Source organism: Alosa pseudoharengus, unplaced genomic scaffold (assembly GCF_046254945.1).
Source record: "Alosa pseudoharengus isolate Yale_2024_CS ecotype anadromous, Long Island Sound unplaced genomic scaffold, YU_APseudo_1.1 YU_APseudo_1.1_scf_18, whole genome shotgun sequence".
NCBI classification, from domain to species: domain Eukaryota; kingdom Metazoa; phylum Chordata; class Actinopteri; order Clupeiformes; family Clupeidae; genus Alosa; species Alosa pseudoharengus.
In genome coordinates this window covers 9292356-9403141 of record NW_027468650.1, presented here as the reverse complement: position 1 = coordinate 9403141, position 110786 = coordinate 9292356, and the positions used below count along the sequence as shown (strand labels likewise).

The 110786-nt window shown below is 42.9% G+C and overlaps 2 protein-coding genes and 1 pseudogene across 2 annotated transcripts; all 3 read right to left on the bottom strand.

Annotated features, from left to right (window-relative positions):
• Positions 1-7861: 7861 nt before the first annotated feature.
• On the bottom strand, positions 7862-29856 carry ncapg2 (non-SMC condensin II complex, subunit G2). Its single transcript, XM_076290223.1, has 27 exons — positions 29798-29856; positions 29326-29432; positions 28947-29138; positions 28266-28380; positions 26531-26670; positions 24938-25072; positions 24636-24730; positions 24046-24202; positions 23629-23721; positions 22736-22861; positions 21740-21919; positions 18406-18558; positions 17933-18155; positions 17668-17771; positions 16392-16565; positions 15080-15153; positions 14607-14760; positions 14093-14266; positions 13777-13893; positions 13387-13527; positions 12360-12459; positions 11083-11273; positions 10276-10419; positions 9573-9679; positions 8951-9051; positions 8648-8750; positions 7862-8159 (listed from the first exon to the last, which is right to left on the bottom strand). The coding sequence occupies exons 2-27, from the start codon at positions 29401-29403 to the stop codon at positions 8108-8110; spliced, it is 3423 nt and encodes a 1140-aa protein (XP_076146338.1). The 5' UTR covers positions 29404-29432; positions 29798-29856; the 3' UTR covers positions 7862-8107.
• A 665-nt stretch (positions 29857-30521) lies between these two features.
• Positions 30522-66015, bottom strand: esyt2b (extended synaptotagmin-like protein 2b). The gene is made up of 22 exons (XM_076290222.1): positions 65071-66015; positions 58933-58974; positions 57502-57636; positions 56623-56699; positions 56385-56457; positions 54020-54109; positions 50148-50203; positions 42280-42400; positions 41386-41562; positions 41205-41287; positions 40381-40429; positions 39991-40080; positions 39680-39775; positions 36229-36303; positions 36008-36094; positions 35531-35680; positions 34691-35076; positions 33811-33909; positions 32897-33028; positions 32376-32481; positions 32225-32274; positions 30522-31790 (listed from the first exon to the last, which is right to left on the bottom strand). The coding sequence occupies exons 1-22, from the start codon at positions 65470-65472 to the stop codon at positions 31751-31753; spliced, it is 2616 nt and encodes an 871-aa protein (XP_076146337.1). The 5' UTR covers positions 65473-66015; the 3' UTR covers positions 30522-31750.
• An 8503-nt stretch (positions 66016-74518) lies between these two features.
• LOC143131842 (uncharacterized) lies at positions 74519-76686 on the bottom strand (annotated as a pseudogene).
• Positions 76687-110786: the final 34100 nt, after the last annotated feature.

Genomic DNA, 110786 nt, shown 5'->3' with positions numbered 1-110786 from the left:
CTTGCAAAGCAATGCAAACAGTGCAATATATGACTCCATATATAGGAATCAGGCATATATGCAAACGTACAGAAAAGCTACGCACAGAAGGCCACAAATTGATGGATGAACTGTGTTTATGAACTAATTTATCTCCCCTCTATATGTCTCCCTCAGACACACACACACACTCTAAAATACCATACCATGGTTTGAAGGTGGAGGCATCATATCATGGTGTGGGGCTGTTTTTCATCTCATGGTACTGGCAGACTTCATACAGTTGAAGGAATGATGAATGGAGTCATTTTGTTCCGGGAGAATCTTGCCATCTACCAGGATGATGAGGATGAGATGGCTAGACCTTCCAGCTGGACAATGATCCAAAGCATTCAGCAAAGGAAACTCTTAATTAGTTTCAGAGAAAGGAAATCAAGGCCCTGACATAAATCCAAATAAACAGTTTTGGAAGTTACAGTAACTAAAGATCAGGATTCACAAGAGGGACCCTTGGAATCTTCAATATTAAAATACTATCTGTTTAAAAGAATGGGCCAAAATCACACCTGAATACTGCGACTGATTTTCGTCATACAGGAAATGCCTTGAAGCTGTCATTACAAATAAAGGCTTTTCCACAAAGTATTTAAGAAATTTCAGTATGGGTGGATTATCTGAGTTAATACAAATGTTCCATGAAAATTTCATGGAAATAGCCTCATTGGAAGTATACTTACTGAAAAAAATGTTGACATGTTCAATACTTATTTCCCCTGCTGTATGCTATGAAAGGGAAAAGGGCTCTACCTATTTATTCAAATGATTTCTAGCATTTAGGCAAAGATGCTGTTTCCTTCTAAAGGGATGATTCAGATTCTTGGTGGCCCTTAGACAACAGGTAAGGGTGCATGTGATCCACTTTCTGTAAACATATGAGAGCCACTTCTAAAATCACTTCCAAAAATGTCTCTTTCTGACAACTTCCCACTCACCACCTCTGTCGCCACCACAACACATTCTGACAGTCAGTGGCGCTCTCAGCATCTCTTCCTCCTCCAAGCGATATGATTCGCACTCTGATTTCTCACGCTACCATACCATCCGTTTGCAGCGAGGCACCCCCCGAGCAGCAGAGCGAGGCCCCGGCCATGGCTGGTGTTGGGAGACGGGCTGCCAGCGCTAAATCAGATCAGACCTGTCTGGATGCATTACCCCTCTGTCTGATATGCAAGTCCATTAACCAGAGAGAAAAGAGAGAGGGAGGGAGAGAGGGAGAGGGACAGAGGGAGAGAGAGCGAGAGAGGGAGAGAGAAGGAGAGGGAGAGGGAGAGAGAGAGAGAGAGGGAGAGAGAAGGAGAGAGAAGGAGAGAGAAGGAGAGAGAAGGAGAGAGAGAGGGAGAGGGAGAGAGAGAGAGAGAGAGAGAGGGAGAGAGAGAGAGGGAGATAGAAGGAGAGAGAAGGAGAGAGAGAGAGGGAGAGGGAGAGAGAGAGAGGGAGATAGAAGGAGAGAGAAGGAGAGAGAGAGAGGGAGAGGGAGAGAGAGAGAGAGGGAGATAGAAGGAGAGAGAAGGAGAGAGAGAGGAGAGGGTGAGAGGGGAGCAGCCAGATGGAATAAAAGAAAGAAAGTAAGTTAGAGAGAAAAGGGGGAGAGGGGTGAGAAGTGGATGGACAGAGACAGAATGACAGAATGAAGAGTATGGAGAGAGAGAGGGTGGAAGGATGAGGTGAGGGGTGCAGTGGGGAGGGATGGAAAGAAAGGTGACAAAGATGAAGACGGACCTCGGCGACATGGCAGAGGCCATTTTCTTCCGCTCTTTGTCTCGTCCCACTGGGGCGGCCACTGCAACAATGGCCGAGCGGGCGAACGAGAAGCAGGGAGAAGACGATTCCGCCCGAAGGGGTGTCACTGTACCATTCATCAACTCATTCAAAAGGTTCGCTGCAATATTCATGGAGGCGGCGGTCCATCTGCGCCACAGTCCAGCGAACCGGCTATGGAGCCATCTATTACTCCTGCCGATCAGGTCACGTGCCATCTCTCCATCAATCAGTTTGATCATCTATGTGCCACCTTGCATTGATCTGTCCAGCCATCCGTAAATCTAATATGCCATGTCTGATTAATGAGATCAAGAGAGAGAGAGAGAGAGAGAGAGAGAGAGAGAGAGAGAGAGAGAGAGAGAGAGAGAGAGAGAGAGAGAGAGAGAGAGAGAAATGACAAGACAGGGCCTCTTCATTGTAGTCATACTTTCTCTCTGCTTGATATTTATAGCTCGGGCATGTCAGGTATCTCTTCCTAGTATTCAGCATCAGCACCTGCTGCAGTCCCCACAGGAAATGCAACTTGCAAGGCTAAACAAACACAATCCCATAAATACACATACTGACACACACATACTGTACACACAAAGGAATCCTTGCAGTTGCATCTGGGAACACCTCATATTCTGCATCTTCTCCAGTCGGCCCGGGTTTCATAATGACGCAATGCACACGGGGACTAATTAAACACAAAAGCTCTCCCTCGCACTGGCACACACACACACACACACACACACACACACACACACACACACACACACACAGAGAGAGACACAGGGCGAGCCTAAACTCCTAGAAAGAGCACAGAGGATGGGAGAGAGGACAGAGAGGAAGTGACAACAGAAGGAGTTTAATAATGATTCATTGATCAGCTCTCTGTGGACATGAATGTCTCACTGACTCTGACTCATTGCCTATCTGTCTAAACTTGTACTGTATATGTCTGGCATTTCATTAACGACTTAAGTGGACTGCAAACAAGACAGACATTGTGGATAAGGCCCTACTGTCAAAGAGCAAAGCAAGTGTTTGCTGCGTTCAAGGAAGGTGGGGTGCAGATGGCTGACAGATGTGGAGCAACAGAGGTAACTTGAGAATGTAAACAAGACAGAGAGAAAGATCGAGAGAGAAAAAAACAGGAAAGAAAACAAAAACAAGCACATTGAGACTGATGACAACAAACAGATGGCTCTGCTGGACGTACCACCCACCCGAGTGACTGGTCCAGTCACACTTCTCTCATCCATCCATCCATCTATCTTCTCACTCATTTCCTTTCAATCTGTTCTACCACGTCACATAAGAAGCCATACTGTACATCTCCACAGGGACACACAAGCGTTTCATCCTGACTCCTCCTCTTTTATCCTGACAGTAGAGTAGGCCATACCATAATAGAATATCAACCAGTCAACCCCAGTGTGGAAAATACCAGGCCTGCTCATCTGATATCCACAAAGAGGCTACATAGCATTCCATGAACTGCAGGTGTGCAATGTTAACACAATCTGCCTGTGTGTAAGGTATTATATGATGTGTTCACCAAAAGTTTCTTCATGAACATCCACTGATCTCTGCATAGCTGCTCAGTCACCTAGGCTATTTCACTTTCAAATAGACAGCTATTACTAGATTGCTCAATTCATTTATCAAGTGCAAGTCATTTCAAAATGGTGTAATTAATTTTAATTAAATGTCCTGTGCTTTTGGTGCAATTAGGTTATGTGTACGGATAATTTGGAGCAATGTTCTAGGGCACAAAAAGCTGGCCTTGCCCAATAGAACACACACACACACACACACACCCCTAGGCCCTAGTTGTTGGCCCAGGCTGTTGTGACTCGATGCAAAGACGACTTTTAAAGAATAACGGTTTAAAGATACAGCGTCAGATAATATTGTGTCCTGGTTGAGCGGGGCGATAAGGAATGCTCCCTGACTGTTTCCAGATAGGAGATACAGGGATGTTCACGGGCTGTTTGCTCCCCGCCGTTCAGAAGAACCCTGCCAAGACACTTTAACAATCTGTAACGCGATTATGTAATCGCCTTCTATTGTAAACTGGCAGAGTTTACCTATATCATTTTGCTCTCTGGGCGTTTCAGATAAAAACAATGTGGTGCGTAAGAAAACATGTCTTGTTGAAAACAAGTAAGCTAACCACTTTTCATCGGGTTATGACAGGTCCAGTATTGGGTACGATAAGCGTCCCAATAAGCATTGGTTATTTCCCATGCGTGGGAAAATACACGTTCCATGTTTCGAAGTGAGTAACATCACGTGTTGTCACAATTCAGTTAAACGGTAAGCTAGCGGAGACGCACACGAAGTGTAGGCTACTTTTACTCACCAACAAACTCTACAGAATATGTAGACATTGTAACCTTCCACAACATGTAACGGCAGCTTGCTTTGCGTCGAAAATGTCATACTGCAGGCTACGTTTTGTAGGCTATATTGTCAGTTAAAATCACTGAACTTACCGAATTTCCTATCCGCAGCGATGGCAGCAAACGCGTGGAAAGCTAGAACAGCAAGGATGAAACACCGCGAATCCATCCTGATTATTGATCCGCGACACACCTTCCCTAACACGGCATGCTGACTCAAGGGTTCATATATTAATTGGACATGTAGCCTAATCAAAATGGTTCCGGGAGGACACAGAACTTATGGAAAAAGCCAGAGTGTCGAGGTGGCTGAGGAGAGGGATGCTGTTATCTCAACACAACTCGCATCCGCGGGAGGCTTCAGCACCGAGAACAGCAACCTTCAGGCACTGCCCCTCCTTGGCTGCTGACGTCACACGTACACACTCGCACACGCAGAAACAATTTCACAAGGCCACGCTGTTACCTGTGGAGATCAACAAATGTTGCATACAGTGGCATAAACGGTCAGGCGCGCCTGCAGGTGTACGTCCGTACGCACTGTGCGTACCATCAGGCTACTCAACAGCGAGAGAAAATTTCCCTTGTGTGTGTGTGTATTCACACCAAATTGGCCTACCATACCTTCCCAACTATGCACAGTATCCCATTAGCTGCATGCCATCAGGCTGTTTACCATTTTCTATTACGTAAAGTTAGTGAACACGTTATCAAAATTAACGTGCACACATTTTGTTTGAGCAGGAGAGAGAATACGCACGCAGGCACTTGTTGTTTTCTTTTACTCGGCTATCTATATATGGTTATCAGCATACAATGTTGAGCTAATTTACTAACTCAATACTCATCATGGATATCACAAGTTTTAAACAACGAAAACAGAAAGGATAGAGGCAGCAAAGCTAGGAGTTATTCCAGATGGACAAGAACAAGGTAGGCAATTGGTGTGCTTGTCAGAACGTTAGACTGCACTAAAGCCAGACGTCACGTTACGATAGAACAAAACTAAAGGTAACTTTAGCCTGTATAGGGCTGTATTAAGTTGTCGTTGTATTATTTGTCGTTGACGTTGTATTATTGCATGTGAATGTTGTTATGCTATGTAGGCTACTTTTTTGCTGACAGACCAATGCACGGACCTAAAACGGACAAATATTGTTCACGAGTGAATTATTTTTTTGCGGGGGGGGGGATGGGTGTGCGTACCATAGCATTAATTCCTGCAGGCGCCCCTGCGGTCAAGCATATCAAAACACTCAAAAACAAAAGGGTATTAAGACAACTGAAAAGTATTCCTTCAGAGTGTCATAAGTATAAAAACGAACACGTATGCAATTTGTTTTATTTTACTTTAACCCTCATGTTATCCTTGGGGCCCAAGCAACGTTTAACATCATAAAATATATGGTTCACTTTTTTTTTTTTTGCTTCATGTTTCATGACTTTTCCTTTCAATATTCATAAAGGGGTGTGGGGGGATTGGATTGTTTTGTAGGGCTTTTGATGGTGGTTATTACACTCTTGTTAAGTACCTGTCACAAAAAAAATGGGTAACAATATTAATTATAATAATTTTCTGAGGGTTTATTTAGCTGGGGTCAAATTGACCCCAAGTATAAAGAGTGTCGGTAAGATTTGAGGATAACACAAGAGTTAAAAACAGATTCTGCTGCTGCAACCAGAATTGGCAAATATGTTTTTAGAGAATTTGCAATAGGACACGAGTGTCCTCATTTGAACAGCACCATTTCCTGAGTGCCTCCCTTTCTACACTGCAGAGTATTGGAGGTGCATTATGATGACTGCAGGGCAGATTTGATTTTAACAGCCAACATTACCATACAAACCCTATTTAAATTCCACCACAGGAGTTGCATGGAATAGATTTTGGGTATGAACTCACATAAAAAGATGGCCACCGGCCATTTCAACTTTCATCGCAGTCGGGTCCTTGATGAGGTCGAGGGACTTCAATTTTCCCCACCGCGCTTGTGCATTTGCAACTGCTACAGATCTGAGCAGGCTGTAAGAAGGTAATAGAAACAATCAGGACACATTCAAAGCATTTTTGAATTGTAGTGCAAAGTTCTTGCTGTGTATTTGAATTGTGCTTGGTCAAACAATTATCAATCATTACTCACTGTGCTGGTCATCCAAATTTCTGGCAAACTCATTAGTCTCTGCTTGCCAATGACCTGAAGTAGGCTACCTCCCTGACCTCTCCCATGATTACACTGCAGTCTGCTGGCATGGGACTACTTAGCCTAGCCACCCAGCCTTCCCCAGTGTTATGAAGCTTTTGCGATGGGTATTCAGGTATCCGCCCCCCCCCCCCTTGACATTAAAACTCTAAACCACAGCCCTACACTTTGGTTTTTATCATTACATTCAGTGTAATATTATGATAGTAGATATGAATCAATAGTGGGAAAAGACATTGCAGAGGTTGCAGGAGGTATAGAATTGTCTTGGTCTTTGCCATGAGTACTACATAAATGGGCTTAAAAACAGAAGCAGGATTACAAATTCCCACACTGAACAGATACAGTAGCCCTTTCACATGAGCTATGACGGAGGGAGCTTACTGTATCACACAGTAACTAGGCAGCCCACCCCATGCTCACACACACACACCCCCCCCACACTACCAGTAGACCATGACACATTGTGCATTCAGCACCTGTGCCACAGCGAGAGCCTTGTTGGGCTCCCTAGCAGAAAACGCTGGCATTTATATTCCTGGGCTGCCGTTGGCGTAGCATCGGGCACTGGGGCACCCTGTTCTCCAGCTGTGGGGGCAGACAAGGCCGGCTAAATGAGCGCATTCACCGCCCGCCTGCTGCCAGTGTCCCCACCCACACACACACCCCACACACACCTCCCCCCTCCCTCATCAACACACAGGCCGGCGCAGAAGCACCCAAACGCCAGGTTGGATTTTCATTCAAGGCATTTTTCAGGCACACCGCCTTGGGTTCTCACCGAATGAGCTACACTGTAGAAATGTAATGACCTGGTGTAACTGAGGCCAAAGGACATGGATGCAGTGGAAAATCAAGATCAAGGTTGCTTTCTTCACTAGCTGCTGTGGTCTTGTGCAAAATGCATGACGCAAGCACAGAAACTTCACTTTGTGCCACCTTCAAGCGTGCCAACGACAGAGCGAAGTCTTTTTTTACATCTTATGATGCATGGACAGTACTTGACATACCAATAAAAATCTCTCAATAGATTAAATAGGCTACTGACGTCAAGGACGAGGATCTACGTCAACTCACTCAATTTTCTATCACATTCTGTTGCTAAGGAAGGTACTGACGTGTACCTACAGTAACAATGTATAATACAATGACTAAGACTTCCTGTAGAGTCAGTGACCAGATTGCAGGAGAGATGACCATTCACTATCCAGTCGAAAACACTACTTCACAAACACCAAACACAGTTGTGCCACACTGGTGTATTTAATCTTTACTTTGAAACTAACTTAAATTTGAAACAAAAGAAAAAGGACACCAAAAAAAACAAAAAAACAATGCTTTGTCCTCAGACAACAAGGAGCTCTGGTGCTCCGGATTACTCTTGCATGTGGATGTCGTCATTCATTTTGTGCCTTTAGGAAGTTTACGGATCAAAAGGAAAGAGCGCACAATATTTCTATAAAATTGTTTCCTTTTAATGACAAAAACACAGACAAAAATATTTGGTAAAGACAAATTTAAGAAGTGTTAAAAGTATACATTTATGAGTTTTTTTTATTTTTTAAACACAACTTTCAGATGGAGAAATCATTTTAACACAAACATATATGACGGTAAAGGAGGACAGCATAAATAGGTTAATTCCTGACATACAACATGCAAGAAAACAAAATGGACATAGGTCTCATTAAGGCATCCTGGTAGCCGCCGTTCCCCTCAAGGCATTAGAATATCATTCACTGTTTTGATTGAGGAGCCGTATAACATTCTGCAAGAGAGACAAGAAATGTGGAGGGAGGGGGGGGGGTCATGTTTCATGCTCAAGTTAGAACAAAATTAACAGAGTAGTCTAATATCTAGTACTCCTGTCTAATCCAGTCCATCCTAATTAATGTGCGCTTTGACTGGAGGACACTGAGATACGATTTGCCAGTCACACCTAATTGGGCTAAGGCAGCCCTTCTTCAAAAGTTATTCCATCCACACTTCAAAAGGATATTTTATAAGATGAGGTCATATTAATACACTGCTGTTATTAGTCTCCATGCTCGGAAAGGTAATAAACTCAATGTGTAGGGTTTGAGATGAAAGGTGCTCATAAAACAAATATATGTGGCTAAAGAAAAAAAAAAAAAACACTCCCATGAATAATATTGCTAACTGGACAAGTTCCATTTCAAAATATAACAGATACACAATATTGCACTTTCCCAAAACAATTTTGTATGTGTGTTTCTGTTTGCGTGCGTTTCTTACTTCTGTATTTCCTCGTCACTTTCACCAATTCCTGCATAGTGCCTCTCCATTTGCCTCTGGACAGACACGGCAATGCTCTTCAGTTCTGACCTAAACTGCCCGGCTGCAGAGGGACAGACCCAGACAGAGCGAGAGAGACAGAGAGAGAGAGGGGGGGGGAGAGAGAGAGAGAGAGAGAGAGAGATTTAAAACAGCCTTAAACTGGTCTGGTGAGCTATGGTTAGGTCAAATATGGAGGTTTGGTTCAGCATTTGATTTTTTTCATTTATCCATTTTTAACCAAAGAGCCCAAGGAACACTGACTTTGTTTGACAACAGCAAGAAGGTTTGTGACGGCCGCCAGTCCCGCCAGGCTGTCAATCTCGTCTGCGTCCAGAGACTGCTGAGTCATGGCGAAGAGTGACCTGAGGGCAGGGTGAGGTGGGAGAGTTAGAGAGGAAGAGGTGGTCAGCTGCCAATAAGGACAGGGATCCAAACAGTGACAGGAAGGAAGAACAAGCATGAAAAGAAGAAGGAAGATAGACAGAGACAGCAGAGAAGGAATGGAGGGAGGGAGGGAGGGAGAATAGAAGATGAGAACAGGAGTAGAAGAAAATAAAGGAGAAGAGGAGATTGAGGAAGATGGAGGGATGAGAAAAAACAGAAGGAAAGGGAAAGGAGAGAGAGAGAGAGGAAGAAAGAGAGAGAGAGAGAGAGAGAGGAAAGAAAAGAGAGAGAGAGAAAGAGAGAGAGAGAGAGAGGAAAAGAGAGAGAGAGAGAGAAAGAGAGAGAGAGGGAGAGGAAAAGAGAGAGAGAGAAAGAAAAAAAGAAAGAAAGAAAGAAAGAAAGAAAGAAAGAAAGAGAGAGAGAGAGAGAGAGAGAGAGAGAGAGAGAGAGAGAGAGAGAGAGAGAGCACAGGTGTGGAGATAGAAGAGGAGAGCTCTACCTGGTCACAGCTGGAGGGCATTTGAGGAGGATGCCCAGGATGTGGCTGGACAGAGGGGGCAGATCCTCTGCAGTCTCAGGAGTGGACAGCTGCTCAGTGTGGGACACCTGGGGACAGGACGGGGGGAGACAGGATGGGGGGAGAGAGACAGGACGGGGGGAGACAGGACGGGGGGAGAGAGACAGGACGGGGGAGAGAGACAGGTGAACTCACACAGCCAGCAGCTGGATGTGGCAGCAGACGGCATTTACAAGGGTTTAACACCCAATAAACAGCTTAGCCTGTGATTAAATGGCAGGGTGTCGCGGATTAACCAGACAAAATAAACAAACTACACTTGGGAGAGGGGGAGAGAGAGGGGGAGAGAGAGGGAGAGAGAGAGGGACGGAAAGAGAAGAGTAATAGTAGTAGTAATCACAAATTTAAATTTAAATATGATTCTTTTAATCTACATGATTTAAAAAATCCAAAACTTTTTGTGGTGGCACCTTATTAAAAACCTTTTCCAAATCGCTTAATAAAATCGTTGCTTCTGTGCTGCTCTGAGCAGAACAACGACGTAAAATATTCTTAACTGACAGACAGGAGAGCGAGAGAGAGAGAGAGAGAAAGAAAGAAAGAAAGAAAGAAAGAGAGAGAGAGAGAAATACTGCGGGTGACAAGAGAACAAAATAACAATAATGCATGAGTGTGTGATGGGCACCTTGTGCAAGGCATGGCTGATCTCAACGATGATGGCGGCAAAGAGTGATGAGAAGACCCCGTCATGGCCCTCGGGGCGCACTGATGCCAGCTCCTGTGCCACAGTCAGGAAGTCCATTAGAGCGCTCCTGGAGGTGACGCACACCTGCGAACCACAACACGCAAACAGCACTTTGAATACAGGCCTGAGTGCATCAGCTACCAAGTTTGCCTCACTGACTTGAGTAGAGTTTGACTTCAATCTCACCAGGATGATGCTGGAACAAAACATACTCCCTGAGAAATCTATATGCAGATGAGCTGCATACCTTGTTTATGAATAAATGTTAACAAAATACCTTGTATTGGGGTTGGTCTGAACAGTCTTTTAGTATTTGCTATTTCATTTTATTTATTTATTTATAAAAGGACAACACACATTAATCAACACCACATACTGGCCCAGTATTTGGAATTGTTTATATTAGCTCCTAATAAACAATTCCTAATACTGGACCAGTGTGCGGTGATTGTCCCTATTTTTTAAAGTCTGATATGCCTGTGCATCAGCAGCACCCAGGATCCAAAAACGGCCAGTGCACAGGGATTTGATCAGTATTCTGTAAATGTGCCAGTATTAGCCAGCCGGCTATTTGGCTGTTTATTTGCCATCAGAGAATGCATGTCCTCTGTGGGCAGAGTACAATTATAATCCATTTATTTGGCAGTGTGTATTCAATGCTGGATCATGGACATTTTTCTTTAGGAACGTCCACTGGTATGGAATTAGATGGTGAATGCATTTCTATGGCGACGTCTTACACTGTACCTGCGCTCCCTCCTCCTGGTCTTTCCGCAGCTTCAGTGCAATCACCTCTAGGATCTTATGGAAGATGTTGGTTAGCACACCAATGAGAACAGACATCTGCTGCTCCTGCCCCGGTGCACTCTGGGACATGCAGTCCTTAGCCAAGCTGGACAGTACAGACAGAATAACTGGGATGCACAGGTAGCCCCTCTCTGCAAACAGAAAATGGGACATATAGGACCTTTAGGTAAACTCTCAGAACCCAAGCAGTGAACAAAACTAGCTTTTAAAGCCACTCACATTGACACATGCAAATACTCACCAATGTGAATCACTCACTCCTACATTTAAAATGTACTCCATCATTCAGACCATAATGAAAACTCAATTTCACAGTTATGCTGAAACATCAATTAAGCCTGTGTCTGGGATTCAGACAAAAGGCAGTGCAATTACTGAATTTCAAAGGTTTTTTAAAACCCTCTACTACAAATAACAATTTGGATAAAACAATTCAATGCATCCCACACACTACCTTTCTTGTTGGAAAGGTGATTCATTTCAATAATTATCTTGTTTACTTGTGCGGAGCATATAAACAGGAAGCAAGTGGGAAGATACAAAGACATTCACACTAACAAACAAAGCACCTGCAACTTGTTTGTTGCTACTTACAAAAAGCAAAAACAAAAATAAAAAAAATATTGTCTCCATGGAAATGTATCTATAAAAACAATAACCATCACTCTACTCTGAGACAGAAAAGGCAGGAGAAGTCAAAACTAAGATGCTCAGACACGCTTCGCCAGATGGTGTAAAAATGGTAATCAGAATGGATGACTCAACATTAGATTTCCACGGCATGAACTCAAGGCTGTTCACACACATAGCCCCCGCTGTGCCACCTGGAGACTAGGCGTGGAGCGGCACACGTGATCCAGAGACTCAGGTCACCACTAATGGCAAAGCTTAACACTGTTGTGCAAATATTTTATTATTCTAATATTCATTTTTAAGAAATTGTAAAAAATATTTTATTAATTTATATTTTTAAACAAAGCCAGGGAGCCAACAGAGAGTGGCTAAAGGGCCGCCTGCGGACCGCGGGTTAATGACCCCTGCCTTAGATACATGAAATACTCTTTTCTGTTGTGGCCATAGCAAATATGCAACACACGTGTAGATCAGATACCACCAGAGGTGAATATGGCTGGTTGTATGAATGTGTGTATGTGTGTGTATGTGTGTGTGTGTGTGTGTGTGTGTGTGTGTGTGTGTGAGTGTGTGAGTGTGTTTACCTGATAACAGAACGACGGAAAGCAGGTCCAGGACTTGACCACTGAACTCCATGTCCCCTACTCCAACAATAATGATGTCCCTTGACATAATCAGGCAGCACTGTCCAGAAAATCAAACATGAGATTCATTCATATTCACAGAGTCAGTCACAGATCATGTTAGGCTCAACAGCAAGGACACAGCAACACAGCTATTCTGTATTCACTGCCTACCAACAACAATTTTTTGTGGTTGCAGTATAAAAGAAAAGCCTGAAATTATTAGTTCAGGGAAAAAAGAAATAAAAATGGATCCAAGAAAGGCATAAACAGAGGGTTGATGTACAGACGAGTTTAGAGAAAAGGAGAAGGGAGGGAGAGAGAAAGAGCCTAAACAAAATAATATATCATGCAGCATTGTGTTGTATAATTGAGCTTGGAGCTCAGTGCTGGCATCGTGGGGGTCATTTGTCAGCAGCGCAGCACGGTGCTGTGTGTAAGACTCACGTCTACTCCCCCACAGCCGCGAGGGCACGGCGCCTGGCAGGGAGATGAATGGCAGCTCGTATTTTAACACCCAGTACGCTCTCCCACCGCCGCCGCCGCGGCCAAAGGTAAGCTAGCTCATTTGTACAAATGAATGTCATTCTGCGCCCATGAGGGGGGGGTGGGGGGTGGGCACCGTGTGTGTGTGTGTGTGTGTGTGTGTGTGTGCTAATGTCTGAGGTGAACTGAGTGCAGGAATCTCCATTAATGAACAAATGACTAGGACAGTGAGTTTAATCCCTCTGTGGTCCAACTCCCTCTCCAGCTCAGAATGGAAGGGGCAATATGAAAGGATTTAAAATGTCAACAAACATGCCCTTTCATATTGTCCAATAACATAAAAGTGTCTTTGTTCTCTCTCTCACTCGCACTCAAACACACACACACACACACACACACACACACACACACACACACACACACACACACACACACACACACACACACACACACACACACACACACACACACACACACACACACACACACACGTGGTTATTACCTCCACTACCCTCTGGGCCAACTTGACCTGCTGCATTGAGATCACGTCCTCGGTGGGGGCGACTAGGAAGGGCAGGATTCTCTCGGTCACCCAGGTGGCCGACAGCTCCATGTCCTGCAGGAAGTCTCTGTCTTCTGGGAACTGAGTCCAGGCACAAGCCACCCACAGATAGAGAGAGAGAGAGGCAGATAGAGAGAGAGAGAGAGAGAGAGAGAGAGGCAGAGAGAGAGAGAGAGTAAGAGTAAGAGCAGCACGCCACAGAGACACAAAGACACGCTCCTGCACTCCTAGAGGCCTAGACACCGGTCATGACCGGTCACTCCTACACGCATAGACTGGGGTAGGTGGGGAAGGGAGAGAGAGAGCGAGACAGATGATAGCAGGACTCACCTTGCTCTGGAGGTGGACCAAGAGTCGGCTGTGCAAGCTGAATGCTTTCATGGCGGTCTCTGTGGTCCTTGCACGAGCTGGAGGCTCAAATGCACTCACACACGCATACAGCTCAGACTGCGCACGAAACACACACATACACACACACACACACACACAAATATTAATCTTCATGACAGGACAGAGTAGAATGACAACAAAGTGAAAGCTAATATATAATTATGACTAGCATCAATCATCTCCAATTGCACCAAATAGGACCCGTCTAAGTAGGACTGGTCCTACTGAGACGACACTCTGCAAAGGATACCCGTACCTTGTATGAGCCGAGAGCTTTCAGTAGCTGCCTGAGCTTGCCCAGGGCCACATTGACCACAGCGTCCCGGGTGGGGGGATTGGTGAGCATGTAGTCCAAGAAATCTAGCCCCAGGTCAGGCTTGGCCTCCATGGTTTCCTGGATGCGCACGCGACGTGCAGAACCGTCATTGGCCTGCAGGGTGTAACGGTACAGGAAGAGACCAAAAGCAACGATGAGTTGTTGAGACATAATTAACCAGAAGATGGAGAGAGTGGGAGCACTCTATCTTCTGATCGGATAAAAGCATCTTCACTGTTTTAAATGTTTACCTAAATCCAACAGGTACGCTCTAAAACTTGCACCACTTTCTTGTTGTAAAATTTGTGAACACTGCAATCAATCAAAGCGTGCTTCTGGCTAGCAATTTGGACATGCAACTAAACAAACACCAATTAGTGTTGTAGAGGACAGTCTTGTCTGTCTGAATATCTACCTCCAAATGATAAAACACACACAGGCACACTAAACATACAGAGGTATTGGCCAGGGCCTCGGTGAGCCAGTCGCTGATGAGCTCCAGGATGTGCGAGGCCTGTCCCCAGCTGCACAGGCAGTCCAGGATCTGACTGTAGTTGGAGACAGAAGCCCCCACCTCAAGCTTCCGCAGGCGGGGCAGCACCCCACAGCTGCAGGGGGGAGGGAGAGAGAGAGAGAGAGAAAGAGAGAGAGAGAGAGAGAGAGAGAGAGAGGGAGGGTGAAGTTATACATGGGCTGAAAAATGTCTCTCAAAGAACTAATCAACCAGACAAAATATATTCCATAAAGGCAGAAAAATAAAAGAAAGAGAGAGAAAGAAAAAAGAAAGAAAGACAGAGACAGAGAATGAGAGAAAGAACAAGGAAGAGAAAGTGAGACAGAAAGAGAGAGCACAGTGTAGAGAGAGAGAAGGTCAGAGGTCAGAGATCAGAGGGAGGGAGACACACAGAGGTGTAATGAGGCACTGACCTGAATGAGGGCACAGAGGCAGCAGGAAGCAGAGAGGCCATACACAGCAGTGCTACAGTGCAGGCATGGTCATCCTGTAAACACACACACACACACAGCAGTGCTACAGTGCAGGCATGGTCATCCTGTAAACACACACACACACACACACAGCAGTGCTACAGTGCAGGCATGGTCATCCTGTAAACACACGCACACACACACAGCAGTGCTACAGTGCAGGCATGGTCATCCTGTAAACACACACACACACACACACACACACACACACAGCAGTGCTACAGTGCAGGCATGGTCATCCTGTAAACACACACACACACACACAGCAGTGCTACAGTGCAGGCATGGTCATCCTGTAAACACACACACACACACAGCAGTGCTACAGTGCAGGCATGGTCATCCTGTAAACACACACACACACACACACACACACACAGCAGTGCTACAGTGCAGGCATGGTCATCCTGTAAACACACACACACACACACACACACACAGCAGTGCTACAGTGCAGGCATGGTCATCCTGTAAACACACACACACACACACACACACACACACACACACACACACAGCAGTGCTACAGTACAGGCATGGTCATCCTGTAAACACACACACACACACACACACAGCAGTGCTACAGTGCAGGCATGGTCATCCTGCAAACACGTACACACACACACGTACACACACACACACACAGCAGTGCTACAGTGCAGGCATGGTCATCCTGCAAACACGTACACACACACACGTACACACACACAGCAGTGCTACAGTGCAGGCATGGTCATCCTGCAAACACGTACACACACACACACACACACACACGCACGCACACACATGCGCACGCACACACACACACATGCACGCACGCACGCACGCACACACACTCGCGCACACGCACACACACACGCACACACACACGCGCGCGCGCGCACACGCACACACACACGCACGCACGCACACACACACATGCACACACATGCACACACACACAAACACACACACTCCTGTTAAGCAACAAATTACTACATTGATTATTTTCATAAAACTCCATCCCCACACACAGCCGTGCATTAGGAATTGGCACAGGCTGATCCATTCCATGATTAGCCTTCCTTGGAGACGCAATACTTCTGAGGGATGCAGACGCACTAATGACTGTTGTGATTATGGGAATGAGTGGATTCCATCCTATGATGGAGTAATCGCCTATCAAAGGCCACTACGTCATTGATGGCAAAACTTAAATTTGCTTTTTGGAATTGGAAACTGCTGATGCCACAGCTCTGCTCCAATTCCTCACCTGGAAGAAACGCATGTACTCGGGCAGCACCGTGGCAAACTTGGCCACCAGGTAGTTCATGACTTCCTTGTTGCGCTGCAGCGACTTCTGGATGCTCCTCCACAGGATGACCACTACCTCCAGCAGCCGGGCCATGGTGTCCATGTCTCTGACCGACAGCACCTCCTCCAGCTCCTGACAAAGAACACACACACACACGCACAGACACACACACACACACACACACACACACACACACACACACACACACACACACACACACACACACACACACACACACACACACACACACACACACACACACACACACACACACACACACACACACACACACACACACACACACACACACACACACACACACACACACACACACACACACACACACACACACACACACACACACACACACACACACGGCCAGTTACAATGACTCAAGTAGTGGACATTTATTTGGCAAAGGGTGCATGCAGACTGCAACAGTACTGCAGTTCTATAGAACATGGTCTTGGGGTTTCGATTAAAACAGATTCTAAGATAGAAAGTCTCCAAGACTATCCTTAGCTTTGTTATCAGCAGTTAAACTTGTCTACCAATAATACAATTAAAATCATGACACTTCCAAAGAGACGGGCATCAGCCTGACATTTATTTCACATGCTTACAAGACCACGACAGCATGGAAAAGCCTTAAAAATAGAGGTGAAGTTAGCTGGAACTGTCACCGTGCCTTACAGCAGCGAAGTAATGCTGTCCAATAATATAAACAACAAATCCAATTAGTTAGGCAACAAATGAGCTACACAGCTCTAAGACAATGCAATACTCAAAACCACTGAAACATCAATTAAAAGTATAAAAATTATAAAAGAAATGGCTGATAGAACTTTTACAGAAGGCTGTTAGAACTCCTGACACCTACATAATAGAGATTTCTACGCCATAAAGCTACGCCTGAACGTTTTTACACGGAAAAAAAACAGCCATTTCAAGGAATGAGCAGAAAGAAATCAAAAAGCTCATGCATAATGTACTTTTCAAATGTAATGAACTCGTTTAGTTCTTCTTCCCTTCACTATATCCAATAAAAAATGAAAATGAGACCGTCTCTGCATTAAGCAAATACATTATGCTCATTTTAAAGGGGCATCTTATTCTCAATCTCATTCCTTCGAGGGGGGTCTTGCACAGTGGTCATGCACTGCTTTAAAGGCAATCATCACGTTTTTTTTCAGAAAGTATAATGAACCCGAGCTCATTGCGTGATGGCACTTACAGAATGGTTTTCCTTGTTGGCAGAAGTTGTGTCATCAGCCTCTTGATCTCGGGCCTTCTGAATGCACGAGTTAAGGCACTTACGGATGACGAGCATTAATTTGCCTGGACAAAGAGAACAAAAAGGATCACTTCCATGGCCAGTGTGAATTCGTAAAGAATCTCATCTGCACTTGATTTGGAGGTGTGCAAATTCACTGATACCAACCCTGGCATGAAACACCTCACAGAACAGGTGCACAGGTGTAGTAGGTGTAGTGTCTCACCTAAGTTATTGGGGGCAGTGTACAGGTGAGCGTACAGGTAGAACTTGCGGGCTGCTTTAGGGTTCATCTGGATGAGCGTGACGCAGCGCTCGCACCAGACCATCTCGGACTGGTTGACCGGGAGGAAGGAGCTGAAGAGGAGGTTGACGATGCGCTTGGAGACGGAGGGAGAGTCCCGCTCCAGACGGGCCAGCAGATGCTCCATGGAGCACACCTTCCAGAACTGCAGGACACACACACACGCACGCACGCACGCACACATGCACGCACACACACAGGCACACACACACGCACCCTTGTTTATCTAATTGACTATTTGAGTTTGGGGAAAAGCAAAGTAAGTCAAGACAGAAACATAAATACTATATAAAGAGTAGCATGGCTCTGACACCAACTGGATTAGGATTCCGATAGCAGTTTGGACAAATTGCACAGAGCAGCCAACAGGCACACTGACACGGCCGGCCTCCTACCTTGGTGGCTCGGACGGCCTTGATCTTGATGAGCATCTCCACGAAGGCCACGCGCACCTTCTCAGAGGTGTCGTGCAGGCTGGTCCTCAGCAGGGGCAGCAGGTTCTCCAGCACAGCGTGGGTCAGGTTGTTGTCCAGGATGATGGACATGCACTACAAGTCCAAAAACACAATTGAACCTTTTCAAAAGCACATATATCCTGGACAGATTGAAAAAAAATCACTCCTGCCAGCTTTGATGCTCGCAAATATTCCCTCATTCATTCATGGTGTGTGCTTGTACAGAAACCAATAGTGCAATAAGAGTTATGGTGATTTGTGAATGTAGTCTTTGTGCATGTAGCACAACAAAACAACAACCAGAAAACATCCACTACTGCCTATTTTTATACACAAAATTGTCAGCAAATATGCAACTGTTTGATGAAAATGAATGTCATTTTTCACAGGTTTGGATATTTTTGTCATTGGCTAATTAGGCCTCCAAGTGCCTAGTTATCACCTGTGATTTCAGTTCATGCTGAAGATGCCAAAAGACCAAAAAACATCTCTACTTTGAATACTTTCACTTGTTTTTAATTATCTACCCTTTTTTTTTAGTTTGCGACCAATTTTTCTCGTTCTGTACGTAATGACAAATGACTACTTCATTATTGGGTCAGAGTCGCATCAAACGGAGAGGCCGGTGCAAGCATGTAGGTTTACTCATGTCTGCAGGTGATTCATTAATTGAGCTGAGACAGAAACAAACGGTCAGCCTGTGCAGCCCTTTTATAAATCACACAAGACATAGTCTTTCATTTGTAGCCTTCAGATGTCGGCCCACGAAAAATGTCGATGAATAACAAAGTAAATCTCTGCCTGGTTTTGGAGGCAGAAGCACCAATCGGGCGTTCGTTCTGCCTTACGGTCACACAGTGCTGTAACGTTTTATGATGATGAATGTTCAAGTAAAAGCACTGGGGTGTGAATGGGAGAGGGCATGATTGGGAATCATGAGTGGGTTTTATCAGCTTCAGGGTATATGCAGGAATCATAGAGTTGAATTTACTACTTTTTACTACCTTTTTTACTACCTCCACAATATTTTTTACTACCAACACGACATCAAGCAGCAGCCCTTTTTTTTTTTAGGGGGGGGGGGGTACCACTTACTACTTGCTATAAGGTATAAATCATAAATATTAGGTAGACTAATAATTTCTATTTGTGATCATTAAGTATGGTCATTGTCAATGACAATGTTTTTTTGTAGTGTCGAGGCGTTCAGTTTCAGTTGTCCTTACCTTAACCCTAGCCCTTGAGTTATCCTAACCAGCCCTTAGCCCTAATAAGGTGAATGATAACCTTGGCACAAATGACGCTAAAACACCAAACACGTGTGGTGAAAAATGAAGAACAAACACCACCGACTACCCCGCCCCCTCAAAAAACAAAAAAAAAAAAAACAACTCCAGTCTAAGGATAGGCCCAGAAATCTATATGGATATATAAAGCCATTATTATTGGTATGGTATTGTTGTTGCACATTTGACACAAAGCAGTCCGTGAAAACATGCACATCAGTGGACTGCTTTACTAATGCAAAATTGAAAACTATGATTTCATTGCATTACTCAACATGGATGCACGATGCTTGCATGATAAATACTTCCCAAAACAACAGTTAGGTAGGTAGGTAAGGATGCCACATGATTTTGGTTAGTTTTCATGGATTCAAATGCCAATATTATAGGCTAAATTATAGGCCAAATACTGAACATTGACTGTGGAATCAAGTAGGTTACAGAGTTTCTTTCCCCCCCTAAAACCTCCTGTCACTAGCTAGATGCTTTCAAATTTAACATGGTTTTAAACTCATATGTTGCAGTTTTCTGTCACTGCAATAAAACTAGCCTATTTGGAATATTTTGTAGGCCTGCTGTTCCTTTTATGAGAACAATTTAACTGATCAAGTTTTCATAGGCTATTGAATGATTTAAATGTGAATGCCATAAACTTAATTCGCCATTAACTTTAGCGTGGTTCTTCACGCAGTTGTCATCTAAATGCAGTGTTTTGTAGTCTATTCAAAGAATTTCACGTTCATCACTCAGTTGTGGTGTAGGTCTGTCTTGAGTGATCGCTGTCCCTTTAAATGTCTGGGACTTTAAATAACGGGACTTTTAAACTGCATGCTGTTTTTGTTGATGGACAGTACCGTCTTTGATTCAGTTTTCTACCGTTTTAATAAATGACACGCGCACTTGCGTGGTTAAAACTAAGGAATTGTTTTCACTCGTTTTCTTGCAATTCCGTAACATTAGATACTAAGTCTAGGTAACGTTAAAAAAATGTTGTCGGTTACTATGTCAGTGACTAGTTCGAACTTTGTTTCTGATGGGATAGATGGAATTTTATTGCACGGTTCTAGATGATCACAGTCAGATGGCAGCGCTACCGTCAGCTGAACAAAAGCTTACACTAGTCAAGTCCACAGTTGTTAAAACTTCCAGCTGAAGTAGCCTAGTGTAAACTGAGAGACTTGCCTCCTAACGGAGTGAGTGTAGCCTATATTTTTTTAGCTGCTATCAGAGTGATAGGCTAGCCTAGGCCTACATCTACCGCTCCTTTGCTACATGAACAAATATTATTAGATGAGTGACAGAAGCACCGGACACCGGACCAGCAGGCCCATATGATAAACGCTGCTCTGGTAGCCTGCGGTAGGGCCTAGATGACGTGAAAAACGCGAGAGTCGCCGAAAAGCATCCCTGCATCCTGTAATATCAACTGAAGCAAAAAGGCGAAAATGTTGTTTGTTGGCGTCGCTGATAGGCTGTCAACCACGGAACTCTACACAGTTTACTTCTACGTCATTGCTATCGACTCCGACTCACTCAGGTCCTGTTAGCACGTACAGTATATATTTAGGCAAGATGAAGTTAAAACATGTAGACACAAATATTAAGCAAAAAATGTAAACTCATATTGAGGTGGTGATGAAAAATTTACTACCAAGTCAAATTGCATTTATTACCTTTTACTACCTTTCAAGGGCCTTAATTTTGGTAGATTCTATTTACTACCTTTTACTACCTTTTACTACCGCGCGGACACCCTGTGCTTGTGTGAGCGAGTTACAGTGTCAGTCAGTAGCACAAATGTTACAACATGAAACTCAGGAGGCACATAAGAGTGGATGTGCAAAACTGTGCCTGGAGACAGGGGGTGTGAAGAGGGCCAGGAGGCGTGTGTGTGTGTGTGTGTGTGTGTGTGTGTGTGTGTGTGTGTGTGTGTGTGTGTCACAAGGGTCAGCAGGAGACTGATTGAGGGCGAGTGTGAAGGGCAGTACCATGAAGACGGCACATCGGACGTCGGGGGAGCTTGCGTCGTAGGCCAGCTGCTGGACCAGCTTCTTCAGGAGGTCACCGATGATGTCGGAGGGGATGAACTCCCAGCACTTAGAGAGCACCGTGCAGGTGCCCAGCACTGCCGTGGAGCGCACCAGCGGCTGCTGATCGTCCAGCAGGGACTAACACACACCACACAACACACACACACACCAGACACACACACACCACACACACACCACACACACACACACACACATACACCAGACACACACATACACACCAGACACACACCACACACATACACACCAGACACACCACACACACACACACACACACACACACACCAGACATACACACACCACACACACACATACACACCAGACACACACACACCACACACACACACACCAGACACACACACACCAGACACACACCACACACACACCAGACATACACACACACACATACACACCAGACACACACACATACACACCAGACACACACACACAACACACATACACACCAGACACACACACATACACACCAGACACACACACATACACACCAGACACACACACACCACACACACACACACACACACACCACACACACAGTTTGTTTTAAACACAGATGTGCATAAATGAGTAGATAAATCAGTGCAATACAGGGTATTTACCCTAAAAACACAGAACAGATGGGTTCACTCAAAGGGCTCCCAAAGCATCAGTAGGCTAGCATCATAAAGAAGAAGAAAAAAACATGCACAAAGCATCCAAACACCTGCCTCCCGTTTAGAGTTAATCCTCTGCCCAGAACTTGGGAAAGTCTGAAGCGAACACAACAGCTGTTTTCGCAACAGCCTCTATGCAAATCTAGCGCAGCAACTCTGTAAATCTAAAGTCTCTGGATGGGTCGGAGTGGTGAGGCAGGATGGGGCGGAGTGGTGAGGCAGGATGGGGCGGAGTGGTGAGGCAGGAGGGGGCGGCGTGACTCACAAACAGAGTGTCCAGCTGGCGCTGCAGGGTTTCGTCGGTGGCGGCCACGTCCATGCTGGGGTCCTTCAGGGGGAACGCCTCGGTGAAGAGCAGCGTGGCGTTGGCTCGCACCTCGCCATTGGCCGCCTGCATACAGACAGACAGCTTATCACAAGTCATGAATAGGACGGCTGGAAGCATCATTGCAAAAGGGGTCTGTCATTTAGGAGCCAGCCCCATGGGAGTCAAGAGGAGGATTTTAGCTTAAGCAAATTGTTGTGTGTTTTTTTTTTACTGGTTAGCACGTCGGACTTGTAACCGGAGGGTTGCCGCCCGAGCGCCGCTGTAGCAGGCAGCTCACTGCGCCGGGATTAGTGTGTGCTTCACCTCACTGTGTGTTCACTGTGTGCTGAGTGTGTTTCACTAATTCACGGATTGGGATAAATGCAGAGACCAAATTTCCCTCACGGGATCAAAAGAGTATATATATACTTATACCTATACTAGGGGGCGCTGGTTTGTCTAATTTGTTTGGTGCGAGGATTACGTGGGCATTTCGTTTAGAGCCGCTGAATGGACCTGTTGGTTTGATTTTGGTTTCTGGACTCAATATGTGGACTCAGAGCTTGAGCTGTCCGACCAGGTGGGCAAGAGCTTGGGTTGACCACAAACTATTAGATAATCATTAGCCTCGAACATTAGTCTTGTACGTGCACCTTTCAGTAAATGATTCCAGTATAAGTGATTTGTTGAGTGCTTATTTAACAATATCAGTAAAAGCCAATGTAACATTACTTAACTCGGACATCATTTTTCAGCATTGACACACGGCAATCCTCTCTTGAGTTTAGAGCTTAGAGCTAAATAGACCCTCTCAGAATACAGTGGAAGAAGTGGTTGGAGTTGCATTGTACCTTTAGGGCTCTCCAGAGGATGGGCCGGTATAACCTGTACAGCATCTCATCCAGGCCTTGCCGAAACTTCTGCTTGTGGAAATAGCTCAGTATCTGCGGGGGACAATGATAGCTTGTCACAACTCTTTAGACCATAATCTTTAGACTACACTCCACCGGATACAGTATTATTGATCTAAAGTAATAAGGCATATAATTGGCAACTGAAGAAAACTTCCAGCCTAATCAACATCATGATTTGCTTCTGCTGGGACTGGGACTCTGCCAAGGCTGCAATCTATTCAATGTAGCATTTCTAGTAGATTTATTATCTGCAATTCATTTCATAGACCTCAAATTAATTGGGTCTGATGCATGAAACAGGATGTATTAGACTAGAGAGCGCCAGTCGCCGTTCAGGACCGCAGCTTGACCTACCTGTCGGACTTTGGGCAGCACAGGCGAGGTGCGGTGCAGTTGGATGCCATGTTGCATGAAGTCCTGGATGCAGGTGGACTCGATCTCCTCCAGGAAGGGTCCGGAGGCTTTCTTCCAAGCGCGGAAATAGATCTCTGCCAAGTGCTCTATTTCAGCCCTGCACGGCCATGTCAATAAAACATGATAAATAGCCCTTTAAAAGACTCATCACCACAAAGCAAGTGCAAAACCAGAGCTATAAAAGTAAGTTTCACAGAGTGACACGAAAGCAACTTTCGGGACTCATCTGACCAGAGCTAATCGCCCAGCGGAAGGAGCGGGCGAAGGCATTGTGTGAGACTGGGCCCGGTGCAGCCCAGAGAAGCTGACCCGCTCATGTAGGTCAGCTTCAGACTGCGCCGGCTCACGCCAGGGCCCTTGCCAGAGGGCCACTTAAACGAATGATTCAAGCCTGGCTGAGCCGAAGCTGCAATTACAAAGGGCCCGCAGGTCGCTGCGAAGTAAACACCGGCCACCGCCCGCCCGCTGCTGCCCCCCCCCTGGGGAGGAGAGAGTGAGAGAGCGGAGGGGATGAGCGGTTGTGAACTCACTTGCGGAGAAACTGGAGCTGATTTTTGACAGTCTTGTGAATCAGACGGATGAAGGCCAGGTCCCAGCTGAAGAGGAACACGAGGAAACGCTTTCCCTGAGGCCAGGAGGCACAGACACACAAAATTAGCAAAGCAGACGAGACAAGATAAGACACACACTGGACCAGCTGGTCATTCTTCACAATGAAACACAATGAAAAACAGGCAGTTAAAGGGATAGCCATCACACTGTTATTTACCCCTGTAATACCAAAAGAACATGACCGATCTCACTACATCTGAATAAACTGTCTGCCCCTCACCTCGTCCCTCTTGATGTGGGTGGCGTTGAGGAAGCACTGCAGGAGCTGGTTGGCGAGCTCCAGGCCCAGCTCTGAGTCTAAGGGCACGCTGATCAGCGCCTCGTGGAACAACCACAGCCTCTTCATGTCAGGCACCTGAGCAACCAGAACCAAAGAGTTAACTGGGACAATAAATACTATGGTATCTGTTAGAATTTGAGAGTAATGGATTCAGAACCTATGCTTTTTATACCATAAAATTGTTAAGTTGAGTTGACCAAAAAAAAATGTTATTATTACTAGTATTGCACATGGTTTGTAATAATATCATGCAAAGTTTGAATAGATAATGCAACTTGTCTGTCTGTAATAGTACAAACAGCTATGACTCATGGAGGACAAAACACAATATGATATTGAAGTTAAAGATCTTAAATATTACATTAGAATACTGCACTAGAGAAAGACAAAAGACAAGTATGTTCCTGCTTGTATTCTTGGGCTGAATAGGCTCCCTTCGTAGCAATTGGCCGTGTAGCCCTTCAAACAACTTTGCTTTATACCAAAAGGTCCATAAACAATCATTAAATACCATTAGTCTCAAAAGAGAGTTTTGAAGAGCGGGGGAAAAGTGCATGGAGAGCCGCACAATAGCGATATGAATCACCCTCGCAGCCTTTTCATACAAAGTGGAATCCATTCCCATTACTTCCATGAAACACTAAAGCACTCCACCACAACTTTAGCAGTGTTATACTAGCAGAGCAAGCACTCCTCCTAGTGTCCCCTCACGAGAACAGAGAGAGACAGAGAGGGAGCGTGCATGTGTGTGTGTGTTTTTGAGCGTCGGGAGGAATTAATTGCACACTAACAGCCGAGGCAGCCTTTTCGCCAGGCCGTCACCTCGGCGGCCCCCTGAGAGGGAGCAGGAGATAATTGTCAGAGAGGCGCAAGCGGAGATGATTAACAAAGCTAACGAGCGAGCAGAGATCGTCGGCTGTAGGGCAGCGTCACCCCCCAGAGTTCGCCATGACCCTTTTGAAGGCTTTTAGAAATATAAAGAAAGAAAAAAAATCTGCCTGCCACTTTTGTTCTTTGGTCTGACGGACTTTTATTTTTTCTGTTTTATCTAAAGTTGAAGAACTTTTGATTATATGCGTGTCTGATATGCAAATGTCAAAAGGCATTATTCCTTTATTTAAGCCTTTGAACTTAGATGACCATATAAATGGGGTGTGTTTGGACAAGATTTATCAAATCTAAATATACCTCAGCAGTCATTCAGTATGTCAGACTGTAAAGCTGACTCAAAGTTATACCAGAGACTTTTTAACAGACTTTGGTTATACACACCCTGATACAAAACGTTTTATGGTCACAAATAGTCATGAAATGGTCACACTCACCATTTATAACAATCATTCTAAGCAACAAATTCTACACAGATAATTTATTATGTTTACATTTTCCTCCATATATCAGGTTTTATGGTATAGTACACTATAGATTGAAGTCCCGTCAGCCAACAAGTTCTGATGCGTAATATGTTGAACCTGGGTCTGTCGGGTCTTAATGTAGAACACTGAAGTGTCAGGCCAAAAGTTTGGGAGTTACCCGTTTCCTGAGAGAGGTCTGGAGGACGGTCAGTCCGAGCTCTTCTTTCCCGTGCAGGCCTTTGGTCCACCAGCACTCAAACAGCCCGAGCACACGCTCCTGCAGCGCGGCTTCTGATTGGGGCAGGAAGCCCAGGAGATCTGAGGAGCAATCACAGAGTAGAGCAAGCAGACCAGCAGCACACTTCTGGATGAAATGAAGTGGCACTGGAGAGGGAGAGGAGCCTGAGCCCAAACTGTACCCTGATTTCAGACTGGGTCACACTGGCACAGACGACCTTCGCATCTGACACTGGCATATTTGGCAAAGTATCAGTCTTTTCTCCCAGAGTTGCCACTGAGTAATCAACTCAGATGGTAAGGTTGTGATATCATGGACAGGTTAAAGCAGACAGTAGGGATGCATAACACTGATTTTCTGCAGATAACCGGTCTGCTGACATTTTCAAACTTGTTTTGGCTGACTGCTGATACCAATATATAAACATGTTTTTTTATTTCTTAAGGGCCTTTCCTGTAATCGAAATGACCTACTAATCTTATTGCAATGGCCTAGATGTTGTAGATACAGGAATCATTCTCATTTACTGTAAATGTATACCTTAAGTAATGTAGACACTCACTGATGAAAAATAAGGAAATCATTGCAATATGATACAGATGTAAAATACACAATCACACATGACATTATCAAGTCAAAATGTAGATCTCATCCTCTTTGAATAACTATGTATGATGTTTCCTCTCTAATAAGTATAAGTAAGTATAAGTATAAATACTATTTTGATCCCCTGAGGGAAATTTGGTCTCTGCATTTATCCCAATCCGTGAATTAGTGAAACACAAACAGCACACAGTGAACACACAGTGAGGTGAAGCACAAAGTAACGGAGCAGTGAGCTGCCTGCTACAGCGGTGCTCTGGGAAGCAGTGAAGGGTTACAGTAGGTGTAGTGATGGGCAAATGAAGCTTTGGTGAACCACTGAACCACAGCAGTGTGAACCTAGCGACACTAGCTGAAAAGCAAAAAGATGGCCACCACACATAAATTTTTCAACATAAAAGTCCTTAGCAAACCAATATGTTTGGTTACATTTCATTTACATTTGGTTTGGGTAAGGACTTTTATGTTGAAAAATCTACATGTGGCAGCCATATTGGATTTTTTCATTAGTGTTGCTAGCTTCACACTGCTGTGGTTTAGTGGTTCACCAAAGCTTCATTTGCCCATCACTAGTTAGGTGCCTTGCTCAAGGGCACTTCAGTCGAGGATGTGGGCATGGGAGAGCCCACATTTTTCCTACTGGTCGGGGATCGAACCGGCAACCCTTCGGTTACAAGCCAAAGCCCTAACTAGTAGGCCACGGATGCCCCCATCTAATAGATTGTGCCGATTACAGACTTGCCAATTTATATGCCAGGAATATTGCACAAATGTTTATATCTACCGATGCCAATAATACCATTTTTAACTCTTATCTGTTGATCCCACCATCATACCAATACAATCATGCATACCCTACCAGACAGAGCTTAGAAATTACTTCTTGGTACACTGTGAACATTGTATGCTTTCTTTCAGACAAAAATAAAATCCTGCTCAGACAAAACAAACACTGCTAATCTTTAGTCACTTTATGAAAGAAAGCAAAAAAAAGTGTATTGTTAGTGCATGAAGACACTAATATATATTGTCAGATTCAAAATGAGAAGAAAGCCCTTATTGCCCTACGCACCATTCAGCATGCTGGCACAGTCCAGCAGAGATGTATAAGTGTCTTCCTCCTCAATGGTCTCCACAGATGCTACAGCCACTTCAGTTACACCCAGAATCACCTGCATGGTCTGCTTCTGCAAGTAATCCAGGGCAAGAATACATTTCCTGAAACTGCAATGTTGTGCACTACTGAGAACTAATCAATGGCAGACTTATAGACTGAGCCAAAAGAAAAAAAATAATTTCTAAGACATTTCAATGAACTGCATATTAATAACGAGTTATGGTTATGGGATTTGGCAGACGCTTTTGTCCAAAGCAACATACACATACAAAAAATATAATACTTAAATTTAACAGGGAACAATTTAAGCTGTTGATCAGACTATATTAAAGAGAATAGTAATAATAAACAACAATGTCAATTCAATCAATAATGAAATAAACAATGAAAATGAAGGAAAATAGCAATAATAAACAATAATGTCAATCAATAATATTAATGATTGATAATATGATAATCATGATAATAATTTCATCAACAGCCTAATGAAAATAAACATTACCATAACGCATACTGTAAAAAGCGCTTAATGAACTAAGTACATGTTGAAGTTCAATGAAATGGATAAAGCACTATTAATTGAGGTAAGTGATATGCGACTGTCTTTCCCATTTACTATAAACATGTATTTCTCACCAAATCCAAAGGCACTTCTACTTCCATGTCTTGCTCATTCTTCTCCAACTGTGTCCCATTCCAGCGCTCTGCGGGGCATGCCACCACGGCGTCCTGCAGAAGTTTGGCCAGACTTGTCCACACAGACTGCCGCTGAGCCTTCTGCAGCTCCTGCAGCAACTCTCCAAGGTCAAAAGGCTCCGAGGCATCTTTCTACTCACACACGCAAACCAGGGAAAGCTTTCAGCAGCAATAATGTATTTGACACTTGTGTTTCAAGATCTAGCTAGCGTTAAACAATATTTTGTGTTTGTTTGTTTTAAATCAAACCAGTTAATACACATCACATATATTAAACACAGATTATTTCTGAAATATGAAGTGCTGTACAACTACTTACATGAAGTTTGATGAATGAGAAGAAATCCTCAGTCTTACTGATGGAGACTGATTTTATAAAAGCCTCCCTTTTCGACATCGTAAGGAAATATAATTCTTCAGACGCTCCTGTCGCAAAGCGGAGACAACAATAACCACGGTTTATTATACAAACTCGCCATCGAAAATTATTCTAAATATAATTCAGCTGTTACATGCCTCATCCAACGTTAGTTAAAAAAACAATTACGTGGTGTAAGATGACTAAATAACTACATTGAATAATTACTTAATATCTACATTGCTAACGTTAACGTTTTGCTAGCGTTGACGTAACTTGATTTGACTTTCCAGCACAAACACAAGGTAACCGCTTGGTTTTATTATTTTGCGAGCAAAACAATAAGTTGTGACATCTATAATTCATATATATGTACGTTTCGTTCATATGCAACCCGCAAGTTACATGATCATGCTATTGTTTTGAAACTCACCGAAGTTGTCAAACTGTTTTGCTTCATTCCCCGCGCGAAATTGAAGTTTATGACGTAAGATGCTTTATTTCCTCTCTTCTCCGATGCCTAGAAATACTTTGAACGTACTGCCACCTATTGGAGTGGATAGTTTGAAAATTGTAGGGATGCAATTCTTTGGCCACTAGATGGAGATAAAGAGCGTATCTTGAGCACTTGAATTGAGCACGCATCAGCTTTACCAGCATCACAAAAAGTCCATACTGCCACAGCTAATGTCAAGGTGGATGTCTGATGATAATTTGCCAAGACTGTCTATTATTCCCCTGTGTGATCCACCTATCATGGATTCAGGCCCTGGGGATCAATAAAGTATCTATCTATCTATCTGTCCCATGGAATAGAATCACTGCCCATTGTTACCATCCTATTCCTATCAAGATTAGTAAATCTTTTTTTTTATCATGTGTGTCAGACCCTTCATCGAATAGTAAGGAATGTTTCCTTTAACTGATGTAAACTGTGTATGAGGTACTGATGTTAGGTAAACCCATGAGCTGTCGTGTCCTGTGACTAGTCTGCTGACTGCTGTAAAATAGCTCTCTGGCATTCTGCCCAGTTTACTTAACCCATCAGGCAAATGCTTTGCATACCAAATACACAAAGTAGTACAGCTGTACACGTTCTCCTTCTTAATATACAACAATATGCTTGGTTAAAAAAAACAAGGTGACTCACGATCAAAGAATTTGAAATTGGGGTTTTATTCTTTCCTTAATGCTACAGAGACTCAAGTGTGCATTTTCAAATAACATGAGGGTTCTGTCTCTGATAAGGCACAGAGATAGATAACAACAGAACAAACAATATGCATACAATGAGAAAAAGGCAATCAAGCAATATTACTGCAATTATGCAAGAGTCTGAGTCAGCAATCTCAAAGATGTCTGTTAATTTGATTAAATAATACACCGCTCATGCTTAATAATGTGCTTAAAATAAATGACCATACTCTTGAAAGTCATTGGCTCCAAAGTCATTGATATTTCCCCACAAATGGGGAATCCATATTTAGAATAAGAAGTAATAATTTACAGATTAAATCTCTGTACAATGCCGCAACAAAGAATGAAAGAGGAACATAAGTCATACATAAAAAATCTTTACGGCACTCATCGTTCTGTGTTGTACAATGTTACACATTGGCATACAAGTACTTTTAAAATAAAGTACTTTCTTATCAAATTATAAACATTTTCATAAAAAGGCACAAACAAAACACAGCACACAACATAACTTAATATAACTTGGCATTCTCAGTGGCATTCTGGGTATCTTGACCTTCTCAAAGCATTTTGAAAACCAGAGGAAATATCCTACATTACTGCATAACACAACAAACAAACTGATAGTGTAGGCACACCCAATCTCATCCCATGGGCATGCTCTTACACAAACATTTGCAACAAAAAAAAACGTATCATTTCCATTTTTCTTAGATTGTCTTTAAAACATGTTGCCTTAAAAGCCCCAAAGTAAGTTTTACATCAGGCCTTGAACTGAATATATGTTTGCATAAACCAAGTCTAACCTTTAATCAAATTAGTGCATCGTTTTTTACAGAAAGCAGTACAAACCCCTGCAATTCTCCAAATGGAGAACAGAACTGGTGCGGCATGTATTTACATAGAAAAAATGGCAGACTTACAAAACAAGGCAGTAAACATTTTTGCTCTTCTGCTTTGGTAGTCAACACGTGTTGACACACTGGATCAAAACATATCTTGATATGTTAACACTGAATTTGCTTTTCCAATAAACGGTTCAAAACAACGGAACAGAACAGAAATAAAAAGGAGAAACAAAATGGGTCCATAGTGTTGAATGCTGATGATGAGGGGCCAGTTCAACGGATGAAAGACCTGATAATGGAGGGGCCGGACCACAGGTGTAGCCACTCTGTGGTCTCCAGAGTTAGACCGTCTTGTCCAAGCCATCTGTCGTTAGGTCATACCTGAAAGAAGACAGACATTAGGGGAGACGGAGGGTGGGAGGGAGGAGAGAGAACAAGGGGATGGCAGAGGATGAGGGATAACATCAATCATCTTAATGAGATCAGAATTGATCACATGAGCACGCTGCACTTCCTGATGAGAGCAGACTTAATTAAGGAGATCTCTTCATAAGACGTTTCATTAATGGACAGTAAGAGACAAGGAGGGAAATGATGAAATGATGAGAGAGAGAGAGAGAGAGGGAACAAGTGTGTGTGTGTGTGTGTGTGTGTGTGTATGCTTGTGTGTGTGTGTGTGTGTGTGTGTGTGTGTGTGTGAGAGAGAGAGAGTGAGTAGTATAAAAGTAAACAGCCCTATAGAACTAAATAACTATACACTGAAGAAAGCTTCCCAGTGAATGTACACATCTGGAATGGAAGATGAAACCGCATACCATTGTGTCCACCCCTTGGAAATTTCATCGCTCGTCAAATCCACAAGCGCCTGAGTGAAGAGTGAGGAGATCAAACACAATAATTTTCCAACTGAATACTATAGACAGTAGAGTGTATGTAATACGAATGAAGGAAGTGAGGAAAGAGTACTTTTCCCAGAAGGCCTTTGTTTTTGGAGAGTAGTCCTCCACCATTCTTCACTGCTACATCCAGAGTCCTCCTGTGTAGTTCCACGATAGACACACTGAACTCAAATCTAAGGACACACACACACACACATACACAGACACACACACACACACACACACACACACACAGACAGACAGAGACACACACACACACACACACACACACACACACACACACACACACACACACACACACACACACACAGAAAATAAACTCTCCAGTCCAAATTGCTTGGCACACTCACTGTGAAAATGTTCTTCTTAGCTGCATACTAATCAACAGCAACACTACAGGAGATCTCAACAGCAGGAAAACAAGCTTCACCTGCAGCTTGCGCTTCTGCTTTTATTCCATGATTCTCACCAAAACAATGGAACACAGGTATGCTATTCCAAAGACTCATACATACATACAGTATGCCACTGGAGACCAAAGATTCTAGAGCGGAGCTCTGTTCAAGAATTTTGCTGGAAAGTGCTTACGATTGATCATATATGGGGTTGAGAGTCTTCTTCAGCGTGCTGGTCTTCCTCCTGCCTGATCGGCCCTTGTCTGGCAGCAGGTACAGCCTGATGAAGGGGTCCGAGCCGTCCTTTGTGAAGGCTATGAGGTTGCTGTGGGGTTACAAGAGGTCAAAAGGTGAGAGTGTGCACTTGTGTGTGTTGAAATGCATTCTGACAAAGAACGCATTGATAGGAAAAGGTTTTTTTTTTTTTTTTTTAAACCAGCTTAGCAAAATGTCAGAAGGGGCATATATTAACCAACACGCTCCTAAGATATGCTACCCGAAGTTCAAACACAGGACTTGAAAGTTGCTCTACTGCTCTTGGCTGAACAAAACCATTTAATTTATTCTTTCAAACCATCCTTGACCACTAAGAGTGCCATATAGTGGCTGGTCAAGTTGATGGCTCTATTGCTGACGAGTAGAACAGCAACAGAAAGTAGTTCAGACTCTCTGGATAACCTTTAATGAGTGTAACTGAATAAAGTCTGTGACACCTGGTGTCCTTTCAGATCTATTACTGCCTGCATCTGTCACTGAGTGAAATCTCTCATCTGTCATTTGTAACAAACGCCCGCACACACACAGGGACCTTCCAGGAAGATGGCTGACAGGCCTTGCCCAGTAGACTCATTCCTGGATTTACAATGACAGGTAAAGTGTAAATCTTACGAGATTAGACTGTGAAGATAAATGAGTTTGCATGTGGAACAGTGTGTGCGTGAGGGAGAGAGACAGAAAGAATTTGTGAGTGAATTGGGATGACTGTGAGAGATAAAGAGAGAGAGAGAGTCTGTGTGTGTGTGTGTGTGTGTGTGTGTGTGTGTGTGTGTGTGTGTGTGTGTGTGTGTGTGTGTGTGTGTGTGTGTGTGTGTGTGCATGCATACTGACCGGCAAGCGTGCACCACCACGATAAGTTTGTTCCTCTGAGAGCTGTGTCTCACTGTGAGCTGCACCTCACCCAGGGGATACTGACTGGGACCCGAGCCGCTGTGGAGGGACAGAAAGAGACCATTATACAGACACACCTGCACACACACACACACAAACACACACACACACACACACACACACACACACACATTGGGATGCAAACACACACACACACACACACACACACACACACATTGGGATGCAAACACACACACACACACACACACACTGGGATGCAAACACACACAGACACACACACACTGGGATGCAAACACACACACACACACACACACACACGCTGGGATGCAAACACACACACACACACACACAACAAACACTCCCACATCAACCTGCGCAGGCAAATACCTACATTCAGAAGACTAATACAACCCCACTGAAGTTACAAGAGAGTGTGTGCATCTGTTCATATCTGTAGCTTATATTAATTTGCACACATATACACTAAGGTGGGGATGACATTGACCAGTGGCAAGCGGCAGATTTCCTCTTGTTCGCCATGAAGTGGCAGTGGAACAGTTGGAGTGGCAGTGTTACGCTAGCGTCAAACAGAGTGTTGAACTTGGGTCAACTTGCAAAGCGTAACATGAGGCTCAACAATTGTCAGTTGAGGTAATAGAACGTAGACCGTCCGTGTAACTTAGGAATGGCATAGAACTTATTATGGTCTGAGCGTCGTGTTACGCTTACCACTGCCGCTTCATTATTTCCAATGTAATCCCCACCTAACTCACACACACACACACACACACACTGGGATGCAAACACACACACACACACACACACACTGGGATGCAAACACACACACACACAAACACACTTCTGCAGCTGCCTCAGTCTGTTCTGGAGCTCCTGCGTAGCGGAGGGCAGCGAGGTGTCCGAGGCCAGGCTGGTCATGGACTCCCGGTGGGCCTGCTGCTTGTGGACGCTGCTGATGGCCAGGCTGGAGCTGCTGCGCCGCACGTCTCCCTGGCCTCCCGTCTGCACCGGGCTGCCCCCCCCGCTGGGCTGCTGAGGAGTGGCGCTCCGGGCCGTGGCGGAGGCGGACGTGGGCGGGCGGTGCGGGTGCGGGGCGGCCGGCCGAGAGGGCTCGCAGGGCGGCGGTTTAGGGGAAGGGCCGGTGGGGTTGCAGACGCTGTCGCTCGTGCGCCTCACCTGCACAGAGGAGGGCTGGCCGGACGTGCCCGGCTTCTCCAGACAGAGCACCTGAGAGACAGACACAGGCATGAATGCACACTGGGTTCCTATCACACTGTCAACTGACAATGATGATACTTCAGAAGTAGGGAACACATAGTCACATCAACAAGCACACTCTGACATATTGAAAAGTACAGAGCATTCTCTCACAGACCACATACATAAAAACAATGTTTTTTTGTCAGGCACACTTTAACATTGTAAATTGGCTGCATGCAGAGAATTAAATAACTACCACATGAATAACATCTCCCTTATGCACACACACACACACACACACACACACACACACACACACACACACACACACACACACACACACACACACACACACACACACACACACACACACACACACACACACACACACACACACACACGCACACACACACGCACACACATATGCACACACACACACACACACACACAGACACACACATTCATATTAATATTCACATACCCTAAGAGCCATCTTGAGCTTGAGGGTGCAGCTGGGCCCGGAGTTTTTGAGAGGAAACTGCTGAGTCAGCGTCATGTCCTCCTCGCCGAGCAGCCCACTCAGAGGCACCATGAGCGTGCCCAGAGTGCACTTGTGCTTATCATCCTTTACCTGGAGACGAGCGAAACAGGCTTGCACAAGTCAGCGTTCAGGCATTTCCTCATCCCAGTTACACTTCAAAAACAGAGCTGCAGCGTGCAAAGTCCCTCCGCACAAGACAAATAAACCGGCCCAAAGGAGCCCTAACCATAACCGTCAGGCACAAGCAACAACAACAACAACAACATAAGTTTGACTTATAGCCTCTATCTATGTCCACGCCATACAAAGTAAATACATTTTAATACAGTAACAAGATCCAGGACACAGAGTGTAGAGGGCAACCCATGCGATATGTAAACAATGCCATATGGATGGCCGATATGAGGGGCGTCACACCTCCACTCCCAGCTCCTGTGTGTAGGGGTTGTGGACGAGGAAATTGAAGGCCTCTTCCCACAGAGGCTCAGTAGTCTTGTAGCGTACCTTCAAACAACATTACACACTTTATTCACACCTCATACATATTTGATTCGTCTGTAAAACACAAACAAACACACTCTAGATGTAAACAACAACATCCCAAAGGGCGCGTGGCCTGCAGGCGGGACATACTGTACCTTGCTCTGGTACGATTTGGACCCGACGGTGAACAGCACGTAAGGACTGGGGTCGCTACTTGTCTTCTTTGCAGACTGATGTACACATTCAAGGAAGAAGCAAACAGTGATCATCGGTGAGTCATCAACACAAACACAGTTACTTTAAGAGAATGGCTAAAAGGTACACACATGCATACACACACACACACACACACACACACACACACACACACACACACACACACACACACACACACACACACAGTCACACAACAGAAACAGTATTGGAAAATAAATCTATATTAAAAATTAATAATAATGTTTATATAGAAAGAAATAATTACTTAGTATATAAAGTATAACCAATAATAAAATAATAAATACATTATTATATGAGATAGTAAAATATGTTTAAATCTATTAATATAATTTAAAATGAATCAACTGAAATATGTTTGCTTTCTTTTCACCCTTAAACAAGCAAAAAAAATGCATTCAGTGCAGTCCATTTCACAACACAAGTCTGAATACATAAGCAAACATGCAGAGCTTGAACACAATACAAATGCACACACACACATAACATTACACATTAAAATGCAACATGATGCAGGACATTTTTGCAAGAATGAAGCAGGCTGCAGTTGAAAAGCTGGCTGGCATGTTCCGGTGATGACACCAGATACATTGCACTGACACATATCAATATGAGAGTGCAGGTGGCAGTCACCTCTACCAATGGTAGAGCCACCTTATGAACATGAATGCATGATGTATACCAAGCAGTGCACACTTCAGGCCATTTAAGTTACACAACTCTACCACTGTAGACTGACAGCCACACAGTCGGTGTGAAGACAGGTCACAAGACCTCAACAACAACCCTGACACCTCATGCACCTCAACACTAGCTAATCACAGGAAATGTGTGTTGACATAAAGTACATTAGTGTACTGACAACAATGAAAGTGAAAAAATGTGTGATTGTATGATAAATATAATGTACACTATAACACTGGCAAATGGATCATAAAGATTAATGTATACTGGCAAACTATTTTCTCTCTGTTCTCAGTGGAGATAGTTTGGTGTCTGTGAAACTAATCCTTACTGTATGTTTTGATGAATTGATGAATTGATTTTTTTTTTTATCAGTGACAATATGTCAGCATTCTACCACATCACTTTCAAGTGTTTTCAGTACAATGACATGTTTCAGTGGAATGCCTCAAATTTGGCAGAAGGAGATAAAAATGAAAGAAGACCAACACATCACTTTCTAGCCAACGGACATATTAGACGATTTTGCAAAAGTGACATGAGAAGTCAGTGGCTGACAGCTTAGTGAAGGACATGAATCAGACCAGAGACGACACACCAACACACTGCGCGGTCTCTCTCTCTCTCTCTCTCTCTCTTTCTCTCTCTCGCTCTCTCTCTCTCTCTCACTGTACCTTCAGTGCTTTATAGGCCTGCTTGGAGCCGTCGTGGTTAAACTCTAGAGGGTACCTCTAGCCGACAGCCAGGGGGATGGAAGAGAATCAGGAGAAGAGTTAATATGGAAGGACATGCAGCATGATGAGGTTAGATCAGACCAGATCGGACCATGGCCAGGGGGCAGGGCCCAGATCAGTGGCAGGATCGGTCGCGTTCTCTCACAGCACGTGGCACGGTGAGAAAAACACTCTGCCCCTCTGCAAGACAGGGTGGCATGTGAACGTGAAAACATTTCTGAAACATTTCTCACAAGCGTTGGGCATTCGAGCCCTAACTGATTCCACTGACAATACCAAACTCTGAGTCCATGCTAAGAAAACGGGGAATGTGATATCTAATTTATGTGGCACTTTGGCACTTTGAGTAGCTATGGGGTCAGTTACACAACCAAAGGGTCACTGTCGGTCTGTGTGAGATAAAGGCCACAAGGGCATCTCTAGGCCACTAACCATAAAGGCCAGTTACCTCAGAGGAGTGAATGGAAGCAGAGATTGTCATGAGGTGCACATTTGGATTAGGATCTGACGGCTATGTATGTGCAGGATTCGTCTAACTTTAAAACCTCAGAAGGCTCTCCCTTCTCTGGTGAGGAGAAAGGCCATAGCAGGTCAACAGAGACTAACACCTCTCGTTTTAGTCCATGGTCAAATGTTGTGCGCGTGTCACCGCATGCGGACCTCCCGTGCTGCCTCGGCTGAAGAGTCCCATTAGGCCCCTTGTGATGATGTAATAGGTATTGTATGACATTTGTTTTAAGTCAGTCTGGTGATTAAAGAATAACAAATACAAAACCCTGTTAATTACTGGCACAATGCTGCAAGGCAGCATTACGGCATTACTGCATGCTTTAAGCTGGGGGTGGGTGGGGTTGACCTTGGTCCAGGTTGCAGAATTGTTTTTCCCAGAGGGACGGCCAGACACAACACCCTGTCACACGGTTAACAGCAGCAGGTCACTAATGCTAGTGCTATTTCTGGGCGCACCGGGGGTGGGGGGGGGGGTGCAAGGATTGGGTTGGAGGAGGCTGGACGGCAACGGAGGACTCACAAATAACGATCTACAGGGGGAGGAGGAGTTTGCGCAAAAGACGAGGCCTGAGGCTCTCCGCTCGTTCAAGTTGCCGCAGCCAAAGCTGCCCGCAAACACATTCTTCAGGGGCCAGTCCGAGCGTTAGGGAAGAGCACAACATCAGAGAGATGGGACAACAAGACAGTGATCTGCCACTGCTAATGTTTCCTTTTTCTATTCAGTATTTTCATGCATCTCTAGAATAAAATAAGAAGGTTAGAAGCCAGTTTTAATGGCTGTGATGACCCCCTTGGATAAATAAAGGATCTTAGCAGGAGAAACTGGTATCTTTAGGTTTTTTTTGTTTTCTACAGAAGATAAAGGGTTGTAAAAGGGAAACATGAAACATATTCCAATTAGTGCACCTGTGTTAGGGACTCCATCTCCAGAGGCCATGAATTGTAAACAGTATGACATGTTGAGAGTGTTCTTTAAGAGGGGACAAAAAGCCATTACCAGGTTAAAGTGTGATGTCAGGGAAAACAGTGTGAAAAAAAGACTGAAATAGCTGGTCAAGTGAGGTCACCACAGGGCTCAAGTGCTGAGCTAAATACAGGGACTGGAAGCATGTGCCATTACGGTGTGTTGATGGATCTGCACACAGGTCTATCATGACTCCTTGACTTAAAGTTATGGAGCCACAGATGATGCACCTATCTGATGGATTTTCATATTTCATTAAAAGAGGAATGGACCTCTACATTGTGTGTAGGAATTAATAACACAAAAGCACTTTGAGGTCATTGATTTGATGTAAAGTGCGTTATAAATAAAATGTATTATTATTATTATTATTATTACAAAAGTCTACATTTTCTTTAGTGACCAGTTCATCAAATGCAGGTAATTCTCCAACAAAAAATGAACTTAACGAGGCAAATTCTGTCATGGAATCTCTCTTACCGGCAGGTTCCTGGCAGAGTCTAGGTAGACGACGAGCAGAGCGGAGGAGAGGCCGCCACTGGCCGGACTCTTATCTGCCCTGATGCTGTGCAGCACCTGCCAGAGCAGAGGAACAGGGTGGGCAGGCTGGACCAGCACAGTAACAATGTCAACTCCTACTAGATGCATTCCATGCAATTCATGTATAATGTACATACGGGTGAATGAGTTCAAAAATGCATGAAAGGTTATGTTAGGGTAAGACTTTAACTTTAACATGTGTTCTTTATTTTGAAATAAATATAAGGGCACATATCTAATTGTTTGTTTACCTGTTCTAGTTTCTCTGCTGTAGGAAGAAGGGAGAGCCACTCCAGCCTCAGATGAAGTTTCCCCGTCAAAGCTTCTTCCAGGTCAAACCACTGCATTCAATGCACAGGATGTATGTCAGATTACATATTTATGATCACTCGCACTGGCATTTATCAAATTTTAATTTCTGGGATGATGCTGACTACTAAAAAAGTCACTCGTGATGGATATTAAAATTGTATTGCTGCAATGTTTGTTTGTGTTGGACTCCACAGGGTTTTCCTGCACATCTTGCAAGCCGTTGTGCATTGTGCTGCCATAGCCTCCACCCACCACAACTAGCGTCTGTGTTTGCGTCTGTGTTGTAACACTACAGAAAGGCTGTTCAAAAAAAAATGAAATGCCATTACCTCATCCACCTGCTGTTCCTTCCGCAGCTCGCTCATGTCAATCATTAGGCTGAAAAAAACAACAACAACAACAACAAAAGATTCATCCAGTTAGCCCATCACACATGCTCAACAGCACCCAAGGCTCTGTCAGCTCTGGCACGTGTGCGCGATGCCCTAATGCAGGTAGATGCAGCCCAGATCACATCCTCTCCCTGACTGTTCCTGGCAGCGCTGGGTCTGACAGCACTTAACAGCATGGCCCTCGCCTGTCCCTGCAGGAGGCATCGAGGTTGATTGATCAAGCCACCAGTCGCTCGCTGGAGCCAGAAAAGTCCTTGCACAAGCACTGGGCATAAATTTCGCCTGGGGGGGCGGCCTCACCCATTGGCCGGCGGCCAGAAGCAGGGCCAGAATCCAGAGGCTGATGAGGAGGCTTTTTCTCGTGCGCCTCGAGCATTGTGCTTACGGGGTGCGTCTTTTTCCCGTCTGGCTGGAGATAAACAACCCCGTCACCTGCTTAATCAGACCGGCGGAGAGGGGCGGCAGTGGGACTCTGAGTCATGGATCTTAGCGGCAACAGCTACAAATCAGCATGCTCGCCTTTCAGTCATACCGCACAGCGAGCTGTCCTTTATGGAGAGATTTGTTAGGGATTGTCTGATGTGACATTAACCACACTAGCAAGGTGTTTTATTATGGACCCACTCCCCAGACTCCATCTTAGTAGCAGTGTGCTGAATTCTGATTCTGCACTGAAGTGAATGGGAAAACAGGTAGCATAAAATGATGCTTCTTTGGCTAAAACCTGGCAGAGGAAGAGAAGACCAGTCGAGATACAGTACCTCCCTAGGAAGTCGTCCTTATCGGGGTCTTCATCAAACAGCTCAATCTCCAGGTGCTGGCCAGAGTGCTCATACACCAGGGCCTAAATGGAAACAAATATGGACGTGACTGACGTGGACACAAGTGTGGCATGTCTGTCAGTCTGTCAGTCTGCCCATGAGCCCATAGATGCCCTCTCACCTCATAAACTTCATTCCACTTGGGCTGCAGGCACTGCTTGATGGTCTTGCTCTGAAAGAGCTGGTTGCCGATCTGGACGACTCCATAAGGGTCAGACTTGCCCTTAATCAGGCCTCCGAGATACTTGTCCTTCCCCTCTAGATCCTGCGCTTCCTGGAAGTGGATTCTGAGCACACCCTGCCAAGAAACCACAATCAGGCCATGACAATTTATCTCTAATGCATCACATTTATTGCCTTGGACTAGCCAGACTCTGCTACCAGAAATTGGTTGCCGCCAGGTTTATATTATATTGGGGATGCTCGGGGATGATTTCATTCTGACAGCATTAGCCAATTCCAATAATGCCTCATAAGGTGACCGGAATTGTTCAACCATAACAGACACATTGAATGTATGCATGCTCTCCTGGGGAGCAGTTGCTATGACACCACAAGATGGCAGCACTAACTTTACAAGGCAAATTAGAAACCATGAAACAGAGAACACCAGTCTTGGCAGTAATTCTAAAAACAAAATACGCCAAGACGTAAACAAACCCATTATGTACCAACAGTCACATAGAGGAGGGCCTTGAATGGTCAAGGTTGGCTACTGTATGTCAAGCATACTGAACAAAGCCTCTTTTCAGAGGTTGAAATATGTGGACTGATGTCTACTTGGCCGAAGCCTGAGCTCCTGGGCCCCAGGCCATGGTAGAGCAGCCTCAGCTGTTTTCACTGAGCTCTATCTAATGTTCCCAATCATAACAAATGATAGAAATAGATGCAACACACAGGACCTAGTAATAGATGTGGGTTACTTGTAGGACATACACACACTATATCAATCCATCTATCCGTCCATGCATACTGCCATGTCATCCATCATGATGTGTCAGTGCTGAGTGTTTACCTTTGGCATTGGGAAGCGGAGCTGCGCCAGCTCCAAGTCCCCCACCAGAGGCACGGTCACCCTGTTGGGCAGCACCAGGTAGCTGCAGATGATGTCCTGGATCAGGTTGTCAGAGAAGCCACTGAAAGAGGATGACATGAGACAGGCTGAACATGAGTCATCTGCAGGGTCAGAGCTGCAGCTGTGGTCTGTGGTTATCACACTGTATTGCACAGTGCTGTTACATTACATGATAACACAGAAGCACGGGGGAATAAAAAGGAATAATCCTGTTGTTCGGTTTCTGTATCCGCAGAAAGAGAGAGTGGTCTGTGGTTGTTTCTGTGGGAAAGAAAGCTACTATCTACTCTACTAAGTATAAGTATATATACTTTTTTGATCCTATAAGGGAAATTTGGTCTCTGCATTTATCCCAATCCATGAATTAGTGAAACACACTCAGCACACACACAGTGAAGTGAAGCACACACTAATCCCGACGCAGTGAGCTCGGGGAGCATTGAGGGGTTAGGTGCCGTGCTCAAGGGCACGTCAGCCACTTCCTACTGGTCAGGGTTCGAACCTGCAACCCTCCGGTTACAAGTCCGAAGCGCTAACCAGTAGGTCACGGCTGCCCATACTGCACTGTATTGTGCCTTGTTGTTGTTCTTACTGTACTGCACAGTGCTGTTGCATCACATGGTACAAACAAAGACACAGGGGAGTATAAAAAGAATAGCCCTGTTGTCATAGACACTTTGGAGTAATATACAGAATGTTTCAGCAGGCAGATTCACAGTCAGTCAGTCAGCCATATATAATATATAGATATTGCTGAGATGTTGTCACAATGGGAAGCAAGAGTAGACATTCCCCTTCTGAAGGAATGAAACTTAAGCCGTGACATAGCAAACCTTTGTTTCATCAGACGGCTTACACAACAGATTCATTTACGGGAGTATTTAATCCTGACATTTTCAGACAGGGGTGGTTCAGTCTTGCTTGGTTGGTTCAAATAAAAATAAACGAGAGCTCTTTAATAACTGTCCTCTGGGTCCTTGGAATGGCTATGCCTCTCTAACCTTGGAATAACAGTGCTGCCCTGTCTCCTCATTTTCCCTTAGAGGTATTCAGTATCAAGGCTACTCAAAGGGGCTGATTAATCTGTTCCTTCCAAGTGTATCTTGCTTTGAGGGTCTGTCTGGATTAATGCATATCAGATGCAACTCTCTCTCTCTGTGTGTGTGTGTGTGTGTGTGTGTGTGTGTGTGTGTGTGTGTGTGTGTGTGTGTGTGTGTGTGTGTGTGTGTTGCATCACGTGACATAACACACAATCCTTCTCTCGTCTCACGACCTCAGCAGAAATCATGCAATATGACCTTGCAGTCAAACACATTCTCTCTCTCTCTCTCTCACACACCAACACACACACACACACACACACACACACACAGGGGAAACAGTCTCTGATTCACAATGAAATGTGAAGTGAAAAGAGAGTATTGCTGAGGACAGTGAAAGGAGAGTCTGGAGAGGCAGAAAAAGAGAGAGAGTGAGAGAGAGAGGGAGAGAGAGAATTAGATTGGATCATCAGAGAATGTATGAACTGTATGGGCACAGACAGACCTAAGATCAGAGGAGACCAGGACACGGCCCCCCGTTCAGTGCTGACTCTGCTTATCCCCAGGGAGCACTGGGGCAGGTGGGAGGTGTCCTGGAGGGGGAGTGTGTGTGTGTGTGTGTGTGTGTGGGGGGGGTCTTTATGCATGCCAGCCATGTCCTCCACACTGTGCCCTGCGCCATGTAACCTCATCTCGGCACGTGAGAACGCTGCCAAAATTACTCTCTCTGTTTCTCTCTCTCTCTTTCTCTCTCTCTCTCTCACTACCTTTGATATACACATTCTCATATATCATAGATCAAGATCACAGATGCATATATGTGAATCCAATTGAAACTGACCACCGTGCAACTGCCAGAACTGTATGCCCATAGTCTCCCTCACACGTGCAGGCACAGTTGTGCACACATACATTCTAATGAGTAAGGCACTATCTGCCCAGATACATTACGCTCAGCATGCATTCCAGGAGGGGGTTGGGGAATGGACTGGATGCTTTTCTATGCAGCTCAGGGTGTGTGAGTGTGTGTATCTGTGATTGTGTGTCTGCATGTATGTGTGTGCAAGTGCTTGTGCATGTGAGAGTGTGTGCATGTGTTAGTGTGTGCATCTGTAGGTGTGTGTGTGTGTGTGTGTGTGTGTGTGTGTGTGTGCGCGCGCGTGTTAATGTGTGTGTGTGTGTGCATTAATGTGTGCATGTGTGTGTATGTTTGTGTGTGTGTGTGTGTGTGCGCGCACGCGTGTTAATGTGTGTGTGCGTGTGCATTAATGTGTGCGTGTGTGTGTGCGTGTGTGTGTGCGTGCATGTGTGTGCATGCTAACTCGAGGGGAGTGAGGAGAGCCCTGAATATGTCACCACTCATGTCCAGCCCAGCTCGACCCAAGTCCTCTCCGCGTGTTACTAGCGTGGTGACAGCTTATTTAAAGCTTAGTCAAGTTTCCTCATCAGCTCAAGCAAGAGGCAGCATACTGTTGCTGCTCTGAGAATAAGCGCTGCACTGCAGTCCCTTACTGCACATTCCCTACTGGCTCTTTTTAATCAAGATCCAATTCGCATTTAGGACCAGGACTGGCAGACACCGCCAGGAGGACCGTCCAGCGAGACGTAGTGGGGTTTACGAGATGTGGTCTCCCTAACCAACAACTCAATTTACTTTTGCCTGTTTCTTGGCCCTGGTACAAAGCAAAATTAGATAAGCTAAGTCACGCCTATGAGTCCCCATACAGAAGAATTTAGGGCTGGATAGTTTGATCTGAGGATAAGCAGGATATCTGTCAGCTATACAGTATAGTATATAGGTATAAGTATAAGTATATATACTCTTTTGATCCTGTGAAGGAAATTGGGTCTCTGCATTTATCCCAATCCGTGAATTAGTGAAACACACTCAGCGCACCGGTTACAAGTGCGAAGCGCTAACCAGTAGGCCACGGCTGCCCCCTATCTTGACTCATGACCAGCCACATTCCAGGTTTTGCCCTGACGTCATTGAAGACTCTATATTTGACCCCCCCATGCAACCTTCATCTCCACCTGTTAGAGCGCCACGGCCAGAGAGGAGGAAGGTTGACAAACACGGGCTGACTGTCAGTCTATTGACTAGGATGTCAGCAGCATTAATCTGTTTTCCATTGTGCTGGGATCCCTGCTGACTCATAGTAGCTGTTCTGTGTGTGTGTGTGTGTGTGTGTGTGTGTGTGTGTGTGTGTGTGTGTGTGTGTGTGTGTGTGTGTGTGTGTGTGTGTGTGTGCGTGACTAAGAGTAGTTGTACTGTTCCTGTGTGTGTGTGAGTGTGTGTGTGTGCGTGTCTATGTGTGTGTGTGTGTGTGTGCGTGCGCGTGTGTGTTCCCTTAGCTGAGTCTCCTGTGAATCAGACTTCTGGGAAGAGCTTGTTTTGAAATCAGGTCAGGCGTGCCGAAAAAACTCGCTGGCTCTCAGGAGAAGAATGGGGAACTGCTCCTATTTTTTTATTTCCCCTGAGACACACGAGAACATCCTGAGGGGAAAAAAAAAACTAAACTGATGAAAGAAGATCAGGTGTGAGAGAAGAGCTCAAAGGGGGCTTTTCGGCGGAGAATGACGTGAAGAGGAGCTGATTTAAATGCATCTCTCTCTGAAGTCCCCCGTTCGTTAGGGCTACTTGCAATCCGCCTGCCCACTGATCCGCGTGGGCTTCCCACAGACGCCATGTTCCCACCAGTCGGAGAGTGTGAGCTGCCTGGCAATTACTGAGAGATCCGCAGAGAGTGTGATGTAAGGAAATTAAAGTTGCTTAAATTAGACACTTTTCTTAGTGCGGCTGCATAGCACATCAAATCACATCGCAAGGAAGACGTAGCAGCAGATTAAAGATGCAGCTTACTATTCTATTACAAAAAAGCTGAGGTTATAGATGTGTAATAAAGAAAACACTAACCGAACCAACAAATATTTATCCATTCAGAACTAGCCTGTCAGGGGCAATCGCTTGTGAATCATACTCAAACTTAACCCTGATTTATATTGACAGCAGTTCCCCAAGAGTCCTTCTGTCAATTCTCCATATTTTACTGCCCTCCTCCTTCCGCGTCTCAGAAAGCTTATGCCATGTATCTGTAGATTTCCTGAAACTGAACGCTTTGGAATGTCTGCCATGGTGAACAGGTTCTTTATCCTGCTGCCACCTGACTTCAGTTCACTCAAAAGAGATTGGGAGTGCTTTAGTGCACCAATGTCTAACATTTACATGTACATTTGCACTTTCAAAAGCTGCTTTGCAAGTGGTTCTTTTAGTTGCTTTGTATGCATGTGGTTCTGTATTTACATCAAACTACTCCATGATTTGAATGGTTTTCGATAAAGTATTTTGAATGCACAGAATGTACTATATTACAAAAACTAGATTTGAAAAGAAAGACTTTGGGTCAACAGTAGGGTGCATCAAATTTGAATGGGAAATTTTAATTTCAAAATATCAATTTGGCTGGCATTGCATTTTGTTCCAATTAACATAAAAATGACTTTTGCACAGTTTTGAGTAATTCCATTGAGATTTAGGGGTGCCACCTAACACATGAACTTTGGCGAAATTTCGAAAAATGTGCAATTTTTAGTCTAATTGCCAAAAGTTGACCTGGAAATGTTGAGTACAGTGAACTTTTATACATTAATAAGTTCTATAGGGTTATCAAAGTAAAAGTTGTTTGTTTGCCCTTTGGGCAACTTGGGCATTTCTCAGAATTCAACTTTCAAGATTCTCCATTCATTTGTCCTATAGACAAAATGAATGGAGGTCAATGGGACATGTTCACGTGGCCTTACCCTGAATTCTGTGCAGCAGTGATGGATGTCGGACACACATATAAAATTGAATTGACTTTATTGTTAAACACAAAGGGCGATACTGACAAACTTAAAAGAACAAACCCTCTCTAGTGGCTAACTCACTGACTAACAGGGCCTAATGGTAAGAGCTGACACTAACTAAACTCCGAACTTAACTGCTCAGTCTGTGCCAGAGTCTCTGCTCCACTGAGCAACATCACCAGGGAGAAAGAGAGAGGGAATGGAACCTGAACTCTGAACCTAGCCAGTGTGTCTCCCCCCAGTTATGTCTCCCCCACCCACCACCCAAGAGTAACCGTCCTATTCAGGGATTAGCTTGGGTTTGCAGCGGCAAAGGTGTGGTTGTTGGTTGCGGGCATGTTCAACTCACACACACACACACACACACACACACACACACACACACACACAAACACACAGACACACACACACACACACACACACACACACAAAGACACAGACACACAGACACACAGACACACACACACAAAGACACAGACACACACACACACACACACACACACACACACACACACAGACACACACACACAAACACACACACACACACACACACACAAAGACACAGACACACACACACACACACACAGACATTCACAGACACACACAGACACACACACACAAACACACACACACACACACACACACACACACACACACATGTTCTCCACAGCCAAAGAGATAAATAGAGAGAGAGAGATAATAAGGGATACAATGGAGAGAAGTAAGATACACCCAGAGAAAGCGGATGAAAAAAGGAGAGACAGGGCCAGATGTATGTTTTTGTGCCCACATAAGGGATATTTCATTCGCAAAGTGCACGTAAAAGCATGGCGAGGTATGTACAAACAGGCCGCACTGAGGAAAAAGCATAGACTGCCTGTCGTGGGAGCTGCAAATGGCTATTTGCGCTTTTCCGTGTCATGCATATGCATTCATAGGAGGGTCAGGGGAAAGTGGGAGTATCGCGCAAACACAGGAGACGACAAGTGCTAATAGCATTGATTAGGTATTCCGCCATATGTATGAAAACAGCGCATGTCTGTTTTGCGGTGAAAAACTTGCGCCTGTTAAAAGCAGGTGTAATCAAAATCGCGGTTGAATGCGTCAATTAGAGAAACTTTTAGAGACAGCTGAATAAGTATTCAGAGCATCAGTTTTCTTCATTGTGCAATAAATAGTTCAAGTATTTTAAGTAGATTAGTAGAACTACTAGGCCTACTCTGTATGTCGCTGCTCGTCTGATCTTATTGTCATGTATGATCGCTAAAGTTTCTTTCTTTTTAATGTCGCAATTGGTTAACTATTCAACTGCGCTTGTGGTTCAGCTGTGGGCACGCAATTAGCTTTGCAGAGGGGGCGGGGAAACAAAACTACAGATATGATAGTAATAACTGTAATAGCATGTAATAACACATCCAACACAGATCAAGATCACCTCAAACAGAAAGATCACCTCAGTTTTCTTGAGCTGTAGTATTGTTTACCTCAGATCTCCATGGCAACCATTGAGCACTGTTAACCACTTTATCCAACAAAAACAGATGTGCGCTGGCACCCCTAAATCATAATGTACTGGAAAAATATTTTGCATGTGTTGTTTCTACATATATTGGAACACTTTTAGCACCCAGCCATATCAAAATTCAAGAATTGTGTTTTTTGATGCACCCTAGTCAACAGCAGTGCAGCTCTAGATTGTATGTGAATTGTTAAAAAAAAAAACACACAAACTGGTAATGGTGGGGACCACTGTCCTGTGTTTTCAGCACTCACTGTCCCGCCCATATCAATTCACTTTATGACCAATTTGGAAGCCATATCCCTTACTTTCCCACAGACCCAACCCTGAATGTCTACTAGCCCATAACATACATTACAGCACAGCACAACTGCAACCCCAGCAGAATCCCACACTTCACACACACACACACACACACACACACACAAACACACACACACACACACACACACACACACACACACACACACACACACACAAACATACAATCAATGAGCAACAGCTGAAGCCTTTACAACCAGACAAACCAACAGGGCTGTTAATATGATGTATACTGCAGTAATGGCAGCAGGCTTGAGGGATGCATGTGTTGATGAATGCTAGTGCAAAAGTGCCGCTTGGAGGTAGTTAATCTGTGTTAACCCTCATCATCCAATGTAGGCAAACCCACTGTCTGCAGGCGTCACCTCTCAGAGTTTTGTCCCAGTGGGGAGCTCGTCATTGGCGCCCTGTCGTAAAACACCTGCTCCATCTCTCTCCAGGGGACACACACACACACGCTGACGACACGGCACAACAAACACCTCCAGGATAGATATAACCAGGGAGGGAGGGAGGGAGGGAATGCTCACTCAACACTGCACAGTCATTAACGACACAAACAAAGACACACACACACACACACACAAATACACACACACACACAACAAATTTTGACGACGCAAACAAACCCCTCCAAATGAGAGCGAGAAAGGACAGACACGCTCACTCAACATTGCACATTAACAAAGCACATACACACACACTATCACACAAAGGCATACGCACAAGAGATATTCAAACACGCACACGTCCCTGGGCAAAGGGTTGGTCATGCAAACACAGTAGCAGTAATCCCCCCGCCCCTCGCCACATACACACACACACACTCACACACACACACACAAATTTAGAACCAACGCTTTCAAATCTCATTGTTCTTCGGACATGCAGCTGTCACATTTTCATTTGTAAAGGCCAGCCATCATTTGTAGTTAACAGTGTTCTGAGACAATGCATAGCGTCTGTCATGTGTGACTCGGCAGGGACAAGCACATCACTAAATAATGCAGCGTCTGGAAGTCTTTGATCAACAAGCAATCAATTACTCAGCAGAGAGAGAATGGGAATGATAAACCACTTACTTCAGTCCAGGAATGTCCAATATGTTGGTGAGGCCCGTCCAGCTGATGTCTAGAAGCTAGAGGAGGGGATTGGTTAAAGAAAGATACATTTAGACATTCTATACATCGATATTGTCATTGTATATAATGAGTTTAAAAGGAAAACCGATAAAAATAATTTACAAAAAAAATAAAAAATACATAAATAAATAAATAAAAGAATCTGAATAAATTGAAAAAAAAAAAAAAGAAAGATACATTTAATTAGTGAACGGTTACCAAAATGTCAATACGGTGAAGAAGAGCTTTCTTCATTTGTTCTACACAGGGGAGAACACAGACTTGGCTTCTCATGATTGCCAGGATTTTAGGAGAACATAGGGACTATTGGAGGGGTTCCTACATTCAGACTAAGAGCTTTTCACTTCTAGGCAAAAAAAACTGATACCTCGCCCAAGGACCGAAAAATGCCAGCCATTCAGGTTATTTATTTCTTTGCTTTGTTCATAAAGTTTGAGGGGCGCATTTAAGAATCGACTGGGGCACACTAAAAAGCGAGGTGGGTTCTGATTAAAAGCCCAGGATGTGGGATCTTTCAGGGAGGGGGGGGGGGGGGGGGGGGGGCAACACACCACCACTCCTCGGCAGCCGCACATCACAATGGGAAGAATTAATCCTGTCTGGCTGAGTGATTTGGTTATAAAATCGATGCTAATTAGTCTAGCTCCGGCACCCACTCTCACAGGTGCTGTGATGCACTGTAACAAGACGGAGTGAAGCATAAAGGTATCAATGAGGAAAATATACATCCTGAGCTGTCAGTTTGTCTCTGGGTGCAATGTCATGATTTTACCAATATGTTGCTTTCTCTGGTATGAGTAATCCCCTCTCGTGTACACTCACTTGTCACACTCCATCTCTCTCCCCAATATCTTCTCTTTCAACACACACCATCTGTCTTTCAAACTCTCTCTCTCTCTCTCTCTCTGTCTTTTAAACTCTCTCTGTGTCTCTCTGTCTCTTTGTCTTTTAAACTCTCTCTCTCTCTCTCTCTCTCTCTCTGTCTCTCCATCTTTCTCTCTTGCTCCTCCAGGCCCTGCTGTGTGTGTGTCTCTCTGGGGGCTTCCTCCTGGTGCAGTGGAAAACTGCAGTGGAGCGGAGTGAGTGTGTGTGTGTGTGTGTGTGTGTGTGTGTGAGTGTGAGTGTGAGTCCTCTGCTGCCTCTGCAGTGCCCTGAGAGGTGTGGGCTGGGCTGGGCTGACTCCGCTCGTTGACACCTCACTGAACCTCCAGGGCCCTGGTGCAGACCTCCGACCAACAACAACAATAACAACAACAACAACCCCCCACCGCTACTTCATCATCAGGCCATTCTCTCTTCTCAGGGTAAGCCCAACCGTCTCCACCCTCTCACTTAAGCACAAGGCCAAATGCGGTGGCTTCCGGGGTGGACAGCCTCATCGCGAGTTGTCCAATGCAGCTTTTACTTAATCCCAAACTCCCAGTTGCAGGAACTTGAGTAATGTTTTCTAATGAGTGCTTCCCCACAAGGTATTCTGAGGTGGGGGTCGTTTAACTAGGCTAAACACTTCGTATAATTGCAGGTGTTTAGGGTGTTAGAACAGTTTAGAAAGTATGTGTCCTTGCTAAGAGGGGAGGTTATTTTTAAGAACAAGAGATATTTTAAGTGAAGGTTGTATCATTGACCTGGGAAAGGCCGGTGAGGAGAGCTAGTGATGACACAGATAGAAGGTGGAGGCTATTTTGCCTAATATGAGCAATGAAAACCACCGGACCATACGGAGCCTGGTGACTCACACCAGTAGTATAAACTAATATGAACGCCGAGCTACAGAAGGGAATCTTGTAGCAGAGGCACTCACACACACACACACACACACACACACACATATAAACACTCCGGAGTTAGAGGAGATAAAATGTTGCCTTGTAAGGCATGCAGATCAGTAGCACATCTTAGTGCATTAGAGTTCTCTTTTGATCAAAGGAGAGTTAAAAACAGGTTGCAAACCAAGAGCAACAGTCAAGAGGGGAGTCAGTCAGTCTTAGAGTCAAGAGATATAGGATACAAAGAAAGAGATCATGTCAGATAGGGTGCAGGCAAGCGAACACTAGGACATGGCAGGAAGCCTGTTGAAGTAAGACATTCCCTTACAATCTAATCTGCAGAGGTGTGAGTGACAAAGCTACAGACTAGAATGGAAAAAAAAAAAAACCTTCACTGATCAATGACTGCCTCAGCGAGCTCACTGCACTCAACAGCTGGGGCCAAAGCAACAAGGACGTCGCTGAGGCATTCTCAATCTCATTGGCGGCCATCGAAGCAATAACAGGCCCTCGAGGACGAGTGAAGCGTGGCGTAACGGGCGACAGGGGCGAGGCAGGTGAGCGTAAATCACGGCTCTAGTGCCGTCGACCCCTGGCGAACAGGCGAGTCATCCTGCGTGTAATTACAGGAAGTTCGCCGCGGGCCCGTAGCTTGCTGCTGCTCGCGCACTCGCGCCGTGTTCGATGTGGAATTACGGCTGGACGCAGGCCACATGCTTAACGTACAGCAGTCATACCAGCCTCAGACAAGTCTTCAGAAAACCGTGTGTGTGTGTGTGTGTGTATGTGTGCGTGTGTGTGTGGACGCAGGCCGCATGCTGTACTGTATGGGCAGCGTTGCTTTCACTGGCCTCTGCATCCCCACCCTTGACGCTCCCCGGGGCCATAAATAGCCAGGGGGAGGCCATCGCTGTGTGCACGGCGGCTATTTAAAGCAGCTTCTGTCTCCCCCACCCCCCATGGAAACTCCCATACCACTGCTTAAATCGGTCACATTATTTGCCTGCTGACAGGAGCGGAAGTGTGTTGAAGAGGGACCCATAGGAGGAGAGGCAGTGGGGAGGACGAGCGAACCCGCAACGCAACTCGGCGGAAAGTAGGCTAATGGCGTATGACTGGCATCGGTGTACCTGTAGCCTCCAGGTGGGGTATTATTAGGAGTGACAGGTGTTCTGGATGTGTGTGTGGATCTTAGAGAACAGTCTTTTCAAGCACTAACAAAAGCTTTCACAGGGATGACAAAAGGAATGACAGCATCTCCATCTAGATTTGACTCTATGGTCTAATTGACTCTGAGGCTTTGCTTTCTGTGCGCTCTGATTCACAATACTAATGTTGCCTTGGGCACAAATAAAATGAGAGGGGAGGAGTGGTGTGTGGCATATGTGTGGTGTGTGTGTGTGTGTGTGTGTGTGTGTGTGTGAATCTGTGTGTGTGTATGTGTGTGTGTCCTTAGATTTGAGTTCAGTGTGTCTATCATGGAACTACACAGGAGGACTCTGGATGTAGCAGTGAAGAATGGTGGAGGACTACTCTCCAAAAATAAAGGCCTTCTAGGAAAAGTAGGTGTGTGTGTGTGTGTGTGTGTGTGTGTGTGTGTGTGTGTGTGCAGAAAGACCTGCTTTTCATGTAACTGCACAGACTCTACTAGCTACAATGGGCTTGTGAATGGAAAATCACTGATCAGTAACACAAGCTCCCTGTCTGCTGTTTGCTTCCTGTCCTCTAAGCATTTATCTTCTCCATTCTCCACCCCTTATTGTTTACCACTGCACGTCTCTGAACATGCAGGCCAGACCTCTGTGGGTTTCCAGGAACGGAAAATGAATACATACCACTGATAAAACCTGGCAAACTGGTCCCTTAATGTTGTGCCCTAGAGAATACTGCCATGCACATTACGTTCTCAGAAATGTGACAAATGGTTTTTTAGTGTGTCTATTGGAATGTATGGAATTCCAATGGCCCAGTGTAGTGCAGTGCAGTGTAGTGCAGACAGACAGAGGAAGGCCGAGGCAGAGAGCATGGCAGGCAGGCAGCACTCACCGGCTTCTTGATGAAGAACAGAGACAGCGCTCCCACCAGAGGCATGTCCCCCAGCAAGGGCTCCAGGACCACTCTCAGCACACCATGGAGCTGCGGGAGCACAGCGCACATCACACTCAGAACCATCAGGACTTACTTAACGCAGAGAATTGCTTACTCTGTATGTACAGTATGTACTTATTGTGTATGTACTGTGTACTGTATGTATATACTGCACATTACACACATACAACCAAACACACACACACACACACATTAACACACACACACACACACACACACAAACACACACACACACACACACACACACACACACACACACACAAATACCATTACACACACACACACACACACACACACACACACACACACACACACACACACACAAATACCATTTAGGAAGCTTTCAGTATCAGCACCCCACCCTCAGCTGGCCCTTGACCCCTAATCCTGGGTCTTTGCAGTCACCCAGCAGTGAGAGGTACGGCAGGAAGGGCCGGAACATTCCAAAGGAGACAGCCCCACGAGGTGCCCGAGGTGATGCTGCCATTAATACACCACAGCTTAACGTACAGCAGTCATACCAGCCTCAGACAAGTCAGACAAGAAGACTGTGTGTGTGTGTGTGTGTGTGTGTGTGTGTGTGTGTGTGTGTGTGTGTGTGTGTGTGTGAACGAGTGGGTATTTGGAGCCCAGAGGTCGAGTGTGTGGAGGGTAAGGATGATGGAGAGAGAGACAGAGAGAGTGAGAGGGCCCGGGGAGAGAGACAGACACAACCAGAAAGAGAGGAGTGTGTGGAGGGTAAGGATGATGGAGAGAGAGACAGAGAGAGTGAGAGGGCCCGGGGAGAGAGACAGACACAACCAGAAAGAGAGGAGTGGGGGGAGAGTAAGGGGGAAAAAGAGAGAAACTTTGTTAAGCAAGCGCTTATCTCTCTGGGTCAAGAGTGAATGTGCTTTGTGTAGGGGTCCAGGGAGGAAGACTGATTGCTTTTTTCTTGCGGCAACGTTCCACACAGGCCGGGCTTAAATAGCTGAAGTCCACTCATGAATCATAGCAGCCTCCAGAAAGATCCATATAATTTTCCCTCGCCCTGACACTGCTTGTGCAGCCATAAGCAATATAAACCCGCAAATTATATACTGATCTATAGATTCCTGAAGCCCCAGAACAGCCCTCTGAGGAGCAGAGTAAAAAGAAACGCCTCTCTCACTCAGTACAGTACGTCTCTCAGGGACGATGGGAACTTTTCACAACGCATTTCTGATAAAATTGTGTAAGCAATGTCCTCTCGTTCTTCACATTTACAAAAAAGGGTATCTGATAAAAAAAAAGATGCCAAAGCAAGCAAACTCCACTTCCTGACATCTGTGCACTAGAACGGTTAATTAAATCTGAAGACAGATTTGAACAGTAAAGTCATTAGTTTTTTCCTTCGGGTAGGACTTGCCTTACAAGGTAATGCGGCAATGTGTGTGTGTGTGTGTGTGTGTGTGTGTGTGTGTGTGTGTATCTAGCCCAGGTTGGCCCAGTGGAATTCACCGGAGCGAAGGCTCTGGCTGTCATTGATAACAAAGCAGAAGTGCTTGCTCTCGCCTCCTGTGTTATTCATTAGGTGGATATGTAAGGCATACTAATCCTGCGTGTAATCTTTCTGCACTCCCTCGGCCGCCGACAACACAGCGGCTAACTGTTTCGCCAAGAACACTCCGAATGCTTGACGGCAAACAAATGGTCGCATGGTGCAACACGATACACCATGCAAGATGTAAAACACACACACACACACACACACACACACACACACACACACACACACATGTGTATGTTGTCCAATCTTTTCCAGTGCTGCGGACAGCACAAGGGCATTAGTGTATTCGGTTACACACCACGCCAAAAATACACCCTTCTTAAAAATAGGCCCCGTTCAAAAGGCCTGTGCTGGAGTCTTTCCTGGAAACAGACATGCATGACACAATGGAGGGTTGAGAGGCAGTCTGTTTCCAACACACCTCATAACACCAACCACAAGTGTCCAGAAACACAAAACAAATAAGGCAGGCATTGGCATTTCAGCAAGGAGTGTACATGACAATCAAAACAGACCAACAGACTAATCAACAATGTATATTAAACACCTGACACCTCAAAGCTCCATCTATATTATCTTTTTTTAGTGTGTGAGTGTGTGTGTGTGTGTGTGTGTGTGTGTGTGTGTGTGTGTGTGTCCATGAGAGGAAAAAGAGAAATATAGAAAAGCCAGACAGACACCTTATTGTGGCTGCATCCAATACTGTGCCGTTTCCGTGGAAACATGATGACTATGGACATGAGCTCAGAATGTCAAACAGAATGGAATGATCACCTGTATGCTTTTGATCCCGGCTTTGCAGTAGTACCGCTTGATGTCCACATCTATTTCAGTGCTCCCAACAAAACTGTGTGAGAGGAAAAATAAAGAAACACACACACACAGATACACATACAGACACACACACACACACACACACACAAAATACACATATACAGATTTAGAAATCCATTCAGAATATATTAGATATGTGATGTAATAAGGAAACAAATATGAGTCAAATCTCTCTGACCTGATCTGGAGATCCATGATGATTTGGCGCTTGTCCACATTCTCAGTGTAAACCTTAACCCCATTGACCCTCAGAGGCTGTGAACACACACACACACACACACACACACACACACACACACACACACACACACACACACACACACACACACATGCACACACACAAACACGCATTCACACATACAAATTATTGATATTCTCTCTGGTGCCATGGAAACCATGTCAATGCGCTCAATTACATGCTTGTCTCTTCAATTCTTGTAAGGTCATTCTTACCCAAGTACAAATACAAATTTGACCATACAATGACTTGACTGGGCAATTAAATACAATATGCAAATAATCAAATAATTGAAATATATTATTTTAAGGTTGTGGCTCAAGATCTTTTTAGAGATAAACACAAAAAGTGTTGCCATATCTTTTATGCATACATAAACTGCACAGACTTTTGGGAATCATCAACCACACAACCTATTATGAGGATGAATGGCTGTAATACACAGATTCCAATGGGGAAATTTCTTGAGCATTTCTGATAAAAATGAGGAGGGAGATGAAAGCTAGTCCTACACATGTAAACCTCACTAACAGGAAATGGTTATTCAGTGTGCACTACATGGATCTCTGACTGGGGCACATTACTGCAGCGTGCTAATTAGCACACTAATTAACACACTAGCGTAATATCTTAGTGGGCTCAGGATAAAACAATAATACAGATGTGGAGGAGGAACACATCCATTCCAAGGGCATGAAGGTATACGAGGTGGTCAGGTTTGAAATAAGGGTTTCAAAAACAGGCTATGAAGTTCCAGCATGGTATTTGACCAGATAAGATCTTTTGGCGAGTAGCATGATGAGTGGCGGCTCTGCTCACCTTGTCGCCCAGGTCTATTTTGGTGAAGTTGAAAGTGCTGAGGTGCGCGTTGGCGCCCTTCACAGCCGGCTCGATGGTCTCGCGGAACAGCTTCTCCACAAACTGACAGATATACGGCCACATTTGTTTCACCGTCTGCGGGAGGGAAAGGTGCAAAGCTGACGGACCACTAAACACAGCCTGACTGTGTCATCAGAGACCGACAGCAGGAGAAAGTTGAGGGTAGATGAGTCCTAGGGGTGGCTCTGTAGATGGCAGTGTTTCATTCAGATCCATTTGTTTATATTTATTTATTTTTAATTTATTAATTTGCATTTTCAATGTCACATCTGAACAGATGCTGAGGGATAGAGAGGAGGAGCAGGGGTGGTAAACAAAGACTGAGAAATAAAGCGGGAGAAAGAGGAGCAAAAAGTAAATCTCAATTTACGAGAAAAGAGGTTTAAGACGTTAAGATGCTAAATCCCTGTGGTGCACAGTTGGCAAGAATTGAACAAACCAAAACATCAGCAAGATCCGAAACCCTTTTTTATATTTATGATATTTTGGTTATGTGTAAACTCTATGTTTCAGTTAAAGCTTTTCCGACTCCATGGAAAATACACTAAAGTGGCTACTCTGATCAAATATTTAACACTTCCTCTATTTCATGATGTACGGCTGGTGTGAAAGACATACAAACACATCAATATCTTCATGAACACCTAACAGTGGCACGCCATGTGAGTCTGACTTACAGTGAACTTCCATCAATCTGAAATGTGTGATGGCCGGATGAAAAGTGATGTTTTGCTGTCTGAATGGGTGAGTGCTACAGGGGAAATGGGGCAGGGCTGGGGGGGGCAGCTCTGCTGCAGCGTGCCACATCACTATCCACTGCAGCCCCCGATCCCCCCCGCCCTGCACAGACAACACAAAGAGAGGTGTGTGTGTGTGTGTGTGTGTGGGGGGGGGGGGTTAGATAAGAAAGGGAAATGGAGGAAATGAGAAGGAGGGAGAGAGAGAAAGAGCTTGAGAAAAAAAAGCAGTCAATGGGAGAACGGGGAATCAAAGAGGAGAGGGAGGAGGTGTAAAAGGGAGAGGAAGGGAGAGGAAGAGAGAGCAGGAGAGACAGCATGAGAGGAAGAGAGAGGGGGAAGGGAGACAGGGAGAGAGATATGAGGATAGAGATGCAGGTAGGGAGAGAGAGAGGGAAGACAGGGAGAGAGATATGAGGATAGAGATGCACACACCTTGAGAGGAAAAGGACGAGAATGATAGGACTAAAAGAGATACCAAGACGAGTCAACAGTCAAAAATGTAGATTGTGTCACAGAGAAAGAAAATAAAAGTCTTTAGTGCCAGGATTGACAGATGGACTGATTTAGAGGTCAACATCTCAATAATGCCCAGCAAAAAAAAAAAGAATAAAAAACAAGCCCACTCTCATACCTTGTTCAACCACTCCACTCTTTCTACATCCGGAAAATGGACCTGGAAAATGACAAGCAGGGAAGTCAATAAGACAAATGCTGCAGAGAAAAAGTAATTAGTTGAGAACAAAAGATTCCATAAATCACTAAATTAAATATCTGTCACTAAGGAAACCAGCACCATTGGATATTCCTACCACATATAGCTTACACAAATTGCATAGAGATCTAACCATTTGAATAATGAAACATCCACATACAATCTCCTTTATTTAGGTTTGCTTATTATAGAGAACAAGTTACTTAAACCACTTAAGATATGGGAGCATATGGACTAGATAGTGTAGTGCAGCATTAATGCTGCCAGAAAGGCTGCATATGGGACTATGGGACTCTGGGTATCACATGATCTGTCCTTTGTGTACATAATATAGAAGTGCATATAGTTGTTAACATCATGAAATACACAACACATTGAATCAAGGCCAATGGATGCAGGGAAAGGGAAGAATGAAAAAATGTAGATGGTCGGTTGAGTATAAATGGATAGGCTGTATGAATGATATACAGTGATTTCTGTTGTTCCAAAGGAACAGAAATATAATGTATGCTCTAAATGATCAATGCTTACAACTGCCAGCGCGCTGTTTGAGAGTGCCTGTGTGTGTGTGAGTGGGCACATTAACACTAGCTGAGTAGGCCCCGGGACTGAGTCCCATAGTAGGCTAAGAGAGAAAACGCTGATGCTGCGATGCTGTGACAGCACATCCTCAGAGGAGTGCCCGAAGAAGAGCAGGAAAGAAAGAAAGAAAGAAAGAAAGAAAGAAAGACAGAATGAAAGAAAGAGTGGACTTCACCGCCACATTTTCATCCCTCAGTTGATCAATGGATTTCCTGTAAGAGAGGGCTCTGCTCTGCTCCTCTGGGTAACACTCACAGACACACCATAACCATAAACAACTGATGTTCTGTCTATATCAAGGAAAAACAGGGATGGTGGGTTATGTTAGGCTGCTGTCTGTGTCCCTGTGAGGCCTCCTTGCCCTTTCCTTGGTATTTCTGTGACAAGAGTTCCCAGTCTGCAGCCAACTCATTAAAATGGAGGACTTGAAAAAAAGACAGGAACATGTAAGGCGAAGCCAACCGACGTCTAGGAGTCATCAACATCTATGTGTACCGGTACTTTAAAGGAACCATATGTAAGATTGTGGCCAAAACTGGTACTGCAATCACTTTCAAAATACTGAAGAGCGGTGTATCCCCTCCCCCTCCCCCCTGACTCGAGGTTGCACACGCGGATGTCAAAACACTACTGACTTCGTGATTAGTAGATAGGTGGAGGGTGGCGCATCAGGCCAAAACACAACATGACATGACAAAACACAACATCAACAACAGTTGAGGGCTGCAAATTCACTTTTTAAATGACAATATCCTGGCTGGACTACTGTTGTCAGTGATATAAGTATTTGAAATGAACATGATTTCTTAATGTCTAGTGACATATCAGTGCTGTTAATCATACTCTCTCCTCACTATACTTCACTATGGTTAGCCCCAGATGTACTGTCAATGTGCACCATGAGACTAAGGGCCCGTTTACACGAAGCCAACGGGTGTATTTTTTCTTACCGCTTTCACACCTTTAACTATTTCGGCAAGAAAAAAACTTGCGTTGACACACAGAGGTGAAAGCAGCTAAAGGTGCTGTAGTGCATATGCCAGACCAGTCGATTCATCAGTAAATTCATCGGTTTCAAAAAAAACGGCGGCGTGTAAACGACCCCTAAACTCTTTGTATCTAGGGTACAATTACTGTCTGATAATCTGAACTAGATGTACCGCAGAGCGGTACAAAATATGACCGCCGCCCAGTCCAGCACATTTTTTCCACAAAAATAAATCACGCTGAAAGGCCTATATGATTCTAACTGTCTCACTAAATTGCATTATCCACACTCAATTCTTGGTATCTGCTAGACAACAAGTACCAAAACATGATTAGTTCATAGATTTCACATGTAAAATTAATTTTATACAACCCCACCTCCATCTTGCCTGTTCATAATTCTGAGAAATTCTTGATTGTTTGTGTTATGTTTATGTTATGTGTGTGGGTGTGTGTGGGTGTGTGTGGGTGGGTGTGTGCGTGCTTGTGTGTGTGCCTGCGTATGTGCCTGTGCATGCAAGCGTACATATGTCTACTGTGTGAGTATGTGTCATACGTATGATTACTGTGAATGTATGTGTGTGTGTGTGTGTGTATCTGTTTGTGCACATGTGTGCACATGAAATGGTTTAACATGACCCCTGGAGGCAAACATACGGAAAAAAATGGTCATCCTAGGCCCTACGGTTCTCGAGATATTCACAGAAAACTGTCTCCGGCCACCTACAGGCCAGTTGGTGTATAGTAACATAAATTAATTTATTGTGTGGCCCCCCATGAACGGAATTCCACAAAACTTGGCGTGCATACAGATGGTGTCATAATGATCCTACACTTCCAATTTCGTGCAGTTTTGACTATGTTAGGTCACAGATACCTTGAATTACAACACCTCATTTTTACTTTTTTGTGTTTAACTAGGTGGCGCTATACATGAAATGAGTGGTTATGGAATGGGTTGACATGGCCCCTTGAGATCAACATACAAAAAAGAAATGGTCCTCCTAAACTCTACGGTTTTCGAGATATTCACAGAAAACTGTGTCTGCCCTACCCTACTTTCGGGGGGTCCAGTCCAGCGGGGGGGCCACAGATCAAAACTAAAAACGATGGTTCCATGCTATCCATGTGGGGTTACATGCCCACCAAGTTTCGTGTACCCAGGTCTTTCAGTGTCCCGGGACTCATTGACAGAAATTTGGGCATGCGAAAAAAATAAAAAAAAATAATAATAATTCTGACTAAACCTATATGACCGCTTCGCTGCGCGGCGGTCATAATAATACAGTGAATGGCCGTGTAATTTTGTAATTTTGAACAGGAGGAAATAAAACAAGGAGAAATCTGGAAGAAAAATGCCTTTCGAGCTTGTACAGACAAAAGAATTCTGTCAGCTGTACAGAATAAAGAAAAAAAAAAAAAAAACTACTGCTCTGATATAATACCCCATTTAGTTTCACAAACCAACATAACAACACATTTCCTCAGCCTGTTTGCCAGATGAGGCAGCAGGGGCTATTTATATGCCTCGCCTTGAGACACTCCTCTGCCTTCCTCGTTGGCCCGCACATGCAGCGAGCCGGTGAGTGGCGGCGAGTCTACTCTGCTGCGTTCTGCCGGGGCTACACAGAAGCCCTTATGACTCACGCTGGATTTATTTCCAAAGCCAAACACACTGGCGGGAGTTATCCTTAGCCAGCGCCTCCGATGCAACATGACAGCGCAGCAGATCCTAGCCCACTGCAACTGCCACGGTTATCGCAGCTGACAGTTTAACAGTCTTCTAGTGCTGAGGCGCAGCCATCGGGGAGCTGGGGTGAAGACATTGGATCAAGGGGGAGGTGTGTGAGGTCTTAAAAATCTAATTAAGACCCCCCCCCCCAACCATCTCTATCTCTCTCTCTCTATCTAGCTATCTATCTATCTATCTGTTTCTAATCTGTCCAATTTCACGTGGTAGTACTGGCAGCTGCATTTAGTGTGAGTAAAGGTAAAGGGGAGTGGAGGTTTAGTAGCCTACAACAGTGGGGAGTAAAAGGTCTGGCAGGTTTTAAAGACCACGTCTACAGACACTTTGAATCTGGCTAGGATTGAAAAAATATCTGGGGATTAGCAGCAAATGTTTATTTATTTACTTATTTATTTATATGCTCTCTGTGTTACTTTAGTTCAAGAGACTGTAGAAGGCAGCAGGTGAAGCACACAGTATCCGAATGCAGGATTTCTGAGGACATTGTATTGCATTATTTTTCTCCATCCATGGCCCGATGAGCACATCTAGCTTTTATGAGTGCAGAGCGGCAGAGAACCGAGTGCCGACGAGAAAAAATTATGACATTTTCAAAGCAGCACCTCTCCCCTTGCCCCCAAAGTGTTTTCCCTTCAAATCTCACCTCAGCTTGACTCCACTACATCCCACTGCAGTTTGCCTGCAAGTTGGCAGTAAATAGTGCTCACTGGATGGCTACACGCTGTGTTCTCTCTAACACGACACATATAATCGGCTGGTCATCTCTAGGGTCAAATCCTGCTCATTACAAACTCAATACGGATAACCTATTGCATTGCATCTGTGAATGGCATGTTCTACCAGAACCTGGCTTGACTACATCTTGTCCATGCAGACTGACCAGGCCATGTTATGAGACTTACTGCATTCCTGAAAAGAGTTCAACCTGAAGTAAATGTCTAGGGTCCAAAATGTGGATATTTAAAGTAAGGTAGCCAATCACAAAAAAAAACGATTGCACTAAAGAATCCCATCACCGCTCCTATCTTGACCACACAGAGCCCACTAACGTGTATTGTTTCACATGTAGTGCTACTGAGTGCTATCGATTCACTCTCAGCAACCGCTCAGTGAATGGAATAGTAGTTTGAATAGGTTGAATAGTGAAAACAAACACCACTCACCATCAATTTAGTTTTTGAGAGTCATACTGACAAGTTTACACAAATATACACACATACACATCTATCACTTTAAGATAAGAGTGCGAGTAGGCTATGTGTTGCTGCATGACTTCAGAATTCAGACCGTATCCATGTCTTGGAACAGTGGGGGCTGGTAATGTGTAAAGGCAGTCTGTGGCTACATTCATGAGGCTCTCTGATTTACTCCCTTCCTCACGCCTGCCAGCTCTCTGATAGAAAGGCCAGTAATGTCATTTACAGGCTAAACCCAATTAAACAATCTCTGAGGAGAACTTCAGCCCGAGTCCATCACCTTCTCGAGTGTGGACTCCTGACCGACCGCTTCCCACTGAACTAACAGGGATGACAGAACATGATGTTCTCAGTGGTTAATGAAAGATCCTAATTGGCACGTTACAAGGACTAGGATACTCAGGAGGGAAAAATATGGAAGGCGTTCAATCAAAAAGGCGCTACCGAGCAATGTGGGAAACATTGGTAAACTCCTACACATTAGTTAGGTCTCCATTAGCTACAGCTGAGATATGAGGCCATGTTGCTGGACAGGTTCCTATCTCAAGCCCATGTTTTACTCCCACATAGAGACATAGGCCTACTGCCTGTCCACCTTCTCTCCCTCTCTCTCTCTTTTTCTGTTTCAGAGGCACAAGCTGCTCTGTCATGAACGGAAATCCAATGAAAATCCCACGCATGATGCAAGCTGACAACACACGGGGTCCATTTGGTCTTCCCATCACCCTCTTCTCCCAACACATATCACAACAAAAGTCAGTTTTTTTGCACTGTGTCTATATGAGGCACAACAGTATGTGGATGGCCCAGCATCATGGCAAAATCTCCATCATGGAAAGTGATTCTGCAGCATGATGGTGCAGAAGATCAACAGATGATGCAGTGTTCTACTTAATTAACTGCCTCCAGCATTTGACTTTTACAATAGCCTACCTCTTTCCCTTGACTTGGCATTAGGACTTTTTTGGACACACTTTGCCTTTATGCATGCTTAAACCTGGGACAGCCTTCCATACATAACCAGTTCTTTCATTTGTCTGATGTCCCTAGAGGTCATCATTGTTTTCAAAATTAGCTTAGCCTTGTGCCACTTCTGATGACAGTTGCATTAAACATCAGTAGAGGACCTCAAACTGTTTCTCTATTGACTTTGGTCATAACACTCACCTCCTATCTATTCTGGATACTGCTTAGATCAGCAGGCTTTTTAGATAATTAGCCAGAAAGATAAGAGGTGATAAACATGCTTAATAACAATGGGAATGGGAGTACAATGAATCATCTTGTCCAGTATTTCTTCTGTGTTGATGAGAAGATTATGCAAATTTAATTAGCCCAAAGGTAAGATCAGATAGTTCATGATCATAGCCAAATGTAATCCTCATCCATATTTTAAAACATTTTAACTAGAGGCATAAACGGAACGTCAGTACAATAGTATTGACCTAGAATTCAACCCAAAATTTACTTGCATACAGTACGTGTTGGCTATAACCGTAGTGAACTCTGACATTGCCAGGCCTGCTGTAGCCAATTTCTCACCCATGATGGCAGCTCTGATGACACCGGGCTCTGCTTGAAAGTTCTCTCCTCTTGGTCAAAGAATGCCAACGCTCTGCTTAGTCTCGAGTTTTTGCTTCCCGCGTTCCTTCTCCAGAAGAAAAATACAGCGAGTCCAATTAAAAGCCAACTGAAACTAAACTCAAAATACCCCAGAACGTATATAGGGAAAATTAACATAAAAGTTTTCGCGAACTGTCTCCATGTGCTAACCAAGTCATACGTTGAGGATGCAGGCTCGTTTGTGTAGTGCTCCGGTGGAGCGGGGTTTGGCTTGGAGTGTGCGGGGCTGTCCGGTACGCTCTGCCCGCTGTCTTTTGGCCCTGCGGAACCTGCCGGGTGTGAATGAGCTCCTCGTACTGCCGTCATGTTCTCTTCTGTCATGTCAAGCCAAGGAGGATGAGCGTCCCTCGTCTTTGGTGCCGTGAATCCAGTTGAGTTAAAATTCCCTTTAAGTTTGACAGCGATTCAAAGGGGATGCTCGAACTGTCACCGAGTGTAGCCTAGTTTAGATAGGCAATACGACGTTGACATAACGTTACACTAGTTCGCCTTGCCATGCTATTGTAGCAATACACAAACCCACGCTTATATTATGAGAAAATCACACTCTACCGATCCTCATCTCCAAATCCCGAAAGTTGGTGTCCCCATATTTGGTGCTATCTCAGGTTAAGTCTCTCACGCCCTGTTCCATTTTGAGGAGAACATCAGCTATTTAATCTTCTCCGTTTTGAATACAATGCATATCCTTTCTATTGACAATTGTCGTTTTGGACTTTCTTCACATATCTTTCGTTGACACCAATTCCGTTCGTCTCAAACGCTACCAGTCCATCGCGTCACCTTCAGTCCTTCAGACTGCGCGAGACCCTTTTAACTATCGACACATCCGCGTTGATTTGGGACACGCGCTCTCCCTCTGCACGTTCCTGTGTCCAGGGTGAAATCATTCGTCCACCATGCACACTCAGTTGAATAGGTGTACACATACACAGGCTGAGACCAGCGCGAAATCGCCATCCAGTGGTGGCAGGTTGCAAGTACAAAAGTCACAAGAAAGCATGATTTATTTAGCGTTATTTTGGTTTTTATATTTTTGTAAAGGAGTGAGAAATGCTGAACGTGCCTCGTGTTCTGGATACTTCCAGTCTTTGCTGTGAGTTGGAATAATGTCTGTCTAAATCAGTGTGTTCCAGCAGAAACCCATTCAGCCTACTGACAAATAAAGTAATAATTCTCTTGAGTTTATTTGGCATAGGCTCCACATGCAGCCTCTGCTGGGTAAGACAGTGTGTGTGTGTGTTTGTGTGTTGTCATGAATCCTGTAGCAGGGTGGATTTATTCACAACTCGTGCTTACTCATGCTAGTCCTTACCTTTTTAGTTTTTCTTTCATTTTTATTTCATCAATATGCATTGCCTTCCCAGGAAGATGATACAGCCTGGGTCATGGCTTTTCTGTGGCTTAACTAACCCATGATATAAAAGCAGGGGTGGACAGTAACTAAGTACATTTACTTGATTACTGTACTTAAGTATGATTTTTGAGTAGGCCTATCTGTACTTTAGCCTACTTGATATTTTTGGAAACTTGTGACTTTTACTCCACTACATTTGAAAGACAAATACTGTACTTTTGACTCCAGGTTTGAAATATGAGCATGAAGTAATCATTACTTTGACCACATTTGAGGTCTTTTTTTTTCAATAGTCCAATTTGAACTTGCCTGAGGTAATGATGGTGACAATAGATTCTTCATCAGAACATCCTCATGTAGCCTGGGAGAACTACACAAATCTATTTGCAATAGATTCTTCATCAGAACATCCTCCGCCTGGGAGAACTACACAAACCTGTTTGCAATAGATTCTTCATCAGAACATCCTCCATAGCCTGGGAGAACTACACAAACCTGTTTGCAATAGATTCTTCATCAGAACATCCTCCATAGCCGGGGAGAACTACACAAACCTGTTTGCAATTGAGACTTGAAAAGTGGTCTGGTGTTAAAGCGATGGTTCGGAGTAATTTCACCCTAGGGTCCTTTGCACCATGACCCCGAGCTAAACACCCTCCCAGAACCTGTTTTCCCTTGAAGACCCAATGAGAAGACCTGTTTTGATTGCTTTGTTCTGTGGGAATTCCAAACCAATGTCCTTGACTGAGTACCTGGGTGCTCTTATAAATGAGCTGAGGATGTTGGCAGATGGATTTGTAATAGGTGGGAAGAAGTGTTTTCTTAAAGTCGGTTCAGTTATGTGTGATGCTCCAGCCAGAGCTTACATTAAAGCCATCAAGTCTCACACAGGGTATTCCGGGTGCGATAAATGCACTCAGGTATTTACATCAGTCATCGCATTACTTTCCCTGATATGTATGCTGCCCGTAGGACTGATGAGCTTTTCAAGGCTGGTAGTGATGAGGACCATCATGTAGGACACTCACCCCTCACAGAATTGGACTTTGGCATGGTCAGTGGTTTCCCCCACGACTACATGCATTTGGTTTGTCTCGGTGTGGTTCGTAAGCTGTTTGACTTGTGGATGGGGACTGCTGGACCTCTACGCTGCCGCATTTCCGCTAGACAGTCCAGTCTTATCTCAGAGAAACTGCTCAGTTTGAAGCCTTATGTGTCTGCAGAGTTTGCAAGAAAGCCAAGGGAACTAAAAGAAAGATTAAGGTGGAAAGCAACTGAACTCAGGCAGTTTTTACTGTACACGGGTCCAGTTGTTTTAAAGAATGTTTTAGCTGCGGAGGTGTATGAAAATTTCATGCTGTTGTCAGTTGCCATACATATTTTGGCAAGCCCCTTGTTATGTCATGTAATGAATGACTTTGCCGGATCTTTACTGTGCACATTTGTGGAGCATTTCCAAAAATGATATGGTGCCGAGTTTGTTGTCTACAACATTCATGGCTTAGTCCATCTCAATGAAGACGTGAAGATTCATGGTCATTTAGACCTCATATCTGGGTTTCCTTTTGAAAATTACTTGGGTAAATTGAAGAAAATGATCAGGAAACCTCACAGTCCTTTGGCCCAGGTAATTAGACGTGTGTCGGAAATGACCAGCATCAGTGCTGAGACATTAGAGAAGCATACATTTACAGCAAGGGGGGAACACCAAGAGGGGCCTGTGCTTCTATACCCTACTGCAAAGCAATTTAAACATGTTTTGTATGATGGTGTTGTGATGAAAACGTCACATGGTGACAACTGCTTCAGGATCAACAATGACATTGTCTTAGTTCAAAATATACTTTTATTTGAAGAGGTCTATTATGTAGTGTATCGGGCATACAGCAAAAATGAGATTTTCTTTACTTATCCACTAAATTCCTCTGAATTGGGCATCCTAGTTGTTTCAAATCTGTCACCAGACCTTCAATGTGCAAGGCTGGACAGAAATGTAAAAAAATATGTCAGGCTTCCACGTGAGGTTGAGGACAACTTTGTTGTTTTCCCTCTTTTACATCTTGAATGATCTGTTAAATTCTATCTATCTTTTCTATCTTTTCTATCTATCTATATAAAAATAAAGTTACAGTTTCAGTTACGTGGTTTACATGGTTCAGTTACATGATTACACGGTTTTACCTAAAAAGACATGCCAAAAAGCTTTGTTTGTTGATAGAGGCCCTGAAATGCTGAGAGGTGGTTGTAAATTATTGTTTTCTGTGGCTGCTACTCTTATTGCTGTCTGAGCCTCACCGAGTGAACAGTTTCCATAGTTGATAAAGATGTAGCTTGTCAGCAAACTCTCCAAAGTGCAGTGGTAGGATTTTGATCAGTCAAAGCCTCCTGAGTCTCTTCAAGAAGTTGTCAATGTGCAAGACTTGGTCCCACCACGTTATGTTAGTATACATTTTACACATTAGGTTGGTGTTAATTGTTGTGATGTTATTTACTTCCTATAGAAATCATAAAATGTTTTTTCCGTCATTACAGGAAACTATGTATCACATTGTCAGCTTTGATGATTTTGATGAGGTTAAGGTGGTGCCAGCGACCTGGGTCAATGGGGGAGTCTGTCGGTGGCCCCCTTATAAAGGAGAAGGGTTGCAGAGGGCCATCAAGAACTTTCAGGAGCCAGACAACACCTGGGCCCTGTATAATGTCCGTGTGCTATACACAGGTGAGTGAGTGAATAGAAGTTATAAACTGATCACTATTAAAAGATCAGTGACATAATGTTAAAATTGAGTTCTGTTTTAAACAGATAATTATCACGAGGCGAGGAAAAGGTTGCCACTCGCAGAGCAACAGACTGATCTTCAGTCAGAGGCAGAGATTGATGCTGGACGACCCCAAAAAAGAAAAATCAAGTAAGAAGTTCACAAAACTAAAGTGCTTTTGTTTTTTTGCAAATTGTCTCCCCTTTATTACATTATTTTTTAATTATATTACCGGTATATTTTATTATGACAATAGTTTCTATTTTTTAAATTGTTGACTGGTGAATACTATGCCAAAACAAATATGTGACCCTGCAAGGCGAAACCAGACGCTTTGGTAAAATTTACAAAATTAAGTCCAGAAGAGGAGAAAATCACCTTTTCAAGTAAATTGTCATGAGCAATAGTGTGAAGGCACAGCTACTATTAGCCTTACGGTAGCGTGACTTTGAAGCGAATTTCTGACTATGTCCAGTTTCATCAACCGAGTGAGTGTCTTTTTCTGCCCCCTAGTGTACCTGTGACGGTCATAAGGTGTCACTAAAGAATATAATTAATGTATTTCGGGGGAAGGGGAGAGGAAGTTCTGTGTACACAGATTGTGTATAGGCCTACTTTTAAAATGCGCTACGTCAATGGAAAACTTCTCCTGGTCCGTAAAATGACTCCAGGATATTTCTAAAAGTTCGTGCTTTTGACCGTTCGTGCCCTGAAAGGCAAGTCTTTCACATTCATGTTCGGTTACATCTGCCACGAACGATAGAGAGCTGACACATTGAGTAACGAGTAATGAGCCAATTTTAGCTCTACCGTAAAACCTTATAGCGGCATGGACAAAGGGAATGACTGCTAATGTGTTGAATCTTCACCTAAATAAAGTCAGTGTTTAACAGTCAAAACGTATGTTTATCCATGAAATTTGTTAACAATATGAAAGTGTAGACTGTATGTGGAATTATGCGAAAACGTGAAATAGCACTGTGCGCAAAGCGAGTGGTTTCGCCTTGCAGGGTCACATATCCACTTTCTCTATTATTGTGGTGTTTTTCTTGTGTATTTGTCTCCAAAGGCGGAATCGGCACTTCGATGTATATGAGAGTGACGATGAAGAGGTGGCACCCAAGAGGAGCATGCTACCAAAGCCCCCTCAGATACCATCACCATCACGTTTCCGGCGATACATTATCAGCAAAGATTGTTAAGGCGGAGCAAGATACTTCATCAGGAGCCACTTCCGGGAACCTGGATCGCACGAGGGGGGGGTAAAAATCCCCCTTTATGCAGAGCAGAGGCAGCGACTGCTCCATTGAAGTCTATGGGCATAGCTCAGAATTTTACCACATATGCTAAGGTCTTAGTTCTATAGAGTTAGGAATGTGAATTTCGGGCACGTTTTCATGATCCTCAAACCCTTGTGAACATTTCAGGTACATTTTTAGCATTTTTGAGCATTCCAGTCTGGAGAAAATCGACTTTATATCAGGTGTGCGCCGGTTATTTATGCCGCTGCTGTTGGCGGTTTGCAACGTACGCTCATCAATACGTCATCGACACGCCTCTTTATGCAGACAGGATTTGATCCCCATTTCGCGCCCATAGACATGAACTACGACGAAGTATCTTGCTCCGCCTTAACAATCTTTGTTATCAGTCCACAATCGGACCAAGTGGGGTTCTCGGAGATTGGAAACAACGAGATCTCAAATAACCATGTAATAAAAGTTCACTCAGTTTCAGTTCTTGATATTATAAGTACATTTAGACCTAGGTTTAATGAGAAATAAATGTTGGATGTTTAAATGAGTTAAATGTAAAGATTCAAAGCATTAGCCTATGTTAAGTGAATATTTTTTTACCATTTCTAGCATGTAACAACCCTTGGGTCAACATTGCGCCAGGCCATTGATGCAGTTAATTTAACTGAGGTAGCCAATGGTGAAGTTGACACAGGGCCAGCTTTAAACCAGGGCCAGATTAGGGAGGTTCAAGCAGCTCCAGAGGCCCCAAGACAACGCCTGAAAAATTCATCTGTCTGTGGACAACTATGTGGATGAATTATTGTATTGCATTGTATTGTTGAATTATTGGAGGCTTCGATAGATAGATAGATAGATAGATAGATAGAGACACTAATTTTCTGCAGTATTGTTGAATTATTGGAGGCTTCGATAGATAGATAGATAGATAGATAGATAGATAGATAGATAGATAGATAGATAGATAGATAGATAGATAGATAGATAGATAGATAGATAGATAGATAGATAGATAGATAGATAGATACACTAATTTTCTGCTTTCTTGTTGAAAATGCTTTACAGCTTTGCTGCATGACATGCTGGTGAAGCAGGAAATAATAATTCAGCAGCAGAAAAATATAGTCAGGATGGTGCAGGATCTACATGCCGCCTTTGCCTCTGCTACCGACGGCTCCATTGTTACACAGTGTACACTAGGCACAGTGCTTATTTTCCATTGAAGGGCCTAGATGATTTAATGGTTCTGGAAAGAGACCTTCAGTCTGTTCTGGAACTGAAGAAGGATTTAGTGAGTTGTTATATTTCATAGAGACAGAGTAAGACAGGTTAATGTAATTGTAGTTGATTTGAAAATCAATGTGGATAATTCTCTACTTTCAGACTCTTTTGCTTGGACTAGCAGGGGGTGCCACCTTACGAGAAACTGTTTGGAGGGTTTTACAAAGGGTCTTCACCAATGAATTTTCCCAGAAGGTCACATGGAGGGGGTTGAGTGGAAAGGTGGCCTTTGAAAAACAACTTCTGAAAACAGTAGTGATAGGTTGGTTTCACCATTTCATTACTTTTTTTCTCTCTTGCCTAATCCTCTATTACAAAAGTTGTTGTATTTGGAAGAATGGTTACAAGCGGTCATTCATTCCATCAGCCGTGACCATCCTTAACAAAGAACTGGCCATAGTCAGATAAATATGTGGTTAGGCACTTTATGTATTTTACTCATTATTATTTATATCTTCTAACTCTTCTCTGGAGCAAACTGGACTGATTTCATAGTTTTTACCTATATATTATGTTTATCTATTTATTGTGCATAGTGCTGTCTGTGATGTGTGTGTGTGTGCTTCTTGTATGTCTTTATGCCACCTTCAAAGACAATTTTCCATTTTATGTAAGTTTTATGGACATTAAAGAAGTCCAAGTCTAAGTAATTTACGCTTCCAAGGTTACTTCTGCATTTAGTAATTATGTTTGTTTGTTTTGTCTTTGTTTATGCTTTACTATTAGATGCAGTAAGGAGAAACCCTGTGTGCTCTGCTGCTACTGAGGCTGAAATTGAAACTACTATTAAAAAGTGGTTTTACTGGGCTGGGGATAGAGATGGAGGCAGGAAGAGGCGCCTTCACTCACCCAGCAACCCAGCCACCCAGACACAAGGCACCCAGAAAGGCAAGGCAAGGCACCCAGCTACATATCCACCAGCTACTCAGTTGCCCAGCTACCCAGCTACCCAGCCACCAGCTGCCCAGCACCCAGCTACCCAGCTACCCAGTTGCACAGCTACCCAGCCATCCAGCACCCAGCCATCCAGCACCGGGCTACCTAGCTACCCAGCCACCAGCTGCCCAGCTACCCAGCTGCACAGCTACCCAGCCATCCAGCACCCAGCTACCCAGCCATCCAGCACCCAGCCACCCAGCACCGGGCTACCTAGCCTCCCAGCTGCCAGCTACCCAACCACCATCTGCCCAGCTGCTCACCCAGCCTATCAGCCACCCAGCTACCCAACACCCGTCCAGCCATCCAGCCACCCAGCCGCTTAGCACCCTAGCCACAAGGCACCCAGCCATCCAGCACCCAACCGCCCAGCTACCCAGCCACAAGGCACCCAGCCATCCAACACCCCAGCACCCAGCCACAAGGCGCCCACCCAGCCATCCAGCACCCGAGCCACCCTTCCCAACCGCCCAGCACCCAGCCATCCAGCACCCCAGCCATCCAGCACCCAAAACATATAATAAAGTATAATGAAATGTATTTCATTTTCCTGTGTTTTTTTTACAGATACAGACACATAATTTAAGTATATAGTGTATTAAGTATATAGTGAACCTAGTATTAAGTATATAGTGAACCTAGACTATAACCATTAAATTACCAGCAATAAAGTCATAATTACCAGCAATAAAGTCATACAGACAGCTGAATAAGTTAAATAAACACATAATATGCATCATTTCTATGTAAAAGCAAACATGTGGCACAATTATGGCTCAATTATGGTATCATTTAGGGTCAGTTATGGCTACATTTTGGCTGGATTATGGGGATTTAGGATTCTTTTTGGGACTTTTAAGGCTATAGTTTGGAAATCCAAAATTGGCTTTGGGTGAGCTTTGGCCTACTTTTGGCATGCCAAATTTGGGCCATTTAGGGCCCATACATCCACCCAGAGCTTTACCAAAATGGCAAGCCAGTTTTGGGCCAAATCTGAGCCATACTAATTTTGCTAATAGGCTACGGCTTCGTGTTTTCCCCTTACAGTGTGACACGGTGGCATATTTCCCAACATTACCTTATCCATTCATTGGTAGGCTACATTTTTAAATAGTGAAAACACCGTTATACACCGAAAACACCGGGGATACATTTTTTTAAAGGAAAATTCCGGTTTTTAGCACTTTAAGGCCCTTTTCTGGTTTGTTTTGGATGAACTAGAGTGGTGGACACCGACATTTTGACGATTGGTCCTGTCTCGACTTTTCTGACTCATTTTGAGTCGCCTTTGACTTCTCAGGGTGGCTGGCAATGGGCATACTGTAGTAGGCTACTCAAACATGTCCTAAAACAACTCTTAACGTTCGTTTTCAAAACTGTGCAACTCACCGAGTGGTTAGTGGTGTTCGTTGATTATTAAAAGCAAATATATCGGCGCAATATATCCAGCCGTCTTATTTGCTAGGCCTATTGTGGAACTATTTATTCAGACAACCGCGTATAAACTTCTGCTCAATATTTGAACCTGAAGCATAGACGGTGGCGCAGTAATATCAACGTGCAATGAGTCTTCCAACAGAAATCAATGGGATTTTACAAAATGCCAAATAAAAGACGACAGAAACTGTATTTCGCTACGCTACTTGTTTTGGAACATCAACAAACACCACTAACACAATGTTGAGACAGACAATTCATGCTATTTCACGGAGAATGGGCTTCTGTAAATTTGTAAGACAAACACATAGGCTACTTTAAGGATCTTGTTGGCATGCTTCTTATACTGGGATGTAGGTCAAAATATCAAACGTTTTCAGACGTTGTATAGAACGCTCCACATGAATCCTTGCACTGGCAACAAGTCTGCACTGTGAACTGTCCATTGACAAGGAACGTTCGGATGTTCAGTGAAACTCCCTCAGGCAAAATGTCACGAATAGTGAATCCCTTATCTGCCATCACCGTATCACCTGGTTCTAACTGTTGGAGTACTCCGCAGTCAGCTGTTATCACCTTGTCCGAGGTACTTCCACCATATAGGTCACTGACGAAAGTAATAACTCCATTGGGAGCCACGCCAATCAGAGCTTTAAGTGTGCTGCGTCCTTTGTAATGACTGTACAGATGACTCTGGGTGTCCAGTCTTTCTGTGACAGCCACTTCAGTGCAGTCAAGCACAATCCGACACTCAGGAAATGACTGGAAGCAATCTGGCAGGGATGTTTGGTTCTTGACTCTGGAGGGGATGTTGTTTTCCATCATGCCGACATACAAAATGTCATACAGTGCACTGCTGATGGTGGTGAAGATGTTTGTGACTGTTGCACGTGAAAGTAATTGTGGTGAATAATTACTTAATATTAATCTTAGACTGGCAAACTTCAGTCAAGTTTATTCTGTTACAAGCAGAGAGGGTACAAAAAAAATGGTCTCAAGGGCACAAGGCCATGGCCTCTGTTGGATCACCCTCTCTCTCTCAGTTCTCCATGTTCTAAATCTAAATCTGACAAACATTGCAGTTTAGTTACTTTTAAATGCTTTAAACAAAGAAGAAAATGGCGCCAAAACAAGCCCACATGATTGGTTCTCCAGTTGGCATCAGACACACCTACTCACACCCACTTCACACCTATCTGAATAGCATGAGGAGAGATATCTTATATATCAGAAATATCACTTATAGAATCTTCAAAACATTCTCACAATCAAATCACTACAATCCTTGTACTGAGACTATCACAATGATACCAGACATGAATACATTTACATTTCATGACACATGGATACATTATATCAAGGTAACATCCTTTGTCCTGTATACCTGATAGCCCTTGAACCACTACATTAGCATTTGATTGGGGGAGGGGAGGGTGTCTTTGTTTTAAACCAAGAAGGGCCACATGGCAATTAAATTATTAATAATTTTAACCGTAAAATTATTGCTATCACACGGCAGCAATTGAACCTTGTTGCAAGGTCTAGGATGCCACAATTCAGTCAGAGCTTCATCAAAGTCAGGAGTAGCTGATCGATAAGGGGCATAATTTGTACATTCCAATCGAAATGATACTGGAGATCAAATTTGGAGAGAAGGGCTTCCAAAAAGAGGACAGGCAACATCTGGCAAGCCAGTGTAGTAATTGACTTTGTCAGGGTGGGAGGATGAAAATGTTTGTTTTTGTTTTTCCAATTCTCGTTTCAGTTGGTCAATTTCTTTTCTCAGCAATTTCAATTTCAAGCACCACAACACTTGAAGTACCAGGGGTCTGTGTAGCAACGTCAAGGTGGTTTGGGCCTGGTCCAGCTGTTCCTTCTTCCTCCACGCTCGCAGGGACCATTCCTTTTTTTCGTTTGGTGGGGATATGGTCGGGGAAAGCCTTTCCGTTGTTCCATGCAAACCGTGTTGGCCCAGCTGCTTTGCCATCAGGAAAATGCCACCCACAGACCCTGGAGTTGTAGTTCAGGGTGAACTTGTCACGCCTACAAAAATAATAAAAAAGCGGCAATTAACATCTTACATCTCAGGCTCCCTCCAACTTGCAGAACCAACTTATATTATCAGATGTGTTGTTTAGCTAGGTCTACTAGTCAAAGTCAGTCTCACTTCAAAGTATAACGATTTCCTATGCAGCACAGACACTGGCTGTCTTCCTTAGCATACAGTACGCAACATTACTGGTAGCAGTTCTAACAATAACCTTAAAAACACTTCGAAGTGCTGACAAAACAACTTGCAATAGCTAGTAGTAGCTGCTACCTAGCTAGTAACGTTAGGCGAGCTAGTAACCTCTAGCCTGTTATTATTGTTCATCATTTGAGATCCAACTTACCGTATCAACTTCAGCCATCTCTTCTTCTCTTTTTCGTCGAGGGGAAATCGGTAATACGATATAGTTTTGTTGACGTTGTTTCTGTTGTTGCAACACGGGACACAGCACTGCACCATTTTACTGCCGTTGTAGCCCAGTTTGACAGAACACCATAACCGTTAGAATATTAGCAAATGGACACGGAAGTGGCTTTTTGGATATGATGACGTAGTGCCTAGCCATGCCCATAGAGTGTCCCAGTGACTTCCGTTTTACTTCCGCTACAAGGGATCTATCTTTCAAAAAAATATGAACGGGAGTTAATGGAGAGATAACAATTATTTTTGGTCCAGTTTGAATTGTGCCACGAATTTCACATATGGTGTGTGTGAATTTAAAAGATAATTTTTCACATCAAGAAAGTACTGTTGTTCGATAGACTTCAAAAGTTATGTTGGTTTTGTGCGAATCCGCTCAGTGGACTACATCTCTCGTCTCGAACGATGTACGTCACCAACGTAATGAAACGATAAGATTAGCTGTTATGCTAGTTAACGGTTGCATCATGCTGCCTGCTATGTCACTTAACAGTATCTAATGTACAATCTATGGACGAATACAACTTACCTGATGTGTTTAATCCTCTGACTCATGGTATTTTCATCGGCAAGGAAAGCCCAATTAAGACCTGTTGCTGGTATGCTTGTAGTGTGGCTGTGAATGAGCTAACGTCACTAGCGCGACTGATGGGTTTGTAGTCGTTGAAATTACGATCTTTCACAATGTTGTAATTCAATAGTTACACTCTAAAAAATGATGGGTTAAAAATAACCCAAATATAACCCAGCCGCTGGTTAACTATTGGACCAACACCACATTGAGTTATCCTAACCCAATGGTCTGGGTACATTATTAAACCCAGCAGATTGGGTATGATTCTAACCCAAAACGCTGGGTTATATCAACACAACATTAGTTAAATTGGCACAATAGACTGGGTAAAGGTAACCAATGTGCTGGGTTATAACTATATACATGTTGAGTAAAATTCACACAGTATATTGGGTATAGATTCAACCCAAACCACTGGGTTATATCAACAGAACTGCTAGTTAAAATTACCAGTTGTCGGGTTTTCCAAACCCAGTATTTGGGTTGCATTGAGAAAAAATGGCAACAGATAGCCATGCAATGAAATAAAACAGTTAGACAGAATTATTTATTTGACAGTTTACTTTATTTTTGAACGGATAGCCTACTCTAAAAGCAGCATCAGCATGTGATAAGTTACTTCCATGAAGACAGCTAGATTCCACGGTCCATTTGGGGGTCAGCCCTGTCAATCAAAGAAAGAAAAAGAGTGAATTAATCACTGCTATTTACAGAACCATTATCAGTGAATGATGTTGACAAACATTAAAAATCCCCCAGGAGACAAAATATTAGCGCAACACACTCGGAAACCATGACCACCTCAAGCAGTTGTTTAACAGCAGACTGACAAACGTTACGTTCAGTAATGTTAACGTTAGTGGCAGTGATAGTTCTACCGTTAGCTAGCTGCTAGCTCATGTTAGCACATTCAGTTCGTGAAATCCAAGTTGTGTGTAACATTAATGTTACCACCAAAAACCACCCAGTAAGTTACATGGCTATAATATGAAGCTACCATGAATGCATTCATATGTTGTTTGGCGTGATGATTACCGTAAGTGTGAAGAGACTACTTCGACTGTATAGCCTACATTAGCTGACACACATGCTGCACTACCACGAAGCATTTAAAGCCTGTGTTGCAGGTTAAACACCACTGTTGATTAATGGGTACATAAAGCACTCAATATATGTATATCATTTTAAAAATGTCTCCAAATGGTGTTAAATGCCAGTTTTTGTTGTTTTTATCATTAGCGGGTTTTTTGTACGCAATTCGGTGATGACGTCACTTTGGGGACTACTTGATCTGCGCTTCATTAATTTCAATGCATTTCAATGGACATCGCGGTTACACTTTCAACATAAAGTTTGTATATTTACACTTCGGATTTCGTCACAGCATTTATATCACAGCTACCCTATGATCTACCAATGGTAATAACGGTGCCTGATATCAATTTAGTATTTTTTCTGAATTTCGGGAGGTCTCGTTTTGGAGGGTATATGTTTTACATTCATTCCTATGGGAAACGGTCGCGGTTACACTTTCAACATAAAGTTTGTATATTTACACTTCGAATTTCGTTACAGCATTTATATCACAGCTACCCTATGATCTACCAATGGTAATAACGGTGCCTGATATCAATTTAGTATTTTTTCTGAATTTCGGGAGGTCTCGTTTTAGAGGGTATGTTTTACATTCATTCCTATGGGAAACGGTCCCACCTGTGAGCCACCCCAGTTAGATAATTAGCTTCTAGCCGCCGCCGATTAGGCTGGTCGTGTCTTCAGCATGAATATTTTCGATAACTACTGCTCGTGATTGATTGCCATTGACATCGTCAGGGTACGGCTTACCAAAGAGGGAGAAAATATGGGCAAGTCGCAGTTTTGCAGGTGCTTGTGTGGGCTGTGCCGTCCCGATGGAAACTGTGGTGGAGAGCTGCAGTAACTAGGGAAGCGAGTGCATTTTGGCCGCTGGTCGAGGAGCTCCCCTGTGACCAGCATAATGACATGATCTATCTAGCTATCTATCTGTCTATATACATATCTAGGCTATCTATAGCCTATCTATTTATCTATAATCTGCGCTATCTACTGCTGAACAATCCCTTACTCGTCTCTCTTTACTCCTCTCTCGTTACTCTCAAGGGTCTCAAGGTGGGCTTTGGTCTGTAGTCTCCCCAAGGTGACGTAATGCAATGCATTGTGGGGGAAAGGAGAATCACTTCAAATGCTGTGAAATAGTACCTGCTTTTTCGTATTATATTCCGTTGTGTGATACCCAACAACATCAAATACAATGGATAACAGTTTAAATGTTTATTATCAACAAGCAAATTGTGCAAATTCGTTGGAAAATGAACCCTGCAACACAGCCTTTAATTACAGTAACGTTAGCATACCAACCGTCTGCTAACGTTAACCTAGCCAGCTGTTGGTATGATAATTTTAGTTTGTTTTAAAATTTTGTTTTGTTTCTGTTCAGCAGTTCATACCCAGTGAACACAGAACTATGTTTTTAAGAGTCTGTCCTTGTGTAGATTTAACATTAACATGAGCAGTAATTGTAAGTTAATGTTAGCTAACGTTAGCTGGCTTGAATGACACAATTCTTAACCTGCTTGAGGCAGAACGAAATTGGCAGGCAGAATATCAATTCATATCACGAAGGGTAGCTTCTATCTCCGGGTGGACTTTTAAAATCCTTCTGAATAATAATAAAAAAAGTTAAAAGCAGATACATACCTTCAGAAATCGCCTGATTTCCACTGCATGGTGACAGCTGCTGGACTGCATGGACGGTTGAAAGAATAACGATTTCCCCCGAACTCTAAAATAACTATGCAGCTGTGTTAAAGTTACCCTGGTGCTGGGTAGTGTACTCACGTCAGGTGGGGGAGAGGAGGGGCGCTGTCCTAAATTATCAACCCAACAAGCTGGGTTACAGAAAATAACCCAACATGAGTAAAAACAACCCCACACAATGACCCAACAGTTTTAACCCAGCGTTTGGGTTGAGAAAATAACCCAGCATTTTTTAGAGTGTACGAAACAAACTGCAAATGTCTTTACATGAAAAACTGTCTTTAAAATTGACAAACATCATATGGGTAATTCAAGGCACAAGTCAACCGGGACCAGAAAATAATTTATTTTTCGCCATAGACTGGCGTTCAAAATTTTTTGAAAGATAGGTCCCATGGAGGCAAACGGAAGTGGCGTCACTGGGACACTATATGGTGCATTCAGGGCACTTCGGAATGACAAGGACCGCCCCCATGGCTACTTTGTTTTTCCGACAGCAAGTGTTCCTGTGCTTTGCCGTCGGAATGTGTGACAAACACGGATGCCACTACAAAGGTTAAAACATACACTCACTAATCCTAAACAAACAACTGTATTTGCTTAAAATTTAGTGTAAGATTGTGAAACAAAGATATGCACCTTTAAGTGACAAAAACTGCAAATTCTTAAGTTCACATTAAAACTGTTGGACATGAAAGGCCACATGGACTACAAACGAACTACAACGTGAGGACAAAAGTGATGACGAGCCCCTAACTGGGCAACCCAGTTTCCGACCTCTGACTCACATATTACGTGACGTGAATGATGCGGAATGATGATGTTTTCACTCGGAAAAAGGTTTTTCCGAAGCCCATGAACGCTAGAATATGTTATATTCTGCTCCTTCTCACTCACTCGGGCTACAGAATATGTTAATTCTGCCCAACGGGCAATACTTTTATTAGTTTTCTTGGACACGTACATTCAGTGCATTCACCTCTTGCCCTGTCTCAGGTGTCACACTTTAACAGGTCCGTGGGCAGTGTTGCCACAGTTACCTTGAAAAAGTAATCTGATTACTGATTACTCCTTTAAAAGGTAACCTAGTTACTTTACTGATTACTTGATTTTAAAAGTAACTAAGTTAGATTACAAGTTACTTTATTAGTTACTTTCAGCAGCTGCCGACAACACCCCCACCGCCTTAACATAAAAATGATAACCGGTTTTGCCAATACTCACTATACTGGAAGTGCATTTTAACAGTAATGCCAACAATGTATAGCAGACATCCCAACCTAACCTACTTAGATACTGAAATGCTGATGTTTGTTCAATAATGTCTAGTCAGTACACCAAATAAGGAAGGCCTATTAATAGAAATTGTGATAGTAAAATATGTAGATTTTAGTAGTTTGGCCTTTTCATGTAGCTTTGGCAACTAGCCATCTAGTATAGGCCTGAGTAATATGCAAATTAAATTACACTTGTTAAACTCACCTCAACAAGTCTTTTGCAATCATTTAACCCTCCGTGAGCAATGCTAAAGTCACTGTTACAAACAGTGCAGTGTGCAATACTATCATTATGTTTTACTCTTATGAGACAATTGGGTACACTTTTGTGTAGTCTGATGTGAAATGGGTCTTAAATGTTCCTTTTTGAGGGGCACTGACTCCATGACGCTCCTGTTCCTAGATACACTAACTGAACTGATTAATTAAGTTCGGGAGAAAAGAGATATAAGCCCACCTACACTGAAAACTGATAGGCTGATTTAGCAAAACAGACCAGGATGCTCTCTGTCTTGGATGTGCTTGCAGGCACACACGCACCACTCCTCTCTCTCTCCCTCTCCGTTGTGTGCGCGTTAAACTTAGATGCACACACGATTTGAAGTCCGGTCTGGCTTGCGTGCTCTTGTTCGCTCTAGGTTCCGGGAGATTTTATGTAATTTGCGGGCGTCAGGATATCCATATGTGGGAGACTCCCAAAACTTCGGGAGACTTGGGATGTCTAGCTAGACAGCACTTTGTCGCCAGCACAGAATGTACAACGTACCTTAATGTTGTCATGTTTAGCTCAAACTCAAAATAATGACTGTATAGATAAAACGTGCATCTCTCTCCTCTCTCCATTGTTGCTTACGTTTGTGTCGCTGTGTGGTTTTACACGTGAGTTGTCCTCATGCTGAAAAGGTTGGCATACATGACGTTAATCTCCGAGACAAGAAGAAAGCAAAGAATATATCTTTTTACCAAGGAAAATGACAAAAATAGTAACGCACAGCGATTTAGATAAGTAACTTTAATCTGATTACTGGTTTGTAAATAGTAGCGCGTTAGATTACTCGTTACCGAAAAAAGTGGTCAAAATAGACTAACGCGTTACTATACGCGTTACTAGCATCACTGTCCGTGGGACAACAATTCCTATTGTTACAGGATAGATCATAGGGTGCATCCAGAGCACCTTGGAATGACAAGGACCGCCCCCATGGCTACTTTGTTTTTCCGACAGCAAGTGTTCAAGTGCTTTGCCATCGAATGTGTGACAAACACGGATGCCACAACAAAGGTTAAAACATACACTCACTAATCCTAAACAAACAACTGTATTTGCTTAAAATATAGTGTAAGATGCTCGTGAAAGAAAGATATGCAGCTTTTCAAGTGATAAAAAGGGCAAATTCCCAAGTTCACATTAAAACTGTTGGACATGAAAGGCCACATGGACTACAAACGAACTATAACGTGACGACAAAAGTGATGACGAGCCCCTAACTAGGCAACTCTGTTAGCAAAATCTAGCCCCAGTTTCCGACCTCTGACTCACACATTAAGTGACGTGAATGACGGAATGATGATGTTTTCACTCGGAGAAAGGTTTTTCCGAAGCCCGTGAACGCTAGGATAGACAGTAAAAGAAATGGACGAACAGACTCCGTCATTCTCAATGGGAGGGCACTGAGTCAAATTGAACGATTTTTCAGTTGGTCCCCCCAGTAGGCTACTGCGCAGACTTTACTTTGTGACGTTAGCCATCGAACTGAATCTTGTAACTCATATGATAGATACACAGAAATTCTTCTCACACTTCCTTCGCCTTCAAAGTCATCAAAGTTAAACATGTATTTATTTATGTATTATTATTAATATCATCCTCACAAGTGATATCAAGTCGTGTTAATGTTGAAACTACCACACATGATCATCTTCAAAAACAGTCATGGTAAAACAAAACAAAAAAGTTATAGCCTTGAAGCTAATCTTCTTTCCACTTTTCTGACCTACGGTCAATCCATCGAAAACCTCTGAAATGATTATCGTTAGACTACCTAACAGTAAAACTACTGTTTTTCATTAGGTTTACTTGCCTCTATGCTTTACCTTAACATACAATGCAATTGTAGGCTACATATGGCTGGACTACGCTTCTTATCCAAACAATAACGGTTATCTCCCTTCGATGCCTTCCCTTCAACCGGACATGCTAAACATTCTTCTTACGGGAACCTAACGTTACGTACGAGGTAGTCGAGTCTTGTTTTGCCTTTTATTGTTTATGTAGATAACACAGAAGCTACAATATCGGCACAGGATATATGTTATATGAAGTTATGGGAGTCCTAATCCTATATATCCAAATCCTAAATGAATGGGCGTTCTATGGGGTTAGCAGAGAGTTGATAACCACCGCTACATCGATGCTTCTACTTCCGGGATTAAAGGAACACGCCACCCAAAATCAGTAGTAATATATGTTCTTACCTTAACTTTCACGAGTTGAGTCATACCTCTCCCGCTCCGGTAGGTGCACTCAAACGCTCTGTTGCGCGGCGCGAATGTGTTAGCATGTTGCTATGCTAGCGGGCTCTGCCGTGGCCGTAGAGAGAGGAACATAGCAGTAATCAAACACCTCCATTTTTTCCCTACTTAAATACAGTTGCACGAGTAGTTGATAAAAATGTGTACGTCACACAACATGAAACGTGGCGATTTTCCAAGCGAATAAACAGGAGAACTACAATGTGTGGCGCAATAGCACTTGGGAGTACTTCGACCTAGCGTGGTAATATTATTAACACCTAATTGTTGATCCTATCCACCACAGAGTTTAGAATCCATGCTGGATCGACCCTCAGACTCTCCCTCCCCTCTGAGCGACAGAGAGGCACACACACTAGAGATGCGTTGATGGGTTATTATTTCAACCATAACTGCATAGCAAAACTTATCATCCATCAGCCATCCATCAGCACCAAAGTTTGTTGACCAATGCCAACTTGCCAACTTTTTCCGGGTTTATCATTTTAACGTTTCCCTGCTGTCTTGCCGTTTTAATATTTTCCCGTAGAATATCCCATATTACTGTAATACTCATAACATTAGCCCTGCATTCTGGCCTGTCTCTGTGTTGTCCTGTTGTTACCCCTTGCCCTTCCAGTGAAACAGATGTATTCAAATCATCGTTTTGCTTGCTTGAATGCGAACTCAGAGTGATGTTAACCTAGGCCTATTTAAGTTAACGACGTGGTTGTCGTGAGAGCAAGATTCATTAGCGCTTGTGGTGTTCGGCCGTAGGCTATGCCTACGTGCGCACCTGCCAGGCTACTCAGCTAGACAAAGAATTCCCCCTGTATATTCACTCCAAGTTGGCCTACCATAACTTACCAACTACACTGTAGACCATAAACTGGCTATTTATATGACCAAATGTATTTGTTCAACTTTATGAAGCAGAATTACGCACTGCTACTTGGAACGTAGGCCTAACCAGGGTGCGATTTGTAGGGGGGGATGGTGAGGATTTCCCACCCTCTGGTTTTCCTATCCCTACCTCTGCTAAATTATTTTTATCGTCGGGGGGGACAACATTTATCCCCCTCTGCCCCTCATATTGATTAATGCTAGGCCAACTTCATATAAGTAAAGCGCTGCAACGTGAGAACAGTCTAGTAGGCTAGCCTACATAATAATCTGACATCAGAAACGCACCGTCACCGTCAGCACTGATGCTGCTGACACAGTGGCTGCGTGATAACTTAATTTGGCCTTGATCGTGCAGGACATTTCAGAATGTCGAGTGTGTAATCCATCATAAATGGCTAGGTTCAATGGAAAAGTTAGCTGGACAAATGAAAGAAAACGAGGATTCAGTGAAGCATAATAATGTTTTAGAACCTTCAAAATTAGAAAACTGATGCAACTGAGATGGACGTAGAGTAGAACGTAGGCCTATTGTCCGAAGGAACTTACATTGAATGAGGAGATATTTGCTGAATGTCACAAAAAGTGTTACAGAAATTGCTTGGCACCGCTTATTCAATGGCTCTCTACCGAAACACCTGCAGTTTGCGGAGGACGAACGAGAAAGCACTCGTTTGATAAATCAGCCAGTAGTAGACAAATAACTTTTAGAAATCTGTAGGCCTACTGCAAAAACGAATGTTGGTGGGTATTTAAACTATCTAGCGGGTGTTTTAACAGCTGCAAGAAATAGAAGCTTCATGGTCTTTATGTTCTGGTTCGTAAATTATTTTCATAAAACTTGAAGTTGCCCTATAACTTTACTCTCCAAACTCTTCACTGCACTGTAGGCAATTAACTGACAGTATAGGCTATTTATTTTCTGTAGGCTACAATAAACACATTTATTTTTTCAACTTTTGCAATATTACGCACTTGGCTACTGAACGCAAATCAGCAGGAGAGAGAATGCACGTAGCCTACGCAGCGTGTAGCGCAATGTGTAGGCTATTTGGTTACCAACTAACACTGTTAGCCAATTCACTAACTTAAGACTTCAGTGCCATAATATAACGTTTTTTACACAACAAATACAGAAAGGATGGAGGCAGCAAAAGTAGAGAAGTCATTTCAGATGGGGCAAGAACAAGGTGAATTTGTATGCTTGTCAAAACGTAGTCCTACCCTGCATTAGAGGAGCTGATCATCATACCAAGCACACTCGCTGTTTAAAGTCATACACCACGGTAAACTAAAACTAAAATGTTAGGTGGCAAAAATGCAAGGTGGCAAAAATAATATACGGTATTATTAGCCATGACATTACTAGGCTATGAATCGTTCGTTCATTTTTTATTTATTTTTTGGGGTGGGGGTGGGGGGGGTTACAAACTTATTCAAAATCATCCCCCCCTCTGGTTTTTACACAAATCGCACCCTGGGCCTAACACATTTTTGTTGGCAGGAGAGAGGATGACAGCGATTAACAAATTGCACTTGTTGCTGGTTACCAATAAATACTATATATTTTTTGCAAACAACAAAAACAGAAAGGATGGAGACAGCAAAGCTAGAGATGGGCAGGAACAAGGTCAATTGGTAGAAATGCTTGTCAAAACGTTAGGAGATGGATGTGTGGATGAATGAAGCACAAGTATGCTTTGTGTTAAGCATGCACACTGTTTAAAGTTAGGCTACACGGTAAACTACAAGTAAACCAAAGTTAAATTTAGCTTTTTTAGGGCTGGATAAAGTTGACCAAATGGATATAGGCTGTTAGGCGTGAATAAAGTAGGCTACTTTGTTGCTCCAACCCTTCCAACGTTAATGGGGACGAATGTTGACATTTTCCGTATTTTGCGTGAGAAACCCGGGAAATCTCCCTTATTTTCATTGTTCAATGTTGACAGAGCTATGGAACGAAAGAGAACGTTATATGGCGACAGAAATCAACAATCAAACAAGCCACTTTGATTTTTTGCTGTTTTCATTAATACAAAAGATGGGTGACCCTCCCTCCTAGACAAAAAAAAGTTAGGTGACCCTCCCCTCAACAAAGAATAAAAAGACATGACCCTCCCCTATTTTCCTCCGGTGACCCCGTTTATAAATAACGAACGGTCCCTAAGTTTGCCCGGTAGCCTACTTATCTGAACTAACGACATGATCACTATCACTAGATATAAAGAAAATGTTGACTTTCATTCGGTGCTGTAACAAAAAAAGTGTCGTAATGTTATAAGCATAATGCATTGAACTGAATAGGTGCATTATGTAGCCTCATAACGAGGCCTCTCAAATTCAGAAAATTGCATTAAACTAAAATCGGAAGACATTGTTATCTTTGTTAGACCATAGGGTCGTTGTCATATAAATGCTGTAACGAAATTCAAAGTGTAAATATACAAACTTTATGTTGAAAGTGTAACCGCGACAGTTTCCCACAGGAATGAATGTAAAACATACCCTCCAAAACGAGACCTCCCGAAATTCAGTAAAATTACTAAATTGATATCAGGCACCGTTATTACCATTGGTAGATCATAGGGTAGCTGTGATATAAATGCTGTGACGAAATTCGAAGCGTAAATATACAAACTTTATGTTGAAAGTGTAACCGCGATGTCAATTGAAATGAATGAAGCGCAGATCAAGTAGTCCCCAAAGTGACGTCATCACCGAATTGCGTACAAAAAACCCGCTAATGCTAAAAACAACAAAAACTGGCATTTAACACAATTTGGAGACATTTAAAAAAAATTATATACATATATTGAGTGCTTTATGTACCCATTAATCAACAGTGGTGGTTAACCTGCAAAACAGGCTTTAATCAGCCTAGGAAAGTGTTTTTCGTGTTTAATCAGATTTAGAGGTAACTGATTCATATATGTCAAACTAAAGTATCAGTTCATAATTTTCAAAGACTTATAATTTTCAAGATGGCCACCAGAAGCTAATTTTGGCTATATCTGACGCATTATTCAGCCTAGGAAAGTGTTTTTCGTGTTTAATCAGATTTAGAGGTCACTGATTCATATACGTCAGACTAAATTATCAGTTCAGCATTTTCAAAGACTTGTCATTTTCAAGATGGCATCCAAGATGGCCACCAGAAGCTAATTTTGGCTATGAAGCATTATTCAGCCTAGGAAAGTGTTTTTCATGTGTAATCAGATTTAGCGGTCACTGAGTCATATGTCACACTAAAGTATCAGATCATCATTTTCAAAGACTTAGAATTTTCAAGATGGCGTCCAAGATGGCCACCGGAAGCTCATTTTGGCTATAACTGATGCATTATTCAGCCTAGGAAAGTGTTTTTCATGTTTTATCAGATTTAGAGCTCACTGATGACTCTTCATCTCCACCTTTTTTAGTGTTCTTATAGTGGGACCTGAGGATGCATGATGTTTTCTCTCTCAGTGTCACCCTGCCTTCAAAACCTTTCCCTTCTGTGAAACATATGTCATTCCCATACCGCTCCCTCAGTTTAGCTTTCAGATACTGATTACCGAATGGAATGGAATCAACCTCAATCAAATACTCTTTCATGTTAGATACAAGTACAGAGACAGTCAACTGTTCTTAATTGTGTGCATTTCTGCAAGACACTCCGCTGTTCGTGTAGAAGATATGGATTACCTTGCACTGCTGCCTGTGGAACGTGTCAAAATGAACAATGTGACAATCCACACAAGTTCCTTTCAGAGGATGATGAATAATGATATAATAATTATTTCTGATCTACTTATGCATATAGTTTAAGATTCAGTTTAATTAGCTCCCCCCTAATGATAGATGCCAACAATTATTGATCTACACAAATGGGTCATGGTTCATTAAAGTCATAAAACAGCCACTTACTCGCAAACTCTACTCTACATATTGTAAAAGCATATACCCTGTACATGAAATATAACATTAATCAACAAAATAACATTTCCATCTTCCTCCACACCAAGCATAATACATACTCTATTCTGTATAGACAAATATAGTGTAAAGCCGATACATTTTGGCATATACAGTCCAGGCAAAACAAATAAAACACCCTAAAATATATATTTTCTGAAAGCATATAATCTGTATATAAGATATAGCACCATTTAAAACATGTCCCATCTTCCTCCATGCCATGAACAATGCATTGCCCTCTATTCTGTATAGGCGAATCTAGTGTAAAGGGGATACATTTTAGCCTATATTGTCCAGGCAAAACAGATTAAACACCCAAAACCATATATTTTCTAAAAGCATATAACCTCTAGATGAGATATAACACCAGTTAAGACATGTCTTATCTTCCTCCATGCATGCACAATATAATGCCCTCTATAATGTATAGGCGAGTCTAGTGTAAAGGGGATATATGTTGGCATGTACAGTCCAGGGAAAACAAATCAAACACCCTAAACTACATATTTTCTGAAAGTATATAACCTGCAGATGAGATATAACACCAGTTAAGACATGTCTCATCTTCCTCCATGCCATGAACAATGCATTGCCCTCTATTCTGTATAGGCGAATCTAGTGTGAAGGGGATACATTTTAGCCTATATTGTCCAGGCAAAACAGATTAAACACCCCAAATCATATATTTTCTAAAAGTATATAACCTGCAGATGAGATATAACACCAGTTAAGACATGTCCCATCTTCCTCCATGCCATGAACAATGCATTGCCCTCTATTCTGTATAGGCGAATCTAGTGTAAAGGGGATACATTTTAGCCTATATTGTCCAGGCAAAACAGATTAAACACCCCAAATCATATATTTTCTAAAAGCATATAACCTCTAGATGAGATATAACACCAGGTAAGACATGTCTTATCTTCCTCCATGCCATGGAGATGGTTAATAATCCTGAATTGCATTTGCTCTGTATTAAAAAACATTGATTTTAATTTATGGCTGAAAAAGGTAGAGCAGTGAAACATTTTCAATTTTAACATTTAAAATCCTATTCTTGTTTAATTTGACCATCATTTGATATCAATTTCACCCCTGTAGGCTGAATAGTAATTGAGATATAGCCATTCTAACCTGTTGACAGCCATTTTGGCGGCCAATTTAAAAATAGCCCCTTTTCCAAGGTCAGATTTTACTAGATTTTTAGTATGTTATTTAGCATGTCCAACAGTACCGGAATCCATAAAAAAAAACTTTTGTATACATTTTTTTGACATTGAACCCTATATTGACCCGCCTAGTATGCCTCTGTATTGTATTCCTCTTTTAGTCATTTCTGATAGATTGATTTTGCTTTTTATTTGCAGCCTATGTTATGCACTGTGGAACGCTCTGCGGATGGACAGCTGTGGAATCCGGAAAGGTCAAGAAGGCTTTTGTTACGAGGGCTGGAGGTTCCAAAACATCCATGAAGCTGGGGTAATTTTCTCTTATTTTAAATTATTTCCAATTGTGGTGAGCATTATTGGTGGGCTTTTTATAAAGGGTAGGCCTCTATTGCACTAAAATTATTCAACCTTTATACAGTTAACGTCAAACTGTGTAGCTATGAAAGCTACAAAATCACATTGTCATAGAAATGATAGAGGCGAAATTTCCACTAGGTTTTATGAAGATATTTTACAGATGGGCTGAACATACATCAAAAGTAAAAAAAATGACATGGCCAAAATGATTAACTCACCAACAATATTTGTTGTATGGTGTATACTGTATTTTCTGTATTTTGTTTTTGTTCTTGACAATTGTCAGTGTCTCTTCAGAGCTAAATGTTTTGGGCTAATATAGATGTAATATTGAGTCATTGTCTTTGATTTGACCCTAAAGCACTCCTACTTGTTTACAAATCACTTAAAGGACAAATCTGGTATGAATTGATCCATAGCTCTTGTTGGAAATCACTGTGTGCTGTTCATAGGAAAAAGAAAATGTGGCACAGTCACATTTTCAGCTTTACTTTCTTGTCCATAACTTGTCTAGGTTCATGGGCGTAGATTTAGGGTGGGACGCTCATGACTAGTCCTAACCAATATTTTAAGATGACAAAATTGTCCCCACCAATATTTTAGTGAACTCATTTGTGCTGCTGATCATTCCGACAGCCAGCACGACAGTACAAGAAATGTCGTCATTTGATTGGCTGAAAACCCGAGGGGGAAGGGTTATCTGACACGCAAGCGAGCAGGTGTGTCAACGACAACGGTAGGCTAAACAAAACCTCACCGGTTTCACAAAAAACGGCGTCGTGTGCACGGCTCCTAAGTTACCAGGGCTGTCTGTCAATACATAGGCCTACCCCATGAAAGGCCAGAGTGAAACATTTTGATATTCCCTTTTCCCTTCAGCATACATACAAACCGCTTTTTGTGGTGTGTAGATCAGCTATGCCACCCAAGAAGAAGAAAGGGGACATACGAAGCTTTTTCATAAAGCAGAGTGTAAGTAAGCAAAATAACTAGCCACACAAGCTAGCAGTGGTAGTGACCAGGCTTTCAAATTATGCAGATTCTATTATGTGGAAAAATAGTAACTGGCATATGTTACCCAGGATATTGTTAAAGATAAACCTAGCTTCTGTAATCTTCAACCAAGGTCAGGAGTATTGATTAGGGGTGTGCAGCACGGTCGCATAGAAGTCGCGCAATCAATGTGAATAGGTGAATGGCAATGTGAATAAGTTAACACTGTTGGTTATTCAAATATAATGAATCATTATTTGATGAATAATATCCAAATAACACTATCATATACAATATGGTAGGAGGGTTAAACTCGCTAGCCAAAGGATAGGCTACAAAATGAATGAACCACTTTGTATGCAGGAAAGACATCATCAAACCACTACAGATGGATGGCAGGTTGAGGAAACAGCAGGGCTTCAGGTGAGGTTCTAATTATTAGCATATGTCAAATTGTCAATTCAGTTGGAGTCAGCAGCATTTCTGTACAATATAATGAGATGGAGTAGATTCACTTCTGATATTCTGTATTGCCAACAGTCTGAAATAACAAAGGAAATCGCCATTAAGGCACTGGTATCTTACAGCAAAAGAATTCCAATTACAGTTAAGCAAATACAAATATAATTTAGAGTCGCATAAATTCATAGACATATTCAATCCTAAACTATGGTGCATTTCCATACTCAGTAGCATAAATAAAATACTATATAACTATATGACTATATGATATATATGACTATATAATCTGGGCAAATTTAAGATATGCTTAGCTTCTGTTATCATTTAGTTTGTATATCACCTAGTTTAACTTTAGAGTACTATAAATAATGAAAGAGGCTATTGTCTATTGACAGTCTGACTCTTGTCAGTAAAAGTTAACTTTTCAGCCGGGGGGGGATTGGATGTCCCCACCAAAGCTGAGACCAAACCTACGCCCTAAGGCAACTACAAATATTAGGTCCGATGAATTAATGTGTGTGATGGTAAATGTTTAAAGACCTAATAGTGTTCTTGAGAACTTTCTGTGTCTCAATCAGTGACCGCTCAAGAAGATAGCCTACCTCAGCCATGAGTTCTGCTTTGTTTATGTTGTAGCTACACGCTTGTCTCATTGGCCTGGGGCGTTTGCTTAAAAAAAACACATATGGAGGACTAATAACGGTCTAAAAGTTGGATTATAGTGACACAATCAAGTGACACAGCTGATGAGGTTGGCCAATCCGTTTAACTTTTTTGGATATGATATTGTGAGCTCTATGTGCGAATTCGGAGAAGAAGCGTAGGCTGTGTTCTTTCCGTGCATCAATGTAGACAATTTCTTACTATCGCAAACTCTTGTCAGGGGAGGTCATTCATTTTGGGTGTCACTTATGACTTGAACAGATGCTATGCCACCCCATGTAGGCTATTATTGTTACAGTTTTTAATCAATGCAACTAAAATTATGTGTAAAGCGACGCAATATAAACCGTATGCAATGTATTATCCCGTCTGTTATGACATGTACAACAATGTTTTTCACAATTTGCGACGGAAGGTTTTGACTGAGCGTGTTAACATAAAATAATAATAATATTGTCATCATCGCAAACTGTTTAGTAAGGGGGTCAGTCGTGTTTGTGACGCACAGACAGCCTTGTAGCCTATTTTGCTTAGGCCTCACTTTTAACGATAGTAGGTTGTGAGTAGGGTTGGGCACCGAAACACGGTTCTAATATGGCACCGGTGCCAGCGCAAACGGTAGTAACTGTATCGAATAACAACGTGGATTTCGGTGCTTCATTTCGGTGCTTAAATAGCGTTTTTTTATTTATTTAGTTTTATACGAGGCATCACTGTCATGCGCCATCTCTAACGTCTTGCTCTGATAGCAACACATCCAGATACAGTTAGCTAACATATGATAAACACTGGATGTATAAACCAGAGGGGTGCACCACAGGCGAGTGGACAGTGTTTGACAGCTTGCGTGAGCCCAAAGTAGCTTACTTTAAAGCGATATTGCGAGCTCCTGTCAAAATCTAGCAGTGGGCCTAACTACGCACAAGCAAAAGGCTATGAAACAACATCAACAGTAGGCTAGCCTATACTTTACACAATATCCTTACTAATGCGCTAACTGACATTTATTTGAAATGTTATCAGCAAAGTTGTAAGGTGAAAACTTTATTTCACGGTGTATTATGGCATGATATTAATCTTTCATGTGCACGAGGCCCATATAGCATCACAATGAATATGAAGATCATGTTAAAAGTTTGCTGGCAAAAACATAAATATGTAGGTTACATACCTGATGTCACTGAGCTGTCAAAGAGGCTATGAAACCATCTCTGTACGTTATCGCTAATTAAACTCAGCTGACTGGTGTTAGCGCATAGCCATAGTTGCTGTTAAAATGCCTATAGGCTAGCGCTGGGAATCTAAACACTTAACCCTTAGAACCCTAAGCTGTTTTTAGGGCATTTTCACTACCTTTATTCATAAGGATTTATTCTGGTCATTGTAAGTGCCACACACATATATTATATATTGTTTTTTTCAGGAGAGTTTAGGCTATTCAGATCTGCCATCATTTCATGTATTAATACTAGCATTGATTTTATTTTGATTTTTAAAGAATTAAAATATAAAAAGTGTATTATAAAAATTCTTATATTTCGACATGTATCTCACCACAGCAAGCTCACAGCTCTACATGCATTTCATGTGTGTGTAGGGCAGACTGTCCTGAATCGGGCAATATAATTGCCATGTTGGAGGGATACTCTGGGGCTGAGCAATTTACAGAAATATTTGCTGTGTGATTTACGGAAATAAATGCCATTTTTTATTTAGTGATGAAAAATGACCTTTCTGCGCTCCATATCTGTGACATGAACTGATCTGACCTGACTTGACCCAAGGTTGCGTGTTAGCCTGCGTGCCTGTGTGTATGCAGTCATAATAATTCTCAACTCTTTACTGCATTGCCATGAACAAAGTAAAGGCAAAAAAGGTGTTTATTTGTTGAACAAATTGGGATGCAATGTGAGCCTTGAATTGGATGCCATGCAGGAATTTGCTAGGATCTCAAAACTGGAATATGAACATGCTTTGCCATAGAGAAACACATGATAGCATTGGATTATAAACATGCTTTGCCACAAGAACAGAACGTGGGGTAAGTCCAGCTATATGAAGTTATTATTTTGCTGTCACTTGTCTGTTTTATAACCCAGAAGGATGTACTTGGTATCAAATGATAGCTCTGAGTCTCCTCTTTCATCTGACATGCGTGGCATATCTATGCGATCACGGGTCCGCGAGTAATTCAAACGAGAGTAATGAGTGTGCAGCGTTGGTTTGTGTACATGACGTTGTTATTTTGCAGTCACTTCGTCTGGTTTTATAAGCCAGAAGGATCGATAAACATGGTACCAATGGATAGCCCTGTGCCCCCTCTTTCATCTGATATGCTTGCCATATCGATGCGATCACGGGTTCGCGAGTAATTCAAACTAGAGTAATGTGTGTGCAGGTGAATGCAGAGAAGTATAGACTGTAAATATGATGCAATTTGATTTAATTTCATGATTTTTTTTAATTTTCATACTTGATCATACAGACAAGTGTGTAGTCTCGTTGGAAAGCCCCACTTCTGCTCTGTCGTGCAATAAAGGTTTTATCTCGCTGCGATGAACCGTTCCGGAGCAATGTAACAGAGAAGAAAGGGTGTGTTTTTTGACGCACTTTGCGTCAATCGGGTTCTAAGGGTTAAACACCGACATGTAGCCTAACATGTTCAAAACTACTGCGTGTTATGGGTTAAGACATGAAATTTCTTGAAGCATTTGGGAACACACTGAATTAACTGGAAAGTAGAGTCCCTGTTAGATTAGCTTGCTTGCAAATGCCGTTGTCCATGACCTGGCAGTTTTATAGCAAGCGGTTTTAACATACCTTATGGCAAACCGCCTAGGTAAACTTGAAAGCAGAGCTTACCATTGTGTGTGCATGCATGGCAAGCTGTTTTAACATTTAAATGTATTATTCGTAGGAGCAATGAGATATTGATAGTAAATTGAATATAACAGTTTAATTTCATGTTCAAATTTGTCTTATGAATAAAAAAAAGCAATTCATGCTTTAGACCATTTTAATTTAAAACATTTTAAAAACAAAGTACCGGTTCAGGCACCGTTTCGGCACCGGTACCGTTTTAAAAGTATCGATTTAGCACCGGTATCGGATAAAACCCAAACGATACCCAACCCTAGTTGTGAGTGTATGTTGACAAAAAATAACCATGCAATCAAAATAGTCAACTTAAAACTTTGCTATAAAATATTATTAATTTATAGCACAAAACCATAACCAGTAGGCCTACCAGAACCTCGCATATTAGCGTCATTTGTGTGCGTCTATTTGGCAAGGCCACTAGCTGTCATGGATGCATTGTTGCTAAAGGAAGGCAGGTGTCAAAAGTTAAAAAATAAATGGAGATGGGCGGCTGTTGGAAATGGGGGAGAACTAACAAGCCATGGTGTAAAGAAATTAAAGTGTTGGGCAAGTTACTTCAAAATCGTAATGTATTATGTATTACTTATTACTGTCATTTCAAAGTCATTTGTTACATTATAATATTACTGTCTCTGAATTGTAAGGCATTACAGTACTATTGTATTACTTTTAAGTTACTTTTACCAAAATAACTGGTGAAATACAGTATTAACCTAAGTATGTCATCATATGGTCAACTATAAAGATGTAGGCTAATCTGCCTGTTCCCAGGGATGGGTAGTATTTCTGAAACATGTAATATGTATTTGTATTTCAAATACAAAATAGTATTTTGTCATTTGTATTTTATTGGGTTGAAGGAGATGGCTCTGTATTTTGTATCAAAATACTTTATTGGTGTGTATTTTTGTATTTTAGAAATACTGCAAAATACTATATGTGAAACACACTAAAAAAAGTAGATACTACACACAGGTGTAATGAATAATTGGTAATTAGGCAACAATGGTTTATTTTTATCGCAATCGGCTAATGTGAGAACAGCTGTGTTCAAAGACACTAACAGCTTTTCAGTGACGGCTATTGTTGAAGCATCAGCTCTGGTCTGAAGCACCGGTGTGAAGTTGTAGGCAAGTAAAGATGAGCAAGTTTACCTGTGCAAGTTCACATAAGGACACCAAAAAAGGCAACCATGTCCTATTGTCTCCATGCCAATCTTTAACAGAAAAAATGTCAGATATCTCAATGAACCACAATGACATCAATAGATGGTAAGGTGTTGAGTGTGTTTGAATTCCCTTCCTTGTAGCATCCATTTCTGCATTCTACAGTGGGGACAAGTTCAACTTGTTTAATTAAATAACAATTATATTTCCTTATTAGCTGCATACTTGAGGTTGGAGATATTAAGGCATATCAAGTTTCTCACATACTGGAACTTCAAGATACATAGCCTTATGATTTTCTTATTCAGTTCTGCACTGGACTTGAATTACGAAATTTGGCACAGATACACAATTATGATTTTGGCCTATTGATTATAATGTGGTTAATTGCAAGCTCTGTCAGTCGTTTTGGATAAGCATCAGCTGACTAAATGTAAATGTAAATTCTTGAATTATTCTTCTGATCACACTACATGAACTTGCATACGGTATACTATTTGGTATGACGGGCCAAATTGTATTGTTTTTACTATATAGTTTTAATAGGCTAAATGTTTGGGATATTAAAAAGCTTATTTTGCAGTGCTTTCATACTTCCTTGAAAGTATTTTGAGTATTTTCTAAATACAAAAATACAGTATTTTATTTTGATACATAATATGGTTACTGTATTTTGTAGTTTATTTTCATACATTAAAAATGAGGGTATTAGGTATTTCATTTTGAAATACATTCTGATGTATTTTTGCCCATCCCTGCCTGTTCCCAGCATCAGAACACTTTGCGATGGTTAGCTTGTCGTAATTCAAGTCCAGTGCAGAACTGAATAAGAAAATCATAAGGCTATGTATCTTGAAGTTCCAGTATGTGAGAAACTTGATATGCCTTAATATCTCCAACCTCAAGTATGCAGCTAATAAGGAAATATAATTGTTATTTAATTAAACAAGGTGAACTTGTCCCCACTGTAGAATGCAGAAATGGATGCTACAAGGAAGGGAATTCAAACACACTCAACACCTTACCATCTGTTGATGTCATTGTGGTTCATTGAGATATCTGACATTTTTTCTGTTAAAGATTGGCATGGAGACAATAGGACATGGTTGCCTTTGTCGGTGTCCTTATGTGAACTTGCACAGGTAAACTTGCTCATCTTTACTTGTGTACGACTTCACACCAGTGCTTCAGACCAGAGCTGCCGTCACTGAAAAGCTGTTAGTGTCTTTGAACACAGCTGTTCTCACATTAGCTGATTGCGATAAAAATAAACCATTGTTGCCTAATTACCAATTATTCATTACACCTGTGTGTAGTATCTACTTTTTTTAGTGTGTTTCACATATAGTATTTTGCAGTATTTCTAAAATACAAAAATACACACCAATAAAGTATTTTGATACAAAATACAGAGCCATTTCCTTCAACCCAATAAAATACAAATGACAAAATACTATTTTGTATTTGAAATACAAATACATATTACATGTTTCAGAAATACTACCCATCCCTGGGAACAGGCAGATTAGCCTACATCTTTATAGTTGACCATATGATGACATACTTGGGTTAATACTGTATTTCACCAGTTAGGGCACCAAAATGGCCAGCAGCGGCACTGTGTAGCCTATCTTGACAAGTTTTGGGTTACAACAGCGTTTCTCAAACTGTGGGTCGCGACCCACTACTGGGTCGCGGAGACATGCCAGGTGGGGCGCGAACTGACGTGAAAAACAGGAGTTTCAGCTATCATGCATTATCATACATATAAGTTAAATGTCCAGTTACAAGGCAAAGACAAGCACCTACCTCACCTAGCAAGTAAGATTACTGCATTCACCAAAAAAACTTGAGTATGGGACAGGCGCCTCGATCGCGACAGTATTATGCCTTTGAGATTTCTGAGCGAAATCGCTGAAACGTCTGATTGGGAGCCACTCTTGTGATCCCATGTATTAAACAGTACATCACATACCTGCAAAGTTTATTTCAAAAATATTTCCCAACCAGCAGCGCTCAGTATGACTGGATTATGGATCCATTTAATGCAGCATGTTGGTATTTCATTGAATATATTGTACAATGCTGTAAAATGGCCTATGCTTCCTAATATGTTGCTGGAAAACAGAAATATGTGTGTTATGTATTTATTTATTATTATATCTGCAGCACCAGCTGATTTTAACTCTGTTGAAGAGGATATATTTAGGTGGGGCTCGAGAATGCCCACTTGATCAAAGTGGGGAATGAAAGAAAAAGTTTGAGAACCACTGATCTAGTTTGTTAACTACCACAGTCACGAGTTGGGTCGCGATAGTCTGTCATTTTTAAAAAGTGGGTCCCCGGAAAAAAAGTTTGAGAAACACTGGGTTACAATATACAGGTAGTGGGCTCTCTGTTGATTTTAATGAGTAGGCCTAAGCCTAAAGTTACAGCATTTCTATCACAATTGACCAGACTTCGACCTTTTGTCTGCTTTTAACAAAATTCTGGCTAGGCATAAAAAAAAATTTTCTTGGGTTCCGGTTTCCGACCGACCCTGTCAATTTATGTGCGACCCAAATTTATTTTATGAGCTTGGGGAAGAAATAACACTAAATAGTCTAGGCTACATTAAATAAATCCACAAATAAAACGCGAACTATAATTGCATTAATTACCCCTTGCGTTATGTAGCCTATAGGGATAAGCGTATTCTCTCTGTTACAAAGTAGCCTATGCACAGCTGTTCACGAAGACGATTGTTTTCGTCACTTACCAAGGCACTCGCAATTTTGTCCAAACACCGCAACTTTTTCGCAAATTTGACCAATCATCGTAGTTTCACTGTGAAATGTCACCTACCGCAACAGTCCCTCGCGCAGAATATTAAGCCAGATGGCACACTTACTTCTGCACCTTCTGCATATGACACCAAAGACTGCCCTAAGTGTTCGTTCCTCTGCAGTTTTGATGACTATAAATAGAAGGCTAACGTTAACGATCTGCTTACTTGCATCTCTCAACCTGGTGTTGCTAACCTACCTAGGCTATGAAAGTAAGTTAATTAAGGCCTACTTGGTTTACTGACATTTGAGTAGGCTATGCAACCCATTGGCAAACGTTTACCTGGATATGTCCTTTTAGCTTATGTCATGTTTATGTCAAGCTTATGTTTGCTAGCTTGTGGGCTTAGTTTGAGTAGTGCTACCAAAATCATAGAAATTAATAAAATTGCAAGACATTTACCTCTTCTATGATCCAAGAATGATTTCATTCGAGTTGTTTTTTTTTTTAACATTTATTTTAACTAATGACAAAGAAGACATTCCCAATTGCATCCACATATGGTAATGCACTATGCAAAAAGTGATTTACACTCGTAGCCGAACAGTAAGATGCAAGCCTTCCAATCCACTCAGAAATGTAATTAGGCTACTCTCACGTCCTTAAAGGGGCAGGCAGTCAATTAGACGTACACCACCAATGTAATGACATTAAACAGAAGTGTAGTCAAATAGTTTAAATCAATATGAAATTACTAGATACTTACTTGGATATTAGTAATTATGCAGGCCACACTCTATGATTTATTAAAAAGATATGAACTTAATATGAATTACAAAATATATGAATGTATTGAAACATATGACATGATGCCATCTCTTGGTTTGATTTTCTACTTTGATTTTCTGTAATCCTTACTGTTTACCTTGGATTATCCTTTTTAATAAGCATCAAGATTATCAGTGTGATTTTGGTCTTACTAACCTTAATTGCCCTAAATTTAAACTATTTTTGCAATTTTCAATTTCTCCACAAGAAACAGCTAAAATCACCGCAACTTCCATCCAGGCATTTTAGGTCGCAACAGTCTCAAAAAACTTCGCGAAATCCTGGAGGGATTGATTTTCAACCTATCCCTTACTGCCACTGGAAAAAAAAAAGAAAAAAGAATTCCCTACCGACCCATGGCCTCAACAGTCAACCAACAGGAACCAAACCTTTTTTTTTTTTATGCCCTATGATTGTTTACTTGTATTGCATCATGAGCCATCACTGCGCCTATTGCATTCTACTGTTGTTAGCCTTAAGCCTAGCTCAGTCATTATGTTATACCACATCGCCCTCCATTAGAAGGAATGAGCTGCATTGAGCATAATAAACTGCATTTAGAATTCCAAATCCATATTTCTAGATATTTTGGTAAAAGTAACTTAAAAGTAATACAATAGTAGTGTAATGCCTTACAATTCAGAGACAGTAATAATGTAACAAAGACGATTTTGAAGTAACTTGCCCAACACTGCCTGTAGGTGGCATTAATTATATAGTAAGAGAACACTGTAGCCTCATTTTGGTTTAAACAATGGCCGCCGTGTGAATACTCCCTTTACTTTGCTGTTTGCATCTTTTTGTACATTAAAAACCAATAGGTCGCGACCGCAAAAGGGGTGCTATCTTTATAGGTATATGAACAACGTATGACTTATGGCCTGAAAAAAGTTCAGTCAAACGATTTTTTTTCACTTTAATCCCTGAGGTTATGACTCATTTTATTTTTCTTTGTCCTTTGGACAGTGCCTGGTGAGCTCGAACAACAAGGCTTTGAATCAGTTTACACCAGATTTGCCCTTCAATGAGACTGTGTGACATGTTCCAGCAATACTCATCACTTAAACCTCACTGGTCACAGGAGAAATGTTCCTGTTGAAACCCACTATCAGAACTAAACAAGGCAACGCTGCATTTAGTTGTTATGCGTTCTGACTATGGAGCCAGCTCCCAGATGACAAAAAAAAATTGCCCAAATTACTTTTTTGACATCAGGACTCTGAACTAAACTATTTTCAGATGCCCATTTTTTTTACACTGAATAGGCTTAGTCCAACCAAAACAAGGTTTTGCCTAGCGGTAAGCTGGATAGGGGTTAATCCTAGCCTGACAATACAGTTTACTCACTAGATGAGGTGAGGGAATTCAACAAACTTGTTTAAGCTTGACAAATATATCAATAAAATCTGTTTTTTAATTGGGCAACATATAGCAAATGTGAGTGGTAGCTATCACATCCCCCATTCTGTGTTTAAGTGATTAATAAGGTGTGTCTGATCTTTGTGCTGTATCAAAATTCCCACAGTTATGAAAGCAGACAGTCAAACAAATGTCTTACTTTGTATTTTTGAGTGGCTCACAAACTAACAATGTTCTATTTTCTGCTCTTCTCTCCCTCCCCCCTTTGGTTGGTTCCACCACCAGGATAAAAGACGCAGATTGACCAGCCCACGCTTTCATCCACCATTGTACACCGTATGGCACGCTTTGGCACAAGTTCAGTTTGTTTATGTTATTGTTTATTAGTTCATTTCTCAATGTTGGATGATTTATAGATAGTCTTAAATTGTCATTGTGCAGTTGGTCCACACAATGCAATTTGCTTGTGCAGCTTTTAAAAATAATACTTACATGCAAACTCACACACAAAAAATAAATAAATAAGAATACACATTATAAAAAGAACATATCAAGGCATTAACATGGTTCCATTGCTTGAAGTCCATTTTAAAGTGCATCTGTGCAAGCTCCCATTGCTTAAAGTCCATTTTTAAAGTACAACTGTTTTGCTTTGTTTTATAAAATAAAAGTTTGAAATGCTATGGAGTGCCCTATTTTTTGACCCTCAAACTGATATCTCAATTGTAACTCCTACTTCTCAACAGTTTCTCATTGCAATGTCTCCTCATTTGCTCTATTATTTCTCCTAAGGAGAAACAAGTTGTAAATGAGACCACTCAAACATATAAGAAATCTCCCGTATTTCTCCTGCTTCTCAAACTAATATCTCTTATGTGACTCCATCTGCTCTATTATTTCTCCTAAGGAGAAACAAGTTGTAAGTGAGACTACACTCAAACATATAAGAGATCTCCCGTATTTCTCCTGCTTCTCAAACTAATATCTCTTATGTGACTCCATCTGCTCTATTATTTCTCCTAAGGAGAAACAAGTTGTAAGTGAGACTACACTCAAACATAAGAGATCTCCCGTATTTCTCCTGCTTCTCAAACTAATATCTCTTATGTGACTCCTACTTGTCTTATTGCTATGTGTCTCATCTTTTGCTTGTTTTATTTCTCCTAAGGCAAAATTAGGAGAAATAATTGTGACAAAAGTAATCCTTAAGTGATCCGTAAAAGAGAATCACCATTTTGCCTCTTTAGCAACAGAAGGGATACAAATGAGAAGCAAAAGTTTCCTCTGAGAACGTTACAGCTGAAGTGTTTTAAGCCTTTATATGAACTTTTTCTATTTTCGGAGTAATACAACATTGTGTAATTGGCGTCATAACCTCGTAACTGACTTAACGGCTGAGTAATAAACTTTTTTCCGAAATCAATGCTAAAGTGACGTAATGAGCATACAACCAGAGCGGGTGAAAGCGTCACACAGGAGCAAAATAACCGTATTCTCTAGATAAGAACGAAAGCATCGGAGCTTTCTGCGAAGTTTTGATGGATTGACAGTAGCCTAGGCTATGAATGTGGCGAGTGCTGTTTATATGAAATCACATTTATCTACAAACAACTAGGACATTTAGAACAGTAATGTAGACATGGTGGTAACGAAGTAAGTGGCTACATACCCATTCTCTCGGTGCAGCTATCACAAGAGTTACACGAGTCAGACTACGTGCCTACGTTACATTTAAATCCCCTGAACCTGCGCAGAAAGCCTCGTCGACCAACAGGAACCGGTTGAAATTTGCTTCACCCGCCTCGATTGACGTCTACGTGATGACTCTGTCCAGAGCCCGTTTACGGAGAGCCGGATCACTCCCTATTAACTCCATTGTACCTGCAATCTGCTGCAGTTCCGCTAGGGGCGATCACGAATAAGTGCAAAAACAATGGGGGACTATAGAGCTAGACAGCTAAATGTGTCTCTTTAACCTGGGGACTGTACTACGAAGCGGGGTTTCTGGCTTATCTGGGTAACTTCGAGAGTAACTTGATCACGTGTGGCGTAACTTCCCGATTAACCCGTACTACGAAAGGTGGATAGGGTTTAACCGAGGTATGCTGCCATGGCAATTTACGCTGTATCTCAAACCTGCTCCGAGCAGGTTATGTTCTTGGTTAACCTGAGGTTTCTGTTAACCACACCCTTTATAAGTAGCCTACCACCCCTCCACTAACAATTTCTCCCGAGACATGTCGGCGTACATGGATGATCCATACGACATTGGAGCGCAAATCATGAGGGACTCTCTTCGCAGGGCGAGGGGTTTTAGAGACCGCCTACCCGGAGATATAGCCTACCCGGACGATATTCTCTATGAAGATATAGATTGTCAGCCGAGGGAATTCGTTATCTTTGTCAGATGATCTAGGAAGACGTCTCATAGCAATGCCCGTACGTGGACATTCATGTATTCAATCGGTGATGCAAGAATAGCCTATTGTGTCCTAAAATAAATCGGACATAGGCCTATGCTGAACATCTGAGCAATAGCCTAAAATAAATTGGACATAGCCTACAGTAGGCCTAATAAATAAAAATCACCATTTTAACAAACTTGTTGAATTGAATGTCATATTACTGTACCCTGCACATAAAGGCTACACATTTCCACAGCACCAGAATCCGACCGAATGCCTCCCTCAACCCCCTCCATAATCGGCCTTCTACTATTATTTGGGATGGCCAACTCCTCTGCTACTGTAAAACACTCATTTTCACCTGCTGCCATGTGCGTTTGGCAATGGTGTTGCATCTGAAATGTTCACAGGATTAGGCATACACTAAATCAGTCAATGGGGCTACTTAAACATTCAATTATCCTTATTACTGTAATCTATATGCCCACTTCTAAATTGTGTTGCATCTGTAGGCATTTCTATGAACTCAAAATAAGTAATTTAATTATTTCAACTCATTAAATACATTCCGCAAGCTATTAATCCTCCGTATTTGAAGAACATGTGGAAATAAAACTTTACTTTTAGGCATTTAGGATCTGCAATACGTTGCCAACAGCCTTGCCAGCTTGCTTTGTTCACTGCCGACGTATTTGATTTTTGTCGTAGAGTGGGTTTTAATTCCTCATAACTTGTCATAATAATTGGCATTCCTCATCCGTAAAATAAGGTGAACGCGTCATCACTGAAAGTGGTGATTTGCGCTGCAACCCGCCCGTTTTATGTGAACGCGCACAAACTCCAATGAGGTTAACCCCGGCTCAACAAATCAACTTCATAATCAGCGTCGTAGTACCGATTAACACCACTAAAGATAACCAGGTTTTGTCAACCCCGGTTTAACAAAGTAACCCTGGGTTACATCTGGGTAGGTTAAGCTCCCTTCGTAGTACAGGCCCCTGGTTGTCCTTGAAAAATCGAAGATTGGATTGTGGTTTCTGCAAGATCAATATGGATTATAGGTCAAAAGTTGAATGAACGAGTACTTACGTCCAGAGACAAAGCCTACAGAGCTGGGGATGAAACTGGCATGAGAACAGCGAGAGCCAACCTGTCCCGTGGCATCAAGGAAGCAAAAAAGGAATACACTCACAAGATAACCACCCACTTCAAAGACAGCAGGAACGCACAAAGCCTATGGCAGGGCATTCAGGCCCTCACGGACTACAAGCCCACGCCACAGAGCTGCGAGAGCAACATCCCTCTGCTCAACAACCTGAACCGCTTCTTTGCTCGCTTTGAAGCACAAAACAGCACCTGCCCACAGAAGACCCATCCCCCTCTACATGAGCAGCCCCTGTGCCTCTCTGCCGACAGCGTGAAGAGGACACTTGCTGCTATCAACACCCGTAAGGCAACAGGTCCAGACAACATCCCTGGTCGTGCGCTGAAGGACTGCGCAGGGGAGCTTAAGGATGTCTTCACAGACATCTTTAACACTTCCCTGAAGCAAGCCATCGTCCCATCTTGTTTCAAAGCTGCCACCATCATACCTGTGCCGAAGAAAACTGCTCCATCCTGCTTCAATGACTACCGCCCTGTGGCACTGACACCCATCATCATGAAGTGCTTTGAGCGGCTTGTCATGTCACATATCAAATCCATTCTCCCCCCCACCCTGGACCCCTTCCAGTTTGCATACCGAGCCAAACGGTCTACAGAGGATGCAATCTGCTCTGCCCTCCACCCAGCCCTCACCCACCTGGAAAAAAGAGACTCATATGTGAGATTGCTGTTTATAGACTTCAGTTCTGCATTCAACACCATAATACCACAACAACTCATCTGCAAACTTGACAAACTGGGACTCAGTACCTACCTCTGCAACTGGCTACTGGACTTCCTCTGTCAGAGGCCTCAAGTAGTACGTGTTGGCAACAATACCTCAAGCAGCATCACACTGAGCACAGGGGCCCCCCAAGGCTGCGTGCTCAGTCCGCTGCTCTTCACCCTGCTGACGCATGACTGCACTGCAACCTACAGCAACAATCACATAGTGAAATTTGCTGACGACACAACTCTGGTGGGTCTCATCACCAAGGGCGACGAGACTCAATACAGGTTGGAGGTCGACCATCTGACCACGTGGTGCAGGGACAACAACCTCCTGCTGAACGTCAGCAAGACCAAAGAGATTGTTGTTGACTTCCGGAGAGGTCACACCCAACACCTGCCACTGACCATCGACGGTGCTGTGGTGGAGAGAGCGAGCAGCACCAAATTCCTGGGGGTGCACATCAGTGAAGACCTCTCCTGGACCACCAACACAGCATCACTGGCGAAGAGAGCTCAGCGCCGCCTGTACTTCCTGCGGAAACTCAGGCGAGCAAGTGCTCCACCAGCCATCATGACCACATTCTACCGAGGCACCATTGAGAGCATCCTCTCCAGCTGTATCACTGTGTGGGGCGGAAGCTGCACTGAATACAACAGGAAAGCCCTGCAGCGCATAGTGAACACAGCTGGAAGGATTATTGGTGCTTCACTCCCCTCCCTGAAGGACATTTACACCACCCACCTCACCCGCAAGGCGACCAAAATTGTGAGTGATGCAAGTCACCCCGCTCACAATCTGTTTGATCTACTGCCCTCTGGGAAGAGGTACAGAAGCCTGCGCTCCCGCACTACCAGACTCACCAACAGCTTCATACACCAAGCTGTTAGGATGCTGAACTCTCTCCCTCCTCTCCCCCCTCCACCCTCAGCTACATAACATCCTGGACATTGGACCCACAATGGCCGCCTGCACCACTCCACTTGCACACTTGTACACTTTGCAACTTGTTGTTGTTGTCCTGGAAACACAACACTTCTGCTGCTCTTACATAACTTGCACCACTATGCCACTTTATTTCTTACTTAGGTCAAACAGAACTACCTCAGCCTCTTATTGGCCTGACTTTGCACTAGTATTTTATTTTATTGACTGTCTATGCACAATTTCAACCAAATTTTGCTGCTCTTATTTTTTCATTATATGTGCCCTCTTATTTACTTATTTACTTACTTTTTTGTTTACTTGAATGTTATGTTTGTCTGTGGACTTAAAATTGGTAAAATATGTCTTGTCTCCACCGTGGGATAGTGAGAAACGTAATTTCGATCTCTTTGTATGTCTGGAACATGTGAAGAAATTGACAATAAAGCTGACTTTGACTTTGACTTTGACTTTGACTTTCGATTTCTTACAGGTTGGGTCGTTGTTGCCCACAACTCACTAGCTTTCTGCTAATGAATGACGTCATTGACACATTTGAAAGGCTTTTTAGAACAAATAAGTGACTCAAAAAATATAATACTCAGCGGTGTGTATTTTCTCTGCCCTCTCTTTCGCATGCAACATTCAAATTTCTGGCCAAAAAATTATATCCCGAGAAAAGTGGATTTGAGGGGTACAGCTCCATAGCCCTCCATTCATTCTGCACTTATTCGTGAGCGCCCTCATGTGGAACCAGAATTGGAACTGCAACCAGTTCAGAAACCGGAAGCTTCCCGAGGGTGGCGGTTCTCCCCTTATTAGACATTCTCTGCTCTGTCCATATCTTTTACTGTCTATGCTTGGGATAGACAGAGAATGTCTAATAAAGGGAGAACCGCCACTCTCTAGAAACTTCCGGTTTCTGAACTGGTTGCAATTCCTTTTCTGGTTCCACATGAGGGCGCTCACGAATAAGTGCAGAATTAATGGAGGTCTATGGAGCTGTACCCCTCAAATCCACTTTTCTCGGGATATCATTTTTTGCCCAGACATTTTAATGTTGCATGCGAAAGAGGGGACAGAGAAAATACACACTGCTGAGTTATATTTTTTGAGTCACTTATTTGTTCTAAAAAGCCTTTCAAATGCGTCAATGACGTCATTCATTAGCAGAAAGCTAGTGTGTTGTGGGCAACAACGACCCAACCTGTAAGAAATCGAAAGGACGTAAGTACTCGTTCATTCAACTTTTGACCTATAATCCATAGTGAGTTTGCAGAAACCACAATCAAATCTTCGATTTTTCAACGACAACCAGGTGAAAGAGACAAATTTAGCCGTCTAGCTCCATAGACCCCCATAGATCAGGGATAGATCAGTGTCCCTATACCGCTGTGTCGACGTTACTTCCGTGATTTGGGAAAAGCCCGTGATTTGGAAAGTAACGTCGACGCAGCGGTATTGACCCCTTGCAAGTGACGTCACGTTTTGTTCGCGCCACAGCAAAATAGCCTAGTGGACGGCAAGAACACGAATCAAATCAATGGGTTGTAATGGGACATATCGCACAGCTAGGAGATTATAGTGAGATTTAACCGTAGTAATGCCCTTCCACGACTGTTGGCTTATTGTTTGGAATACAACAACATCCCATGTTCTTGCATAGATATATTTTGGTTTGTTTTCTTTGTGTTTCGGGAGTATTTCAACCACAATTGCATGCTTATCTCCTCAGTGTATGAAGCACAGCAGCGGTTGCTATAGCAACCATAGACTCTGAACAGGACGGCACATAGCACTTAGGCGAAGTCTTTGGCAAGATCTGAATGTAAACAGATAATACCGTTCAAGTTTTTTTTATTTCCTATTTCTTTCAATTCTTTAACTTAAGACATGTAGGCCTAAGAAGTACGTTTATTCACTGGGCAACGTACAAACTGACGAGTTACATTAGCCCTAGCACTAGCTACGATAAACGTTAGCTAGAATAGCTAGCTTCTGTGTGTGGCTCTAAGTTATTATTTCATGTTCTGATATGACATTCTTAACGTTTTGACAATGTTACAACTGATAAAAGCAAGACAAATAAAGTAACCAAATCTCTTTGCAATATTTTAGTCTAGAAATACTTATGGGTGTTCATTTACCATAATGTTAATTACAGTAGCCTAACGTTATGACCTAACGTTATCTCCACTTGCTGTTACCACCAGTTTTAATAACTTTACATTTGCGATCATGACCCATTTCATCTAACAACACCACTGGCATCTTTCTTTGACTATCAGACTCCAAACAGCAATACATTGAACTACAAAGATGTTATAGTAATGGTGTTCAGTTCATCATAATCGTTATGACATAATGTAATTTGCCATCCATCTCCTATCTTTTTGCCGTCCAGCATGGAGCCGTCACGTGACTTAAGTCACGTGTCTGCAAGGGGTGAATAGTAGCAGCAGAGCCCGTCTACGGAGAGCCTCCCCACTCTCTATTAATCCTATACAAACCGAATTTACCTCCGTTTGTGCTACTATGTTATTATGGTTTATTTATTACTCGCGTGACGTCACCAGCCCCTCGTCAATGTCCAAAACTCACCAAAATTGTCTCAATCGTTTGTGCTATGTTTGTGCTGATTTGTGCCGTTAAAAATAACATTTGTGTAGCTATGTTTTTAAAGTTATCACGCTTTGTTACAGGTGTGACGTCATCCAGCCCCTTATCAGTGTCCAAATCTCCTCAAAATAGTTGTGATGGCTTTAATTTGGCAACGTGCGTGTTGATTTGTGCCATTTAAAGAAACGTGTGTGTACTATGCAGAAGTTGCTCAGCAGTTGTAGCGTAGGCCTATGCTAGACATCACCCAGCAGCACCCCCCTCCCCCCTTATCAATGCCCAATCGTAGTCCTAATCGTTTGTGCTGATTGCACTGTTAAAAAAATAAACAAAAGGAAAAAAGAAACATTTGTGTTGTTTACAAAGCTATATCGTGCTGACCTTAACCGAGAAAAGAAAAGACGTGCTACTATTTACGTGGCTGTTTGTGCTGCCAAAGGTTCTATAGTAGCCTACACCAGCTGCTTGTGCATAACGTCAGAATTACTGCAACCACTACCAGAATAAACCTGCAGGCCATTACTCAGCTGTGGAGAAACACCACTTCATTCTCCGGCCAGTAGCGTCTGCAGGTGTGCACAGCAGTGTGCGTAGGCCTACTATCACGCAGCTACGGAGTGCTACGAGAGACTTACGAGAGATAATTTCCCCTGTGTGTGTATATTCACTCCAAGTTAGCCTACCATAACTCATCACTGCACTGTAGCCTATATTCTCTAAGATAAACAAATGTATTCTTCAATAATTGTATGCATCAGAATTACAGTGGATTGTGCACACAAGCAGCACTTAGGCTTTGTTGCTGACCCAAGTCTCCAAGGCCACCGTGGATATATGAAACTTTGCAAACAGCAAAGGAAGGAGGCAGCAAAGCTAGGAGTTATTTTAGATGGACAAGAAGGTAAGCTAAATTGGTATGTTTGTCAAAATAATGTTTAAACATTAAAGTCATACGACAGTAGGCTATACTAAAACTAAAGGTACATTTGTAGCCTTTTTAGCACTTTATAAAGTTGACTAAATTATTAGGCTACTCTTTAGCTATAAACCTAAGAAACAGCTTCCTTGCACTTGTGTTTTCTGCTCAGATCAGGAGAAACATTTGGTAGGCTACAGTTTGGGACGATTTGGCCAGTGTGTGTGAGACTGATGTCATGCGCATAGCAGATAGAACTTGGTAGGCTAATGTAAAAATATAGTTACAGAAAACACATTGATGGGCTGGGCATCACGTGTAATAAACATAGGAGAAATGTCGGCGCAATCACCACAAACGATTGGGTAGGCTATAGGCCTAGGTTTGGACATTGATGGAGGGGCTGGGTGATGAGCTAGGCTACAATTGCTGGACAAGGCCGCTGGACAATTTACATAGTAGCCTACCCTACAAACGTTTATTTAAATGGCACAAATCAGCGGCTATTTTGAGGAGATTTGGACACTGATGATGGGCTGAATGACGTCACACATGTAACAAAGCGTGTTAACTTAAAAAACATAGCTGCACAAATGTTATTTTTAACGACACAAATCAGCACAAGCATAGCACAAACGATTGAGACCATTTTGGTGAGTTTTGGACATTGATGGGGGGCTGGTGACCTCACGCGAGTAAAAAATAAACCATAATAACTTAGAAAACATAGTAGCACAAATG

Excerpts from the sequence above, each read along its gene's own strand:
- esyt2b (XM_076290222.1), bottom strand. The coding sequence starts at position 65,472 with ATGACAGAAGAGAACATGACGGCAGTACGAGGAGCTCATTCACACCCG. Across the intron at positions 56,458-56,622 it reads ATCATGGATCTCCAGATCAG|TTTTGTTGGGAGCACTGAAA; the intron begins GTCAGAGAGATT and ends CCTCTCACACAG. Across the intron at positions 39,776-39,990 it reads CAGCAGAGAAACTAGAACAG|GTGCTGCACAGCATCAGGGC; the intron begins GTAAACAAACAA and ends CTGCTCTGGCAG.
- ncapg2 (XM_076290223.1), bottom strand. The coding sequence starts at position 29,403 with ATGTCGAAAAGGGAGGCTTTTATAAAATCAGTCTCCATCAGTAAGACT. Across the intron at positions 10,420-11,082 it reads ACCAGGAGGAGGGAGCGCAG|GTGTGCGTCACCTCCAGGAG; the intron begins GTACAGTGTAAG and ends TGTGGTTCGCAG. Across the intron at positions 8,751-8,950 it reads TCTTGCTGTTGTCAAACAAA|CCGGGCAGTTTAGGTCAGAA; the intron begins GTCAGTGTTCCT and ends GTCCCTCTGCAG.